At 39.2% G+C, this 144179-nt stretch overlaps 1 protein-coding gene and 1 long non-coding RNA gene across 5 annotated transcripts; both read left to right on the forward strand.

Moving 5' to 3' along the window:
• The first annotated feature begins 15379 nt into the window (after positions 1 to 15379).
• On the forward strand, positions 15380 to 20076 carry LOC111194801 (uncharacterized). 4 transcript variants are annotated; one of them, XR_007440628.1, is made up of 5 exons: positions 15380 to 15637; positions 17169 to 17238; positions 18215 to 18305; positions 19088 to 19221; positions 19346 to 20076. It is a non-coding gene; the product is annotated as an uncharacterized LOC111194801 (long non-coding RNA). The 4 variants fall into 4 exon arrangements; XR_007440629.1 differs by lacking the exon at positions 17169 to 17238 and having other exon boundaries at positions 15389 to 15637; XR_007440627.1 differs by lacking the exon at positions 15380 to 15637 and having other exon boundaries at positions 16990 to 17238.
• Positions 20077 to 25507: 5431 nt separating this feature from the next.
• LOC103023502 (C-terminal Src kinase) lies at positions 25508 to 113791 on the forward strand. Its single transcript, XM_022679827.2, has 13 exons — positions 25508 to 25679; positions 80399 to 80492; positions 83307 to 83420; positions 83840 to 83952; positions 96164 to 96383; positions 100841 to 100934; positions 101537 to 101602; positions 104382 to 104481; positions 105174 to 105264; positions 106950 to 107023; positions 107283 to 107478; positions 109499 to 109585; positions 111305 to 113791. The coding sequence occupies exons 2-13, from the start codon at positions 80478 to 80480 to the stop codon at positions 111485 to 111487; spliced, it is 1353 nt and encodes a 450-aa protein (XP_022535548.1). The 5' UTR covers positions 25508 to 25679; positions 80399 to 80477; the 3' UTR covers positions 111488 to 113791.
• The last annotated feature ends 30388 nt before the right edge of the window (positions 113792 to 144179 follow it).

Consider the following 144179-nt stretch of genomic DNA (forward strand, 5'->3'; position numbering starts at 1 on the left):
CTGAGTAGCTGCTGAATGGTTGGGACAATTTTGCTAGTAAAATTGGGAGATCATGGGAAAAATAGAATAAATCTGGAAGGGCAGCATATTGTTCAAATAATTTTCTGCATTAATGCTGCATTACAGACATGTACTGCCCCCCCTAAAATGACAGAGCCTGACTTTTGTACTTATATACTAACTTACTAACTTAAGTCTGATCCAAACTTTCGCTTTAACTTCGCCTCACTGTGATCAACATCTAAAGCAAATTTCTGCAAAGTCAGCATATCTCTCAGCACTCGTCTACGATTAGTGATGCCTGGCTGCACATTCTTCTTCCACCTACATGCTGTCTCTTTCTCTCTCTCTCTCTCCCCTCATTCATTCAGTTGCTCTTTTTCTCAGAATTAGCATATATTATTCTGTCACAATCTCTCTTATACACTCTCTCTCCTCTGCATTGAATGTGGATGTGATTTCTGCCAGAATCACTCGTCTGTTAACACAGACAATTCTAGCCAGATGCTAATGACCGTAATCATTACCACCCACTGCACCTTGGGTGATAATGCCCTCTATAGTGTATTACTGGTACACATGACACTGTGGATCGAGGGATTTTAAATGTCTGTACAACTTCACAAATGGAATGTTTTATCCACCAGGCACCCGCTACCAAGGCCGCTCCAACTCAAGCTGACCAGTGTTTAACCTCACTCACAAGATAACACCTCATAGCTTACACAGGTGTAACCATTCTCAAGCTGTCATCTGAGGTAATGCTTTATGATAAGCTTGCAAACTAATTTAGCTATCCATGATTTTTGCATGTCAGTGCATTTATACAAGTGGTATAAAGCAACATGTAAACCCAGTCCAGACTTTTCTTATCATAGCTTTAATAAATCATACAGTTGCTGCCACTCATATAAGAAATGAATGGGTATCACACCTTCTTTTCCTCCTTCACCTGTGTCTCAAAGTGATCTCCTAACTCTGGACTTCATTGCCCAGAATGCACCGCACACTGACTTTGCTCATTTATTCCCCGATTCCACCTGTTCCCTTATATATATATATATATATATATATATATATATATATATACTATAAATACCTTTGCACTTGCACTTCACAACCGAGTATTAGATATGGTTCGGTTCATCTATACAAAGCGTTTATTTTACCTGAGTTATTGTTGATTGTGTTTTTGTCTACAATTTTGCCTTGCCCTTACTATTCTTGGTATGTTTTCTGAAACTGACCTTGCCTGTTTTTGACTTTGATATTGGATTACCCATATTCAGTGATGGTAGTAACGGTGTTAAAATAAACAGCGTTACTTACGCCGTTACTTTTTTCAGTAACCAGTAATCTAACTAATTACTCTGACTGTCACTATAACGACGTTACCATTTCCGACACCCCGTTACTGCACGTTACTTTAGCAGCTGAATGAACTTTTTTGTTTTTTACTTCGCGCATACAGATAAAACTTTTATTATTCTGCGCAGAAAGAGTTAGTTTTTTAATGGATTTAAATGAGTTTTTTAATGTTTTTGGTTTTTCCTTTTTTTTTAGTCTTAGTAATTTTCTTTGGTCGTGTGGAGTTTTTCGTTTCTTATTTTTTTAAATTCGTTAGATTATATTTTATCAACATTTTGGGTTTATTTTCGTTTGTTATTTTTCTAATAATAATAGTAATTACATAATTCATATTCTTTTGTAAATTTTTTAAAGGGGCAAATAACCAAAGTAACGCAATAGTTACTTTTACTGGTAACTAATTGCTTTTATAGTGGAGTAATTCTATTAGTAACTCAGTTGCTTTTTTGGAGAAGTAACTAGTAACTATTACTAATTACCTTTTCAAAGTAGCGTGCCCAACACTGCCCATATTTAATAAAGCCCTTTTATAGTTTCCACACTTGTCTCATCCCTGCCTGGGCCTGACAATGGTAAAATATTTAATTATAGTTAATTCAGGAGGGGTTCATTCATCATGAATTAACATACTTTTAATAAAAATGACTTATTAAAAAAATACAATAAATATTAATTATGTTAAACCAAAATAATCCTGTATAAAATCTCATATAATAAAATGTTCTCTCATCTCATTCATTCAGTTCCTCACTCTTTAACACACAAACACTCAAACTCTCTTTTAAATATTGCAGTATCTCTCTCACGCACTGTCTGTCTGTCTCTCTCTCTCTTTCTGTTGTATTGGTTTCAGTCAGCTGGCCTTGTTGTCGTGCTTGAGGGCTCGCTTCCAGCACAGTTTATTTTACCGAATGCCAGCCGGCCGAGCAGGTTCAGCATTGCGTGTGTGTCCACAGCAATTCACAGAGTGGGTGTGCATGTGTGTGTGTGGGTGTGTGTGGATGGGATGTGAGCTGTGTACAAGAGGTTGTTAAAGTGTGTGTGTGTGCGTGTGTGTGTGTGTTGGGGACATTATGAGCACATAGGTATAGTACACCGCCCTAGTGTGAGTGTGTTATGAAACAGCAGCTGGATATGAGATTCAGAGTTTTTAACTGATTAAGCTTTGATGTTGTAATGGGCCTAATGGAGAATTTTCTACATCTTTGCAGTAAATTAATTTAATCATTCAGTATCCAAGGTATTCCACAATTAACTTGTTTTTAATCATAGTATATCCTTATTTTATTTTTTTCTTTCTTACTTTTTGAATAAAATCCCTTATTGTATCACTACCCCTCTAAAGCGCACATGGGTAAAAGGTGACCTGCATTCATTTTTATGTTAATTCATGTATGGCTGAGGGTTTCTTTATCACAAATCTTCATTTTTATTCCCCTTTATTACTTTATGAAAAAGCTTTTGTATATCTACATCAGGTCTACACACATGGGTCAGACACAACCGTACATTTACCATTTCATTTTTGACCCATGTGTGCATTAAAGGGGTAGTGATACAAAAAGGGCTTTTATTCAAATGTAGGTTATGTAGAAATGACATGTATGATGATCAAAAACAAGATAAATGAGGAATACATTAAATTCTGAATGACTGAATAAATGTATTGCTAAGATTAGAGCAATGATAATAGAGTAATAGGTAATGATACAAAAAAGGCTTTTATTAAAAAAAAAAAATTAAATAAGGATGTATAATGTCTTAATTAAAAACAAGTTAATTAAGGAATACCTACAATACTGAATGGCTACATTAATGTATTGCTAAGATATATCATAGAAACTCTCTACATGAATACATGAAGTTCCAGAGAAATTTAATGCGGGTCATTTTTGACCCATTTTGCACATTAGAGGGGGTGTACATATCTTGCGCATCAATGGGTTAATAAAATAAAATATAAGCCAATAAAATATTTTGTAACTTTTTTTTAAATATTGACAGGTCCCAACCATTGGTAGGGCCCCTACTGTCTTGGGACAGTATTGGGACACCTGCCCATTCATTATTCCTACCAATAAGTTGATTCTGCTTTTGTTGGAGTGAAGCTTTCTTCTACATTTTACTTTAAAGCATTGCAGTGAGGATTTGATTGGATTCAACGACAAAAACATCAGTGAGGTCGGGATGTTGGATGATCACCACCCCACCATGTATTGGATGGAGCTCCAGAGAACACAATTCCACTGCTCTGAAGTTCAATGCATTAAGGTTTTTAACTACTTTAATTTGCCCACAATACTCATGCAGATGTGCAAATACACGCACACACACACACACACACACACACACATAGCTTGTACTGCCATTAGAATAGGACTCTTTGGAGCAGATAATACACTTGGCACCATTGTGCATATGAAACTAATGAGGCAAAAATACCCTAAGTGATGAAGAATCAAGCCTAGTTGTGGACTATATTCTTGACACTCATTGTAAAATCATCAATTAAAGTGTGTTGTTGTTCAAGACTAGGCTTAATCTCTTAATCTGCAAAATTGAACAAAGGTGAGAAAATGTTTCACATTCATTACTAAGGTAAAAGTATAGATACTTAAATTACTTCTATAGAAGTATCAACTCAAGCATTTTACTCAAGTAAAAGTGTACTGCTTTCAAAAATACTTCAAGTATAAATAGTATAAAAGTTAGAGTAAAAGTAATGTAGGGATAAAATGGTAAAAAGGCAACAAGCTCTCCCAAAAACATTTTTCTGAAAGCCATAATGACTATAATAATGTTATATTAAAATGTTAATGTGGCTAAATTTGGGATGCACTAGGCTGTTCCCTGTTTTAGCTGCATATATGCTGATTGTAAATGACTGTATTTTAGTAGAAGATTCACTCTATCTGGATGGAGAGATTTATCTGGATAGAATTTTTTAAATAGGAGGAATAAGGCTCTACTTAAGTATATGTATATGTACTTTGTTGCTTGACTTGATCTCTGAAACTGTTCCTTGATCTTTAATTAATTTAATTAAATCAACACTAATATATGCAACGTATGAGCTGTGGAGTACAGGCTTGTTTATAAATGTACCTGCATGACAGAAGAGTTGAAATGTAATTAGTACAAAGTACAGAGTCCTCTTTCCCTGCCCATCCTCCACTCACCGCAGGCTTGCATGACAGCAAGTAGTTCACTGTGGTTAGCTTATCACCTTGCGTGTGTGTGTGTGTGTGTGTGTGTGTGTGTGCTTGGCTGGTTGAAGTTTCTCAGACGCTTTGTGATATATTGCCTTCCTTTGTGCAGCCACGATAAAAGGCTGGGGTGGAGATATGGAGAGGAAACAGATAATGCATCTCTCCTAAGCACGACATCTCTCTCTCTCTCTCTCTCTCACTCTCAGCTACTGTATGTCTTCCTCTCTCTCTCTCTCTCTCTCTCTCATTCTCTAATTCTCATAATCAGCTGATCTCAAAACAGCTCTAGTGGGCTATATAAGGCTGCAAGATGTGGTTGAACTGCACAATCACACGAAACACAATTCAGTTTCTGAATCAGTTTCTTTGATTTTGCTATTTATATGTATATGTTTGAGTAAAATGAACATTGTTGTTTTATTCTATAAGCTACGGATAACATTTCTATCAAATCCAAAATCAAAATATTGTCATTTAGAGCATTTATTTGCAGAAAATGAGAAATGGGTGAAATATATAAAAAAAAAAGAGTTTTCAGACCTCAAATAATGCAAAGAAGGTTATATTCATACAGTTTTAAGAGTTCAGAAATCAATATTTGGTGGAATAACCCTGGTTTTTAAACACAGTTTTTATGCATCTTGGCATGTTCTCCTCCACCAGTCTTACACACTGCTTTTGGATAACTTTATGCCTTTACTCCTGGTGCAAAAATTCAAGCAGTTTAGCTAGGTTTAATAGATAGATGGACTACATCTTCACAGATGAGTGTAGTGGATCAGTGGAATGTGGTGTGTTTAGGTTAATTTCTGGCATATTGCTATCTTGGAAATGAAAAACAAAGGTGCGCCACTGACTGAACAAAAAATAGACATCAACAGTCAGACATTCATTACTATCTTGGCCATGAAGTGTCAAGTCCAGGTAAGTAAAATAGACGAAATCTGCCAAAGTCAGAGCACACCTGACTCTTAAAGGAAATGGCAAGTGAAATGCTGATTGACTTATTTTACATTACGCCCAAAACACACACATGAATAATTAATTAATAGGGATTAATACATGCCTTTTGAGCTGTGCAAGGTATACTTTTCCCATCGTTACGACAGCAAAGACACACTGACACGCATGGTTCACGGCTCATCTATAGATCACTTAACTAGAGCCCCTGGTGTGTAATGGAACCACACCTGCAATCATTTCATACCTGTCTGAAACATAACTATAGGCTGAGTGCAACAATTATTTTTTTTTATTACACTGTTGAATATTGCCGCTACTTCTCAAACCAATAATGATTGTTTTAGCCAAAAATGAGTAATGTTATTCTCCAATATTATGACAGGCCTGTGTCACGGATAATCATCCAATAAAATATCCACAGTGTGATTTACGGGAAATGGTCTAATAATCTGTAACGTGACAAGAAATAGTACTTTCAGTTTGATTACTGTGTGTACTGTTACATAAATAGGAGAAGTATGTCAGTCTGCGTGTGTATGTAAGTGTGTGTGTGTGTGTGTGTGTGTGTGTGTGTATGTGTGAGTATCCGCAATCTTTCACCCACATCTCTCCTTTCCAGTCCCATGAGATAAAGATCTCCTCTCTGTTACTTAACCTGAGCAGGAAGCCGCTGATGATGGACAGGTGATCTGGTCCAGTTCAGACTGAACGGTGTTAAATGATGAACTGCTGAAAACTGTCTGCTTTCAGATCCTTTCGTATCAGACACTTCCTTTCTGTGATATCAGCTCCCAGACAGTGTGAAAGTTTTACAGTATTAATATACATTAAGGGCCTGACCAGAACACTGTTTGCTTTCTAATATTAGCCAATGATGGTGTGAGACGCTTGCAGTAAATTTAGGAGTAATTTTAATCAACAGAACTGAACCAACAAATGTTGTCAAAGTACAAGAACAGGTAAATACCAGATACTAGCCTAACCACAACATCAGAGCCAAATACACAATCCAAAAGGCACAAATAGTAGACAAAAAGGGTCAAAAACCAGAGCTAAAACCACCCAGGTAAACTAGCAAAGGGGGCAAGACAAAATCAGAAATAAAAGCCAAAAACAGATCATACACAGAAATAGACAATCCACAAAATAACGCTCAGTATGCAGCTACAACAACAGTGGCAATACAGACTAGTATATATACATGGAAAAACAGCTGAAAGAAATCAAAACACAGGTGATGCTGATCTGCCCATCTGGTGCTGAATGGCTGGCTAAGACACATGACTGGGAAGTGCATTCTAGGAATTGGAGTTTGTGAAGGTGGAAAAGTCTGTAGAGGAATTGGAAGGCGTGACACTTAGTCAGTAATTAAGTACTTTCAAATTAATAAGTGAGTACACTGTTAACTAATAGATTAGCTTCTCATTAATATATAAAATATATATACAGCTCTGAAAAAAATTAAGAGACCGTTCAGTTTTTGAATCAGTTTCTCTGATTTTGCTATTTATAGGTAAATGTTTGAGTTAAATAAACAGTGTTGTTTTTTCCTATAAACTACGAACAACTTTTCTCCCAAATTCCAAATTAAAATATTGTCATTTAGAGCATCTATGCAGAAAATGAGAAAGGGATGAAATAACAAAAAACATGCAGAGCTTTTAAACAAATTCCTATTCATAAAGTTTTAAGAGTTTAGAAATCAATATTTGGTGGAATGGCCCTGGTTTTTATTTACAGTTTTCATGCAACTTGCATCATACATTATTTTTTACTCCACCAGTCTTACACACTGCTTTTGGATAACTTTATACCACTCCTGGTGCAAAAATTCAGTAGTTCAGTTTGGTTTAATGGCTTGTGATCATCCGTCTTCCTCTTGATTATATTCCAGAGGTTTTCAATTTGGTAAAATCAAAGAAACCCATCATTTTTAAGTGGTCTCCTCCAGAGCTGTGTACAACTTATTTACTCATTATCTGTATTTTAATACATTGTTAAAAGACTAAGAGGTATTATTAATGTAAATTAAAGTAATGTGATAATTCAATAGTATTTATGCGTTCATTGCATTAATTATCTGTTAATTCATTAATTTATTATATATTTTTTAACAATCGCAAAATCAGAAATTAACAAGTGGATATTATATAATTAATGATATTATATAATAATTAATGAAATACATAATTTTTAGACAAATAAACGTGGCAATGCTCAGAGAAACCTTTCATAATCGCATTAACTCATCATATGTATTATCATACATATGATAATACTATCATATGTATCGGTTTGAATGCTGGTAAATTGAAGACTAAACTGTAGAAATGTGTTCAGAATCACGATCAGAGCTGTAAATGCTTTAAAAGGGTTAAGAAAGGTGTAAGACATCAAAAATGAAGCCTCATCAAAAGTGATGATCAAATCTTAACATATTATGCCTTGTTATTATTCCCAATTCTCAGGTCTCTGAAGTCTGGTCACTGGTAAATCTACATTATATTAATTATTGTTGATAGAACAAATATCATCAAGTACTTAAGTACTTAATTAAGTAATTCCAAGTGTCAGTGTCAGAGTGTCAGTGACAGGACTTTTGAAACGCTGTTTCTTACTTATTAGATGAGGTTCTTCTGCCCCCTCCTGGTTAATCACGTGCATAACATCTAATCACTTTCTATAATCTGATCTTCCTCCTCACTCCCCAAAATCTGTCACTGACCCCTGTAGATCAACAGTAGCCTACTGAATAGCCCGGGAGGACCAAAGAATCACGAAGACAATCCCGAAGTTCTATTGCCCCTGGGTGTAGTAATACTGGGTATATTAATAAGTTTTATAGGGTGAAGAATGAGAAAGTCACACTGTCACTTTCATACCTCGCCTCTTAAGCGGACAGGTGGCTAGCTGCGCTGAAGCTCCACTATCCTCCGGTTAGCTGCAATGCTTGGGGTTAGGGGCGAGCACTTTCTAGACCAGGACTATGTGGAGGAGAGGGTTTTGAGTCGGGAACATTAGTGCCGGATAAATAAGCTGAAGTCCGAGGCTTTTTTCCTCCGTTTTAATTTTTCCACTGAACAACTGGGATGTACAGACCGTCCGACTGGAGGTACTGTAACAGCAGCAGCTGTGAGCCGCACGGAACGAGCCAAACAACGCGCTCACCCAGCAGAGCAGCGAGAGGTACCGTTACCGAAAGTCTAGATAAGCTGACAGTTAAAAGATAACATAGCTAGCGTTAGCTACTTTTCTAGCTATCTTACCATAGCTAGCCAACGCTAGCTAACTAACTAACGCTAACTAGATGAAGCTACCCAGTAAGCTTTCTAACTTCTAAACTGAACAGTTTATCAACCAAACAGCGCCTGTGTGTTTCAATATCCACTTAAATCAGGGATGGGCAACTGGCGGCCCGGGGGCCGCACACGGCCCTCGTCATCACTCAGTGCGGCCCGCGAATAGATCAAAAATAATTTCATAATTTCATAATTAAAAAAATAAAAATAAAAATGTAATTCTACTTTTGACCGCTAGAGGGCGGTCGCTGCCAAACAATAGCGGGCACGGGCGCTTTGCAACAGTGAGCTTCAATAAATGTTGGGCCTCTGTGGTCTAGTTTTCTGCTATTATTGAATGAGCTATTTGCAATCAGTTTTTAAATCTTTTTTGTTCTTTGTTATAAATGAGTTCAAATGCCTTTTGCACTTTTCTAAGCAAATGTTTTGTCTATGTTGCTTATGAAGGACTTGTTATAATGAACTTATTTTACACAGAGGAACTACTGTATTTGCAATCAGTTTTTTAAGCAAACTTTTTGTTCTTTGATATGAAGGACTTCCTTTTTGCACTTTTTTTAAGCAAACGGTTTGTCTTTTGCCGTATTAAAATGCATTAATATGCAGAAAATAGTTGTTAATAAATGTTGGTGCTGTAAACATACAGATATAAATTCATATAAAATTTGTTCTTATTGAAAACCATTTGTAGCATTTTTCATATTCAATTATTTGAAGTGCGAGGTCATGTGGCCCTCCAATGGTCATGCTGAAAAAAATGTAGCCCTCTCCATCATGGAAGTTGCCTTAAATGACTTAAATCATGTACATTTCATTCAGTCTTAATGAACTCTGGACTTTACATGCTAAATAGATAAATGTATATAAACAAGCTAGTTAACTGGATGGCAGTACCTGCTGTGGACGCGCTGCAGGGTTTCTGCACGGCTCCATGTAGAGAGAGAATAAACACTCCCAAAACGTCTCGCTCTCAGAAAAGCATCTAAAAAGTTCTGCTCAGGTTTCTGCAGGAAAGATCTCTGAGCAAATGGTCCACGTTAGCCTAGTTCAGCTTCGTCTTCATCCATAATCTCCACAAACAACAAGCTCTTTTACACTAGTTATGTACCAGGGCTCTTCACCAACCAACCTCGTGACGTCACCAGTGCTGCACGGGCAACATGGCGGCGCCCTAGCTCAAACGTAACAAACATAAATATATTATAATTTAGTGTGTAAACTATATAAAAAATATATAAATATATATAATATTTTTATATAAAAAAATCCCCCCCAAATAAATTCCATTATATTTAATCCCTAAGAAAACTTGTACAAACTGAAATGTTTCATGTCCTCTTTAAGTTACATAGACTAGATTTTGATTCCTATAAAAAGAAAATTAGAGGATTATCCAATGACACAAATTACACTTATTTATTATAGTAATAACATTTGTATTTTTCAAGTAATAATATTTGAAGAATTTCAATTAATAGGATGGTAAATGTAGGTTGTATATTTTTGGCTGTATATAGAGTTTAGATCAAGGTTATAATCAATGATGTCAGTAATGCGTTACTTAGTAACGCGTTACTCTAATCTGACTCTTTTTTTCAGTAACGAGTAATCTAACGCGTTACTATTTCCAATGCAGTAATCAGATTAAAGTTACTTATCCAAGTCACTGTGCGTTACTCTCTCTCTCTCTCTCTCTCTCTCTCCACCTCACACACACACACACACACACACACACACACACACATCGCGTAATCCATAAAGTAACTAAGATTTTTTAAGGAGTAATCAGTAATCGGATTACTTTTTCAAAGTAACTATACCATCACTGCTCTAGGCTGTGTCATATATGCTTATCAGTTTAACCCTCTATTGTTTCCTGGGCTTGTAGAGCTGATGTCATGTAGGATTTTCTGGTATGAGAGAGGCAGTCAGACAGCTTGTCTTTCTTAAAGCTTTTCTGAATTCGTTTTTTTTTTTCGTTATGATCAACAGGAAGCCAGGTATGCGCCGGTCGCTGTCGACGTCCAGCAGGGATGAAATTATTCGCTGGTTTAAAGAGGAGCAGACCCTCAGAGTTTGTTTACAGCAAGGCGAGAGTCGAGTTGCCCCTTCATGGTGAGTTCAAAGTGTGGGCCATCTGTGAGCTTTAATCCGAGAAAAACCTCTCTCTCTCTGTCTAAGTGTTCTGCTTATAATTACTGGGTTTGTTATTATTATTATTTCAAAGGATTAATGCTATTTCTTTATATTTGTTTGCAATATTATTAACATAATAAATAATTATCTTACAGTCAATACATTGAAATACGTGATTAAACGTTTTTGATTTGAGCTCTTTCTCTTTGTACACAGGTATTATTATTACTCGTGAGGAGGCGGAGGATTTGCTGAAGTCAGGCAGCGCTGGAAGCTTCCTGGTCCGTGTTAGCGAGAGGATCTTTGGATATGTTCTTTCTTACAGAACATAGTCTATGACTCCTGCAAGTTTGGGCAAATTTCACTGTATTGTTTATTTTATATTAATTGTTTTTTTTTTATTCATGTTTAAAATTAAATTTCTCATGATTTTCCCATAATGCCAAAACAGGTCCACTACCATTTGAAAGAGTCTGTCCTAGGCTATCACCTCTGCAAGTTTGGGCAAATTTCATGCTTAAAATTAAATTTCTCATGATTTTCCTATAATGCCAAAACAGGTCCATGACCATTTGAAAGAGTCTGTCCTAGACTATGACTCCTGTAAGTTTGGGCAAATTTCACTGTATTGTTTATTTTATATTAATTTTTTATTTTTTTTACTCATGCTTAAAATTAAATTTCTCATGATTTTCCCATAATGCCAAAACAGGTCGATGACCATTTGAAAGAGTACAACATAGGCTATCACCTCTGCAAGTTTGGGCAAATTTTACTGTATTGATTATTTTATAATCATTTAATTTCTTTTTTTATTTATGCTTAAAATATTTTTTTTTCATGATTTTCCCATAATGCCAAAACAGATCCATGGCCGTTTGAAAGAGTCTGTCCTAGGCTATGACAAGTTGTACTGTTTTGTTTATTTTATCTTATCTTCATTTTGTTATATTCTATTTTTATTGTATTATTTTATTTTGTTGTCTTACTTTATTTATATATCTATTTTAACAACAGCTCTTGGGTGTAAACTGAATCGTGAGATCACAATTTCGTTCCACCTCATGAACCACATGTGATACGAATGACAGTAAAATCTCCTTGAATCCTTGAAAACAGGTCCAGTACCATTTGAAAGAGTCTGTCCTAGGCTATCACCTCTGCAGGTTTGGGCAAATTTCACTGTTTTGTTTATTTTTAATACTTGCTAGTATCAGATGTAAATTCATTCTCCAATAAGCCATCACAGGGCCACTGTGAGGCAGTCCTATCAGTTCCTCGGGCTATCAGCACTGCATATTTCTGCAGGTTTCACTATAGATAGCCCCTTGCACTTGAGGTATTGGATTTAAGGTGATGGTTTTAAACTCACACCCCCTGTTTCTAGCACAGGTGTCTTTAACAGGTGATTTCTAGACTAGACTGTTTAGAAATATGTTGAGCAGTTTAATGGTGGAACAGTTAAGTGGACCTTTTTGTTTTATTTGTTTTGGCATTATTGGAAAATCATGAGAATTTTCATTTAAAGCATGGATTAAAATAATAATAATAATATAAAATAAACAATACAGTAAAATCTACCCAAACTTTCAGTGGTCATAGCCTAGGACAGACTCTTTCAAATGGTAGTGGACCTGTTTTGGCATTGGGAAAATCATGAGAAATTTAATTTTAAACATGAATAAAAAAATAAAACAAATTAATATAACATAAACTAAACAGTAAAATTTACCCAAATTTGCAGGAGTCATAGCCTAGAACATACTCTTTCAAATGGTAGTGGACCTGTTTTGGCATTATGGGAAAATCATGAGAAATTTAATTTTAAGCATGAATAATAAAAAACAAATTATATAAAATAAACAATACAGTGAAATTTGCCCAAACTTGCAGGAGTCATAGGCTATAAAATACTCTTTCAAATGGTAGTGGAACTGTTTTGGCATTATGGGAAAATCATGAGAAATTTAATTTTAAGCATGAATAAAAAATAGAAAAATTTATACAAAATAAACAATACAGTGAAATTTGCCCAAACTTGCAGGAGTCATAGCCTATGTTGTACTCTTTCAAATGGTCATGGACCTGTTTTGGCATTATGGGAAAATCAGTAGTAATTTAATTTTAAACATGAATAAAAAATAAAAATAAAATAATATAAAATAAACAATACAGTGAAATATGCCCAAACTTGCAGAGGTGATAGCCTAGGACAGACTCTTTCAAATGGTAGTGGACCTGTTTTGGCATTATGGGAAAATCATGAGAAATTGAATTTTAAGCATGATAAAAAAAATACAAAAATGAATATAAAATAAACAATACAGTGAAATTTGCCCAAACTTGCAGGAGTCATAGGCTAGAACATACTCTTTCAAATGGTAGTGAAGCTGTTTTGGCATTATGGGAAAATCATGAGAAAATTTATTTTAAGCATGAATAAAAATAAAAATGAATATAAAATAAACAATACAGTGACATTTGCCAAAACTTGCAGGAGTCATAGCCTAGGTTGGACTCTTTCAAATGGTCATTGATCTGTTTTGGCATTATGGAAAAATCATGAGAAATTTAATTTTAAACATGCATACATTCTTTTTATTAATATAAAATAAACAATACAGTGCAATTTACCCAAATTTGCAGAGGTAATAGTCTAGGATGGACTCTTTTAAGAGGTACTGGGTCTGTTTTGGCCTTTTGGGAAACTCATGAGAAATTTAATTTGAAGCATGGATTGAAAAAGTAATATTAATATAAAACTCTCTCTCTCTCTCTCTTAAAACCCGATGGGATTGTTATGGTATTATATCAAATAGATAATGTACTGCACTAAATCTACAGTGAGGTGAGTTATTTTAATCCGTTTTCTTCTCGTTTCTGGGCTTAATGTATGTCTGAATTAATATAACCGACTGAAACGTGTCTGTCTCTCTCTGTGTTTTTTAGCGTGCTCTCCTCCTGCGCGTCTGTTTACCGTAAAATCGCGCGTATACGCGCGGATAGCTTGACTCCGGTAAAACACCAGCATAGATATACTCCTTAATAACTGCCCACATCTTCCCCAAGGTACACAATAAGACACTTCAGCAGACACAGCCGGCCCATCGGGAATCCTCACGAATCTCCCGATTAGCCACTCCGGGCCTGGACACACTGACAAAGTTGTAATTAACTGATTTCCAATTTCCAGTCTTCATTATTCATCTTTTAATAATGCTTTTTCCGCCCAATTCCTTTGGAGGGGAGTGCAGACATATGTTCTCAGTCTTCAAACTGATTGGGCATAAAAAAGGCCACTGCAAATTTCATATTTCTTTATTTGTGGATTTCATGCATCTGTTTGCCAGTATTCATGCCCTTAGTGCTGTCATTATCAGCCAGCATTGGCAGAGCAGCCAAAAAAATATTGAGAGCATGTGTGCTGTTTGACAAAAAGGTTAATTTATATAAAATAAAAAAACACTTGAGGCTTGTAGTGTAAAGACAGCCACTGACACTGGTGATTTTTTTTTTAGATTTTATATAACATTTTATTATTTTATTGTTTATTCTATTATAATTCTGGTCTAAGTGATTCCTAAATGGCCAGTGAGTTTATTTAACTGCGACTGAGTGAATACAGCCCAAACCCAAGGTGTGTTAAAGTCCGGTGTTCTGTCGAATTTTGCTACCCATCGATACATGCTTCCCAAAGGTACTGCGCATGCGCCGACCTACACAATTTAATTCTTTCTCGTGTTTTATGTATAATTAATCTGGTTTAGGGGGCGTTATGTGCATTAAACAACCTGGACGCACTATCATTGCACAGAAGTGTAAATGGAAACTAAAAATTACACTTATTATCATAAATAAATACAAAAGCAGTTTGTAATGAGCTATATTTACTATAACTTTGCCATGGTACAATGAATTATGCACTCCAAATCTAATAACGTACATCTACTGGAATATCACTGGGTACATGCACAAAAATAGTGCTTCTTTTGTACTTTTACAGTTAAATATTCATTGGGGCAGCACGGTTCGACAAGGTAGCAGAATTCGACAGAACGCCGGCCCTCTTTCTCCAGTCCAGCTCCGCCCGCCCTCTCATCAACAGACTTTTGGAAGAAACCAAAGTCACTGGAAAAGAGGGGGAGATCTGAGATTTTGAGGCATGATATTTAATATAATTAAAATAATATATTTCACCGTTCCTATTAAATTATGATTATTTAAGTTGATATCTCACGTTTTAATACAATATAACATATAATGAATATATTAAAACACACAAATTAAAAACCTTTCGGGCAACAAAAAAACCCCGAACCTAGTTTTGAATGGTCGTGGCTCCACTCCACTGACTCAGTATCCACAAGAAAGACGTCCTTTTCTCCGGGAGCTGCATGGGGACTGCAGGAGTCCAACGCCTCGCTGTGTTTTATGGGGAACAGTTATTAATATTGGGTCAAATAATCCAGTATTTCTTCACTCTGGTGCTGAAGGTCCGCTGCGCTGCTTTTACTGTGTTTCCCCTTTACTCTGTTTTCATTTAAAGCCCCTCAGTCTTAAAACAGCGGCACTAGCGGGCCTCCAGCGGGCCTTCAGCACCGATAGTGATTATTACCCTGCCGGATTAGATTAGAGCAGCGCGGCGGAGCTCTGTAAGTCCCGGTGAGTAATTTAGTTAGCTGACTGTTTCAGCTCTCGGTGAAGCGCGGTCTTATTATGATACTTAAACGGCGCTGGGTGTTTGTATTGTTTCTGAACGAGCAGGTGCTGCTGCAGGTAATCGAGCTAACTGTAGCTAATTAGCTTAGCCAGCCATCCTCCACTCGCTAGCTCGCTAACGTTAGCTATCTTACAGCGTTATTCGCCATTAACACGCTTTAAATAGTCTTACCACCATTTAAAGACTATTTAAAGCGTGTTAATGGCGAATAACGCTGTAAGATAGCTAACGTTAGCGAGCTAGCGAGTGGAGCATGGCTGGCTAAGCTAATTAGCTACAGTTAGCTCAACCGGCTAAGCTAATTAGCTACAGTTAGCTCGATGACCTGCAGCAGCACCTGCTTGTTCAGAAACAAAACAAACACCCAGCGCCGTTTAAGAGCTGATTCACGACATTCTCTCCCAGCACAGGGTGTGTTTTTCTCAATCAGCAGCAGCTTTTAAACCACGCTGTAGTTCAGTAATGAGATCGCGTTTCACCGAGAGCTGAAACAGCCAGTTAGCTAACGGTAGTTAAAATACCTAACAGGCCTGAGAGCTCCTCTCGGTACTCCGGTCTAATTCGGCAGGGTTTTTGTAGATATTTAATTTCTGAATCTTATTAATACTGAAGAGACTTTTAGTTAATTTATACCTAATTTTAGCGGTGTGTTCCCACAAGACGAATAAAAAATAAACAAAAAAAAAGGGAGGGGGGCGTCTGCGCATGCGCGAATATTAGCGGCCGTCTGCGCATGCGCGAATATTTGCGGCCGACTGCGCATGCGCGAATATTTGCGGCCGACTGCGCATGCGCGAATATTTGCGGGCATCTGCGCATGCGCGAATATTAGCGGCCGTCTGCGCATGCGCGAATATTTGCGGCCGTCTGCGCATGCGCGAATATTTGCGGGCGTCTGCGCATGCGCGAATATTAGCGGCCGTCTGCGCATGCGCGAATATTTGCGGCCGTCTGCGCATGCGCGAATATTTGCGGCCGACTGCGCATGCGCGAATATTTGCGGCCGTCTGCGCATGCGCGAATATTTGCGGCCGTCTGCGCATGCGCGAATATTGCCGGCCGTCTGCAAATATTCGCGCATGCGCAGATGGCCGCAAATATTCGCGCATAGACGCCCTCCCCCCTTTTTTTTTTTATTTATTTTTCATTCGTTTTGTGGGAACACACCGCTAAAATTAGGTATAAATTGACTAAAAGTGTTTTGGTAAAAAGCTAGTTGGCTTTTTAGCACTAGCCAGATTACCATACTTTAATTCAGTATTAATAAGAGGAGCTCTCAGGCCTGTTAGGTATTTTAACTACCGTTAGCTAACTGGCTGTTTCAGCTCTCGGTGAAACGCGATCTTATTACTGAACTACAGCGTGGTTTAAAAGCTGCTGCTGATTGAGAAAAACACACCCTGTGCTGGGAGAGAAGGTCGTGAATCAGCTCTTAAACGGCGCTGGGTGTTTGTTTTGTTTCTGAACAAGCAGGTGACGCTGCAACTGGATTTTATAAAGTTATGAGAAAAGAATGCTTTCGTCGTGGATTTAACATGAAAAGGTAAGCTGCTGTTATGTTCTGATCTGTGCAGGCAGTTTATGCACTTAACGTAACTCCGTTAGACAACTAACTTACAGAGCTAGCGTTTGTTGTGTCTCCGGCTTAGTTTTCTGCAGTCCATGATTTATTAGCTAAGGTGTTTAGTTTATTTTGACCCCAAACAGCAGCATTCACTGCATTTTGCATACTATTAACTAACCGCGTGAATCCACTGTATGTGCAAGTTAGCGTTAACTTCATCACGAACGAGTAACGGATTAGTAAACACACTTGTCTTTTTTTTGAATCCTCACAGTTTCTGTCAGAAAACACTGAAAGAAAACTTCTCCTCTGTCTCTGTTTATACAGCGATGGTTTGGGTTTAAAGCTGGGTTTGTTGTGCTGGATATTTGGTTAGGAGAAGGAGATTTTATAAGATGTGTGGCTGCATAATTGTGAACTGAGATCGCGGTCTGTGAAGTTACACCCGCAGCTAACCAGTGACTTTAAAAAACAAATAAACACAGCTGTTACTGGACTTTATGGGTTTTAAAAAATGAGTTAATTACTTTTAAAAGACTAGGCTACTAATGTTGGCCCTGCTGAGTCCAGCTGATCATCCAGAAATAAACATTGCCTATGCTGGTCAAAAGCTATTTAAAGAGCTAACCTCCCAGGGTGTGTTTGTTTGTTTGTTTTTTTTCTGGTTTTGAGTATTTTTTTAAGGAGGGAGTGTACGTCTGTGCTGCAGTAGAAGAGTGTAATTTTAGAAAAGTTGCTGTATTTGTCTCACTGTCTTAGATAGTATAGACTTTAAACATGTTACTAAAAATTAACACTGGACCGTGTTTTTAAATACTTGCCATTCTGAACATTTTCATGCATATTTTTTATGTCGGTTAGTTTTATTTATATAAAGTAAGACCTGTAGATCTACTTTATTGGATAAATTGATACAGCTACCATGAACTGTTTTGTTTCTGTTCTGTAAAATCAGGCCCAGTTCCAAAAGACACAACATCCTCAGTGTCCTGGAGCTCCAGCTGAAGCACTGGCCACTCCACCTTCTCCATCCCCACCCAAAAGAGGTTGATGAATATATGTTAATACATTAATAGCTTAATATTATTACTCTATTTGTTCTTATTACTGACTTACCGGGGGAACTAATTAAGGGACGGAAACACACACAGAGAAATGTGTTGGCAGTTCTGTTGCTAATTGTACTGAGTGTCTGCAGTGTACTGGGAGGATTGTGCTGGGTGCTTATTGTTTCTCAGGTGGTAAATCATGTTTGTTGTTGAATGTGCATTTTTTTTTCCTTCCCATCTTGTAAAATCCTGCCTTTGCAGTCCACTTTAAAATATTTCCAAACAGAGAGGTGTAATACGCTCTTTCGATCTTACAGCTGCTGATCACACTGCTAATAAATAAAAAAACAAACCCAGTTGATTTTATCGGAGCGCCAGTACCCAAACCCGACTGACTAAAACTTTCAATCGTAACCACCTTACACTTAACGATTGAGATGACACGACCGCAACTCAACTGCAGCTCGACTCTAGCCAGACTCTCGTGATTTTATCCTGACTCTGGAAATTTGTCTGCAACTGTGAAATCATTGGAAAATCGTTAGGTACCTGAACACTCTTCTCTCTTCTCCCTTAATGTAGCAGCTACCCACTGAATAACTGTTAGCCTGTTCTATAGCGACTGTAATTTCTTTCTGTCTGTTTCTTACACTCTGTAGGTACTTATATATATTTTTTTATTGAACGTGGCAGCGTGCCGACAATCACAAGTATTGCAGATGTTGGGATAAATTTCAGCCAATTTAACTTTACTAGAATGTGCTCTGTGTACTCTGCAGGTACTTCTAAGGCAGCTAGTTGAAGGCGTGATTGAGGTCCATGCCAGAGGGGTTCTGCACTGTGACCTCAAGCCATAGAACATCCTGGTTCAGATGTACAGTTAGGAACCACGCCTTCATCTTCTGTTCTTCTGGTATGGGTTTTCAGTGAACACTACAGGCAGAGAACTGTCTTCGTAGAAGCTACCATTACTGAATAGAGATTCAGGTCAAAAACATTCCTTAACGCTCAGTCACTGTCTCTAATTTACTTTTCAGGACCTTCCTCATGAGTGGTTTACCCATGAGGCCAAATCCTCCACAGTGTTGCAGATAGGAATCATCCTGCTGTGTGTGAGAGGTGACCCTTCAACACCAGCACGGAGATCACCTCAAAGAAGTCTCAGATCATCTCTCCACCATCTGCTCTATGACCCCTGGCTAAGTATACACCACGACACAGCCACCACATCAGGCACACCTCAGTCAGGTACCATATAAAACAATAATAATAATAATTTTAAAAAATCTATATTTTCAATCTCTAGTTTAGAGAGTTCTCTAGTAGAGCTGGGTGATTAATCGATTTTATCGATAAATTCGAATTTATAGTTAAGGACAATGTGTTTTTATGAAAATCGATTTTCTCTGAGTTTTCTTTTTCACCACAGACGCTCCTCTGTGGGCACAGAGTGAGCTTAGCTAGCTCCCTCCATACCTCCCTCCCTCCAGCGCGCGCACCCCTCGCCCCTCCCTCCCTCCCTCCCTCCCTCCCTCCCTTGCACGCACAAACACACACATACACAAAACACATGACGGCGGATGATCTGGAGTGATCTGGAGTTGGTTCGGTTTTGCGGCGTCGGACGTAGACCAAACAGGTCCTCGCTGTAAGGTGAACCAATTTATCACTATACCTTAAACAGAACCATGTAGCGGAGTGGGAGAAGTGCTGCTACCATAGGAATGAACGCAGCAGCAGCACCAGTTCACCATTCAACGTTAAACAAGGAACTGTCCCTGGCACATCTTCCAACCGTGTACCAGGTTTTGTATGCACTACAAGTTAAGATGTTTTGCATATTCATGAGAAAAGATCTCATTTTATAGAACACTGGCACTTATTTAAAAGCTTTGTTTTGCAATTCTAGCCCAATAGGGAAAAGTATTTACTTAAGAGCATATAAATTGTACTTGTTTTCTATTGTCTACTTTGTGAGTTTTATCAAAAAAGGGCACAATTTTATTTATTTCTATTTGTTTTTAAGGGTGTGTTTATTTATTTATTTTTTAAGTTTGAGGGTGCATTGTGTCAGTACCTAAACTATGTTGGAGAAAGCTTTCTAAAAGTCACTAGATGTTCTCACTGTTTACAATAGTTTTTTTTTTTGCTTGTTTCTGGTTGCACTTTAACCACAAATGGAACATTTTAAGTGAAAACAAATTAAATAAGAACTAGTTTTTAACCATTTCTTTATCATCTTTAGTTTGATTTTTAGTAGGGGGAAAAATTGATTTAAATCGAAAATTGGATTTAAAAAAAAAAATCTAAGATTTTTTTTTTCGGCCATATCGCCCAGCTCTATACTCTAGTTTAGAGGGTTTTTTTATAAAACACACCTAAGGAAAATAGCAGGTATTAATAAAGCTATTGATTCCATACTTTTAAAAAGGTAATGATTTTCTTTAACTATATAAATGTTTTAATCGTTTTGTGTATTGTATGCTTTTAATTACTTCCTGTTTTGTATTTGTGTTCATGTACTTAAGGCTTTAATCCTTTTATCTTGATATTGTTTATCTTTTGATGTTTATTAATTACTTAACTGTATTTATCTTTATGTAGTATACTGTTAGTGTTTTAATCCATACACTTTTTGTATATATTTCTTTTATTGCTTAGTTACTTGCTGTATTAATGGTTATTGTATTGGTGTTTTAGTCTTATTTTGGGCTTATATTCATTAAAAACATTTTAACGTTTGTCTTTTAGTGCTTTAATCAATTAATATTGTACTTACCTTTTACTATTTTACTATTAATCTTTCTGTACTTAATTATACATTATTTTTTATTTATTTTTTTATAAAATTAAAGGCGGGTTTATTAATTGTATGTCTTTATACAGGATTTTATATTTGCATTGTATATATTTTTGTTTCATTTAATGTTTATGCTTTTTGTCTTTTTCAGATTTTTACATTTTTAATTTGTGTATTGACCCAAGGAGTATGGGTTCCTCTCAAGGTTTCTATCTCTCTTTCTGAGAGAATTTTCTTTGCCGCTGTCTCCTTTGTGCTTACTCAAAAGAGGTTTGGACACTTTTTTTTTTCTTTTTAACTGTTCTTAATTTTGTTTGTTTCTTAACTTTGTCAATAAATGTTTTTTTATTGCTGTCACTTTTGTCTGTTTATTTGATCACACTATCGCTAAGTTTCTTGAAATGTGTTTATGGAAAAAAATTAATTTTAATATTTTATTAAATGTGGATTTGATGCCCACATTCAACCACTTTTTAACACTTCAACTAAACACTGAAAGAATAAATCAGAAATTATTGATTTATTATTAATGTAATGAACAGAGATGTTCTGAAGTTAAAAGCTGATTATCCCATGTGTCTCATATTCCCAAATATGATAAGGTTGATAAGGTCATGTCAGCTCCAAGGATATTACTACATTATTTTGCCTTTCAAAAAATGCCAAATGAGCAAATCAAATCTAAAACTTTTTTTTTGTTCCCCCTCTGCATGTGATACATAGAGATCAGTAACATCTTTCAGTAAAAATGGTCTGTAAAAACAATATGAAATTTGAAAAGGAAAAAAATACAAGCTACAAAAAATTTAACTTTCAAAATAAATTCATGGTGATCACTTGATTATGACAGAAATGGACACCTGCTAAAACCACATACCTATCCTTTTGGTTTGAGGTAAATCTGTCTACCACAAACCAAAATATACAATTACAGTAGAGGAATCCTGCTTTAAGATATTTGGCCTCAGATGCATCAGTAGCACTTTACAATTAATTAAATATGTCAGTTCAAGAAAGACTTTCTTTATTTTATATATTTTTTATAAAAACAAGTATTTATGTTAAGTGAAATCAAGAAAGACCATATTTTATTTTTTATAAAAAAATTATTTATGTTAAGTTAATTCAAGAGAAATGGTCTTTTATTTTTATAAAAATAAATAGTTCAACTTTAAATGTCTAGAGATACATTGATGCTGTTAAAAATGCTTTTTCCAATAAAGGGAGTATTGGCAAAACTGGTTATAATTTTTATGTTAAGGCGGCGGGACGTGGTGTGTGCAGCTGCTTAAAGTAACTAATAAAGTAACTTGTAAAGTAACTTAGTTACTTTTAAAATCAAGTAATCCATAAAGTAACTAAGTTACTTTTTAAAGGAGTAATCAGTCATCGGATTACTTTTTCAAAGTAACTATACCATCACTGGTTATAATAGTTTTTACTAGACCTAGGTCTGGTGTTTGGGATAATTCTGAACTTAAAGACAAACAGATGCAGTACCTGATTGTCCACCAGATGTCACTGTGGTGGATGAAGTGTCGGACGTCTCAAAAAAATCAAATTTTTATTTCTCACCACTTACGCTCCGCTCCCAAGACGCTGGCCTGTTGTTAGTCCTGCGTATTAAATAAAAAAAATATGCTGGAGGAAGAGCTTTCTTTTATAAAGCTTCTCAACTGTGGAAAAACCTCCCTATTTATATACAGGATTCAGACTCTCAACCTTTAAATCTAGACTTAAAACATTTCTATTTGCTCAAGCTTTTTTAATAATGTCTCATCGCAACTTCTGTCATTTCTCTCTTACTGTTGCCCTTCTCACTATTCCTCGTACAGGAGGGCCTGTTTTCTCTGGAAAGCTGTTTTGTGACAACTTCTGTTGTAAAAGGTACTACATAAGTAAAATTGAATTTAATCACTTGGTTCATTTAATTTGATTATCTAAAAGCCCCGCTTTTGCCAGCAGTGCAGCTTCCTAAGCCTGTTGCCTGTTCCTGCCCAAAAACAATGGTAGGTTTGTGTATATATCCAGTCGCGGGTAAAGATTCAGGGGTGGCGGGGAGTGTTTTTTGGGGTACTTTTAAAAAATACCGCGGCCGCCAAAAAAAACAAAAAAAGTTGCGAGAGAGAGTAGAACCAAAAATTACCAGAAATCACCAGGTGATGAAGAAAATGAAAAGGAGGGGCAAGAACAAAAATGAGTAATGGAATCAATTTTTTAATTGTTATTATGAAATGTTCTTGATATAAAGAACTAATAAAACACTAAAGTTACAATGGTATTAATGTCTTAAAAATAAATAGCAATTCTGATAATAAATCCCTTATAAACTAAATACTAAGTTGTACACTTCTTGTTTTGACATTTGCTTCAAACGTCAGGCAGACATATTCTGGGCTAGTTTAAGCTTCTGAAGGGTGGGTTTTAGACTGACTTTGAGCTGGATATTTTGTTGGACCTGGCAACCCCGCCAGCCCATCTCACCTGCCGCTGCCGCTTGTTTGTCTGGTTTTACACACTGGTCCTAAAAAAGAAATAAAAGTCCCCTCCTCAAACAAGTAACAGTAAAATAAGTAAAACTGTCATCTAAGCAAGAGGAGCTACTTTGAAGAATCTAAAACATAACATATTCTGGTTTATTTACTAAATCATTCTAAATGTTTTTCTTCATAGTTCATATTATTGTAGTATAAATGCAGAATATGTTGAAATAAGGAAAAAAAGATTAAGATCCGTCCAAACTTTTGACTGGAACTGTATTTGAAATGACTTTCAGATAACGGTTGTTCATAAACAACACACTCGAAACAGAGGGCTGAGAATCACGGGCAAGATGGGAGCTCAAGAGACCCACTTTAAGTATTTTCCTTGTTAAAGCTGATGTCCGTATATTTTGGGATTTGGGGGATTTAGGGCCGTCTCTGGTGAGAATGGGTAATTCCACAGAGCATGCGGAAGAAACGTTTTAAATGGCGGGTGTGATGCGGTCTTTTTTCAGGGCGGAAGAATCCGATTTCAGGTTATGTACAGTCAGAGAGAGAGAGAGAGAGAGAGAGAGACGTCTTCAGAGGATGTAAGAGAGTTGATATACACGGTTGTCAGTTTTGTCAGTTTAAGTACTGTATATCAGTTTAAAATATTAACAGTAGCTAGCTAACTTTCCCGTTCCACCTTAAATGGCGCAACAGACGGCAGAGGCTGTAGCGTTTAAGGTGGAGTGGAAGAAAGAGAAATGGGATTGGGTTTAGGTAAATATTAATCCCTGTCTGAGAAACTTCTCCATATGTAGTAATGTGTATTATACAATTAAATCCACTTGGGGGCGCTCGCCACTAAATCTTCTCTTATTGTATCTGAGTGTACCAACCAACAGATGGCGCTTATTTACACTGATACAGGAGGAGGACCTTCAGTGCTGAATTCATCTCTACAGAAACGTGCAGCACATGATTTTAACTGAACATCTAACAATCTACTCTAATAATAGATTCATTGCAGTAGGGTATTCTTGAAATATGTTTTTTAATTCAATGTTTTTTTCATATCACCAAGAATACCTTTATTGCACAAATACCCAGAAATATTTAGATATTATTTATAGCCATATCGCCCATCCCTAACAAACATGCAATGCTTATTTAATGTGTTTTAATTTTAATACTTGAGATGTAATAAATTAAATCAATCAATCAGCCTTTATTTTTACGTGAGGGTAACCCTCACCTTCAACTGATAAAATTATATATATATTTTAAAAATCCATTTATCGTGTTTAATTATATTTAATTACGATAAGGAACTTCATACACAAAACAAAACACTGGCAAAAGCATAAAAAACTATTTAGATTTAATAAGGAAGAAATAAAATAATTCAGGATAAAAGTATAATTGGATACGTTAAAACATAAAGCAATGAAATAAAGAGATAGATAATCAGAATAATAAAAAATAACAAACAAATAAAATAAAAAGGTAAAACAGAAAATGCAATAAATGGAATGAAAAATAAAGTAAATAAAAAGGTGAATGAAAAACTTTAATAATAAAATAAAATAAACAAAATTACGTAATATCTAAAATAAAGGCAGTATGGCAAAAGATTAAACAGAAAAAAAATAGAGGACAACATAAATAAAAGGTAAAACTCGACTAAGTTCATATTTAAGTTAAAAAATAGTATTTTTTTGTACATTGATCATTGTTGTGGCTACAGTGTAATATTTAGTGCACTGTATCATAATAATCTTTATCACACTTTTAAAACACTTTTTCTCTATATATAAACAGCACAGTAAACGCCTCTGACAGACAGCACGTTATAGCATGTTGAGGTTGTGCGCATGCGTGACAGGGACGCCACTGACACCGGGCTCTGGCATGTTGAGGCTGTGCGCATGCGCGTTGGGCGCCTGAGCGGAACGGAGACCATTTCCTCCTGCGCGGGCCTGGGCGGCGGAGTCGGCGGCTTTTCTGGCTTCTCAGGCTGTGGATGTTACCGTGACCGAGCCCTGGTACAGGACTCCGCGCTCAGAATCTCTCCAGCCTGCGTTCCTGAAGAGATATTCGGCGGTGAGTAGCTGTAGCCGGGTTGCGGGTCCGCGTTTGCTGTGGGTGGCGGTAACGGCTCAGTGTGGAGCTGCTGCTGCTGGAGCTGCTGGAGCTTCAGTATGCTGGAGCTTCAGTATGCGGCAGTTTACTGACCCAGAAATCAGCACTGCTTCAGGATTCAGCATTTTTCTGTGTTTATTCCCCTCCTGTCACACGCCTGCTACTGATTAGCGCTTATTGTTTTAATAGAGGAAGATTTTAGCCTGAAATAAAAGCTGTGTTGTGTTTTATTAGCCTGCTAGAGCTAGCTAAACACTTCCCCCCCGCTTCCCAACCAGCGTATCTGTCTGACAGATAGGGAGGCTGCTGTACGGTATAACCTATAGAGCTAACTGAGCACTTCAATCTAAAATCACATACAGCAGACATGTATATAGCTTTAGATAGCTTACATTTAACAGCCTTACTGTTAGAAACTCAGTTTACAGCTCCCTGTAACGTTCTTCTTAGCTACTAGCTGAAACTCTCATTTCAGACATAGATTAGATAGCAGTGATTTTTGTGTGCCTGTGTGTAACATAGAATAATATCATACATCATATCAGATAACAGATTAGATCAATAAAGGCAATCTTACCTAGCTAGCTTTGTCTAGTTATGTCCACAGATCTTTTTTTGCAGTTGTCATAAGAAGTCATATGATCCTTTGATTATCATGAGATTGTACACTCTTATCCATAACTAGCCTACACTAGTGCTAGCAAAAAAATCAGATATGTACAGTGTACTTCTGACTAGTAACTTTTTTAATTATTACTGTATTAACTAAAAGGGCTTCAATGATTTAGTTAATATAAACAATGTAATAGGGCTGAGTAATATTTAAAAAATATTCTTGATTTTCTTCAAAAATATGAGTGATTCTCGCATATGATTTACATTTTGAGTTCTTACATAACTCAAACATTACATACTCTTTTTTTTTTAGTAAACATTTTAGATATTTACAATGTAATTCTGACTAGTAAAACCTCTAGTTAAGTTGACTTGGAAAAACCAACTTACTGTCCTTCTGTGCATGTCTGTGTATGGAGGAGCTGTTTGGTAAACCAGCTTTTAAGCCATAGCTTTCTCACCCATATTTAACCAAAAATTTTTGGACACATCTTAGTTAGACAATGAACCACCAGAGACATTTCAAATGATATGCTGCTCAAACTAATACTGTTTTCATAAACTTAACGTTCATCTCCTCCCCGTAGAAATGAATGGGGGCCAAACATTACATCTCTCACACCAATGACTTTCTCACCCATATTTAACCAAAAGTGTTTAGACACAGCTTAGATAGCCAGAAATCTTTGGACAATACTTTTATCAGCCAAAATGATTGGCATTCCACCATTTGGCCAAAACGTTTAGCTAGGCGTTTCTGGGCGCATTTCTATCAGCCATAGTCTGCCTAGCAACCAGTTAGCAACACCTTAGCAACCAGCTGTAATACCTTTGCAAATGCCTAGAAACATCTTAGCAATCATCACAGATATTATAGCAACAATTTAACAACATCTTAGCAATCAGCTGAAATATGTTAGCAACTGTCTAGGGGCAGGGGTTTGGCAAAGCAACATGTTGTTGTTGCTGTTGTTGTTGTTACAATTTGTAGGACTGCAACAGTTAGTCAACATAATAGTTTTTGCTGGGGACAAAAATGCTATGTTAGGGCACACTCAGCTTGGTCACCAAAAGTGACGGACACAACAGATTACACATTTTCTTACAAAATATCAATGTTTTTATCATTTTGAAGCGATCAAAACAGAAATCATGCCCACAAGAAGCCATTGCTGACTACTGTAATTTTGAAAATCTAAATGATCTTTACTTGCAGCTAGTTACTAGTCAAAACTCAGATTGTCAGATTGTACCGGTAGATTTTTGAAACTGTACTGTAAATCTGCCAGTGTTAAATCAACACCTTTAGTGTTAAGTTAGCACTGTATGTGTGAGAATTTAACACCAACAGTGCTTATTTAACACTGGCATGTGTGTTGTGTGCACATGTCTGTTACTATTCTAAACTAAATTATATTGTGAATTTTCTTTTGAATGGGTTTATTTATGGATATATGGACCTGGAATTTTTACTAGTCAGAATTGTCCTGGTAACTTCTACGTCTAGTCAAAATGTTTGTATAGAACTGTAGATCGGATTATTGTTCCTAAAAAGTGTAGTTCAAATTGAATCTAAAATGAAAGTTTCTATTACTATTAATCACCAAATTGCAGAGATTTTGAATATGAGACTTTAGAATCATGTCTAGGCCCATCACAATAATGACATTAGTTTTGGACAGGCCAAGGTGTGGCTGGAATCCTGGCAGCTCTAAACTGATCAGTGCAGAACCACATTAACGTATCTAAACTATAAGCCATGTTTTACCTGCATCGCCACATAATTTACCTGCTGTGCAGTGCATTTGATTTAGCTTTTATTATTGCATTTATTGCATTAAACGGGCGCATTGACTCAGTGCATAGTCTGTCTGCACAGAAAAGTCACAGCTAAGCTTAGTTTTGACCCCTTTTCCAGGTCAGAATCCCCTCTTGACACCTCTGTATGTCAGCACATTTTGGCATACTTGGTTTAGATTTTGTTGTATATGCTCAAGGCAGCTCCAAAATATATGGAGGTCCGTCAGGTGGTGTTTTACATGGGCGGCATTGGGAAATGAAGCGAGAGAGGTGTAGATTTGGCCCTGTGTGGACTGAGAGGGATTCAGATTTGGATTTTGGCATGCTGGAATCCCCGGAGGATTCGGAGGAGCCAGACAGCAACATGTGAAGGGTCCGTATGTTGTGTCTGAGCCGGCGTGTCCTTATGCCAAGCCCCCTGGCCCCACCTGGTGCGTGTAGACTAGGCCCAGCCATGGATCAGGTTGAGTGGTTCCTATGCTTGTGTACATGTTTTCACATTTGTAGATGTGAAGATTATGTTTGGAATCATTTTAATAATGATTTTATGTCAGGTTTATGAGATGGAGTAAACAGAAAGGTGAAGGCCACATAGATTTTTTTTTATGTGTGTTAAACAGTTAGCCAACAAACATAGCATGCAAATCATACTTCTCAAAATGGGCATATTGCAAAAAGGAACAACTTTGAAGCAAAAGCGCAGTAAGTAGTAATACTAGTAGTATTGAAATAATAAATGGTTGGAAGAGGAAGCGTGATGATACCCAAACTAGAAGGAGAAGAAGAAGAGAGAAATAAAGAAGGCAGGGAGAGGACAAAGTATTATGGGTAGCTAAAACTAATCACATCCAGATAGGGCTTTAGTTTTACAGTTGAAAATTCCCAGCATTACCTAAATCCCATTTCTCAAATTCAAAGTCGTTATTGATAATGGACTCTCTGACACTGTGCATTAACTTACACTACCACCTAAGCCACTATAGATCACATGTAACATGAAGTTTTACAAATTTCCGTAAACTAACAAATGCTATAGCTAGGTTGCCTCAGCTAACATTACTTTCCTAGCCCTATACAGCAACATTTTGTGTTGAGTTTGTGAACTGAGGGTGCTTTCACACCTGAAAGTCCGGACCGTGGTCCGAACCAAGGTTCATGTGTTTGCTACATTGTATATATTTGGTCCGTATATTTTTATTTTCACATTGCAGTTTAAGGAGTGCTCGAAAGACCTTTGTGTGATACTCCTACATCCTTTCATCATCACTTACGCATTGATGCGTTTTTCTTAACTTGACGCTGAAGGACATGCGTCTGACGTTGGCGTGTTGACAATTCAGCGGGTGGTTCATTCTGCAGGAAGCCTTTACAGGATAAGGATAAAATTAATGAACAGATTATTTTATTCTCCATAGTATTTATATTTTTATTTTTATATTTATTTGGGGTCAAATGGGGGGAAAATGACTTTTCGCCTGCCAGTGTAAACGCAGGGTTAATTAAAAAAGGAACTTGAACTTGCAGTTTTCATAAACTCTCTGCCAGCATTCTATATAGCAGTGCAACACTCCTAAAGGAAACACTGTGCTGGTCTGAGTTGTTCCTAGATTTAAACTGTTCTGCAGATGAATAACGCTGCAGTAAAGTCCCTTTGTTTAAATTTCTTTAGAATGGAGAGTTTCTGCAATAGTTTCTTGTTATAGCCTTTATATATTGCATAATATATAGTTTCAGCCATACTTCATGAGTAACAGTGTGGCAGGAGTGTATTTCCCCATGTGATTGTAGTAGTTCAAAACTATAGACTGTAAACTTGTATTACCGTCTGGCTGTCTGTAACATTTATTACTGGTGCTTGAGTTTAAGTTTGTACAGTTTGTTTACTGCAGTATTTGAGCTGCAGTATTGCTGTTTTTTATTGTGGTTGCTGTGTATGGCAGTAATTACAATCAGCCCTGATGTCGGCCCCATTTTTTTTATTTATTTATTTATTTTTTTTATTATTGCTTTCTGCAGTAATAAAATATGCCACCGTGACAAAAGGTCATCTAAGAAACTCTGCATGAGTGACTTATTCATGCAAATGTGTTCTACTTATAGCTCCTGACTGCTGCACGCCCTGCAGAAGCTTCGGCCTGCTGTCAATATTCAGGCTATGTGGGCTGTCTGAGGGACGTGTGGATAAGGAAGTCCAGGCTCGAGGCCTCGGGAGGGCTCATCATGTCTAAGCCCTCCAGTCATTAACATAGCTTTACATTGACTACTTTTTTTACTGCTCTGCTGAAACTTTTTTATGTGGAGGCTATGATAGTTAGCATGGTCTGACTATAATAATTAAATAGTTTATTTTTGGCCTGCTAGTTTTTAATAAAAAAAAATATTATGTGTTTTTTTCATACTATAGGGCGCACCAGATTATAAGGAGCACAATCAGTAAACGTCTATATTCAGGTCTATTTTGATACATAAGTCACACCGAATTATAAGGCGCATTTTATGTGACTCTAGTAGGGAACACTGGTGTCGCCATGTTTTCCTTCTAATTCAGCAGGTCAAGTCAAACGAGTGCTGGATGTTAATCTACACAGATTTCTCTCCTGAAAACTGTTTATTTTTGGTGAGTAAAGTGCTTCCGATTATTTACAGTAAGCTTAGATTTCCAGATTTCCACTAAGGCTGAGTGCAGCAGCCTTAAACTTTAGCATCTAACCACTAAATGCCACCCAACAGCACTACACTGAGGAACCATGAGTGTTCCGGTAAGTCAGGGCCAGGGCGAGTAGTAGTGCTTAGCAGCTAATGCTAATGCTTCTGCAACAGTGCTATCCGGGGTTAGCGGCAGGCTACAGGCTGATAATACTCACCTCTGAACGGCCAAAAAGCTAGCGCTTAGTGAGGACAGCGGGTAATGCTAATGCTGTTCCAGCAGTACTAGCTAGGGTTAGCAGCAGGCTACAGGCCGATTATATTCACCTCTGGATGGTCAATGAGCTAGCGCATAGTGTAGTTAGAGGCTAGTGCTAATACTGCTGGAGGAACGCCACTTAAACTCTTGTATAACGCTGCACTTCTGCACAGTGGCTTTACTTCTCCTTACAACCTGACTGGTAAAATTCATAGATAAGGTGCACTGGATTAAAATGCGAACTGACGATTTTTTGGGTTAGGGTCCTCTGATAAAATATGTAAGAAATGGTTTTGTCCCACCTCAGTTTCTTCCTGTAGGAGAGTACACTCACTTTCAAAAAATCTAAAATATCTATTGATTTAAAACAGGGCACTGACAACGTTGAAAGTGCACTTGATTTAGTTCTCCGGGCACCGCCATCTTGAAATTAAATCACAAAAATTTGACTGACAAGCACAAACAAAGTTAGGAAATGCATAAATATTATATAGAGATTGTCAGCTACAGCTGGAATGCATACATCAGACAATACATGGCAACCAGAGAACAACCTCAAGGTACTATGTGTATAAACAGTGTTTTTTTTTAATAAACTACCTGTGCTCTTAAGTTACAGTGTCTCGTTTTCAATATCAAGGCCCTCAGAATTCTACCAATGAAGTGTGGAGCTGCTTTGAGCTAGTTAATGGTGTTAAATGGTCATTTCTTTCCATGGGCAGATCTATGCCCTTATCGTTGGCATTGTAGCATTGAAAGACTGTTTGGAGCATCAGCTAAAAGCGATGTAGTTTGGAATGCTGGGGCAGAATGGAGGTGGGCGAGTCGACAGTAGTTCGTACTCATTATTGTGTTTCACTACACCCAAAACCCATTTCATACCAGATTTCTCCTTTAAGACCTTTCTCCTTTGCAACGAAGAGTACTGCAACACTGTGGTTTTAATATTTTAATATTTAATATTATTGCTAGAAATATTGTTGTTGATCACCTTTTTTTGGTTGGAATGCAAACTTGTGACCTTCCTATGACAGGAACCCTTGTGCTACTGAAGAACTCAATAACTGTCAATATCTGTCAATATATGTCAGTAAATCTGAATATATCATAGTGTTAGCCTAGCAATATCCCTATATGCGTGTTATTCTGCAGGCCTGCTGGGACTTTGTTATTCATGCGTCTTTAATGTGGGGGGTTGGAGGAATTGCATGTGTTCTGTAGACTGGAAATAGTCTTGGCTTTTTGGTGGACTTCAGTCGACTTTATGGCTAAAACTGGACTAACCACATCATCCAATACACTCTGTGCCCAGCTTCAGCCAGCTTTAGCCATTCTTTTCTTTTTAGTGCAGCTCAAAAAAGGCTTCCGGATGTATTTTAAATTACATGGTGCTGTCACTGTAGGACACAGAATCCTATATGTAGTCTGTAGGCTCCAGTATTGATTCAGAACGGGTGACTGCTGGTATCGTTTTGCAGTACTTCACATCTCCTTAAATGTCAGGAGCGTTCAGAAGCAGCAAGTGACCTCTACCACAGAAACACCTCACGCCCTGTGAGCAGCATCAGAAATGAAAAAGACTAAATTACAGTTATATTCTCTAGTAACTTTACAGTGTGCCAGCATATCACTGTTGTTGTACAGTAGCTCTATTATAAAGCATACTGAATTAAGCTGGATAATTACCTGGATAATTGGTCCATGTTTATGTACCTCCATATATGCTAGATTGTATTTGTTATATAAGGAATAATTCATTAGGAATAAATAAGAAATATTAGATCCGAGTGTTTTGTTGTCATATGTACAGGTGTTATAAAATACAGCACACTACTGTTTTAAATCCACAGTAAATGTACAGCAGTTTATTACACTGTTAGATAAAACAAAGCACAGAATGCCCAACTATGCGTCTATTTTATTATTATTATGGATTTGATGTGTATCTTTGTAAGACGTGCTTTAGAGGATTCTGTAACAACTGTGCCCGTTTATGAATAAAGTCCCGCCTTTCAACAAAAAGAGCCAATCAACTTGCCTCTTACACTAAGGGTGGAGAGCGGAGGTGCGTCAGCGTTCTGTTAAGGAAGCTCCCCTGGCTGTGGAGATGTGCGCAAGCGAAGTAGACATAACAAGCCAAAAAAATCATGTTTGTGCATTTTTGAGCCAAACGCTACAAACAGTTCATGTGGTTTTCTCAGATTTGATCAGTGATATAAAATATGTTGTTTAAATGGTAACTAGACCTTCAGTTTTGAGTACTATAGTTTTTCCCCATTCATACAGATAGGGAGGCTGATCTTGCGTAGGGGATTTACTACTCCATCTCAAAAAACGAGAATTTCATTGGAAAGTTACTTTATTTCAGTAATTCAGTTCAGAATGTGAAACTCGCATATTATATAGAGTGATCTTTTTTACGTGTGTATTTATTTTATTGTTGATGATTATGGATTACAGCCATTGAAAACGCAAAAATCAGTGTCTCAGAAAATTAGATTATAGAGCAATTAGTACTTTTGGCAGTGAGGTCAGTGTTTGAAGTGCTGCTGAAAAATGAAATCCGCATCTCCATAAAAGTGTTAAGCAGAGGGAAGCACTGTAAGATTTTCTGGGAAAAGACTGTACTGACTTAGATACTTTACTTGATAATAAAACACAGTGGACCAACACCAGCAGATGACATGTCTCTCCAAACCATCACTGATTGTAGAAACTTCACACTAGACCTCAAGACCTTCCTCCAGACTCTGGTTCTTTGATTTCCAAATGAAATGCTAAATTTACTGATGATCAGTGATGGTTTGGTCATGGTTTGAGTCATGTCATTGGCTCATCCCATGTAAAATTAGTTAAAATTAGAATCTTAGCAATTGTTTAGCTTATTCTTTTTTCTGTGCTGTATAACACTGATGTCAGAAGTTTTGTGTTTGTGCTCAGTAAATGTTGAACCCTTCAGAACATCCCACAAGCCTCCTCACCTGAGCTCTGGATCTGTCATTTTCTGTACATTTAGTGTTTGTTGTTGGATCAGCTCGAGTGTTGCTGTGTGAAGTTTACCTGGGGGCTGAGCTTTATTTTAAGCGCAGTGAGTTTTATATAAGTGGTCTTAGATGCTGGATCTGCTCTAGGTGTGAATGATTACATGATTTCCTCTGCTTTTGGCTGTTAGGAAACTTTGTTCCGAGCCCACGCTGTAACTTCTGCACTAGCTGTGCTTTAGGCAGCCCAGGTGGGCACTACTGAAACAGCCTAGAGCGGGCATGCTTCATATCCGCTCCTGGAGGGCAGGTCCTCCGCTGTGTTTTGGCATAGGTGTGTTCTCCCAGTGTTTCCATTGCTTTCTTTCATGTATACTGGCTTTCTCTCATCTTTCAAAAACACATGGCTGGGGAAATTGGCTGAGCTGAGCTGTGTGCTTATGTGTGTGTGTGACAAAAAAATATATATATTGCTAGTATCTGTAATTTTGATGATAACTACAGGTGCTGGTCAACGAATTAGAATAATTTGAAATAGTGCAATCATGAAATTCTTTGAATGCATTTTTTGTGCAGAAAGCAAATCAGGTGTTCACCGCACCTGTCCTACTCGTTAGACTAATCACAGAACTCGTTACCTGGAAAAAAATTTGCTCAGATGAGCTTTCCAAAAGGCCCATTTAGGCCATTTAACTGTGACACTGTTGTTTTATTGAATTAGAATAATGGAGAAACCGTTTCATTGAATTAGAATAAATGCTCGAATTTTTGTTTTCTGTGAAGAGTGTTCACTGTGCAGTATAAAGTCAGGGTTGAGTAGAATTTCTAAGTTGTAAAATCAATCATGGGTAAGCAGCGCGACCTCTCAACCGGAATAGTGGCTCAAATTCAAGCCCTTCGCCAACAAGGCTTGACCCAAACTAAAATTGCTGAGCAGCTCGGCATCAGCCAGTCTTCCGTCTGCAAAGCTCTCAAGAAAAACTGCAGCAAGCGCACCAACTGTTCCGGCGTCCGAAAAACTTCTGCTCGCGACAACAAGCAGCTGAGAAAGATCGCAGTCAGCAACCGGTTCAAGTCCACTTCCGAGCTCACCGACTTGTGGAACAAGCAGGCCGGCGCTGACGTCTCCAGATCAACCACTTACCGTCGTCTGCGCGAACTCGGCTTCAAATCTCGCGTTCCAGCAGTAAAACCGATGCTGAACAAGAAACAAATGGAGAAACGGCTGAAGTGGGCCAAAGAACACGGCGAGTGGACTGCTGAAGACTGGCAGAAAGTGGTCTTCAGTGACTAATCACGCTTCTGCATCTCCTTCGGTGACCAAGGTCCTCGTGTCTGGCGTCGTGGTGGCGAAACCTACAACCACGAGTGCGTGAAAAGATCTGTCAAGTTTCCCCAGAGCGTTATGGTCTGGGGATGCATGTCCGCTCGAGGTGTAGGGAAACTCTGCTTCCTCAAGAAGACTGTCAATGCTGCCGTATATCAAGATGTTCTGGAAACGTTCCTGATTCCGACTGTTGAGGAACAGTTCGGCGAAGAAGACTTCATATTTCAACAGGATCTTGCACCGGCTCATGCGGCAAAGTCGACCAAAGATTGGTTCACTAAAAAACAGCTTGAAGTTTTGGCATGGCCGGCCAACTCGCCTGACCTCAATGTCATTGAAAACCTTTGGGCCATCGTCAAGCGGAAAATTTGCGACAGAAAGCCTACTATGCTGGACCAACTGAAGCAGAACATCGCCACTGCCTGGGAAGCTGTGAGTGCGGAAACTTGCGACAAGCTGGTCAAATCGATGCCGCAGAGACTTCAGGCAGTCATACAAGCCAAGGGGGCAGCCACAAAATACTGAGAAAGTGATGATTGTAATTATAATAAAAATTATTCTAATTCAATGAAACGGTTTCTCCATTATTCTAATTCAATAAAACAACAGTGTCACAGTTAAATGGCCTAAATGGGCCTTTTGGAAAGCTCAGCTGAGCAAATTTTTTTCCAGGTAACGAGTTCTGTGATTAGTCTAACGAGTAGGACAGGTGTGGTGAACACCTGATTTGCTTTCTGCACAAAAAATGCATTCAAAGAATTTCACGATTGCACTATTTCAAATTATTCTAATTCGTTGACCAGCACCTGTATAATACATGATAATTTGCATTATTCAAAAACGTATTTGTAAAAGTTTTATATTGTCCGTCTGTGTTTTTTAAAGGACAATATTATTGGCTTTCTAAATATGTTAATGGAAACAATACATTTAATGCCGTTTTTATGTATTTAGAAACAAATATTGAAATCTGTGTGTATGCGCCCATGCTTTCTTAGGTGTGTAAAAAAGAGTGGTGACAATTTGGAGGAAAATGAAGCGTGGAGGATAAGTCAGGGGTGGCTTCAGAAGTAGCTTGCTAAATTAGTGTCTGTGCCAACTGCCCATAACAGACAAACTTGGGATGACATCAGCGACTTGTTTTTCCCCCAGTGAGTAGGATCATTATCACAGCAAATTAAGGTATTATTGTAGACTATATATTTCGCATGCTCGTGTAAACATATTCGTGTGGGGATCAAGAAATAAATAGGAGTGTAGTAAGGGACTAAGTTCCAGTCAGGGTTCAGCAGACCCTGGTGAGCTGAGCACGGTGTCTGGGGCACCATTGAAGTGGTGATGGTCTTAGTGGTGGGGCGAAGGAAAACCACGAGTCCCGCCAAAGCTCCACGGCTTTTCACAGGGTTTACTTCATAAATGTTGTTATGTTAAGTATGGTTTGCTGAGCTGCTTGGGTTTAGAGCATTGGGTTCTCTCTCTAATGCTCTCTCGTTTATTTCTCTCATTTGCTCTCTTTCTCTTGCTGTCTCTTATTTTCTCGCTTGTACCATCTCCCTATGAATATATACATAATTCAGACTTCAGCGATTAAGTCGTCGGGGATAAGTCTGTCTCTTCATTAGTAGTGCTTGGTATCGTTTTAAATTTTGTTGATACCCTAACAATACTTTTTCTGAATAGTAAGCTAAAAAAAGCTGTAGTGGTGTTAGTAGTGTCAGTCACCTAAAAAAAATTGTAATTTATTTGAATCATGATTGTTTTGTTTTTTTTAATGCTGGTACTTCCCTGTATTTGTGGGAAGGTGACAGTAATAATGGTGATGTGGTTTACTTCTGGTATACCATATCCTTTTTTTTTACTGTATTATAATATCTAAGGGGGGCACTGCACGAGTAAGCGAGATAAAGCAAGTGAGAGAGAGAGAGAGAGATTTCAACACAGTCGCATAGCATCGACAATGCGAAAGATCCGCGTTTCTTCGCATCAGGGTGCCGCTCCGGTTGTTTTTACCACACTGCTCATTCTCTGCATTTGGCTTGTTTCATACAAAGTATTAAAAAAAATAGGCACAGATTTTTTTTTTTTTTTTTTTTTTTTTTTTTAAACTTTCAGTGTTTAGACCTTTCAGTAGTCCAACGCTAGATTTAATTGGTGTCTGGGAGATTGCGCTCTAAGGTTCTAGGTTAGTCCTTGTAAGCATGGGTTGACAGATTTTTGACACACCTCTAATTTTGCTTATACCAGGTTCACACTACATGATTTTAGCCCAGTTTTCTAATCGGCAATAGTTTTTCTTAGACCAATGACAAAAACCTTTGCCCGGAGGAAGATTGAAAAGGCGCCAATCAAGCCATTGCTGAGTGATTATTGATGTGCCTAGCAAATATTCAGCATGCTAAATATCTGATCCAGTCGGCGACCAGGAGTCAAGAGCAGCAGTTAACTACCTACAGCCAATGGGATCATGTAGAAAGATAGAACCACAGGTCCAAAACACGTCTTCTGCGTGACCAGAGCCGTTTATAGAGCGTCTGACCACTTTCAGTTTTCCTTGTTACATCACTGTTAAACTCTAGAGGGAGCTCACATACGAGTTGTATTTGAATAGGGGTGAATGGAACTAAAAAAAAAAAAAAAAAACCTTTTAAAGTAATGGAGACTCGAGCATCTTTGCTACTATGAGCTGATTGGTTGGTGAGCTGATGGTGGAGTTACAACTAGAGTGCAGTTAAAAGGCTTATAACTGTTTAAGTTTAACACCTGATGTTGTATATTTCAGTATAAAAATTCGGACATCTATAAACTGTGATTTTGCTCAATTGCTTCATATATATTGCACATTTTAGGCTCGCTCAAGTGCGTATTCTCTTCTTTAGAGATTCTCTGACATGGCATCAGAGCAGCCAGGTGAGTCGTAGATTTCCCACGGTGAAAAATCTTGTAATTGGTCACCCTGTGGTGCGATCAGTCATGTAGTGTGAAAGCCACAACAACTGAAGGACTTGTGATTAATATCTTACGACTCAAGAAGTCATCTAGTGTGAACCTAGCATTACACACACAACTCTCATGCACAGCTCCGTCAGTAAGGGCATTCAGCATGGTTGTTGCGACTCTGCAGAAGTTCAGTGTAGCCAAATAAATGGGATCTGTCCACACAGCACAAAACCTGCCCAGTACCACAGCCAGCACTTTAGGTGGAATGTAAAATTCTAATAAGCTGGTGAATAAATGGCCAAGTTCAGCACATTTATTTGGCTGTTCGTGCGAGAGACTGTTTGCAGTAGGTGTGGATATACAGTACGTGTGTCTTCTTTAGTAAAAGACTGATTCAGTTAAAAGTCTTAATTTATAGTTTGCCTCGTAGCCAAGATCTGTCTGGTGTCTAAATTCTGCTTCTTCAGTTGTTCTTCATGAGCAGAACTTGTGCTGTTGTAAGCATTATGAAGATTTGTTGATGTTTATAGTTGATGAGTGAACATCAGCTGAGTCCTAAACCTGATTGATGAGTCTGCAGCATTTTAAAGAAGAGCTGGATGTGAGTTAAGCAGGTTGACAGACTGAGGTGGGCATGCCTTTACAGACAAAATATTCCACTGAAAGACTTCTAGTGGAAGTGCAGTGCTAAACTAAGGGCTGAAACACTGTCCCTAAAAATACTGAAATACTAATGTGTCTAATTCACATTTTACTGTTAGAGACTTAATTATTCCTGTTTTACAATTGAGAAATTTTAGCATTTGAACCATAGAAAAAAGGATTGCACACAGATTTCAGCTTACAGTCATAAAAACATTCATTGTAAACTCAAAGCCAAAGAGCGGTCAGCCCAGGGCCGGACAGTTAAACTATTAGATTTGATTCTGAAGTTTTCTCACAATATTTGGAACAAATTCTGAGACTTTTTTTCCTGCCTTTTATTTCTTAAGTGTATAAAAAATTAAAAATGCAACTTTTATAGAAAACATAGAGTGAAAATATTTTTTTTTTTTTTTTTTTTTTTACTTTAATTTGTCTGCATATAAAATTGAAACATCTTCCTTTTTTGCCTTTTTAAAACAAACAAAAAACAAAAAAATATATATATACATTACAGAAATTGCATCATTCATTTACATCATATTCAGAAGAACACAGCATATATAACATTTTTCACCAAAACGTTTTAAAATATCTATACATTTTATACATCTATAACATTTTACATAATTACATAATTAAATTGTTAATATAAACCAGGGGTATTTCTTTGTGTTTTTTTTTTTTTTTTTGGTGCAAAGTTCTCATTCTCTTGAATTCACAGATGGTGCTCTCCCTGCGCTTAAAATAAAGATGTTTAAAAACTATTTTCGCAGGTATTTGAGTTAGGTTGATAACCATTGTGCATTTAGTTTTCCATAATTTACTGTTACAAAACATATTTGTACCAAAAAAGCTCTTTTGTTTTTGGGTCTAGGCATTCATCGAAAGCACCAGACAAGGCTTACTTTTCACTCCACTACATTATTGGAAATCTGTGGTCTGTCGTTTCTTTTGGCATGTGAAAGCTGAATCGAGAGCTGAATAGCCCAACATAGTAGAAATAAAGTGCTTGTGTGATTGGCTTCAGTCAAAAATGACAGACATGATATCCTCTGCCCTTTGCTTACGCCCACTGGTTCTTTGACCTGCACTGGTGGGATTGCGACCTCTTGTGTTCAAACAATGCAACTGTATAACATTTAATAAACAGAACATAGACTTGTATGTTCCCTCGATGCACATTGTTAAATTGTTCACTTGCGATGCATCATGCGATGACACTTTGTTACATTCTCTATGATAGGCACTGAAAACCCTGGGATATATCAGCATTCAGAGTTTCTATATATGTGCACTGACTGCATGTCATGATGAGGACCATTACCCTAATGTAACATGTGCGTTATATCATCATGGAGGATTTGAGCTACATCTCCCACTCCTGCTGTAAAGCTCTGAGGCCGTTAGCATGAATCCGCTAGTGTCTGTTTTAGATGCATATGATCATTGTATTAGGACAACAGCGTTCTGTCCCCAGTGAGTCCGGCAGTGGCTGAGAGCCATAACCCGTTCTTCCTGCTCTTTCTCTATGTGTGTGCTGCTGCTGCTGCTGCTGCTGTTTGTAACTGTGTGTGCGTGCGAACCCACCATAGCCAGAGTGCATGTCTGTGAGTGTGTGTGACTGTGTGTCCAGCAGAATGGGGGTATTGTAGTTAATGGTGGGGGCAAGAAATCCAACGGATGCCTCCATCTGGCCAGCGCCTGGCCTGCCATACTGCCACTCGAGTGTTCTGTTCTTCCGTCATGTGGGAACACGCGCTGCTGGAGGGCGGGTGATAGGGCTGCACGATATTGGAAAACTTTAACACCGTGCACCGTCTCACGTCCGGACCAATCAAGAGCTGAGTCAGCACCGAGCACTCGTAACCCGAGGAAAACATCAAAACAACAGTAATTGTGCCTTTAATCAGGCATTTAAATGGCTTTTTAAAAGGTAAATAAGAGCATTTTTCTGGGATTAAAAGCGCAAATTCAGCTGTAACTGGAAATATCTGTGCAAAACTGTGCTTGACTGAGCTGCACAGCTTTTGAAACATATGTGTACAAGCACACGCCCAACCATGTGGATGGAGGCCATGCGGTTAAATCATATTCACTCCTGCCCCCCCTCAAGCTTCTCAGGCAGCAGCAGCCTGTCACTCACACAGACACAGAGACAGTGCTGTGTATCTACTTCTTTTGTCAAGAATCAAAACATTGCAACATGACGTGTTTAATTTGATTTCTGATTTCTGAAGTCTGCTTCTTTAGTGTACAGTGGGTGCTGCTGGGTCGTGGTGTGAATCACAGTACATGATACCATATTCTTATGATAATGAGATCACAATACTGTGATTCTGTGATACTTGAAAAATCACAAGACTACGTTCTATAATACTTTGCGGCATCTGTGTTACTGAAGAGGTTAAAATACTCCTAACTTGGCAAACAGCAGAAATTATGGATTTATTGGGGTCAGATTCACAGAATTTGATTCCACGTATTGATAATGTATTACAAATAAAATAACACTATATATGGCAATATTGATCATTTGTCCCACCCTTAATGCTGGATAACACTGCTAACACACACTTTGGACTCATTTTTTTATTATTAATACTCGGTAACAATCTCTAATCTTATGTAACTCTTAGCTTTTAAATGTAGCTTGAGTTCGTTTTCTGCATTTGCTGATTTAAAGCTTAAGACATGAAAAATTACTAGTTTAATTCATTTTCCTCCTAATATAAAATATAAATAAAATTTTTTTCTCTGAATTTAAATTCAAGGATATACAAAGTAAGAGCAATAATATAATAATAGCAGTTTTCCCATATTGTTTGCAGATCTGCAAAAAAAAAAAAAAACAGGAAAACCAATTTGAGAGAATTTATATATTTAAGTGTGAAATTATTTTGTGTTACTTCTTGTTTTTTATTGTGGTGATTGTGAGGACATAATCGTATTGCCCTCCTCAAAGCACTTACAAATCCGTAAATTTAAGATGATTGTATAATGATGAGTGCCTATTTAATCATAATGTTTTTGATGGTCTTAGTGACTGCATTTAAGGATACTTTCAAAATTCTTGATTATTTTTTTTTTGATTGACTGACCTTCATGTCTTAATGTATTTTTTTTCTTTACTAAGTTGAGTAGTCCTTACCATAATTTGAATTAGAAAATTACCTAAATATTCACTATTCACTGTATACCTGTAACTCTACCTCTTCACAACTTTACAACTGATGCTCTCAAACACAATAAGAGGCAAGAAATTCAAGTAATTAACTCTTGATAAGTTCAACACAGCTGTTAACTGAAAGCCTGAATTCCTGAGAAACTGAGAAAATGACAAGCTGTCTAAACAGGAGGTGCTGCTTTGAAGAATCTAAAATATAAAACATATTCTGGTTTGTTTAACACATTTTTATTTACTAAATAATTCAATGTTTTTTTTTTTTTAATTTTGTGGTGATTTTAGTATTAATCTACAAGGCAGAACATTTTTAAATAATATGGAAATGAAAAAAACACTTTAATGTAAGGTGTGTTCAAACTTTTGACTGACACTGTAAGTTTGTGTGTGTGTGTGTTTGTGGTACTTCAGTGACCTTTTAAAGTACTTTGCCACGTCATTTTGGAGCTGTGGTCAGGGAAGCTTTATTTCTGGGGTGTGTTTTATCTGTTTCCTGTTCTGCTCCTCCAGAGCCAATGAGAAAAGTGCCTTTATTACAATGCAGGGCTGTCAGAAACTGGTCTATAGTGTAAAAGGGAAGTGGAAGCAACCCATACACCCTGCACCTGTACACAAAATTAGAGGAAGAGCAAAAAATGTAAAAACGCTATAAAGCTTGTTGTTTAATTGCGTTATATAAACAGTGGTTTTTTTTTGTTATTTGTTTTATTTAAACAAGGGATGCACTGAGATTTCTTGTCCTTTTTGGTACTGATACCTGATCCTCAATTTCTGCCAAAATCTAGTACTAATGCTATTACCAAATCTAAGATTTTACTGCTCAGTATTTGCCTGTAAATCCTGACATTTATACTGATTAATTGATTGAGTCCACCAGCATTTAAGCCTGAACACATCCTATAAATCCTATTCAATGGAGAGTTGAAAGTGCAAATGTGGTAATGCATCATCGTTAGAGCTGGGCAATATGGCCCAAAAAAAATCAGATTTTCTAACTAAAGATGATGATAAAGAAATGGTTAAAAACTAGTTCTTATTTAATTTGTTTTCCCGCGCGGGAGGGAGGGGCGGGGGGTACGATTTTCATGAAGACACATCGTCCTTAATTGTAAATTCGAATTAATGGATAAAATCAATTAATCGCCCAGCTCTAATCATCGTGTTAGCCTTCTGTAAACCTTTTCTTTTGAACTTTTGATTGGAGATGAGACACATTAACACCTTCATCTTTCCAACTGTTGCTGTTTGTATTCTATAGAGGCAGTCCTATACCTGTACTGTCAAACTCAATCAGGTTATTTTGTTATTTTGATATCAAACTGTACAGTGACTTCCTATCATCTCAGATAACGAATAAAACCATTATTCTTATAACTAAGTGCTGCTGGACTACTGTGGCTGTTGATTTCTCCCTTTTAGCTTTATTTGCTGAGGTATTTTAAGGTTAGTAGAGCAGTGTGTTCAGGACAGGGCGTGGTATTCAAATGTTTGGTTCCATTTCTGAAACGCTTCATTTGAATGAGTAAGTTCTAGATAAGTTCTTTCACCAATGGCATGTAGTGGGCTGTGTTTCCTTTTTCTGACAGACTGGCTTCAGATATGCTGCAGTAAATGGACTGATGAATACAGTGACCTGCACAGACAGAGGATTTTATACTAGATGAAACAATGCGTGCATGTTAAATAAGAACTATCGAATATTATAGCCAAACATAATGCAGGTAAAGTTTGAGCAAAATGTTATTATTTTATTGTATTGTGAGAACGTTTGACAAAAGATAGTCAGTGATTGAATTGTAAACTTTCTGGAAAAAAAAAAAAGTTCTCCCATAGGAATGAATAATGTAAAATAATGGCCAAAAATTTGTGTACTCCTCTTGCAAATACACCATTACCATACCTGCCACCATATAGCATACCACAGAGATTACCTAACAATCCCTAGTAACCACCTGGGATACAATAGTACCAATAGTGCTTAGACAGCCCCTTGTTTCTTTTGGTTGGGGCCAAAATTAAAATTAAAATTTGGGTCCCCTTGGCTGTATGAGAATCTCTAAACCCTACTTTGAAAACTTTGAGACTACAGACATACAGAAGCCTCCCTTTAAACTTAGGGTTGTCAGTTTTCCAGGTTTATTTTTAGATTTTCTTTTGTTATGCGGTTTATTTTTGGATTATTTGCATCACTATTTCCCTATTTGTAAAGCTTAGTTTTGCATCCCTGTTTTCCAGGCTTATGTGTAACAGAACAAATAATACAAATAGTTACAGACAATGAATATCATGAATGCAGTAAGCCTATCAGAGGCGATACATTTGCATCTCATGAATATTAGAATATTATTACAAAAAAACTGAAATGCTGTCGTTCTTGCCGCTCCCACGTCCTCTCCTCCAACTAAAACAGCCTGAAACAGGAACATCAGAGCACTGTCTCACCAAAAACAGTTCATGAAGCATAAAAATGATGAAATTAATAGTCATTTAAAATAATGTTAGTTTCAATATCTGAATATTCTTACTAATTAAAAGTAATTGCATTATTATACTATTGTCTTTTCATTATAGCAGTGACTTAAAATGACAATTTATCGTCCAATAAGAAACTGTTACAGTTTAAAAGGGTTGCAGTTACAGTGAGAGGCCTAGTAAAATGAATACTAGAGAGAAGCTCAGCAAGGTTGCTCTGTGCAGTTTTCACACAGGACGCTTCATTTGAATGGGAAATTTGCCTTGTTCTTGTTGGATTTGAATTAAGACCGCTTGAGCTTGTTTTGTTCATTCAACATCAAACGGCCTCTGAAGAGAAGAGGCTCAAACAGCATAAATCAATAAAATGGAAATAAGAAAAGCAAAGCAAACCGTGTCCCTCCATTTATATCACAGCAAGCCAAAGCTCAAGCTGCACTGAAACCCTCAAAAGTCATTAAAGGAAACACACTCTTGGCACTGTAGAAGCCACACAAATACTTGTGTTTTCTGTTGCGTGTTCAAGCTTCTGATGTACAGAGCTGCAGTGCAGATAGGGTTGCAACGGTATGAGATTTTCACGGTATGATAACCTTCTCAGAAAATACAGCAGTATCACGGTTATCACGGTATCACAGTTTGTTACATATATTATTAAACTGACCCTTATAGAAATTACAACAAAGTTTTTTTGTTCAATTAACTATTTATTGTAGAAACCTGGAAAAAAACTATAATTTTAAGTTCTCCTTTAAAAAAATAAGCTGTACACCATCAGGTGAAGGAAACCAGTTTTTCCACTGCTCTTAAGGGCATAAATATTGTGTGTGTATATATATATATATATATATATATATATATATATATATATATATATACACACACACACACACGTTACACACATTACATGTCCTCTAAGAAGTAAAGATCCTGTATTTAAAATATTCAATTACATTATTTAAGTTTAAATTATTTAATATCTGATAAACTGAGCCTGGCTCAGTGTCTGATCAACAACAGTGTCTGATCAACGTCCGTTTTACTGCCAAGTTGGTATATAACCAGATACTGCAGAAAGAGGGGATTTTATTTCTGACATGATCCTCACAATAGAGATTTCTATTTTAAGGCTTTCACACCGAGTCTGGTTTTAACATATGAAAAACAGGCACGTCAGAATTTGAAAATGAACGCATGTAAATGAATGGCGTCTTTCACATCCAGTCCGGCCAGGACCTTTACACGGACACGTGAATCCATCGTAGCACGCACTTCACGCCTGTACCTGCGTGCCCAAATTTCGGATAACTCAGCGCTTTTGCGGGCGCTTACCGCATAGGCTGTGCACGACTACAAAGAGGTTTTATTTAGGTTCAGATTTAAATTATAAACTAAACACATACTTTGCGCTGCGCAGCGGGGTGGTGTTCTCGGAGATGGGAGAACAGGTTTGACGTATGTCCACCTTTACCTTATTACAAATCGGATAACCATCTTCGGGTGCGTTCGGCGGGTCTCCGAAATAGTCCCACACTGCTGATTTTAGTTTAGCCTTTTTTTAGGCGGACGGAGATTTGTTTAGTCTGATGCACTTTCTGCTGTTCTCACCGCTGTGTGCTGAGTAGCTGAAGCGGAGCAGAGTTGCGCATGCGCGGGTGAGTTTCTCCGCTGGCTTGCGTTTTACCGGTAATAAGCAAACACACACGGTATGATAACCGTGCATTTTAATACCATGGTATACCGTGAAACCGGTTACCGCTGCAACCCTAAGTGCAGAGGAGTGAACTTGTTTAGTAGGATTACGTCCCAAATAGGACTGGGTATCATTTTAAAATTCCTAATACTAGTATCAATACAATACTTTGAATTCAGTACTGATACCAAAACAATACTTTTTTTTGTTTAAATTGTAACCCAAAAAAAAAAAAAAAAAAAAATATATATATATATATATATATATATATATATTTTTTTTTTTTTTTTTTTCCCCTCACACAGCATATTTATTTTAACTGCCTACATAAGTAATCTCATTCTTATACTGTCACCATGGCTTTCTGGATCTTGTTGGAACAGTTGGAACAGTGTGCATGTTGGTGCCGCTTTATAAAGAACAAAATATATTACTTATGCTTAAACTACAAATATTTTTCTACACATATTGCTTTACGCATTTCAGTTAAAAAAAAATATTAGCATTACATTGACAAAAATGTATTACATTAGTGGTGTCCATTACTTAAAAAAATAATTATATTCATTTTTCTATTTTAATTCTCTTAATTCTCTGTACTTTTCAAAGGGTAGCAGTAATAATAGTGTAGTGTGGTTTAGGTCAGATAGATTAGAGCTTTTTTTTACTGTATTACATTTTTTTAAGAAGAGAGAGAGAGAGAGAGAGAGATAGAGAGAGAGGGACTGCACGAGTGAGATATCAACTTTGCGATTTATGCTATTGCTGTCTTGCAGATGATGCTCTCTCCCAACTTTACTCCAAAGGGTGATGTCGATCAGCACAGGGCGTCTGTGAGCTGATGTATCAGATCCAAGTCACTGTGCTTTACTCTGAGTTGAGCGTGCTGTGATGCAACTCGGCAATGCTGAATGAGTTCACATGTGTTGGAGGAGGCATGTACTAGTCTTCACCCTCCTGGTGTTGGGGCATCACTAGTGATGGTGGGAGTTCTAATGAATGGGTTGGGTAATGGGGGGGGGGGGGGTTGCACTTCTCTGCACTTCTCTGCACTTGAAAAACTAGATTGTTATACATTGTGCTTACTTTTCCCATTTTCTGTCTAAGTGAAAAGGCTGAATAATGTATGCAGGGCAGTGACTCATTTATTTGAAATCATATCGTCCATTGCTGGTATATCTCTGTTCTATAAATATTAATAAATTGTGGTTATCTACTTGTAAAAATACATTAAGGCTTTGTTATCTTACCTTTTTAATTGTTAACATTTGGTGAATATTAGTGCTAAATAGTAGCAGCTGTAATTAGTCAGAACTAAGCTGATAATGATCAGTGGATGAGTGTGAGGAGGATGATGAAGAGCTGCTTCTTTGTGCTGCTGGGGATCTTCTCTGGCTGTATTAAGCAGAAAATCCTCTCTTCTCTGCAGCGCTCTGCGGGCCTCGGGGGCTTTGAGCGGCTCTTTTTACAACATTAACCTTGGAGCGAGTATGAAACGGCTGCACTGCTGGGCTTTATTCCACTGGATGTGTGTGGGAATCTCACCGTGCATCTCTACTGATTGTGCTTTTCCTTTTTTTAATAGAATAATCAAGCTTTTGAGCTTATAAAGTATCTGACATGCCTGAGTTAATGTAGTAAAGTAGCACAGAGTTGCACAGCTCTACCTGTTAGGCTCTTGCTGTTTGGTCACTTCTACGATCTTGCCTAGCTTCTTGCTATCCTAAATGTTATTATGGAGTTGCTAGGTGGTTGCTATGGTGTTGCTAAGTGCATGCTCGATCACTGGTGTGCTGATCACACAACCAGTTTTAATGGATGTCACTTTTTTCTAAGCCAATCAACAGCCAGAGTTAGCTGTCAGCGTCAGGCAAGAGAGGGTGGAGCACAAAGCAGTTTTGACTTTAGTTACGCAAACTTCAAAAGCCAAAATTATCAATAGATTGAGGATAATTATTGGTTTAAAAAATAAGATATTTTAATGGAAATACTTCCATAGTAGAGTATTTACATTTGCTTCCTTACTGTTCACCATTGTTCAGTTTAGACATCTTATACAATAATGCTTTGATTCTAGATCACCTAAAATATGTGATTAATTAAGAAATTAAACAGCACAATAGTTTGTTTAAGCTTAAAAAAGTATTTATAACATTTAATGATAAATAGAACTTATACAAATATTTATACATGAAGCATTTATATAAGGAGCATTTGGCGTTGTTTTTACAGGTAAGAAATATAAAAAAAAATGTTTGTATTCAAAATGTGTTTCTAAGTGTGATCCAGAATTGTGAGCAGAATGTGTTGTTACATCCCTATTTTCTTTACCTTGTTTACACTTCAGGAAACCTTAAGTATTTAAATTATTGTTCTTCATATATTTTTAAAATATAGTGAGAAAATCAATGATTAGTCGATATAATCGACAATGTTAATTATTTAAATTTATCGACTACAAATTTAATTGTCAGCTAATCGTTTATTTGTAACAGTACCACTTTCCTCAAAGTTCTGGGGACAACAGTGCAATGGGAGATGGGTAAATGGCTCACTTACACAGTTCACACTCAACTTAATCTGTCTCAAAAAGTGCCCAAACACAACAGATTACATATTTACTCGCTAAATATCAGTACTTACCATGTTTAAACAACATCTAGACATTTAAATGCCTTATATTGCCAGACATTTATCTTAATATTCGCAATATGTAGTAATGTAATCTTACTGTGCTGTTAGTAATGCTGTGGTTTTCTGATGTCTAGGGCTGGGCGATATGGAAAAAAATCTTATCACAATATAGTTTTCCATATCAGCCGATATCGATATGTATCATGATATAAATCTAATCACTTTCTGCTACACTTAAAGGTTTCTTTTACTCATAAGTGACAGAATAAGAAAGTTATGACCAAGCTCAATAGCAGCTCAGAGCCTTTTGGACAAACTCTAGGATGTTCACATCTTGACAGGTGGGCACAAGGTGCTCGGACAGCTTTTAAATTTTAAAAAGTCATTATACATCCACACATGTCCGCAGGCAACTACATAAAGCAAAATACAATAGTATATCACAGTGTTCATTTTGACAGGTGATTTTGATACAGTTTTGTCTTAGCCTTTTGACTAAAATGTATAATAGTTTGTTACATTTTAGTCTATTGGATATTATTAGTTTTAGTCACATTTTAATCTAGTTTTAGATTAAATTTAAATTTAGATTAAATTTTGGTCATATAAAAAGTATGTATTACATATGTTTTACTGTTTTTCTATTTGTTATTTTGAGATTACTTACTGCTAATGTTTAATAAAAATAATAGCCTTTTAGTTTTGTTGCATTTAAATTATGCTAACATTTAAATATTTTAAAGCAAGTGACCTGTAATGGAGGTGGGAGGAATAAAGTCAAGTTTCTGAAATGATCCACGTCTACAGCAGTACAGTATGGGCGTGTGGCTGAGCAGGCAGTTCAGCGTGCTGCCTGATTGCGTGCTGCGCCTGTTCGCAGCGCTGCTTAAACGGGAAATAGAAAATAAAGTTTATCGAATCCTATCGTCCGGCTTATTATAGTTATCGCGATATATATTTTCCTCGATAACTATCGTTATCGTTTTATCGCCCAGCGCTACTGGTGTCCTAAAATGTCCATCTATTTTAAACTGCAGGTTAATTTTAAGCTTAGGCAGTTGTGTCCTGATTTACACTCCTTCACTTTTTTACTCTTTCTTTTTTTCTTTCTTTCTCTTGTGTCTGTGCTCCTTTTTCTCTTCCTTCCTTCCTTTTTTTGTTTTAATCTCTTGATTTCTGTTGTGAACCGCAGCCGCCGATAAACCTGCAAAGCTGCAGATCTGCTTCTGCACCAGCTTTGCAGAGAATCCACACTGCCTTACAAAGAAGAAATCGAGAATTCTCTCTCGCACATTCTCACTCTCATTCCGTCTCGCTCTTTCGCTCTGAATAGCGCTGTATCTCCGATGAGTTCATGCTGATGACATTAATTCATCAGGGCTGTGTTGCCTGAGGCTCTTTCTAACAGTGGTAGTAGCTTGATAAGTTTGAAATAGGTTTGATGTGACTGAGGCAGCAGAGCTGCAGCACAAATGAAGCAGATTAAAGGAACTGATAGAGCTGAGCTGCTAGATTCATAAAATCTGCTAAAAAAACAGCTCTAAGCTCTAATGCTTTTTAGTACCAAATTTGTCGCATTATGCTGTTAAAACAAATGTGATTCTATTATCTTTCTAGCTGCTTGCTATCCCAGGTGGCTATTATGGAGTTGCTAGGTGGGTCCTATGGTATTGCTCCGTTTTCCTTATACTAGACATTAATTGGTTGGTGGAAAGGTGTGCATTTAACGGTGCCATGTTATCATTTGAGTGTTTGGCCTTTAGAGGTGTTGTGCCAAATTGTGCCTCCCTAGCAGAATCCCACTCCCTTTGAGTGCACGTGTCACACAGCAGAATGAACTTAAAAATTAGTTTACAGTATTTTTCACCCTATAAAGTGCACCGGATTATAAGGCGCACTATGCGACACTAGTAAGGAACAGGGATGTTGCCATGTTTTCCCACTAATTCAGCAGGTCTCGCCGCTGGATGGTGGCTAAGCTAAGTAAACAAAACTGTAATAAAAACAAAAATCTTTTAAAGCCAATGAAATCTACACAGATTTCTCTCTTGAAAACTGTTTATTTGGGTATGTTTAGCGCTTCTGTTCATTTACAGTAAGATTAGATTTCCAAATTTGCCCTAAGGCTGGCTGCAGCAGCATTAGCGGCTAACCGCTAGTGCTACCTTTGGTTAGCGTTAGTAAATGTTGCCGGACAGCACTACTCTGAGGAGCCCTGAGTGTTCCAGTAAGCCATGGCGATTTTAGCTTGCAGGTTGTCCCATGTTTTCGCTTGTTTTAACATGGTAAACATGCAGGTTAGTTCGATAAACTTGTTTGCACTTTTGAATGGCAAAAGGGCTAGCACTTAGCATGGTTAGCAGGTAATACTTATACTGCTCCAGACTCAGAATTGAGTGGAGTGGCTTTACTGCTCCTTACAACCTTACTGGTAGAATTCATATATTAGGCGCACCAGATTAAAAGGCGCACTGATTTTTAATTTTAGTTGCAACTTATAATTGGTTAATCTACAGTTACAGTACAGATACAGGAGCTACTGTCATGTCCCATTAAAGATAAAGAACATGTGTGGGGGGTCTTCTGTATTGCATGTGGATATAGTTGCGTCCTATGGGCAATTCTAGTCAGACACCACCGGTCATGATCAGTACCACCCACTGTGCTGTCCACTGTGGGTGATAATGGCTTCTATGACACATTATTGGTGAACATGTGACACTGGATTGAGGATTAAGTGCACAAGATTACACCTCACAGCCTATATACAGGCCCCTAAGTAAAACTTCAGTAAAAGACATCTTAGTATATTCTCATGTTGTCGTCTATTAAAAATAATAAAATATCATTAAGCTTCATTTTAGAGGTTGCAGAAGTGAAAGAAGAAAATAACATGTTCAATTTGCTAAAAGGTTTTTTTAGATATTCATTAGATCTGTGTAATGATTTAATTAAACTGGTTTGTATTAAATAAATGAGCAGTACTGTTTTGTATTAGCCATGCTAAGCCCTTCTTTTGTGCTTCGCTCTCTTGTTGCAGATGCTTCACAGGCTCTCACTGACAGTCCTATTAATGACTAATGTTTATGCTTTCCAGCAGAGAATGTCTCTCTCTCTCGTGTGCGCATACTCTGTCATTTCCTCCCTCTCTTTGATTGCATCCATTTATGTTTTATTATTTAGTCGTCGCCTCCATTTATTTGTGATAATGGCAGGCTCTTCAGTTTCCTCTGTGTGTTTCCGTGTGTGAGTGCGCACGAGGATAAAAGCCAGAGACACGCGGGGAAGCATCACTGAGACTTTCAATTTATTGGAATAAGAGCTAGAAGTGTCTGTGATAAGGTAAATATTTAACATATATTACATATATCACATCAGAATTCTGTAGGCTGTCCACCCCCCTGATTCCTGCGGTGGAGTTTAGCTATTTGTCAGCATGTAGTGGCCCAAAATACATTGAAACTACATTAAAAAAGTGTTTATTGTAATGGTTAAGACGATCTCGTAACCCTTCGTTTGGAGTATGCTTCAGAAAAACAGACCTGCCAACAGGTAAAATTTTGCATAACGAACACAACAAGCATTTTGATCTCTTAGTCCACTTGTACAATTCCATGTCCTAAAGTACGCATATTGTTTAAACTTTTTTCCAGTTTCAGTCAAGTTGTCACTGAAGTTGATTTTGCCATGATTTTATCAGAGCGGTTTCAGCCAACCAGAGAGCATAATTTTTAAGCACTGCCCGCCTACCTTCGCACTTCAGACCGCTGGCTCTGTTGCGCTGTTTATCGCATTACTGGTTAGCAATGATGCTAATGATATGCAATGATAGCAATCAATCCGCTACTTTCATCCACGCTTCATTTTCCTTCAAATTGCTGATGCATTGTTGCTGTTCTCTCTGTCTTTCACACTCTCTCTCTCTCTCTCTCTCTCTCTCTCTGTCACACACACTCACACACACTCACACTCTTGCAGGTTTTTACAGTGGAATATGGAGCAACACTATCATTTATTTCCTCTATCAAAGCTCTCAGTTAAACGTAGTGACTTGGCACATTACAATATAAAATGTTATGTAAAAAAAAAAAAAATTAAACTGGCCTAAGATATTATAATACAATAAGAATAACAGAATATTGTTATTAATAGAGTTCATTTTTAGTGCTTGACACCACTAATATAAATATAATTTATTTTTGTTAATCTTTACATGGTTTAATATTTGCACTGGTTATTTAAAAATTTTGTTAAAGTAAATAAAAAATGTCAAATTTATTGTTTCTGTTAACATATTCCGTAACCATTTATTGTCCATTAAGAAGTGTAGGCTAGTACAATATAAGACTTTCACAAACACATTTTTGAATTATGTAAAATAATCTTTTTTTTTTTTTTTTTGCGGACGTTGAGTGGGGGGATTTGTACTTAAAATTCTTACACGTTTGGCAGGCCTGGAAAAATCTCAGTTTTTAAAGGGCCGTAAAGCCCTAACACACAAAATAAATTAAATAAATTGAAGCTGCAAGGATTGAAATGGGATTCAGCCTAAACATCCAGGGCCAGAATTGAAGCACCGTGCCACTCTTTAATTTCTTTTTTTTTTTTTTTTTTTTTATATAGCACATGATGTTTGAGAACAAGCTGGCATTGAAAGCAACAGGAAACCACCAAAGCTACATTCAAAAATGCTGTTATTTCTTTATTTGCATACTGCAGGTTATTGCACACTTAAAAGATTCCACAGCATCACTGTGAGCTGCACTTGTGTCAGTATTAAGAAACCCCTCATAAGCCTGACGTGGGACTTGTTAGTGAATAGTGTTAGTGTAATAAAAGATCTCTGTTATTGAAAATCCACATATGCCTCACTTGTTTAAATTAGTGATTAGTGAGTGTGATGTAGGAAGTTAAATAAACAGCTAGTTCTTGCTTGTCTATGAGAGAGACTGTGAATCCCTTGTAGATGCAACACTGTGTGAAGCTTAAAGCAGAAACACAGTCGGAAAGTGCTGCTTGTCCAGGGCTAAATCAGTTGCTGTTTTGTGTGGTTAGTGGTGTTTGTTAGCTCTGCTACTCACTGTGTGAGATGATGGCTGCTCTGTCGAGAGTGGGAGTATCCAGTTAGTGGAGTTAAATATATTTTACTGTCTCTTCTCCGTACAAGTTTTACACACTGCACAAATCTGCAGAAACTGTGAAAAAACTACTTCTGACTGGCTGAGCTTAGCTTGTAGCCCTGCTGCTGATGAGCGGTTGAGTGAGGAACTGCAGCTTTCTATGGTCTCTTAATCACTCAGCGCTGCTGTAAACCTCAAGTCCTGAATATCCCAATCCGATTGACTCTCGACTGGCTAATTAGAGAAATATCTGCCGATCGCATATTTTGTCTACATAAATATATACAGCTCTGAAAAAAATTGAGACCACTTTAGTTTCTAAATCTGCTTCTCTGATTTTGATTTAGTTATATGTACATTGTTGTTTTATTCTAGAAACTACAGACATTTCTCCCAACCGCCCCCCACCCCAAAGAAATTTAATTTAGAGCATTTATTTGCACAAAATGGGAAATGGCTGAAATAACAAAAAGATGCAGAGCTTTTAGAACTCAAACAATGCAAAGAAAACAAGTTTATATTCATAATTCAATATATCAGAAATCAATATTTGGTGGAATAACCTTGTCATGCATCTTGGCATGTTCTCCTCCACCAGTCTTACACACTGCTTTTGGATAACTTTATGCCTTTACTCCTGATGCAAACATTCAAGCAGTTCAGCTTGGTTTGATGGCTTGTGATTATTCATCTTCCTCTTAATTATATTCCAGAGGTTTTCAATTTGGGAAAATCAAAGAAACTCATCATTTTAAATGGTCTAGTGAATTGATATAAAACAGTTTTTCATACATAAATAAGCAAATATGTTGTAAATAAATGGGCCCATGACGTTCTGGTGAAACCTATAATATGCCCACATTTTAGCGTGACAGTGATCTTGTATTGTTATATCTCTAAATGCAACATTTAAAGCACAATGCACCACAAGTCCATTCTCATTAAATCTTTAAACCCCCTCTCTTCCCAAACTGAGGATAAAGGCAAGGACACGCCGGGTGTTAGATTTATCATTAATAGAGAACGATGAGAAGTGGATGATCTACATCATTTGGGCTGCGTTTATAGAAACGCGGTGCAAATCTGTAATGGAAGATTGTTGTAGCTTTGTTAATTATTCACATGTTCTAGCACTTGGGGGAAGTGTGCTGCAGGGATGGCAGCTCTATAATTCATGCCTGCTGTCACAGTGGTCTGAGCTGGCAGCTGAGTGTTGAGTGAATGTATAGAGAGACAGTATATGTCCAGAAGTGTTGGCACCTGCTCCTCTAGCGCTTCTGCTGAAGTCGGGGAGTGTTAACGGGGACTTTGACCTCTTTGCTGTCGCTGTTTCTTGGTCTTTCTCTCTGGCTGCAGTGCAGCTGGCACTTTCCCTGTCTAATGACTGATCCTCTGGTAAGCTCTGCTGAAGGCCGCTCTCGCCTCCTCTGTTGCCAAAACATCTCTTTACACGCTGTAGCTCAGCACACAGCAGCCTGTCATCTTTCTGCTCGCAGGACAGTGCCCTTCTGCACGGAGCCAAACACTGCTACTGAAACTTCCTGTAGAATCTCTATTCTCAAGTACCGTATTTTTCGGACTATAAGGCGCACTTAAAAACTTTTAATTTTCACAAAAATTGACAGTGCGTCTTATAATACGGTGCGCCTTTTGTATGGATTTTACTCGTCAGGTTGTAAGGAGCAGTAAACACACACTCCGTGCAGCGTTATAGAGAGTTTCAGTGCTATACAGAGTCCAGAGCCGTGCAGCTCCGAGGCTGGAGCAGCAATAGCATTAGCTAGATGCTAACCGCTAAGCTAGCTAGCTTATTCACTGAGATCAGTATTATCTAAATTTTACTCGTCAGGTTGTAAGGAGCAGTAAACACACACTCCGTGCAGCGTTATAGAGAGTTTCAGTGCTATACAGAGTCCAGAGCCGTGCAGCTCCGAGGCTGGAGCAGCAAATAGCATTAGCTAGCTTATTCACTGTTCAGAGATCAGTATTATCTAAATTTTACCCGTCAGGTGTAAGGAGCAGTAAACACACACTCCGTGCAGAGCCGTGCCGCTCCGAGGCTGGAGCAGCAATAGCATTAGCTAGATGCTAACCGCTTAGCTAGCTAGCTTTTTCACTGTTCAGAGATCAGTATTTTCTAAATTTAGCACTTTTAATACTGCTGGAGCAGTATTATTAGAGTTAGATGCTAATCGCTAAGCGTTCACCGTTCAGAGGTGAGTTATCGGCCTGTAAGTCTGTGCTGCTTTGCCTGGCTAGCATTAGCTAGATGCTAAGCGCTAACTCTCTCAGAGGTGAGTTTTATCAGCCTGTAATCTGCTTGTTTACCGTGTTAAAACAAGCTACGGGGGACGAATCGCTAGCTAATATCTCACTGTCTTACCAGAACACGCAGGATTACTCAGTGTAACGCTGTCGTTTAAGTTTGGGTTAACTTTACTAGTTTAGGTGACTAGCTAGCGTGCTAGCGGATAGCTATGCTAACGCTGGTGCAGCAAGCCTTAGTGGACATCTGGAAATCTAAGCTTACTGTAAATAAACTGAAGCACGTTACTCAGGAGAGGAATCTGTGTAGATTAATATCCAGCACTCGTTTGACTTTGAAAGAGCTAACGTTAGATTTGTATACTGAGACGCTCCACCGGCAAGCGACCACCCCCGGTGGGGGAAGGGAAACATGGCGCCACCCCTGTTCACTTTGATATAGGCACCCTTTCTAGTGTCACTTAACGCGCCTTATAATGTGATGCGCCCTATGTATGGAAAAATAGCAGAAAATAGGCGTTCTTTTGACTCCAAATCCCATCTATTCTTTAAAAATATTTTTTACATAATAAATCCATATTTTTTTAGTTTAAATACACATTTTAGTTGTGTCCCTGGGTTTCACTTATTCCTGTTACTGTAAAACATAATCTGGAACGTTCTACAAGTCATTCCTACAACAGGAAGTGACATCAGTTGGTTCTTTTGAAGATCATGGGAAGACCAAAATTAAGTTCCCTCATTTGTTTTTTCTGTAAATTCTTTGTATCTTACAGTAAATAAGACTGAGGAGCTCAATCTCGACACTCATTCCTGTTACCTAAATTAATTTCTAGATCTTATTTGTTTATTTTTAAAATACACATTTTGGGGAAAATCACTAGAAACTGTTCAGTGTCCTCATGCTATTAGCCACCATTTAGCTTTTTTTCTAAGAACTCATTACGGTTACTTTCATTCCTTTTACTCAAAACATAAAAAGTAACAGGAATGAATGCCAGTAACAGAAGTGATTGTTTTGTGGTCATACATTTTTATTATTTGAACATGCAGTCAGCCATTTCTTTAAAATTAAGACTTTCTTGAGGGAAAACCAAAGGAATTAGTGGATTTGCTTTTAAACATGCTTTTTAAATGTCACAGGAGTTTTATAACCATCTTTGGCTTAGGTAGATTTACTTTTTTATAAGGTTTCTGAGTTTGCCCAGTACATGATGAATAATAGTTAAGTATATGTTTGTAGATTCAAAGTTGAAAAAAATGGTTAATTTGGAAGAGTTACAACAAGCAAATGGCACCCAATTGGTAGAATGGCCCATATGCATAGTATGGACAAAGTACTGTCTATTCATTGTTTCATGTTGAAAATGCACACCCTAGAGTTGGAGCTACTACTGTATGGATCAAATCACATTTATACCTACTTTACTGTTCATGGGGATATCTCTAGACAACCCTAGATGGAACCCTAGATTTTATAGTGTGATGTAGTTTATTCACACAAAATGCGTGTATGTTCCTCATGTCTTTATTTATGAAGGTCCGAACTTGTACTTGTAGTTACTGACATAATGTGGGTCTCTGTGAATATGTTAAAACATTTTTAAAAATCATCATTATGGCAATAGAAAAATCAGAAAATAATCCATTTACATAAAAAGAGATTTAAATACTGTTGTCTTATTGGTCCCTAAAAGCCATTCACCCTTCTTTAACCCCTATAAATAGGCTTTGGCTTTGGAACATCATTCTTCTTCTCTATAATGTAAGATTATCTAACTGCTTCATATTAAATTAATCAGCACCATCAAGCTCTATTGTTTTACCTAAGCCAGGCTGAGCCTTTCCTTTGTGTTCCTCTCCTTTGTGTGCATGTTCTCCAGCCTCTCACTGACAGTCCTATTAATGACTAATGTGCTTTTTCTGCCTTTGAATAGAGAACGCTTTGCCGAAGCTCCCCCTGCTTCTTCACAAGCAACAAGCTAAATGAGACCAGAATATCAGCACTTATATCAGCAGCAGACATTTTTCAGGAATTTTACTACCATGAATAAGGTGATCAAGTTTAGAAAACAATACTCTGAGGGTTTAGAGACTGGAATGTTCATAATTTTGGGATCAAGCATTCTGGTGCAAATAAATGAGAAGGTAGACAAAAGTCTTCTTTAGAAAAAGAGAAAAATGTTCTGAGAGTCAGGTCCAGAGATTACCTGGTGCTAGCCTTTCACACATGTTGCATATAGCAGGAGACATGCCATGACCCACTTTAAATTAGCATGAAAAGCTAATACAGTGGAGTGTTGTTAGGGCATCCCTGTGGAGTCAAACACTCATCTAGTGCTGTCCTGAGTGGAGAAAAATTGATAAGTTATTTATCTGAGGAGCTCCTGTTTCTTGCAATATTAGTTTTTTTTTTTATCTGAGTAAAATAGAAAAACAGCAGCAAACGACAATTATTCGCTTAAAAAAAGAGAAATGGAATTACACAACCTCCACAGCTTGGAGAAAAGTCCCTCTCATCCCCCAGACGAGCCCAGCAACAGTCTTGGGTACAGAATCATTTATTCAGCATAAGCGATAAAACTCCCGAAAACTCTGGATATGAGGTAAAAAAAAAAACTTTCAAGAGCAGTATCTATAGCTCTTTTAAATATATTAATACTGTAGCTTGAAGCATAATATTAATGCACAGAGAATTGAATTGATTGTTAACTGGAGAAAGAAGGGAATTGACTGATGAATTGGCTGATGAATAGCCTAATCTTTTCAAATGCGAACGGCTGCTGGTGTGAAGGAGCTTTACTGTGGAACTTGTGGACTCCAATAAAAATAATAAAAAGCAGTCACCAGCTGAAGGCTTAATAGAAAAGGCTATTTTTAGGATAGCTCAAAAGTTCTTGTGTGTGAAAACAAACCAACGATAATGAGCTCTTCCCCCAAAGGAACCCAGAGTTGGTTTATTCTGATTTCCTCATGATTGGTTGCGAAGAGGAATAATTTACTAACTTCCTGCACTGATCTGTTCAAAAGTTATTCAAGCTTAAATTCTGAATATTCTACAACAAAACCATGTCTCTCTTCAAAGTGTGGGCTCTTCTGCTTCACAGCACATCGCATCACATTTTTAAAAACCATAAATAACAAAATTCCGGCTTCATTTTAGACAAGCCAAAAATCAATCCAATCGGCCAACTGTCTAATACTGAGTATTATATACCATTTGTGCTGCTGCAACAGCTCGGACTTATTGAAGCAAGACACGTGAAGGTGTTCTGATGTATCTGCTACCAAGATTTTACTGCAAATTCTGTAAGTCGTCCTGTAAGTTGGGAGGTTGCATCTCTAATGATTGCTTTAGTGAGATTTATATGCCTTTCCTTGGTTGTCCTTCCTTTTGAGCACTTTTGGTAGATACTGACCACTGCATACCAGACACACCCCACAGGACCTGCATGATGTTTTGGAGAGGTTCTAAGAGTTGTCTAGCTGGCTAGATAAACTGGTTCATATGGTCATTTTTCTTGCTTTTAACACAACGTCTTCAAGGATTGGCTGTTTACTTGCTGCCTAATCTAAGGGAGATTCCACCCTATCACACCTTTCAGTGCTTCTAATGTTGTTATGGATTATTTTATTGGTTATACTATTGAATGAGTTCATACTAATGCAAGTTTTTGTTTTTCATACACATATACAGTATTTTTTTGGCTGCCAACACAGGAGTCTGGTAGAGATCCTGTGTGTTTAGTTTTCTCCTCTGTAAGACACACACACATATATACCATGTGTGATGAGGGCATCACCTTGTAGAGAAGGAGAAGGTGAAGCAAAAGGAGAAAGAGAAGAAGGAGAGACTGCAGTGCCTATAAGAATAATAATACAGGGCACAGTAATCACAATTCAGTACCACAGCAGATTCAGCACATCCCAACAAACCCAACCGACCGCACACAAAGCTGGGCTGTCTCAGCACCGGCAGCAGGCAGCTCATCCTCTTCTATTTATATCCTCTGGATGTTCACACATGAGGATATTCCATACACGTCCACACAAGCATTCATTTTCATGCTGGCATACATTACTGATCCTTTTGTGTGTGCAGGTTGTCTGTGGAGAGTTGACTGTAGGGAGAATGGTGAGGGTGCAAGAGAGAGAGAGAGCGAGAGAGAGAGAGCGAGAGAGCGAGAGAGAGAGAGCGAGAGAGCGAGAGAGAGAGAGAGGGACAACCACACAGACACTACAACGGAAATTCTTACTGAGAAGAAAAGAGGGACGGACAGTCCGAGAGCTGTGGCCGGAGTGGAGAGAAAAAAAAATGAAAGAATGCAATCTGTCAAAAGAGAACAGAGGAATGCTGGAGTGAAGGGGAAAAAGTGTGTGTGACGAAGAAGCTCCGTAAATAGAGAGTGAGCTGTGAAAAGAGATTTGAGGGAGTGAATGGCCACGCGCAACACTGGAGTGCGAGTGTGGAAGTGTGTGAAAAGAAAGAAAAAGAGAGAGATGAAAATAAAAGAGTACGATACTGAGCTTGTTAGGAATACAATTAATATGTTTAATGCATACTTAAGCAGTTTCTAACCCAGTCTGGATCTACTGTAGAGATCAGTACTAGGTGGACCCCAGCATGTGTCTGGACCCATAACCAATAAACTATTGAGAACAGTTTTTTTTATTTGGACAGTGTTTATTTTAACAAGCATATATACTACCGTTCAAAAGTTTGGGGTCACATTGAAACGTCCTTATTTTTGAAGGAAAAGCACTGTACTTTTCAATGAAGATAACTTTAAACTAGTCCTAACTTTAAACAAATACACTCTGTACATTGCTAATGTGGTAAATGACTATTCTAGCTGCAAATGTCTGGTTTTGGTGCAATATCTACATAGGTGTATAGAGGCCCATTTATAGCAACTATCACTCCAGTGTTCTAATGGTACAACGTGTTTGCTCATTGGCTCAGAAGGCTAATTGATGATTAGAAAACCCTTGTGCAATCATGTTCACACACCTGAAAACAGTCTAGCTCATTACAGAAGCTACAAAACTGACCTTCCTTTGAGCAGATTGAGTTTCTGGAGCATCACATTTGTGGGGTCAATTAAACGCTCAAAATAGCCAGAAAAAGAGAACTTTCATCTGAAACTCGACAGTCTATTCTTGTTCTTAGAAATGAAGGCTATTCCATGCGAGAAATTGCTAAGAAATTGAAGATTTCCTACAACGGTGTGTACTACTCCCTTCAGAGGACAGCACAAACAGGCTCTAACCAGAGTAGAAAAAGAAGTGGGAGGCTGCGTCGCACAACTAAGCAAGAAGATAAGTACATTAGAGTCTCTAGTTTGAGAAACAGACGCCTCACAGGTCCCCAACTGGCATCTTCATTAAATAGTACCCGCAAAACACCAGTGTCAACATCTACAGTGAAGAGGCGGCTGCGGGATTTTGGGCTTCAGGGCAGAGTGGCAAAGAAAAAGCCATATCTGAGACTGGCTAATAAAAGAAAAAGATTAAGATGGGCAAAAGAACACAGACATTGGACAGAGGAAGACTGGAAAAAAGTGTTGTGGACTGATGAATCCAAGTTTGAGGTGTTTGGATCACAAAGAAGAACGTTTGTGAGACGCAGAACAAATGAAAAGATGCTGGAAGAATGACTGACGCCATCTGTTAAGCATGGTGGAGGTAATGTGATGGTCTGAGGTTGCTTTGGTGCTGGTAAGGTGGGAGATTTGTACAGGGTAAAAGGGATTCTGAATAAGGAAGGCTATCACTCCATTTTGCAACGCCATGCCATACCCAGTGGACAGCGCCTGATCGGAGCCAATTTCGTCCTACAACAGGACAATGACCCTAAACACACCTCCAAATTGTGCAAGAACTATTTACAGCAGAAGCAGGCAGCTGGTATTCTATTGGTAATGGAGTGGCCAGCGCAGTCACCAGATCTGAACCCCATTGAGCTGTTGTGGGAGCAGCTTGACCGTATGGTACGCCAGAAGTGCCCATCCAACCAATCCAACTTGTGGGAGCTGCTTCTAGAAGTGTGGGGTGCAATTTCTCCAGCTTACCTCAACAAATTAACAGCTACAATGCCAAAGGTGTGCAATGCTGTAATTGCTGCAAATGGAGGATTCTTTGATGAAAGCAAAGTTTGATGTAAAAACAATGTTATTTCAAATACAAATCATTATTTCTAACCTTGTTAATGTCTTGACTCTATTTTCTATTCATTTCACAACGTATGGTGGTGAATAAGTGTGACTTTTCATGGAAAACACAAAAATGTTTGAGTGACCCCAAACTTTTGAACGGTAGTGTATAAAGTGCAATGACTCTGTTCCGATACATCAGCTCACAGGTGCCTTGTACTGATTGACTTCACCCTAGGAGTGGTGAGGGAATAGAGCACCATCTACTCACCAAGAGAGAGCAAGGCCAATTGTGTTTTTTCGGGGCTCCATCAGCTGAATGGCGAGCTGCATAACCAGGATTCAAACCAGCAATCTCCCGAATACAGTGGCAGCGCTTTAGAAGACCACAAATACTTATCCCAATAAAGCTGAATGGCGAGCTGCATGACCGGGATTCAAACCAGTTTCTAATCATAGTGGCTGCGCTTTAGATGACCAATCATACTTATCCCAATAAAGGCCACTTCATATTCTGATATATTTCTCATTTTATTGAGAAACTTTGTGCAAATTGTGAATTGTCAATATCAAGTGTTAGTCAAACTAATTTCATATTACTAATTATAAATCCTTTTTCCATCACCCCTCCTGCCCTGCTACTCTGACAGGACTTATTAATGAGCTGATTATTAATTAGCTCAGATTATTAATCAGGTGTGCTGGGGGTGTTCTCTCTCTCTCACACTGACCACACACTTGCTTTTCTCTCTCTCACACTGATCACACACTTCTCTCTCTCTCACACTGACCACACACTCACTTTTCTCTCTCTCACACTGATCACACACTCTCCTCTCGCTCTCTCACACTCACACTGACCACACACTTGCCTTTCTCTCTCTGTGACCACACACTCGCCTCTCTCTCTCTTTTTCTCTCTTACACTGACCAGACACTCACGTCTCTCTCTCTCTCTCTCTCTCTTTCTCTCTCACTGACCACACACTCTGCTCTCTCTCTTTCTCTTTCTCACACTGACCACACACTCGCTTTTTCCCTCTCTTTCTCTCTTTCACACTGACCAGACACTCTCTCTCTCACACACTGACCACACACTTGCTTTTCTCCCTCTCTTTCTCTCTTTCACACTGACCAGACACTCTCCTCTCGCTCTCTCTTACTCTCTTACACTGACCACACACTCTCCTCTCTCTCTCTCACACTGACTACACACTCTGCTCTCTCTCTTTCTCTCTTTCACACTGACCACACACTCTCCTCTCTCTCTCTCTCTCTCCCTCTCTCTCTCTCACACTGACTACACAATCAGCTCTCTCTCTTTCTCTCTCTCACACTGACCACACACTCGCTTTTCTCTCTCTCTTTCACACTGACCAGACACTCTCCTCTCGCTCTCTCTTACTCTCTTACACTGACCACACACTCTGCTCTTTCTGAACTTTCTTAAACTGCTCTTTACTATAGCATCACTGATCCTGTACTTGGTTGGGATCTCTCTCTCTCTCTCTCTCTCTCTGTAGTGTTGTAGAGCAGAAGAGCAGATGGTTTGGGTTCTTTCAGAGGGACAGTGAAGAAGGGACAGATCGGGGAGAACGAGTGCTCAGCTAAACAGATAAAAAGAGCAGGCGTGTAGCAGATGGCTCAGACAGGCATCTTGTTTTTGGGGAAGGCATTTCTCTTCTTCATCCCACCCCAGAGACCACAGCACCTGCATACAAAAACATTTCAGACACGTCGGACAAGTTAAACTAGCTCTGTATGTTAATCTACACAGATTTCTTTCTATTTGGGTGAGTAAAGCGCTTCTGTTTATTTACAGTAAGATTAGGTTTTCAGATTTCCACTAAAGCTGGAGAATTAGCATTAGCGGCTAGCCCCTAATACTGCCTAACTGACACCTGACAGTGCAACACTGAGGGACGTTGAGTGTTCCAGTAAACCAGGGTGATATTACCTAGCGGTTTGTCCCATTTAACTTGTTTTATCATGGTAAATGCGCAGACTACAGTCCGATATACTCACCTCTCGCCAAAAAGCTAGCACGGTTAGCGGGTAATGCTAGTACTGCTTCAGCAGAGATAGTCGGGGTTAGCAGCAGACTACAGGCTGATAATATTCACCTCTGAACGGACAAAAAAGCTAGCGCTTATCAGCTAATGCTAATACTGCTTCAGCAGTACTAGCCAAGGTTAGCAGCAGACTACAGGCTGATAATATTCACCTCTGAACGGCCAAAAAACCTAGCGCTTATCAGCTAATGTTAATACTGCTTCAGCAGTGCTAGCCAGGGTTAGCAGCAGACTACAGGCTGATAATATTCCCCTCTGAACGGACAAAAAAGCTAGCGCTTATCAGCTAATGCTAATACTGCTTCAGCAGTGCTAGCCAGGGTTAGCAGCAGACTACAGGCTGATAATATTTACCTCTGAACGGCCAAAAAAGCTAGCGCTTATCAGCTAATGCTAATACTGCTTCAGCAGTGCTAGCCAGGGTTAGCAGCAGACTACAGGCTGAAAAAAAAACCTTTTGAACGGCCAAAAAAGCTAGCGCTTATCAGCTAATGCTAATACTGCTTCAGCAGTGCTAGCCAGGGTTAGCAGTAGGCTACAGGCTGATAATATTCACCTCTGAGCGGACAAAAAAGCTAGCGCTTATCAGCTAATGCTAATACTGCTTCAGCAGTGCTAGCCAGGGTTAGCAGCAGACTACAGGCTGATAATATTCACCTCTGAACGGACAAAAAAGCTAGCGCTTATCAGCTAATGCTAATACTGCTTCAGCAGTGCAAGCCAGGGTTAGCAGTAGGCTACAGGCTGATAATATTCACCTCTGAGCGGACAAAAAAGCTAGCGCTTATCAGCTAATGCTAATACTGCTTCAGCAGTGCTAGCCAGGGTTAGCAGCAGACTACAGGCTGATAAAATTCACCTCTGAACGGACAAAAAAGCTAGCGCTTATCAGCTAATGCTAATACTGCTTCAGCAGTGCTAGCCAGGGTTAGCAGCAGACTACAGGCTGATAAAATTCACCTCTGAACGGACAAAAAAGCTAGCGCTTATCAGCTAATGCTAATACTGCTTCAGCAGTGCTAGCCAAGGTTAGCAGCAGACTTCAGGCTGATAAAATTCACCTCTGAACGGACAGCAAAGCTAGCACTTAGCAGGTAATGCTAACACTGCTGGAGAACCTTCACTGAAACTCCTGTATAATGCTGTACTTTAGCAGAGTGGCTTTACTGCTCATTACAACCTGACTGGTCAAATTCCTACAGAAAGCACAAAGAATTCATACACAAAGAAAATGTAGGTATTTTAAGTGCGTTATAGAGTGGTAAATATGCCAATTCTTGTATTTTTTTTTTATTCTCTCTCTCTCCCTCTCTCTCTCTCTCACAGTTGAAGTGTACCTATGAAATAAAATACAGACCTTTTTTATAGGTGGCAAAAATTTGGCAGTGTATCAAATACTTATTTTCCTCACTGTAAATAACAGTATATAGGTTTACACAATGTCTGCTTATAACACATATGAGCACAGCGGATACTGAGGTAGAGAGTGTACAGTACTTTGATGTAGTGCTGTGGAATACAGTATTTATCAGTACATCTGAGTACAAGTTTCTTCACATAACTATAGTGGATTTGTGCGTCCATGTAAGCAGATCTAATTATGGTTTTTGTAGTGAAATGTTGGTCAGTTGGTCAGCATACTTGCCTTGCCAAGCAACTCCGCCAAATCAGATACCCAGAGAGGCGTGATGAGATGGAACTGACTGCAGTGTGCTGCTGTGAAGAACAGTTCAGACCAGTTTCACTGCAGAACTTTCTCTTACACAAATATACTGCTGATGTAGACATACTGCTTAAACTGTTCAGACTTTGTTGGTGTGTGTGTGTGTGTGTGTGTGTGTGTTTGTGTGTGTGTGTGTGTGTGTGATGGAGTGTGTCCTGCAGTGCGCTGTCCAGTCCTGTTGAGCGAGAGATGAAAGGAAACTTTTAATAATCTTCTAATATATTCTAAAAACTTCTAATATATTCTTCAGACACATTTCAGTTTTTTTACACTACACACTACACATTTACAAAATACATATTTTTCAAAATTGGGCTCACATGATTTTTTTTTTTTTTTTTGACTTTTTGAATGCTATTGACCTGAGCACAACTACATCATCAAAGCAGAGACATAAGCTCAGAACTGTGGATAGTAGGAAGATTTTTTTTTTTTTTTTTTTTACTTTTAGACATAATGTAAAGGATTTTGTTTCACAATAAATAGACGGCTAGAAATGCTTCCCTAAATGCCTCTCCTTTTTTATTTTAAATGACTTAGTCTTCCTTCTTCTTTCATTGTTACACATTGTGCAGTGTACCAGTTTCACTTGCAGCAAAATAAACTCAGAGCATAATGCTACCACCACCATGCTTAACAGTTGGTACAGTGTTCTTTGGGTTGAGTACCTCACCTTTACTTTTTTTTTTTTTTTAATTATAATTATTTATTTATTCTTCTCTGAAGTCACCATATGTGAAAATTTAGCTTAATTATGAGGATATTTCTTTCATCTTTTTTCTGTCAAAAATTGGGGAACTAAAAATTTATGCAAAAATTATTGTAGTATGTTGTCGGAGTATAGTGCACAAAAACACAGTATTTCATGTTCTAAGTAGTGCACTTTAATGTATGTTTTTTCTGAAAAGTTCTTTTTTTCTGAAGGACTTAATCTTCCTTCTTCTTTCATTGTTACACTTTGCAGCAAAATAGCCTCAGAGCATAATGCTACCACCACCATGCTTAACAGTTGGTACAGTGTTCTGGTGAGGTTCTCATCTAAAGGTGAGGTTAGATGCCTCACCTTTGTTTTTTTGTTTGTTTTGTTTTTTTGTTTTTTTCATTCTTCTTTAAAGTCACCACATTTTGGCATGACAAAGATATTTCATTCATATTTTCCTATTTTTTATGCCAAAAATGTGGAGCCAAGAAGCTAAATATTGTAGAAGTGAAAACACCAGTATTGCATTAATTTTGTATACTTGTTAAAATAAATATACTACTCTCACAACTACAAGATAATAATACAAGATAATACAATATATATATTTTTTTACCAATAACTTAAGACCATTTTTTATTTTTTTACTGGGGTTATTACATGTTTGACTGTGTTAATTGTGTTAATTACAAAGTATAGTGATGTTTTTAGGATTGTAGTATTATTAAGAAACTGTTGCAGTATTAAATAGTGAATGATTTTCTCTAGAACTGCCCATAAAGCGTTTTCCATCAATCCAAACCAAATAAATGTGCAAACTGCAGATTAAGTTGGCAAAAAAAAAAAAATTGTTAAGTTCAAAACAACTTCCCTCTGTGCATAATATTTGCGTATTAAAGCAGCTGTCAGAAAGTCAGAGTTAATCATTTTCTGTGATTAAACTGCCTGCTTTGATTGTCGGCACAAACCAAATAATCGATTACTCATTTATACTGACCACTGATTACTGGACCATGAACAACTGGGCTCATGCTCCCTCTTCTCATGGTTCAGTTTGGCCTCTTTCCCTGCAGGCAGTAAATATAGCCTGAACTGCAGTGCTAGCTTCTCCACACTTCCCGTCTGGATTTGCATAGTCATTAAGGTCACATTTCCATATTTTTGCCAGCATTTTCTCTTTTTTTAAGTGGAGACTGTAAACTCCACAGTGGTAACTCTGTGTGTCGCTTTTTATGATGGACTTTTAAGGATTGTCGAAGTTTACTCACTTAAGTTGTCAAGTTTCTCACAACATTCCTCCTTTACTCCTTTCAAAATGCTGTGTAATCCCATGCCCTGTTCAGGGCAGGTTTGGGCAGTTTGGAACAAATATGTTTTATCATTTCTTAGGGAGTTTTTACACCAGTTAAAATGAGCAGGTGTAAAATCAGTAGTTGCATCCGGGTGCAGGTAAACTATAGAGTGATAAGCTTGTGGTGAGAACGTGATCCCTTCTCGATCCGACCCATCTTTCAAATATACTCTTCCTATTTAATCTACACTGCTGTTCAGGTGCAGATTGCAGATTAACCTGATGTGCCCTATTTTTCGCACTATAAGGCGCACCAGATTATAAGGCACACACTCAATGAACGTCTATTTTCTGGTCTATTTTTATACATAAAAATATCACCGGATTATAAACCGCATTTTAAGAGACACTAACAGGAACTTCAAATTCATCAGGTCTTGGGTGGTGGGGGGTAGCTAAGCTAAGTAAACAAAACTGTAATAAAAAAGCCACTTTCTTTTGAAGTCAAACGAGTGCTCAATGCTAATCTACACAGATTTCTCTCTAGATGTGGGTCAGTAAAGCACTTCCGTTTATTTACAGTAAAATTTCTGCAGCACTAAGGCTGGAGCATTAGCATTAGTGGCTAACCGTTCCATCAGAGCTTGCCGGGGTTATAAGCAGGCTACAGGCCGATAATACTCCCCTCTGAACAGGGAAATAGCGAGCACGGTTAGCAGAGAATGCTATTGCTGCTCCAGCAGTGCTAGGCAGAGTTAGCAGTAGGCTACAGGCCGATAATACTCCCCTCTGCACACAGGGAAATAATGGTTAGAGGCTAATGCTAATGCTACTCCAGCCCCAGTGCTGGAGAACTAAACTAAACTCATAATTAAACACTACAATTAGGCAGAGTAGCTTTACTGCTCCTTAAAACCTGACAGGTAATATTTATACATAAGACGCACCGGATTACAAGGCGTGCTGACTATTTGTGGGAAAATTAAAGGATTTTCAGTGTGCTTTATAGTGTGAAAAATACGGTATTAGCCAGATAATTACAATAACTATAAACAAATGCTGTCTCTGCATTGAACACACTGTTTGGCAGCACAGCAGCAAATTTTCCACGTTCTGTGTAAAGCAGCTTTACACTGCAAAACTATAGGCACTGGTCTGAAACACAGAACCTTCTTGTTGTTCTTAGACAGCTCTAAACCAATCAAAGGGATGCATTGTGTGCCTGTGTGAAAACAAACCAAACCGAGTGAAAAAGTGCTTCAAGTAAACAAACTCATCAACTGATTCAGACCAGAGAAACTACACTACAGGTGTGAAAATGCCATTTATTAATTGCTGTCTTCTGACTGGCCTTTGCTCTACTGCTATTATAATTGGTTTTCATGTGTAATAAAGGCCTGTGTTTGTGTGGGTAATCAAGAAATTTCTATAATCAGAAGAAATGTGCTGTATTACAATCACAGAATAGAGCTATTTACTAGCAATAATAGTGATTTAGCTGTATTGTGTCCAAAAATGATCTCTACTCATTTTCCTCGCAGTGGTGTAGAGTGGACTGTGATTGACAGATGAGAATAAACGGGTATTTTCTGCAAGAAGCTGAGGCTCGTTTTCCACTCCACACAGGAAGGAAGTGAGGTCATGATCTTGGAGCTCTGCTTAGCTCTGCTGGGGTTCTGCTTGAGGCACATGTTTGAAAAAGAGCTGGTTTCAGACTGAACTGTGTTTAGAAATGTTCATACTTACTGTGGACACAAATTCCAAATAAAATTATTGTCATTTAGAGCATTTATTTGCAGAAAATGAGAAATGGCTGAAATAACAACAAAAATGCAGAGCTTTCAGACCTCAAATAAACAAGTTCATATAACGTTTTTAAAGGGGTTTAGAAATCAATATTTGACAGAAAAACCCTGTTTTTTTATTATCTTGGCATGTTCTCCTCCACCAGTCTTACACACTGCTTTTGGATAACTTTATGCCTTTACTCCTGGTGCAAAAGTTCAAGCAGTTCAGCTTGGTTTGAGGCTTGTGATCATCCATCTTCCCTTGATTATATTCCAGAGGTTTTCAATTAGGCAAATCAAAGAAACTCATCCTTTTTAAGTGATCTCTTTTTTTCTGAGCTGCATGTAAATACAGCACCTGTTCTATAAATTCAGTGACATGACAAGACCTATTTCAATATTACATATTGAATTACACTCAACAAGTAAAATATGTTCTCATATTTCATTATGTTTCTTAATTTATTTTTAAAATAAATTGTTAATCAAACATAAAATATACAGTTGGAACATACTTCTCACTTTCACTTTTCAGTTTAAATGAAATTATGCACCTAACTTGGACTCAACAGCATGTGTTAAACAGCTTCTGTATCAGTGTTTCTTAACTTTGGTTCTAAGTGTAATGCTACCACCACCATGCTTAACAGTTGGTTCTTTGGGTTGCATTCACCTCACCTTGCATTGGGTTTTGCAGCTAGAGAACTCAGTTTTTGTAGTTTTCATCATCTGACCTTAAAGTACTTCTCCAAATAGTCAGACTTTACTAAAGCTTGAAGGTGTGAGTTTTGAAGATGTATTGTTGTTTGATTCTTTAGTAAATTGTAGTAAGTGGATATATGCTGATGTGCACATAATTGCTATTTTGACAAAACAAACAGTGTGATAAACAGATACTTGACATAATTACTGTTAATTTGAATTTATTTTGTTATATTAGATGTATTAATTATTTTGCATTAGTTGTTATATATAGCTATTGACAACGGCTGAGGATTACAAATAATAATTCCTAAAAATGAATACACTTAAGAAATTAAGTTTAATAATAGTGAACATGTGTTCATGTTCCTTATATAACAGTAAACCTGACACCAGACTGTTAAGAAAACAAAAAATGTCATATCCATGTAGATAAAAGCTGCACAGTAATTAAACAGCACTGATTTGTATATCAGATGATAGGGTTATGACCCAACATTGCGATGGATGGTAACCATCGCGATGCCACGCCCACTTTTTTGTTTTTCCAGAAACATGCACATACTTTTGTTACTCGCCCCTTAAAAAATAAATTATGTAATTTCTATTATTATTAGAAAAATAACAAACGAAAATAGACCCAAAGTGTTGACAAAAATATAATCTAACGAATTTCAAAACATAGAAACGAGAAAGGTTAAAATGGTATTAATATAACATAATATAATATAACAGCTGGATCAAATAGTTTAGCGTCTGTCATAAGGAAAGCGCGCGCAGCATTGCGATTTAAAAAGAAAAAACGTTTTAATAAATAAGGTCCTATCAAGTGAAGTAAAATATATGGTATTAAGAGGTATTAGATAGATAGATAGATAGATAGATAGATAGATAGATAGATAGATAGATAGATAGATAGATAGATAGATACTTTATTTATCCCGACGGAAATTTAGGAACAGGGAGCCTCACATACAGGAAATTCACATATTTATTGATATTTAATCAAGAGAAATCATGCAAAATGCGCCGAGCTGCGCTCTCCAACGCTGGGTTCCAACGCTGTGGAAAACCTCATGCCTGGTCCCTGTTCCCAAGAAACCTCGTCCCAGTGAGCTCAATGACTTCAGGCCAGTAGCTTTGACCTCCCACATTATGAAGACCATGGAACGACTGCTTCTCCCACTCCTCAGACCCCAGGTACAGCATGCACTGGACCCTCCAGTTTGCATATTGCAAGAAGATTGGTGTTGAGGATGCTCCTCCACCGAACCTACTCTCATCTGGACAAGGGCAGTAGTGCTGTGAGAATCATGTTTTTTGATTTCTCCAGTGCTTTTAACACCATCCAGCCTCCACTTCTCAGAGACAAGCTGGTGAAGATGAATGTGGATCCTCACCTGGTGTCCTGGATCACAGACTACCTCACCTGCAGGCCACAGTATGTGAGGCTCACTGACGGCACATCAGAGACTGTGGTCAGTAGCACTGGAGCACCACAGGGGACTGTGCTCTCCCCCTTCCTCTTCACTCTCTACACATCAGACTTCCAGTACAACTCTGAGATGTGCCATCTGCAGAAATTCTCGGATGACACTGCCATCGTTGGGTGTGTGAAGGGTGGTCAGGAAGAGGAGTACAGGAGACAGGTGGATGACTTTGTTGCTTGGTGCCGACTGAACCAACTGCAGTTAAACATATCCAAGACCAAGGAGATGGTGGTTGACTTCCGTAGGTCTGGACTACCCTTGCAGCCAGTCTCCATCGAGGGGGTTGATGTGGAGACAGTAAAGACCTACAAGTACCTTGGTCTGCAGCTGGACAACAAACTGGACTGGTCAACAAATACAGACACCCTGTACAGGAAGGGACAGAGCCGGCTCTATTTCTTGAGGAGACTGCGGTCCTTTAACATCTGTAAGAAGCTTCTGCAGATGTTCTACCAATCAATCGTGGCCAGCATTCTCTTCTACCCTGTGGTGTACTGGGGAGGCAACATGAGGAGGAGAGATGCATCACGGCTGGACAAGCTGGTCAGGAGGGCCGGGGCAGTGGTTGGAATGGAGCTGGACTCTCTGGTTACAATAGCTGAGAGAAGGACTTTGGATAAACTGCTTTCTATCATGAACAATGATGGTCACCCACTTCACACCACCATCATAAAGCAGAGGAGTGTGTTCAGCGGCAGACTGCTGTCACAGAGCTGCACAACAGACAGACTCAGAAAATCCTTCATTCCGAGAGCCATCAGACTCTTTAACTCCTCCCATCGGGGACGGGATGCTGCTACTGACTGAGTTTAACTCAGTCACACCACATGGACATTATTACTCCACCACTTAATTATTTACATTAACACTTCCCCAACCTCACTTACGTTCAAGTACACATAATTGTTCCTTTTCATCACCAAAGTCTGCAATTACATGAGAATCAGGCCCTGACCGGCTCTTACTCATCAAATAGACCTTCTGACCAATCACAGCAGTGCTAACTGGAAGGATAGGCGCTGACTGATCTCTTGTGGAGTTGACATGGCCTGACAGGTCCTTGACGTTGCCTTGGAGAGCACTGCGCACTGATTGTGAAAGAGCAAGCAGCAGTCACTCACCATTAATGACGTTTAATAACCCACAGTCAAAGCATTGCTCAGAATAGTTGCAGTTATTATTAAGTATTAATGTGTGTGCTGAATATCTGAGACTGGAGAAATCACTGCAGTTCACTCTGATTCAGCAGAAGAGATGCTCACCAGGCAGGAAAAATAAATCTAGATATTCAGTTTATTTTTCTTGGTTTTAATTGATGAGCAAATTGCTTCATTTCTCATTTCTCAAACAGAACCTAATATTTGATAATGAAACATTTGTTTGCAATTTATAGAGGTCAGATAGCTCCTGTCGTTCTTGAACAAGCAGGGATTCAGCTCTTTCAGGTTCTGGAGCAGTCATTGGGCAACATAGAGAATCTTTGGAAGGAACTGAAACTCAATTGGGTTCAGGTCTAGAGACTAGAGACAGAGCCACTCAATCGTAGCCCTGGCTGTTTGTTTTGGGTCATTGTCATGCTGGAAGACCCAGACACTACCCCTCTTTAATGCTCTTACTGAGGAAAGAAACTTGTTAGTCAAAATCTTGTGATGCATGACCCCATCCATCCTTCAATTATTATGATACAGTCTGGTTGTCCCCTTTGCAGAAAAGTAACCCAGAAGTATAAGGTTTCCACCCCCATGCTTCACAGTTAAGACGGTTGTACTCCTCTTTCTTTCTCTAAACATGGCGAGTAGGTGAGGAATACAGTTGAAGCCAAAAAAACTCTATTCTCATCTGACCACATGACCTTCTCCCATGCCTTTCCTGAATCATCCAAGTGGTCACTGACGAATTTTAAACGGGTCTGGATGTGTGCTGGTGTGAGCAGAGGGACCTTACATCTAGGGGTGGACGATATGGCCCTAAAATAATATTGTGATATTTCATGGCATCTTGGCGATATGACAACACTGAATTAAATACATTTAAAAAAAATCAAGAATACACTACTGCAACAAAATAAAAACGTGAAAAGTTTTATTATTGCATACGATATGATATGGCATGCCCCTTACTGAGATATTAAAAAATACAAGAATTTTATCAGATTTGTGTTTATGGAGTGACTGTTATTGAAGTATGACTGGCTAAAGCACTGTTCACTGTTATTTATGTGAACAAACATACAAATAAGCACAAAAGACGATATCACGATTATCAAAAGTTATTGAGGCCATGTTCATTTATTGTACGATAAATCGATATTGCAATTATCGTGACAGGCCTAACTGCGCAGTTTGTTGCTTACGGTAAATCTTTGAAAGTGTATAACATCTTTGTATCTTTACAAAAATATTAAAGCAAATAATTCTAATGTTTTGTCTTGTAGAAACCCATGTTTTTCCCATGTTAACTGCTATACCATTATAGCCTTATGAGTTTATGTCTCTGTGTAAAAACAAGGACAGAAATCTAAACACAGTCTCAGTTTCTTTGCCGTTATTATTCAGTTTCTCATGGCATCTCAGATTATGTCACATGTTGGTTGAGATATTTAGAAATTTCCGAATAGAGTGTTTTTTTTTTATAGATTAACGTAATATAGTGTAATTTATTGTACAGTTTGACTTTCTACCTTCAGACTGATGCGTTATGATGTGTGGAAACATTTTTACACTTAGTTTTCTGACTGTCTGTGTGTGTGTGTGTGTGTGTGTGTGTGTGGAAGGCGAGGAGGAGGTTGTAATGACTGTCATTTGGAAAGGCTGAATGGCAAGAAGAGGAGATGGGTGTGTGATTTCATCCCAACTGTTGCCATGGCATCAGCGGCAGGCGGGCTGGCGAGTTGCTGATGATGACTGTGCTGTGGTGGGATGGGGGAAGGCGTTCTGTTCAAGAGAGAGAGAGAGAGAGAGAGAGAGAGCGAGGGAGAAGATCTTGCATCTTCTTTCCTTCATCAGACCCAGACTGATCTTACGTACTTGTGCTTATTTTAATAGATAACATCAGCACCAAAAAGTCCATTTAGTTTTGTGCTGGCATTTCAGCTGTAAATGAAAAAATCGACTGGAAATTTAGCCAAAACTCACTTTATTTAAAGTGTTAGAGTATGCTCTGTTTACAGTATCAGTAAAAATTCTACGTTGCTAAGCATTTTTGGTGTATCCTCCAAGGAGAGGAACATTGGTAATGTATGATTATGCAGGGCTTTAATATTCTGTATCATGTATTTGTTGTTTCTAAAGATAAAATATTCTTTACTTTTACACAATGGCTTGTTTCCTATACAGAACCACACTGTAAAGCCCACACAGTTCAAAATTAACGTAAAAAAAAAAAGAGTTGCTTATTCATTTGTAAAACCTCCATTATTTTTAAGGTAATTTCTTTAGCTTACAGAATTACAGAATTGCTGTTTTACTTTTAAAATTGGTTTCATTAGGTTTCTAGCACTTTACACTAGCTGTGTCTGTTCTATACAGCCAGTTCTGCCCCTGAGTATCATAGACCAATCATTGACTAGTTGCATTCCCAACAATAACGCCTCTTTTGGGGTACCGTATTTAATGGACTCAAAGGTGCACCGTATTTTAAGATGCACTATCATGAAAGTCTATTTACTGGTCTATTTTCATAAATAAGGGGCTAGCCATGGTTAGCAGCAGCGCTAGTCGTGGTTAGCAGCAGCAGCGCTAGTTGCAGTTAGCAGCGATTAGCGTTAGTAAATGCTGCCCAACAGCGCTACACTGAGGAACCCTGAGTGTTCCAGTAAGCCACGGTGCTATCATCCAACGGTTCCTCCCACGTAGCTTGTTTTAACACTGAAAAACACGCAGACTACAGTCCAATATACTCACCTCTGGACGGTGAAAGACCTAGCGCTGTGATTAGCGGCTAAGGCTAATACTGCTCTTGCAGGCCTTGCAGTGTAATCTCTATGGGTTCTTTCAGGAATCATCATAGTAATCATAGGGTGCTTGCATCATACATAACCTGAGTAGGGCTTCCAGAGCTGTATGGTTTCCCATAGACTGTATATAAAAGTTTAATAGAATTGCGCCATACAGCTCCACAATGGACTGACTCATTACACTCGTTAATTTTTCTTTTTTCACTTAAATCATGACAGCAAGCATCTCGTAATAACTGTGAGATAAATAACTAATGAAATAAATGTCTGATCTCTCTGTCCTGTCCTGAATTCACATTTAGCCAGCTAGCATAAACACACCGGCTACTAGTGTACTAGCGCACTGGCAGTGTCAGGCAATTGAAGTAGTGCAGCCAACACACTTGGTTCTTTACCAGCATACAATAAATTAATCGGCAGGTATCGGTTTGAATTATTGGCCAAATCTTGATACCAATATAATTTAATCAATCATTGTGCATCCATAATTGTGACATCCCAAAATGTTTTATTGTGACAGAGTATACAGTAGTATACAGTATTAAAGTTTGAACCACTGTTACATCCATAGTATCTTTGAGGAAAAAATATACAGTTTAAACAGTCTGAAATAATGTTATTTTTTTATAAATATATATATTTTTTCATTATGATTAATTTAATTGTGGCAGCAATCAGCCTCGCCTTGTCTGTGCCAACCAGATTTTCCCAGCCAGTGCAGAAGCCATAGCCACTTTGAATAAGAGTACTTTGCCATGACGATACACACACACACACTTGCTGGTGAGGGCTCTGCTCTATATTTGGCTTCTGTCCGTTTGCAGCAGTCTGCAATTAGAACACTTCCTGTTTCGGCGCCGGATGCCACTGAACAGCAGGGACACACACACTCACACCCTCACACACTCCCGCCCTCGTTTGCTGCTTTTGTGTGTGCCTGATATGTCATTAGAGTGTTATATATACATGTGCTGTGGGAGATGGTGGGCTGTTTATGATTATATAACCATTATCTTGTCCTGTGATATTTGCCATCCTGCTGCCTAATAGGGCTGTCCAATAGTGCAGGGCAGTGTAACTAAACGTAAGTCATCATTATCCTGATAAATGACCTATATGTTATATATGTCACAGTATGCTATTCTGAGAGTATCTGGACATTGTCAGCAGTTCCGATCAGTTGCCAGATATTATATTATAATATATTTAATTGTTAATTAAAAAAAAGAACAACGCAAGAAGAAGACAGTATTGCTAAACTGCTAATGCCCCTTGTATCACTACTAGGGGTGACCGATTTTCCTGTGCAGCAGCTCCCAAGATAATTCCACCATTAAATGGGTTGAAATGCTTACAACAAACAAGGCTTTGCGTATTCTTATTCAGGGGTCAGCAATTAAATTTGATATTTTCCAAGCTGTTACTAAAAATATAAAAATTCTGTTTTGGAAAATGAAGTGTAATGAAATGGAGTTTTACAGACTAGTAGCTCTCCAGCCCAGAGGGTTGTTGAACCCAACTGCAGAACAGTTGATCTCAACACAGGTAAACCCAAGAAGAAAGGAAAAAATAAGAAAATAAACACACCATTCCTCACGCGGGATCAACCCCAAGTTGTCAGGGTCACGGTCCAAAACACTACCGCGTCCCCGGCTAGTGAATTGGGACACGGCAGGGGAAAAAAAAAAACGGCCTTATAAAGAGATAGGGAGCCCAAGAACCGGCGGAAAAACAAGAACGGGCAGAAACTAAAGTCACGTCGAGCGCGACAGAGAGCAAAAGTTCGCCAGAGAAGCATTTTATTTATTTTTTTTTTCCTCTATCGTTCATTATAGTTCAAACAACCCTACGAGCCTGATGTTTCATGCCTGTAGGCCACATCTGCTCTAGGCCAACCATTGATGGATTCCAAACAGAACCTGAATCATTCATTAAAAATGGTAAGTTTACATACCATACATTCAAGTCCAGGATTCTCCTTCACTACAGCTCTGTAAATGAAGGCTGAAGGCGGTCGTGGCTCGCTAAAGGATGGCCTAGAGTGGAGAGAATTCATTAAAACAATCATACTGTTTCTCAGAGCTATCTCTCAGGTTCTGCCAAAATAGCAAAATGTCTTTGAGTGCATCGTAGAGGCATATCTATCAGTTAGTGATCTCTCACCAGGAGGTACACTACCTAAGAGTAGCCTCTAAGAGCCTTTTTTTTATACACTTGTTTTCAATAATTTTTTTGTCATGAAGAGTGTAACTTACTGCATATTGATGCCATGCCATGTCATCTTCCCCTACATTAAAGTGATTAAGTGTTCCTAAAAAAAGAAAGATTAAGCAATTAAACTCTTTACATTTTATCCATATAAGTGTCTGACTGGACATACTTAGTTATTTTTAACTGTAAAGCAGGGATACAGCACATTATCTACAAGTGTTTTATATTATCTAACACACACTTAGGGACAATTGGTGGTTGGGTGCCTTGCTCAAGGGCACTTCAGCTGTGAATGTTGAGGGAGGAGAAAGCGCTGTTTTTTCTGCTCCACCCCCACTTTCTTTTCCATTAGTCCAGGAGTGAGCCCCTTTCTTCTTCTGTTTTTAAGTCATTCAAGACTGCCTCCAAGACTAAAGCATTAGTATGCAATACCATAAAAAAGTCGATAAAGGTCTCATTCTATCGTTTTTTATTTTTTTTTTTTTTTTTAAATATCTAGTTGTGGCCTCTAGTATAAATGAATGTCATGTGAGCTGTATTTTATTTTAAAAAAGTGCTTGGGTGTTTCTGTATACCCCTGCTTTAGATCACTGAATTAGTGGTCTCTGAAGACAGAAAGACAGGTTTTGGCTCCTGCTCATGAATATTCATACATGCAAACATATCGCCTCTGATTGACTAACTGCAACACTGCACTGCAGCAGAGAATGCCTACCTGCATTCTCCCCACAGTCAATTTTACAGCTCTAAGACTCAAAGGACAAAATGTTTTCAGAGATACAGCCTTAGTTATAAAGACAAAGCACTGAGTGCTAAGTAAAGTTAACACTTAAACTTCACATAACTTCAGACTCTCAGCATCACGAGGCCGCAAGAAATCTGCGTGCCCGTGACACTGCTCTCCTCGTGGATTTGATACCGTATTTTTCAGCTAAACTAAGGCTCTTATCTTAGACTTGGAGATTTGGTGCTTGGGCAGTTTCACCCTGTCGAAACCGCTGAGTCCGCTCTACATTATAAAATCCAGAACTGTGTTCTGTCGAGCTATGCTACCTTGTCAAACCGTGCTTTCCTACAGTTTATTTGAGGTCTCGTAAAAAAGCGGAATCAACCGGAGATCCGATTTAAACCTATAAGCTCCTTCTGCTCCAACCTAGCTTCAGTGCTGCCTGTGGGCGGTTCTGAGCCGAGGTGGGCGAGGCCATGAACTCACTGGTTGACGTAGATGTCTAATGTCTCTCTAATCAACTCGTATTTCTGAGGATTTTTCTTTTTTACTGCAGACAGTGGAGGCCAAGAATCGGTTTAATTTGCAGCATCATATACAACTCAGGATGACCTATAATATATATATATATATATATATATATATATATATATATATATATATATATATATATATATATATATATATATATATATATTGATTGATTGATTGATCATGGATCATTAAAAATGAAGAAAAATAAATCCTGTATAGAATAAAAGATTGTTTTAGAATCGCATTGCAGACATCTGAAAGTCATAAGATACCAGGAGATTCCCACCCATACTGTCATTTGCAGTCATTTATCATTCGTTATCTTGTCTTTCATCTCTCATCTCTCTGTGAACTTGAGTTGCCATGGTTAGGGTGCCAGATATATATCACACTTTATCATGCCATCGTTTTGGGTCTTCTTTGTGTTGCGGGGGCATTGATTATGTGATCTGAAACCGGCCATAGCTCTCACACACACACACCCACACACACTCTCACACACTCCACCTACTCGTCACTCTGGGGATGGAAAATCTGCGTCAGCTTCTTCTGAGCCTTCTCTGGGGTTTACTTCACTCTCTGACTTTCACTTCCTATATTTTCAAAGTCACGCTGCTTTGTTCCCATAATGCACTGGGGGGGGCATGGGCAGTAAAGGGTCAGGCACTTCATTTTTTATTTTATTTTTTATTTTTTTTTTTAGTTTTTCTGTCAAAACTGTCAGCTAATCAGCAAACCTATGTGTGTGTTTCTCTCTTCAGAGCTCTGATGCTACCTGTTACTCTGTAACACCTGTCAGAGGAAATCGCAGCCCCGCCCCCTTCCCTTCCCACACTCAGAATGTCTGGTCTACAGGTAAGCACACCCACACACACACATTTTCACACCTTACTTGCTTAGGAAGAGCCTTGCACGCTTCAGCAGGCATGCATGAACCCAGTCATCCTCACATCCTCTACACCTGAAAGAGGAATCGGTACCCAGGCTCTTCCCTTTCATCTGTTTCATCTTGTGGTGCATCTCAACAGGAGCTCTTTCTCTCATCCGCAGGAAACTGCCCTTCGCTGCTCTCAAGAAAGGCTTTCAAGTGCTTTTAAAGTTTTGTTCGTGTTTTATAGTGACAGTTATCTTTTAATCAAACACTGTACAAAACTGAAAACTCTCATGATTGTCTTTATTTCTTCTGAAATCAAGAGTATTGAGAGAGACTCACACGGTCTCTGCTGTGTTTAGCAGAGATTTTAATAGATTTTGAGGCATTACCATGAGGGTTTGATTGCATTCAGTCACAAGAGCATTCATTATGTTTATCACCATCTATTTTTATCACTATTATAATTATCACCATCTCAGTACATACAATATAGGAGTGGGCAATATTATATCGTATAAAATATATCATGGCACAGAAATATCATGATATTTAAAATCCATATCGTGATGATAGAGCTGTTCTGTCTTAAAAGTAGTCTATTATTTACTGTGAAGCTTTAGGTTTATTTATTGTATAATTGTTTTAGTTTGCAGTTTATATGCATGCACTAAATATTCTGCAATATTATTTGCTGCATTATATTATTTTATGCTAGATTATTTATTTTGCCACATTATGATTATTCCGTTATACTATTATACTATATTCCTGAAATGAATGAATTATTTTAGTTTTCCTATATCGCCAAGTATATGGTTATCGCAAAAATACCCTGAAATATCGTGATATTATTTTAGAGCCATATCGCCCACCCCCTAATACAATATTCAGTATGCTGGGGGCTTTATACTCTTCTAACCCACATCTGGCTTTTTAAGCATGTTTGCATATAAACCCAACCCAGGAGTACAGAGAGAAGAACCAGCAGTTAACAACAGCTCAGCATGTCTTGAACTCCTTTAAGACAGCTGGAGAACTATTCCTGGTTCTACCACATGAAGCCAAGTAAGAGAATAATGCTAAAAGTGGGCAAAGTTGGCATTAAAGCAAAATGTGCCACTTCGAAGAATCTAAAGTATAAAACATATCTTGACTTGTTTAACACTTTTTTCTGTTTACTTAATAAGTGAACCTTCATAGTTTTAATGTCTTCAGTATTAATCAACAATGTAGAGAATAAAAAAAAAAAAAAACGTTAAATGAGTAGTGGTATTTCCAAACATTTGACGGGTACTGTATATCAATGTTCGCACGGGTCCTTAAAAAGTCTTAAAATGTCTTAAAAACTAAAATCTGAATAATTCAGGCCACGAATTGTCTAAAAATTACTGTAAGTTTGCTGTAGGTATTACATTTTCAGACGGTGTGTTTAATGCCAGTGGGAAAGCACATACTAACTTTAGCGGCGAGTTAGCTAACTTTACCGGGGAGAGAAATAAGGTTGGGGGAGAGCTAGCTATCATTAGCAGCGAGCTAGCTAACGTTACCGGGGGCAGAACTGAGATTAGCGGCGAGCTAGCTAACTTTACCGGGGAGAGAAATAAGGTTAGCGGAGAGCTAGCTAACGTTACCGGGCACAGGACTGAGGTTAGGGGCGAGCTAGCTAACATATAGTAACATTAGCGCCGATTTAGCTATGTTGCATTTTACAGCTGTGGTTCTCAAACGTTGTTGTTAAAGACCCTCTTTGTTGGTAAGTGCCTCCCACCCTACCCTAAAAAACTTAGAAGAACAGTATAGTTAGTGAAAATGGATACAGGTGAAGTATGACATGAAAAATGTATTCTTGGCTTTATGACAAAACATTTTTTTTTTTTTTTACAATTAATTTGAAGAATACACTAATGCAACAAAATAAATATAAATTTGTTTAATAAGTATAGTATTATACCTTCAGTAAAAACAAAGAAAAGATAAACATTTGTCTATTTAGTAAAAAAAGTAACGTACCAAAACCCTGAGTTTTGTATAAAATAATAGTATCATAAAATCAAAAATGTAACATAAATAACGTAACAACAAAAATCTACCACAAAACTAGTTCATTCATATACACTGCAGCCAAACATTAAAAACCGAAATATTAAAACAAATAAAAAATAGGCCGCTTTCAAGATCATCAAAAATGTTGGCGATATTATTGCATATGATACAATATGGCACACCCTTATAAGGGTATAATAAAATATTGATATGTTGAACTATCATGCAGTTTTGAAATACTGTAGAAATTTCTAGAAACACAGTTTCGATTTTTTTATTTATATTTAAAGATTGGTGGGAGACTGTGGTTCATTTTGTGTTGGTTTAAACCCCGCCTACTAGCTAGCAGTGTTGTACTCTGTCTTCAGATCCCACTGTTGTGATTGGATAACAATCAAACTTTTCCTTTAGTCAGATTTTAGAAATCCAATAATGTGTTTGTTATGCTTGTTTTTTCTTAAATTTGATATAAAGAATTGAAAGTTTCCCTGTTTAACAGTATCGCAGGCTATTGCAATATATTGTATCGTAACCTCTGTATTGTTACACCTATCATTTCACCAAGTTCTTTACGAATACATAGCCCTGTACCCCTAGTGGTCAGAACATGTAGAGGTCAGTGGAGAGCAAATTCTCCACTGGTCCAGAATGCGTAATCTAGTCCACCTTAGCTTGAAAGATCACTAGAATCATTAGAAGTGAAATGAATACTTAATAATATTGGTTCTGCTTTTCTCCTTTTGTCTCTATAGACAGCATGGCCGCAAGGCACAGAGTGTGTGGCTAAGTATAACTTCCAGGGCACAACGGAGCAGGACCTGCCCTTCTGCAAAGGAGACGTTCTCACCATCATTGGAGTCACCAAGGTATGGTATCACTGGTGTAGGAGTGTCAAAATGGTTTTAAAAATTATTGATCCTCTGCTGTGTAACAGAGAGCAATACAGAGAAGGGCTTCCGTGCGATTGCATACTGCAGTCACACTAATTATGAGACATGCACACATGCTGGATATTATTTTTTATTTAAATATGTTTAATTGTATAATGAGATGATATACAGTGAGTATGGCTGTTATCTTGTCCCTTAAAACTACTTATAGTGCTTCTATATACATTCATCTTCTGCTCAGTTCTTCTACTGTTCACAATGACAGATATATACTTTTTCCTGACCTAAATAGTCAATGAATAAATGAATTGACTGATTAATTAACTGAGTAATCTGTTGCTTCATTGGTTGCTTGACTTTATTACATTGTTTTAATTCTTACCTTGTTTCTGCAGGACCCAAACTGGTACAAAGCCAAGAACACAGTAGGCAGGGAGGGAACGATTCCAGCAAACTACGTCCAGAAACGAGAAGGAGTGAAATCAGGAGGCAAACTGAGCTTAATGCCGTAAGTACAGAGTTTCTGTCTCTCTCTCTCTCTCTCTCTTTCTCTCTCTATCCATCCATCCATCCATCCAGATGAAAAATCATATGTAAATCACTGATATAACACAGTGAACCAACACCAGCAGATGACATGTCTTTCCAAACCATCACTGATTGGTGGAAACTTCACACTAGACCTCAAGCAGCTTGGATTGTGCATCTCTCCACTCTTCCTCCAGACTCTGATCCCTTAATTTACAAATGAAATGTAAAATTTACTGATGATCAGTGATGGTTTGAAGAGACATGTCATCTGCTGGTGTTGATCCACTGTGTTACATTTCATTTTCCAGCAGGACTTGGCTGCCAAAACACTGCCAAAAATACCAATTGGTCTTATAAATATATATAATGTGAGTTTCACATTTTGAACTCAATTACTGAGATGAAGTAACTTTTCAATGATTATCCAATTTTTTGAAAAGCACTAGTACTAGTTTATAATCTCTCTCTCTCTTTCTCTCTCTCTCTCTCTCTCTCTCTCTCTCTCTCTCTCTCTCTGTCTCTTCTGTATGTGCAGCACTTGCATTTAAATATCTTTGGTTTTCGTGTGGTGATTTCACTGTAATAGGCTGATTTACGTGTTCGATTGGTTTGATTTTCTGATTGGTCGAGGCAGGAAAAGGTCATCTCATCATTCCACAGGCTTTTTGCATAATGTCCTTATTAATGACCTCCTAAGTGGAAAATAATACAGATTTATTTTCACTCTCCTTCAAACGTTCCTGTTTAATCAACCTCTTTTATTTATTATTTATTTATTTCCCTCCTCTCTCTCTCTCTCTCTCTCTCTCTCTCTCTTTCTCTCTTTCTCTTTCTGATTTTCTCTCGGTGTGAGTGATGGTTTGGCTGTGTCAGGAGGATGGGAGGGGGGGTGAGAAGCAAGTGCATTATGCAAATGCTCCCTCTCTCTCTCTCTCTCACTCACACACACACACACACACACACTCTCTCATATGAAGAGAAAGAGAGGGAGGCTCTCCTATCACACATCAGCCCATCCCAGTCCCACACCACCCAGGGCTGCCAGTGCGCAGGTGGCCGTTTTATTCTAAAAGGCAAATCAGGCTGGCGTGCTCCGGCCCCAGAATCAGTTCCACAGGCACGGACCCCCGCAGTGCTCACAGTAATAACACCGCTAAACTCAAACACACCTGTATACCATCAGATGGAGCTGCAATAATACATTTATTGTAGTTTGCATAGCAATACTATATTCTATAGTGGCATGCTAAAAGTCATAAAATAGCACTGTATAAACTGAACACTTTAGAGTAAGGTCGTAGTGGTCCCCAGTTTTACAGTATAACATGGTATTGAAATGTAAAAAAAAAAATCTGATGACTGGTGTTACTGGTTGAACAGAGAATATCGCCTAAACCTCAAATACATCAACTCAAATGAAGAAACCAGCAGAGAAAATGTCAGAGAGAGAGAAAACTGATTGTACCTCAGTCCCCAAAATATGTTAACTAAACTAAAATCAGCAATTTGCATTACTTTGTACTATATACTCATCTTGTGCCGTGAGATCTCATGAGATTTAAACTCACATGCACACACGCACCTCTCTGTGTCTGCTGAATTTAACACTTGATGTAATTCAAATTCATTAAATTGCAGAGCAATACAGAATCGTGGAAACACACAGACAACGCAATGAGATTCGGTCATAGGTTGCCAGGCATATAACTGTGTTATATCAAGTCCAATGTCAGTGCAGTGTTTCGCTGAAAATCTTACAGCACTTCCTGCTTCTCTCTGCTGACAACTTTTATGAAGATCCGAATTTCATTTTCCAGCAGCACTACGCACACTGCCCACAGTCACAAAAGTACTAATTGCTCTTATATAATATTCTGATTTTCTAAGGCTCATATTTTTGGGTTTTCATTGGCTGTAAGCCTTAATCATCAACAATAAACATTTAAAATAGATCACTCTGTGTGTATTATACATCTATATAATATATAAGATTCACATTTTTAACTGAATTATTACAATTTACGTTTTTTTTTTGAGCAGCACCAGTATATCACCCATAGACTGTATATAGCTGGACAGAGCATCGTCTCTTAAAAGTGAAGCCACCACAGGTCGGGCACCCCCTGCTGTTCGGCTGCAGAAAGCTCTGTAACTCCACCCATCCCCATAGGTTTCAATGGCAAAACAGACAACATTAAATCACGTTTTTTTCTAATATACTGTAATTCTAAGTCCATTATTTAAATGCAACAGCTAGTGTAACCTCTGCTTATATTGTCAAATTTTTATATCCCCACAGAATTCGGTTTTTAAAACTTTATTCGGCTCTATTCAAAAAAGGTGTGGTTATGGTAAAAGGGCTGCTTATGGGCGGGACCAATAACAGACCGTCAGCTCCGCTCCGCCCCGCTCTGCAGTCTGTGACCGCGAGGCAGCCCTCAGGGGCGGGGTTATTTAAATGAGTAGGCGGTCTCTCCACAGCCTTTCTCCCTCCTCTGGTCTCTACTGCGCAGACTCTGGTCTCTGAATCGCCAAAATGGCGGAAGATTTTGGCTTCATTTTCATTGAATGAATGGGAACGGCGACACGGCGTCCATCTTTATATACAGTCTATGATATCACCATTCAGAGAAGAAAAAGATTGAGAATTTTTATCCATATCACCCAGCCTTAATGTCTTCTATCTAACCAGCATGGTGATTTTCACTTGTTAACAACCACAGATAAATCCTTTATCTTCCGTTTTTATATCTGTTTCAGGCAGATTATTGTTGGTGAATTTGTCCTGCAGTTTGATCCCCGATTTACAAGGCCAATTACCCAACATACTCATTAAGACTCCCTTTATCACTAGTGATGCCCCAACACACCAGGAGGGTGAAGACTAACACATGCCTCTTCTGATACATTTGAAGTCAGCCACCGCTTTTTTTTTTTTTTTTTCAAACTGCTTCTGATGCAGCATTGCTGAGTAGCATCACAGTGCGCTATTCGGAGGAAAGCGCAGCGACTCAGTTCTGATACATCAGCTCACAGACGCCTTGTGCTGCAAACATCACCCTTTTGGAGTGATGAGGGGAGAAAGCACCTGCTGTACCCACCCAGAGAGAGCAAGGCCAATTGTGCTCTTTCAGGGCTCTGGTAGCCAAGCTGGCAAGCTACATAAACAGGATTCGAACTGGTGATCTCCTGATGATAGTGGCAGCGCTTAGCCTGATTGACTCGGAGCCATGCAGTTTGATATATTGACCATTTCAACTGCAGTTTAAAAAAATGAGTGCATGCTCAGTTTAATATTATTAATACAGTCTGTTTTAGTCTGTTATGTCTGGCGCTTCCTAACAAGAATCATTGCAAACAACCATCCTGCTCTGTGAGCATCTATTATTCATTTCCTTTCTTGAGTGCAATGCAGCTGCTTAGGGGAGGCTATGAAATGTGGTCTTTTCTGTTGATGATGATGGTAAACTACCACAAATAGAGCACTAATGAACTCAATTACAGTTTTTATAATGTGGAACTGGTTCTGCAACTCATCCAATCTAATAGAAAAAAAAAGTCAGATTAATCACACTTGATTATGAGGAAGCATTTTCACAGCCTTCATACAGATGTTCTGATCTCTTTTGTCCTTGGTCAGCTTCACTCACGGCTAACCCGCTGCAGGGGTTGGTGAGGCCGTGGTGTGAGTGGGCTTGACACATACCGAGAGGAGAGCTGAAGGACGTGGCTGGCGATGATGCAGCCGTAAAGCAGGGAGCCCTGCTGAGATAATACCCCACTCTTAGCCGGGCTGTGGAATGAGTTTCTGGCAGGCAAGCTGAGAACATGGCCAGTGATCTTGAAGCAGCGTGACTTCAGCATATCACTAATTCATGTGAAGGACACTCATTTAAAGCCTCTCGCTCTAAATCCTGCTCTCTGACCTCTCGTCCCAAACCTTCCAGGGCTGATTCTTCTCTAACGCAGGTTATTCCTCTCCTCTATCAAACTCCTCATGACCCGAGACGAGCGCTAGAGCCGGAGAAACAAGAGAGAGGAAATGAAAATCTTAAATTACACCACAAATCAATCTGATTATTTTACTGTTATTATTTGCTTTTGTTTTTAATTAGCTGGTTTAATTAATAAACCAGCTTTTTGAAAATAGGATTTTTTATTTTTTTGCGTTTAATAAAATTCAAACTCTTGTAGACAAAGATTGTTAAGTGGTTCCCGGTTGGTGAGGTTTTATTATTTAAGGTTTTATTAGAAATAAATGTAATGTAATTACATTTAGATAATGTAATGTAAAAAAGTGCAGATAATTTAGTAATAAATAAAACAAAAACTCTGATAGATAATGATTTTTAAGTGGTTCCCGGTAGGTGTGAGCAGTATGTGATACAAAATAACATCACAATGTCATATTTTATTTTTGCGATAACCATATTCTTGGCAATATTACAGAACACGCAAAAATATTTAATTACTTTTAAGAACATACTGCTATAACATCATAAATGTTTTTTTTTTATATAAATATTTCAAACTTACAGTAGAAATCAAAAATGTATGTATTTTTTAAAACAATAATTGACATTAAAGTAATATAATGCAAAATAATTTCAGAATATTTAGTTTGTATTCCAGTCAAAAGTTTGGACACACTTTCTCATTCTTATGCTTCTCTTTTTTTTTTTTTTTTTGCCTTTACATTGTAAATTGTACAATAAAATGCTGGTTTATTTACAAATATTTGTAATGCTTCCACTAAAATGAAAACGAATAGATAATGATTCTTAAGTGGTTCCCGGTAGGGGTGAGCAGTATGAGTCTAAAATAATATCACAATGTTGTACTTTATTTTTGCGATAACCATATTCTTGGCAGTACTACAGAACATTGAAAAATATTTTATTACTTTTAAAAACATACTACTGTAACAAAATGTAAAATATTTATTTGAAATAAATGTTTCAAACTTGCAGAAGAAACCAAATGTGTGGGTAAAACAGTTAATTACATTAAGATAATGTAATGCAAAGTGCAGATTATTAAGTTTATATATACAGTACCAGTCAAAAGTTTGGACACCTTCCCAAACTTCCGCAATGTCATTGTACAAGAATACTAAAGTCATCCAGTAAACATAAGGATGAATTATTTGCAGTTTCTGGTAACTCTGATGAACTTATCCTGTGCAACAGAGACAACTCCTGCTCTTCCTTTCCTGGGGCAGTCCTAATGAGTTCCAGTTTGATCGTAACATCTTTAATAGTTTTTGTGATTGCACTTGAGGAATTAACTGACTGTTTCAAATTAACTTACCTTCATTTTTAAAGTGATTTTTTTTCATTTTTTATTTGAGTATTTCTTGCCATAATATGGATTACTGATCATGGATCTTATCCTAAAAGTGCACCTCAGCAGAGCTGCACCCCCTGCTGGACAACTGAGAGCCTTACCTCAGTGTGTTATCAGTCTTCTTTTCTCTTCTCTTCTCGTCTCTTTCTCGTCACAGACTCTCATTACCGTTAAAACATCTCATCATTTATCCCTCTCTTCCTGTATTGCTGTCAGTTTCTTGCTCGCTCTCTTTCACTTGCTCTCTCTTGCTTTCTCACTTCCTCTTTCTTTCCTCTGTCGTTCTTTATCCCTCTCTCAAATGCTCTCACTCACTCTCTCTGGCTCTCTCTCTTTCTCCTCTTTATTCATTCTCTATCTTCTTTCTTTCTCCTGCTCTCCTTTCTTTGACTCTTGCTCTCCAAGAAATGTCTCATCATTTTTCTCTCCATCTTTCCCTATCAGACTCTCCCCTTTTTGCTGTTTCTTGCATTTTCTATCCTCCTCTCTGCTTGCTCTCCTCTTTTTTTTGTTTCTCTCTATCCTCTCGCATATTATTCACTCTTCTTTGTCTTCTTTAATTGTCTCTTAATTGTTCTGTCTCTTGCTATCCTCCCTATTGCGCTCTCTCTCTCTCTCTCTCTCTTACTCTTTCACTCACTCTACCTTGCTCTTACTCTCGTGATTTCTCTCTTCTCTTATCCTACTCTCTCAAACTCCCTTGCTTGCTCTCTTGCTTTCTCTTCTTTTCTCTTTCTCTATCCCTTTTTCTCATTCATTGTCTTTCTTAATCGTCTCTCACTCTCAGCTTTCTGATCTCTTCTTTCTATTTACTCTCCTTTTTTCTTTCTCTCTTGTCTTTGACTCTTGTTCACCTTGAAATGTCTCATTATTTTTATCTCCATCCCTCCTTATCAGACTCTACTTTTCTTACTATCTTTCATCCTCTCACACATTCACTCTTCTTTGTCTTCTTCAGTTGTCTCTACATCGTTCTATCTCTTTCTGGCTCCTTTGCACTCTCTCTCTCTCTCTCTCTCTCTCTCTTTCTCTCTCTCTCTCTCTCTCATATTCTTCCTCTTACACTCACTCTCCCTTACTCTTCCTCGCTCTTCCTTTTCTGCTTTCTGTCTCTTCTGTTATCCTACTCTCTCAATCTCCCTGGCTTGCTTGTTCCTCTTCTCTTTCCCTATCCCTCTTTCTCATTCATTGTCTGACTTTCTCAATCATCTCTTTCTCCCTCTCCCTCCCTCTCTCTCTCTCATTCTCATATATTCTTCCTCTTACACTCACTCTCCCTTACTCTTCCTTTTCTGCTTTCTGTCTCTTCTGTTATCCTACTCTCTCAATCTCCCTGGCTTGCTTGTTCCTCTTCTCTTTCCCTATCCCTATTTCTCATTCATTGTCTGTCTTTCTCAATCATCTCTCTTTCTCCCTCTCTCTCTTCTCTTTTCACTCTGTCTTTTTTCTTTCTCCCTCTCCCCCTTTCTCTCTCCCACTCTTCTATCTTAGACTCTTGTTCTTCTTAAAATATCTCATCATTTTTCTCTATAAAGCTCTCCCTTTCTTGCTATCTCTTGCATTTCCTCTCTTTCTCTGTTTTGTATTTGCTTTCTCTTCTTTTTTTTATGCCTATCTGTGTTCCCCCATCTTTATCAGTTCACTCTTCCTCACTCTCCTTCGGTCTCTCACCCTCTTACACGCACTTTCTCTGGCTCTACCTTTCTGCTTTCTGTCTCTTGTTATCCTCTCACTCTGTCTTGCATGCTCTCTTGCCTTCTCCTCTTCTCTCTCTCTCACTTCTCTCTCTCTCTCTCTCTCTCTCTCTCTCTCTCTCTCTCTCTCTCTCTCTCTGTTTGTGTGTGTTATGGTTCTCGGATGGCTCTGGCTGGGAGATTAGTGGGACTTTAGGAACTGCAGCCACACTGATCTAATCAACTCGAGCTTGCAGTAAGCAGCTTTTCCACAGAGCACCCAGTGTCTGAGCAGCTCCCGGAGGAGACACACACACATACACACACACACACAAACACACACACACTCCACGCACAGTCCATCTCCAGCTTTAATTACCTTACACTGCACAGCATTGTAACTGAATAAGGGGTCATTCTGACCTCTGCATTCTAAAGCCACAGCTTCTGTTTATTCCACAACGTCCAAACATTTCTACTGGTGTCCTACAGAACCTTCTTCTGTGCTTCTGCATCATCACTGTCCTTTCCACTGTTCAGGAACAGAGTACACCACTTTTGGGGGACTTTATACCCCTTTTTATACCTTTATACCCAGGCCTGACATTGGGCATTTACATTTATTATCTACTCTGGAGGCTCCTATTCGTTTGGCTTCATTTGTTTCTCTGTAGGAACTAGACGAGCAGCATCTGTGCATTTAAGCGTTTGTACCACCAATTGGTAAAACCTAATGTAGCTGAATGCGTTGATTAGAAGGGGTGTCTGCTGAGCGCTGCAGCTGACTTTGGCTAGCTTCAAACGGACTCTGCTGTGGAAGCTATCCACTCCCAGTGCTGCGTGTATGGTCACTTTTGTAACATGAAGTTTCAACTTATCTCGTTACCGTTCCTTTCCATCAGTATATCATAATAACCCCACACTTTGATCGGACTGGAGCGAGGGTACTGTAATGAACTCAGCTTTGTGGAGTGAGTGGTGATGAACACTCGTTTCAGGCTGGCTGCTGGTTTGGAGGCGCTCCTGCAGAGTGAAAAGCTGAATCCCAAAAGCAAGATCTGTTTTTCACCATGTAAAAGTCTGTATTCAAGCTGGCAATGATAAAAATCTGCCAATGGCCAAAGCTACTTTTCGGCAGTCCTACATGCCGAAAAGTGATGCATGGAATGTACTGTTGAGCCCAAGGGTGCTGACTAAGGGCTCAAAGGGGCAGGTTAAGTGCGTTGTTTACCCCCCTTCTCCCCGTTGGAATCTGCCCCTCCCAATGTGCAATATTTTTTCTGTATTGGTTCGCTTGTGGTGAGAACGCACAGTTCTAAACACGCAGTTTAATCTTATATAAATCAGATAGTATACTGCTATGATCAAACACTGTCTCTGCTGCTCCATGCTATTTACACATGCAGAATGTGCGGCGTTCACTGCTCACATCTGCACTGCAAGTCCCATTAAAAAAAACACTGTGTTTGAAAGCTCAGCTGCATTTTTTTTAGCGTTCTTTGTTAAAGCAGCTTCGCACTGTACAGATATACACACTGAAAAAAAAAAAAACTCTTCACTATATTTACTTTTTTTTTTACTTCCACACCAGATAGCTCTGGCCAATCAGAGGAGACAATGTGCTCACCTGGTTTATCAGTGTGTTTAAGTTTATACCTGTTTGAAACCAAACCAAACAGAGGGAGAAACTTTTCACATAAACAAACTAATCAACTGATCTGGACCATAGAAACAACTACAGGAGTAAAAAACAACCTTAAATACAAATTAAAAGCAAATTAAGCTCTAATTCAGAAATCCTTACAACCAAGCTGAGATGTTTATAATAAAGTAAAAAAAAAAGGTTTCTCTATACAATTTATAATGCTGTATTTTAGCGCCCCATGTTGAGTTTATCTCCCCTTAAACATACGTAAGTATATACTATAGTATTTTAATTGACACTACTAATATAAATATAATAGCATTTTACATGTCTTACATTCATTCAAGTGCGATTAATGACAGTTAATCACAGAATATTTTAGTGATAAATCTGATAATTTTTTAAATCAATTGACACCACAAATAATAACATTTACGAAAATGTGATGTTTTTTAAAAAAATGTTTGTTATATATTTAATACATCTCTGCTGTAGGAATCAACAGTGTAAATATATATATAAAAGCGTCAGGATATATATATCCTGATGCTTTGCAGTGTGAACTGCTTTTGAGGTTCTGCCGTGTTCCATTTAATTCCTGATCAGAGAGAAGATGAGCAGGACTGGGAGAAAAAAAGAGATAAGTGTGTGTTTGATGCTTTGAAGTGATGCTAACGTTTCCATTTTTGCTGAAGACCTCTTTATAGCAAACACATGCCTCGTATGTTGCATCTGAAAGCCTGTCGTTTCAATTCACTCAGCCCTGGAGTTTCTAGAGCAGAATATAAGTGGAGAGGACAATTATGTCATCCAAAGCTCCTGAGAGTTTTGAACCAAACCCCTGATCTAGGTTTCCCTGCCAATATTATAAGCAGCTAGCTCTTCTCAGTGGAGTGTGTGGGTGCGAGGGTGTAGATGGGTGAGAAGAAGTACTGCTTCCTGTTGTTTTAGGGCACCAGCTTGTTCTGACTGACCCAAAAAACCACAACTAGCTAAATCTGACAGCAGACGATATGCTCATTCTAACCTCTTTTAGCCATTGTGAACATTTAGGACCTGTTTCCTGACTTCTAGACCACATTTACTCTCTGCAGTCCAGAATGTGTTGCTTGCCTATTATTTAAAAGGTGTATTATCCTGCATATTATTTGTATATTGTGATTACATTTTACTGTTACTCAAACAACTGCATGTTTAAAGAGTCACTAAACCCTAAACCATATTTTTTCCATTAATAGCTGAAATGTGTTCCTTTTAAGTTATTAACACATGAAAATTTTAGAAACATTTCCTAACCCTTAAAAAATGCTTTTGTTCTAGTCATCTCTCCCTCTCAGTTTCAAGTCTGCTATAGGTGTGGATGATGTGTCCATATACTTTGGTACGCATGTGCAGATCAGTCAATCAATAATACTGCCCACCTGCTGACGTCCAATTATCTGCGTCCTCACCGCTATACTGCTGCTGCTGTCGCTCAGCCAATCAGCTCTCCCTCCTGCCCTGCCTCTAAACCCATACATCACCCAGTGCCTCTCTCAAACTACCCCTCACATTTTGCCTTGTTTGAGCTGGTGGTATAAATAATTATCTATCCATCCATCCAATCCATCCATCCAATCCATCCATCCAATCCAGCAAAATGCTACAATATCTTTTTAATAAGGACAATAACAAAAAAGGAAAGCACAGTGACTTGGTTAAGTAACTATAATCTGATTACTGCATTTGAAATAGTAACACGTTACATTACTTCATACTAAGAAGATAGCGATCAGATTAGAGTAATGCGTTACTGACATCACTGATATAGACCCACAACATCTTACAGTGCACTCTTATAAATAAAGAAGAAAAAAATAACTTTTCCTAATTATTCTTGATTATTTTTCCAAAGTTGAATATAAGCCTGACTACCAAAAATGAGCACCTATAAACTTCACCTTTAAAATCATACAGTTTTTATACTTTGATACTGAATTGTTGTTCAGCCCTATTTCTTCGATGGCTCATTAAACCCAAGTAATTTTACATTCGATCCACGGTTCTTCAGACTCCGTCTCTTTATGTTAATTTTTTTTATTTAATAGCCATACATTTCCTTTATAGTTTATTGAATTTTTTCAGTGTATAATTTATTATTGTATATGTAGACATTTTTTGGTTATACATTTGTGGTTCAGATAAATTGGGATTGTGATGTCACAACCGGCCCCCAATATAAAGCTGCTTTTCTTTCAGTTTTTTTTCACTTTTTTGTCTAATATAAACTCGAGAGGTTGAAACATTGCTACTGTGTGTTTATATAAGGCAGTGCGTAGACACTTGTTTCTTTAGCTTTTTCTATTGAAGCTGTGGTTAAACAGAAAGTTGATAGTGAGTCATTGTCCAGTTTTAGCTACCTCTCTTTTAGATTAGTGAACACTATGAGCAGTGCCGGCTGTAGACATGGTCAAACCACAGAGGTAATTTACCCACTTTCATAATAATGCTGTACAGAGTGCTAATGTACAGAGTCTAGCTCTAAAAACATGCCTACATGCCTTTAGTACGGATGCACAGGGTTTTCGATATTATTTGGCCAAAATGGCAAAAAAAAAAAAAAAAAAAAACTTTTTATTGTGTAAGTGGGAAAAAACAGACATTGACAATTTATCATTCTGTTTATTGTTTATAACAATAAGGTACAGACATCATACACATCATATCAAACACCAAGATTTGTCCTGGCTAACCAGTACAATGCAGTCATCATCAACTGTCATGAACTGCCTGCGAGTAATCCAGCTCAAAAAATGTTAACATTAGGGGTGTACCTGACCCAGAATCAGATTTAGATGTTCAGTATACGGATGTTATATACAGTGGTGCTTGAAAGTTTGTGAACCCCCTAATAATTTATTTTTATTTTGCATAAATTGACCTAAAACATCATCAGATTTTATCATCAGAAGTCCTAAGTAGATAAAAGGAACCAAGTTTTACAAATATTACATATTTGTGAACCTTTGCTTTTAGTATTTGGTGTGAGCACCCAAACCCAAATCCCCCCAAGGCCTGTCACGATAAGAATTTTTGTGGGCGATATATTGTCGCAGAAATGATTGCGATACAACATATTTTTGTAATTTTAAGACTATTAAATGCCACTGAAATAATGATAACAGAATAGCATAACAAGTAATTATACACTTTTTTAAAGACAGCAAAAATTTTAATAATCATTTATTATAATTAGTTTGGAAATTGTATACTTATATCTTTACCTGCTTTATTCCACACTGTGTGTATGAGTCACAGTTACTGAAGCATGACTGGCTAAAATACTGTTCACTATTATATGTGTGAGCAAATGTACAAGTAAATACAATAGACGATATCACGATTATCGATATTGCAATTATTTTGACAGGCCTACACAAAACATTCCAGTAGCCACACATGTTCTTTAGCAAACTGCAAACAAGCTACAATGTTCTTTCTAACCACATCTTTCCGTCTCTGTTTTTCTTTCTTTCTCTCTGTAGATGGTTTCATGGTAAGATCACGCGGGACCAGGCGGAGCGGCTGCTGTACCCGCCGGAGACGGGTCTGTATCTGGTGCGGGAGAGCACCAACTACCCTGGCGACTACACGCTGTGTGTGAGCTGCGAGGGGAAGGTGGAGCACTATCGCATCATCTACCACAACGGCAAACTCTCCATCGACGAGGAGGAGTTCTTCGAGAACCTCATGCAGCTGGTGGAGGTGAGGAGCACCCGAGCGTGAGTCCAGCCTGACAGGGTTACCTCTACTAAATACTAGGGCGATGTGTCTTGTATGTGACTATATACTATATATATATGTATCATGAAATAGGGGTTTCGATTCAATACATCACAATATAATACAATACTATACAGTCATAGTATATAAATTATCATATTTAAAAAAATCTGAGTAAAAAAGGAAAGTTCACTTTTTTTTATCCAATCAGAACAGTGGGATCTAATGAGGGAATACAACACTGCTATCTAAATGGTCGGAATTTTAAAAACACAACAGTCAACAATCTGACACTATCAATATACGATACCAAAATTCCACATGTTCCTGTATAGCTTTGATGTCTTGAATAATACATTTACAATGTAAAAAAATATATATACATATATAAAAAGAAAGAAAACGCATTGAAATGAGAAGAGGTGTATCCAAACTTTTGACTGGTACTAAATGTAAGCTGCTATGAAAGTTTTTCTATATAGTTTTTTAAGTTGCACCATTTTAGCTTGTTAACAATCTTGAGAAATTATACTGTGGGGCAAAAAAAAAGTATTTAGTCAGCCACTGATTGTGCAAGTTCTCCTACTAAGAAATATGAGATATGTCTGTAATTTTCGTCATAAAGATAAAACAGGAAATCTATAGGATTTTTAAAGTAATTTCTTTATAAATTATGGTGGAAAATAATTATGTGGTCATCCCCAAACAAGCAATATTTCTGGCTCTCAAAGACCTGTAACAACTTCTTAAAGAGGCTTCTCTGTCCTCCACTCATTACCTGTATTAACTGCACCTGTTTGACCTTGTTATCTATATAAAAGACACCTGTCCAAAGCCTAGACTCCAAACTCAACCGTGGCCAAGACCAAAAAGCTGTCGAAGGACACCAGTAAGAAAATTGTAGACCTGCACCAGGCTGGGAGGAGTGATTCCTCAATACAGGGTTCGTACATTCACAAAAAATTTAAAAATGGCAATTTCGAGGCTTGGATAAGTTTTGGAAAAATATAAATACCCGGAAAGTTTTGGTAAAGTTATGGGAATTTGCAATCTACAAATGTGTTTCCATTTATCGACTGAGAAAAGCTATTTTGAGCTAAAAAAAAAATACATCAGCTCAGAGTTAGCTCTCAGGATCTGACACACATTTTATTATTATTAAAGATTGTGTCAACATTGCTTAAATAAATGTTTTTTTAACATTTAGTAGATTTTTGGTTTTATTGTCCATTTCTGCACTGATGTTTTAAAGATCTTATGCTCAGAAATTTTGCCTTGAACATGTAAAAATCATAAGACCATTGGTAACCAACCTCTCTTGATCTGGGACTCCACGCAAGATCTTATGCCACGGGGTTAAAATGATCATAGGGTGAGAACGATGAGCAAAAATCCCAGAACTACATGCAGGGACCTGATGAATGACTTGCAGAGAGCTGAGACCATAGTAACAATAACGCCCATCAGTAACACACTACGCTGAGAGGGACTCAAATCATACAGTGTCAGACGTGTCCCTCTGCTTAAGCAAGTACATGTATATGAGAGCATATTGATGATCGAGAAGAAGATTGAGAGAACATCTTGTAGTCAGCTGAAATTAAAATAGAACTTTTTTGTAAAAAAAAAAAAAAAAAAAACGTAACTCGTCCTGTTTTGAGGTTTTAACACCATACCTACCGTGAAGCATGAGGGTGGTAGCATCATGCTTTGGGGCTGTTTAATCTGCAAAGGGGACAGGATGACTGGGACGACTGATCTGTATTAAAGCTCACCTTCCGCGAAAATCCGATTTTTCTTGTTTTTTGTGGAATACAGTAGGTCTCTCCGAGTTGAATGTGTACACCTGCACATTAAACTGTTTTGCAGCCCCCATTGTCTGCAGGAGCTAAGCAAAGAAATCCCCCCTCCCCCCCTCCGAAAAACGGGTGAATTTTGAATTATCTTTCTGCCTACGTAGGCAGAAACTCACAGACCAGCCCACCTTGGCTCGAGAAACTCCCAGAGGCGGAGCTGAAGCGACACAACATCACCGCTCATCAGTTAGGAGGTGGGAGGCAGTGAGCGGCAGAGCGGTGGAGGGGCGTCGCAGTGCTCCTAGCCAATCAGAGGAGAGATATTTGCATGCTGTTTGCATGTATGAATATTCATGAGCAAAGCTGGAATCCGGTCATTTTGGACACACCCCTAAAACAGTCCATTAAAAAAGAGCTATACAGAGACACCTGAGCACTTTTTTTTACAAAAACGGCTCACATGTCATTCATTCATACTAGAGACCACAACTAGACATTTTAAAATGAAAGAAAAAACGACGGAAGGTGACCTTTAAGGAAGACATTTGAATGAATGGGCTAATGTATAGTGAGATTTTAAACAAAAACCTCTTTCCATCAGTTAGAGAATTGAAGCTGGAACATGGCTGGGTCTTCCAGCATGACGATGATCCCAAACACGCCGCTCGGACAACGAAAGAGTGGCTCCTTAAAAAGATTTTCAAGGTTCTCGAGTGGCCTAGCCTAGTCTCCAGACCTCATCCCCATAGAAAAATTGTGGAGGGAGATGAAAGTCTGTGTTGCCCAGCGACAACCCCAAAACATCACAGCTGTAAAGGAGATCTGCATGCAGGAATGGGCCAAAATACCAGCTACAGTGTCTGCGCTAACCTGGTGAAGACCTACAGGAAACCTTTGACCTTTGGTTACAAATAAATTCTTTAAAAGTCCTACAATGTGATTTCCTGGATTATTATTTCTCATTTTTCTCTATTGTAAAAATTACAGACTTCTTTTTTTTTTCTTAGTAGGAGAATTTGTACAATCAGTATCTGACTAAATAAGTTTTTTGCCTCAGTGTAATCACTGTTATTGGCCACAGCCGGAAGTTTATATGGGTCAGGTTTCTCTGAGATACTTTGTGCCAGGATGAATATATACGCTTTATAAGCATATATTAGTTTTTTTTCTGATCTTCCCCTGCTGAGAAATGCTGTGCGCCTATGCTCGCCTCTCGTTGTCTCAGAATGCTGTCTACACTGTTCTTCGTCCATCTCCCCTGAGAATGAGTGTGTGTGTGTGAGACGTGTGTGCGTGAGTGACTTGCCCTTTCTGCATTTCAGTCGAGAACAAAATTCCACATATTCTTTTTTGTTTTTTCTTCCCCGTTTCTTGTCATTTCTGCCCCCCACTTCCGCTGTGCTGTCAGGCCGTTTTCATGCTCTCCTAATTGCTATCACAGTAAACACTGTGAATCAGCAATAGTGAGTGTGTGTGTGATGGAGCTGTCTGTTAAAGAGATATTCAGCTGTTTATCCAGACGTTTTGTATCATTTTGTAGTTTCTAGATCTTTCAGCACAGATTTCCCCTGCAGATATTTCTACATGAAGTATGTGCTCTGAAAGCACGTCTTCTCTTAACCCTGCACGAGGAAAGCTTGACTGGAATGTTGTAACGCATGTGTAAGCATGCATGTGCAGATCAGCCCCTGAGCTCTGGTTCACTGCTGCCCCCTGCAGGTACAGGAACAGGAGAGTTTAGTGCTTTAATGTTACGTCTATACTGTTAACTTGCTAGATTTGCCTCAGCAGTTAGAGAAGTTTAGGACAAGAGTAAAGGACTGATGTTTCCTCGATTGCTTTCACCTCAAAATCCTTTAATACTAAATGCTAGAGTTTAGAGCTGCAACTAATGACTATATTAGTAGTTGACTAATCTGACAATTGTTTTTTCGATTAGTCCATTAGGTACAATTTTTTTTAATTCCCTCCATTTGTATTTTCTATTGGTGAGGCTTTCGATCCAATGCATGTTTTACTGCATGTTGAAAGCTAAACTTTTAGGGCCCTACACATTTAGCTATCTAATATACCTATATAAAATGACAAAGCTTATAAAAAAGTGACGTTCTCACATGCAGGGTGTTGTAATTTTCAGGAAATTCTACCTAAATGTCTTCAGTAGAAATGTAAGTATTAACAGAAAATATCACTTTGAATTTGACCGTGTTTGGTCAAAAATGTAATCCCTCTCTTGTACTGTAAGGATGTTTTTTAAATGGATGTATTTAAATCATGTAAATTGCCATTAAGTCAATGTATTATTCCTGTATTATTCATTTATTTATCATCATTAACTTTAGAATTAATATTTCCTTTACATTGAGCTCTTGAATTGCCTTTGTAACCTGAGTTGCCATGTTTGCAGTTTTCCTGCTAAACTAGACCTTTTTTGTTAATTGTAGGTAAAAATTTAGGTGTGTGTGAGGGATTTTTTTGGGCTACTTTTATATTTATCATGGCTACCAAACTATAGCTATAAGGATTTGATTCACAAGAAGTGTGATCGATACATTACAAATCACTTATACCACACAACCTGGAAAGTGCCATTTTCTCCTTACCAATACGATTACTAAACCTCTCGTTTTATATATTTTTCAGCATTACACCAAAGATGCAGACGGACTTTGTACTCGACTGATCAAGCCAAAGTTGATGGAGGGGACGGTAGCAGCCCAGGATGAGTTCTCCAGAAGTAAGTAGGCTTTTTTAAAATGATTTAATATTTTATATTTAATGTACTAAGTTTCCATGCTTAATGTACATTTTCAGCTGACAAAAATGTTAATACATATTTAAGCAATAATACACTCGAGGCCTTCAGCCTCTGGCCTACGACTGCCTCACAGCAGTGCCAATATTACACTTTATAGCACGAACCTTGAGTGTATTATTGCGGTTATACCACAGTTCCATTACTGCTGTTTATTGAAAGATTTTGAGTAAAACAGGACGAGAAAGTATGATCTGTTTGGTTATAAACAATTCAGTCAAATTGTGCAAATCTAAGCGTACTGTAAATGAACAGAAGCGCTTTACAACTCTTAACCTGATATTGTTGTGTAATAATGCATATTTCTAAATCGCATTTGGTTTGGAAGCGCTGCATCGTTGCTAGGTTACCTGTATGTGGCAGAGTAATACACGAAGAGCTTCGGTTACAGTGCGTTATCGCCAATCACATTGCAGGGTCGGAACTGTGGTATAATTTCAATTATAGTTCAGGTGTTTTAGAATGAAGCACAACAATTTGCTTTTTCTGAAGGGATTTCTGACCTTCTTGTCTGATCTGTGCAGGTGGCTGGGCTCTAAGCAGGAAGGACCTGAAGCTTATACAGACCATCGGCAAAGGAGAGTTTGGAGGTACATGTGGAATACGTGTGTGTGTGTGAATACGTGTGATAATCCAAACACATTATGACCATGAACCGGCTGGTTCTCTTAGACAACATGTGAAATGTAGGAGACTGAGCAAAAAAAAAAAAAAAGACCTGACTCTGTCCTAAATGCCTTTCCTAAAGTGATCGGCAGAGGAACCTACAACAAGGTGTCAGCACCAAAGTCTATGACAGCCATCCAGTGTAGTGTGAACAATAATAGACTACTTTTCACAAGAAAGGTTTTATGATCATTATCTCTGCTTCTTATGGACAGAATAGCCTTAGATTACTAATGCCCGGATCAGACTAAACGATTTAAGCCCAATTTTGTCGGCGCTGACGAATTGCATGTGTCGGATAAGTAGTGTGACACAGTCAAAGAGCAGTAATTTGTAGGGGTGTGACGAGTTCTCGTGGCACGAGATCTCGCGAGATTAAAACGTGACGATATTTCTCGTCAAGCTTAAACCTGTCTCGGCGGGGAAAAAACAGTAGGTGAGCTCCACGGTACAGTTAAAAAGCTCCACGGTAGAGTTAAAAAGCTCCGCAGTACAGTTAAAAAGCACCGCGGTACAGGAAAAAAGCTCCGCAGTACAGTTAAAAAGCTACGCAGTACAGTTAAAAAGCGCCGCAGTACAGTTAAAAAGCGCCGCAGTACAGGAAAAAAGCTACGCAGTACAGTTAAAAAGCGCCGCAGTACAGGAAAAAAGCTACGCAGTACAGTTAAAAAGCGCCGCAGTACAGGAAAAAAAGCTCCGCAGTACAGTTAAAAAGCGCCGCAGTACAGTTAAAAAGCTCCGCGGTACAGTTAAAAAGCACCGCAGTACAGGAAAAAAGCTCCGCAGTACAGTTAAAAAGCGCCGCGGTACAGGAAAAAAGCTCCGCAGTACAGTTAAAAAGCTCCACGGTACAGTTAAAAAGCTCCGCAGTACAGTTAAAAAGCGCCGCGGTACAGGAAAAAAGCTCCGCAGTACAGTTAAAAAGCACCGCAGTACAGGAAAAAAGCTCCGCAGTACAGTTAAAAAGCTCCGCGGTACAGTTAAAAAGCTCCGCGGTACAGGTAAAAAGCTCCGCAGTACAGTTAAAAAGCGCCGCAGTACAGGAAAAAAGCTCCGCAGTACAGTTAAAAAGCTCCGCGGTACAGGTAAAAAGCTCCGCAGTACAGTTAAAAAGCTCCGCGGTACAGTTAAAAAGCTCCGCGGTACAGGTAAAAAGCTCCGCAGTACAGTTAAAAAGCGCCGCAGTAAAGGAAAAAAGCTCCGCAGTACAGTTAAAAAGCTCCGCGGTACAGGTAAAAAGCTCCGCAGTACAGTTAAAAAGCTCCGCGGTACAGTTAAAAAGCTCCGCGGTACAGGTAAAAAGCTCCGCAGTACAGTTAAAAAGCGCCGCAGTACAGGAAAAAAGCTCCGCAGTACAGTTAAAAAGCTCCGCGGTACAGGAAAAAAGCTTGCGTGACAGTGCTCTTACTGTCCCAAAGATTCACAGCCCTTGTAAATACTAACAATGTGACTGTTTCATAGGCAGTTGTACTAATCCCTTAGCTCTGTACTGTATGTTCTGTCTCTTTTTGCACTGTAAGCATAGTTTTAATATGACTGGTTTTGGTTATGCATAGTTAAATGCATAGAGAGAGATTTAGGAGAGAAAAACACAAACCATAGTCTTAATATGACTGGTTGTGGTTTGCACTTATTGTTTGCACTATATAAGACCTAGAAAAGTTGTTTTTTTATTTTTTATCTTATTCTTATTTCTATTTCTTATAGAATCAATGTGTGAGAGAAACCTGTTAAGTTTGCGTTATATGATTTTGTCAAATAAAACTCTAGTTTTCAAGCTATTTTTCATTTTTGACGTTTTCTTTAAAATTTTATTTAAAAATCTCGTCTCGTTCTCGTGAACCCATTATCGTGTCTCGTCTCGTCTCGTGATATTGGTGTCTCGTCACACCCCTAGTAATTTGACATAAGTGATGCCGTCGGAGCGTACGACGGAAAGACTAGCATGTTAGAATTTTTTGTATTTTATCGCCGCTTTTGACATGCTCCACGACGTTCTTCCTGACGCTGACCAATAGGAAGACAGAGCGTTCTGTGGTGCACAGATGTAAACATGAGAAAAGAAAACTGCTCCTGCAGTTCACTGGACCAGAGAAACAGAAGAATAATCTAATAATCATCTAATAATCTACTTCATCCATGAGATATTCTGTTTACAGGCACTGAAACCTAAGTAGCTACGTCTTTACTATAACTTACCTCAAGTTCTCTCTGGAGTACACCGTCGCTTTTCCCTCTTTTTTTTTTTGTTTTTCTGAGCACAAAAGCGCTTCCATCACGCAAAGGGCTTCTGTAGCCGTGATTGTCAGATTCTATGCTTCTCCCTCGCGATGACTTATGAACTCACGCAAGGACGCGGACGATACCAAAATAACTGCTTAATCTGACATAGTGAACATCGTGAGGGACAAAAATGTAGTGTAGTCTGAGCTTGGCATAAGAGGGGTGTGTTTTAAGGACCTTGCTGAAGTGCCCAACAACTTGGTACCAGATGCTGCTATTAGGGTTTATTGTAGAGGGAACTTTTTTTTGGTATACCAAACACATAAGAAAAATAAAAAAAAATTAAAAAAAAATTAATAAAATAAAAAGCTTTTGATTTTGATCAGTTTAAATTGAATTCTGCAGTAATAATCACACTAGTCAGTAATGTAATCAGAGAATCACACCTTAAGCACAATTTCTGTATTTCTCTCCTCTCAGATGTAATGGTGGGAGACTACAGAGGGACCAAAGTGGCAGTGAAATGTATCAAACACGACGCCACGGCACAAGCCTTCATCGCTGAGGCCTCAGTTATGACGTGAGTCCCTCCATCCTCAGCCTTTTACCTGTCCTTTAATCTTTACACTACCCTCTGATATTTCCACACTTTTTTATTTTATTTTATAATTTTTTAAAATTTCTATTCCATTTCTATCCCAATTTTTTTTACTATACTTATTAGCCAATCCACTCATTAGGACTCTATTACACTGATAATGCTCCAGGAGAGTGAAGACTAGTGCATGCCTCTCTAGGTACATGTAAAGCCTTCCACAGCCTAGTGTTCGAACTGCCACTGATGTACCTCGGAGGAAAGCGCAGCGACTCTGCTCTGGTATATTAGCTAACAGAAGCCTGTGCTGACCGATATTACCTTCAGGAGTGATGTAGGATTGAATGAAGAGGGCAGTGCCAGTTGTGAGACCCAGAGAGATCATTGCCAATTGTGTTCTCTCGGACTCCAGCTGCTGATGGCAAGCAGCATGATCAGGATTCAAACTGCAGATCCTCAGATCACAGTGGTAGCTCATCATCCACTGGACCACTCAGAGCCCTCTTCCTAAACTCTTTTATCTTACTTTATTCCCTCTCGTGTATTTCTTTTGCTTTTCCTGCCTTTCCTTACATTTAATCATCTCCTCCATCAGTTTTTAACAGTTCTACACCATATTGCTGACCTTTTCCTGTCTTGCCATCTGACACCTGGTCTGTATGCTGGTCTCTTTGCAGGCAGCTGAGGCACAATAACCTGGTGCAGCTGTTGGGAGTGATTGTAGAGGAGAGAGGAAGTCTCTTCATCGTCACTGAATACATGGCCAAGGTCTGTTTATTATCATTAGCTGATTTACAGTCAATATCTGTATTAACTAAAGTGATAAATAGGGACTTATGCATTTTCATTCTATTCTCTGTGTAGAATTTCCTTAGTTTTCCAATCAGCTCAGATTCTTTTCATTATCCAAAATGTTTGGTTTACAATAATTGCTTTTTACTTTAGGTTTGTTTTAATCTAAATCTAATATTATAGCATTTCAATGTATGGCAATGCGCTGACAATTCTAGCCAGACACCGTCTGTCATGATCATTCTCACTCACTCCACTGTCCACTCTGGGTTGGTAATGCCTTTTCTAAAATATTCCAGATACACAGAAAACATGTCTTGACAAGATAACACCTCACAGCTTATATACAGGACCAGTCCAAGGTTTAGACACCTATCCCTTCTCATTTATTGTTTTTTCTTAGTTTTTTTTTTTGTTTTATTCTTTACATTAGTATATTAATATATTAAAATTGTAGATTAATATTAAACATATCAAAGCTATGAAGAAGCATATATGCAATTATTTATTAATTAATCACATTTTTTAAAGTGGTTCTAGAGGTACTTAGCTAGTGTACTGAGCTGATTTTTCTTCTGCATATGTGTTCCTTAATAGTTTTAAACACTTTAATATTAATCTACAGTTAGATAAATAATACAAATATAAATGAGAATGTGTGTCCAAACTTCAGACTGGTACTGTCTGACTGGTAGATGTTGGTGTTCCCAAGCCACCTCCTGAGTTTTGTGCTGGACGATTATATCCTAAAAAAAATCTTAGGATTTTTTTTTTTTTTTTTTTTTTTTTTTTTTTACAAAAAATCAGATTTTTGATTTTAATCTATTTTTTTTCCCCACTATTAAAAATCAAACTAAACATGACAAAGAAATGGTTCAAAACTACCTGTAAAAAATAAAACTGAGTGGATCAATAATTCAAAGCATTGTTTTTTTTTAAGCCCATGCGTTCATAATCAAATTGAGAAATAATTCACTAAATTGCAGTTACAGTTACAGAAGAAACCTTGAAGAGAGATTATTATTATTTTAGAGAGCGATGATGCTGCAGTTTTTCGATATTGTCAAATTTATTTCTAGCTAAATATTATATATTCTTTATCCCACCGGGTGTTTATGTCACAGTGCTAGATCTTTTTTCGGTATGTTTAGAAAATATGCGCATGTTAGTCTGTGGGAGGAGCCAGTAACCAAGGTAAGACTGATAAACACTTCAAAAATAAGTAACGTTTTTGGATATTTCAGATTAAAAAGATCATTTTTTTTGTTAGTAAAATTGCGATTATTTCATTTTAAAAATCGCATTGAAACTGTTGTTTGAATTAACCGAATTAATCGTAAAAATCGCCCAGCACTACCTGAGGTAATAGTTTATAATGAATTTACATCCAGCTGAACCCACTCTAGATTTAGCAGACTTAGAATATCACATCTTAGCTGGTCAGCTCTTATGGTGGTAAGTAGAAAATAGTGAATTTTATTAAATGAAATTTATGGTAAACTGTTACGCATTAAATGCCTCAAGTGCAATTTGGCATTTGTAATATATAGCACAAAACTAAACAGCATTTCTATATGTTTTTCTGTGTGTGTGTGTGTGTGTGTGTGTGTGTGTGTGTGTGTGTGTGTGTGTGTGTGTGTGTGTGTGTGGATTGAAAACAGGGCAGTCTAGTGGATTACCTGCGCTCACGAGGACGCACCGTGCTGGGAGGAGATTGCCTGCTCAAATTTTCACTGTGAGTTCCGCTGCCTTCAAACAGCAGCTTTGATGGTGACTTCTCATCTTTATTCTGTGAACTTGTGATTCTGCTGTCTGGAGCAATTTAAAAGCCTTTAAAGGCATGTTCCTCCTAATCCACTGATTGATACATCATGTATTTATTCCGTCTCTCTCTTTTTCTTCCTTCCTTTTAATCTCTCTTTCTCTCATGGATGCCCCACGCATCTCTCTCCCTCTTTTTCACTTTTTCCTTTCTTTTCTTTCTTTTTCTTCAGTGATGTGTGTGAAGCTATGGAGTACCTCGAGGTGAATAACTTCGTGCACAGGGATCTCGCAGCTCGGAACGTTCTGGTTTCCGAAGACAACATCGCTAAAGTCAGCGACTTCGGTCTGACCAAGGAAGCTTCGTCCACCCAGGACACGGCCAAGCTGCCTGTTAAATGGACGTCACCGGAGGCACTCAGAGAGAAGGTTATATCCAGTTATTCTAATATTACTACTGGTGCTAGGGGGTATATTGGAGGGGAAATTAATATCGCTATGCATTTTTCACATACCACTAGAGGCGCTGTGGAGTGCTGTGTAGAATAGCACCGCATAAGAAGCACACTGGTACAGCTCGCTAGCTAATGCTAGCCAGTTAGCCTAACAAGCTAACACTCTGGAGCAAAGACTGTAAAAAAGATGGACGCCGTGTCGTTGTTTCCATTCATTCAATGAAAATGAAGCCAAAATCTTCCGCCATGTTGGCGATCCCGAAACCCGAGTCTGTAGAGCGCAGTAGAGACCAGAGGAGGGAGAAAGACTGTGGAGAGCTCCTACTCATTTAAATAACCCCGCCCCTGAGGGCTGCCTCCACAGAGCTCACACAGTCTATGGTCCCACCCATACAGTCATTGGTCCCACCCCGGCTAGATGTAACCCAGCCCTTTTACAATAACCACACCTTTTTGAATAGAGCTGAATAACGTTTTAAAAAACTAATTCGGTGGGGATATAAAAATTTGACAATATAAACAGAGGTTACACTAGCTGTTACATTTAAATAATGGAGGTAGACACAGCTTTCTGCAACCGAACAGCAGGGGGCGCCCGACCTGTGGTGGCTTCACTTTTGAGAGACGATGCTCTGTCCAGCTATACACAGTCTATGCTCTGGAGTGACAGTAGCTCAGCTTTGTGAAGTCAAACACTTGTCACACTCTGTCCCACCTGGAGAAATATTATGTGATATGAGAAGAACACTTTATCTGAGGAGCTTCTGCTGCTGTTCTCCATCGTATGAGTGTTTTATCCAAGATATAAAAAAAAAAAAAAAAAAACAAAGCTTTCGCAACTATGCACTCTTAAGAATAAGAGAGGAATGGAATTAACCACAGCTCAAAAAAAGTTTCCCGGACAAGCCCAGAATCGGGGAGCAGGGAACAGAATCATTACTCAGCACAAGTGATAAAACACTGGATACGAGGTGCAAATAAACTTCAAGAGCAGTAACTATAGCTCTGTTTAAATATATTAATACTGTAGCTTGAAGTATAATATTAATGCACACTGAACTGAATTTATTTGTTAACTCAAGAAAGAAGGGAGTTATGGATTATTTTAATACTTTAATGCCTCTAATGGCTTCAAGAATAACATGTTTAAGCTGATATTAAACTTGTCTTATTTGTGCAATAAAACTTTTGAGAAATATATTTTGAATACTTATATTTTGAGTATTTTAGGTCTATTTATAGTGTTTATAAATCTATTTAAAATATTTAGTTTTTGTAAAAGAAGCAGTGTTACATTTGTCGGCGTATCTCTTTTTATAAGGTCTATTGTTTGCATTTTTCCGCTGTTTTTCTGTTAGAAAGTCTTGATTTCTTTATATATTGTTGAATTTTGTGGTACAAAGTAAACCAAATACTAATAAAAGCTTTCAATCAAAGCCATAATGTTTTATATTATATGCACTACTTACAGGACATTAAGAGACAAACTTATATTAAAGTCCAGTCATGCAAAAAAAATAAATATACCATAAATAAAAGAGACCAGAAAATAGATGTTTATTTATAGTACGCCATATAGTCTGGGGAAAAAAAGGTGACATGAACTCAGGGATGTGCTGTCAGATGATTCATGATTTATCTTTAAAACAAACAGACTGATACCAGATGTTTATTACATTTCCTAAGCTTATATTTCACCTCAGAGTGCCCGTTTCTACTGCAGGAGATCTACAGCATGCTGCTTTTACTTCCGAACTCAGTTGAAGTCAGCTGCTTTTAGAGTCCAGGTGTGTTATCTCCAGCAGCAGGAATGGCTACCCCTGTGTTTGAGCGCTGGGATCAGCTGGGGAAGGTTTAGGAAACTTTAGGAGAGGAATATATAGCTAAATCCCGGTCTCAGCATGCAGTGGCTCTGTGATAAAGAAACTGACTTTAAAGAAATAAACATGTATTTGTTTATTCATAGTTCTTTGTTTTAATTTTTCTTTTCACAGAGGTTTTCCACAAAGTCTGACGTGTGGAGTTACGGAGTCTTGCTTTGGGAAATCTACTCTTTTGGACGTGTACCTTACCCAAGAATTGTAAGCCACTTTTCCTATGTGTATGAATAGTTGATTTTAAATATTTCACCCCATAAATCAAAAGCTTGCATGAACTTTTAATCAAACTCAACAAGCCTGTTTGGATCGTTTCTATTGGTCAATTGATCATGAAATTGCCATATTCACATTATATCATTATATATATTTTAGTTATGCTGTTCTTGCATTGTCCACTAGAGGGCAGTCAAAGCTTTATGATCTCATGTCTGTTTTGTTCACACTGATGTGTATTCAGTAAATATCTCTGATTTAGAGAGTCTGATCCATGGCATCCCATTATGTATCTTTTTTCCATATAGTGTACAAAAAAAACAGCAAAACATATTGTCATGATATTTATAGACATTTTCACAATGTGTGCTATGTATTATTTTATCACATGCAGACAAAAGGCACTAAGACAATTTGCTTGTCTTACAGACAGTTAAACAGATATGTCTTAATGCTAAACTCTTACTGTATGATGCACTATTTCCACATCCTTGCTTCACAATAGCTGCTACAGCTGTTTTTAGCTTTGTCCAATGTTTATTTTTAACAATGACTCATATAGTGTCGCACACTATGTAAACAAGTCGATTAGAGATTACTGAACACCCCCACACAGTTTTAAGACAGATTTCAGAAAATAAAAAATAATCAAGCTAATAAAGCTGTAAAAAGTTATTTTTTTACTTGCATTACAGTTCTAACATAACATTGCTGAAAAACTTATCAGTGTATTTTAACTAATCCAGTCAGGTTGTAAGGAGCAGTAAAGTAAGGTACAGCTTTATACAAGAGTTTTTGTTTAGTTCTTCAGCACCGAGGCTGGAGTAGCACTAGCATTAGCCGCTAACCGCTATTTCCCCATTTAGAGGTGAGTATTATCGGCCTGCAGCCTGCGGCTAACCCCGGCTAGCACTGCTGGAGCAGCATTACCATTACCCGCTAACCGCGTTGGATCTTTCGCTGTTTAGACGTGAGCCTGTAGCCTGCCCCTAAAGTGCTGTGGAAGTGCTTTAACTCAAATAAACAGTTTTCAGGAGAGAAATCTGTGTAGATTAACATCCAGCTCTCGTTTGACTTTTAACAGAAAGTCTTTTTTTTTTATTATAGTTTTGTTACTTAGCTTAGCTTAGCTTTACTTATTTATCTACCTCCTACTGCCTGCCACCCAGCAGCAAGACCTGCTGAAATAGAAGTAGAATGCTAATGCTGCTCCAGTAGTGCTATCCGGGGTCAGCAGCAGGCTACAGGCTGATAATACTCACCTCTTAACAGCAAAAGAGCTAGCACTTAGCGTGGTAAGTGGCTAATGCTTATATTGCTCAAGTCTTGAGTCTCTGTGCTAGAGAACCAAACTGAAAATTCTTCATACACAATTCATACATAAGGCGCACTAAAGATTTTGGGGAAAATTAAATTCAATAAAATTTTAAGTGCACCTTATAGTGCAAAAAATACAGTACTTTTAAACTTTAAAGTGCTCCATGATATCGACTTCATATTATTGTTAAATGTGGGTATCTAAGATGTTAGCCCTTACAGCTTCAGTGCTAAATCTAAAGAAGCAGACATGTCTGAGCATGACGAGAACATTGTGTAAATTTCCTTTTTCACCTCAGTTTCCCTGTGAGCTGTGTGAGCCAGTGCGATCCATTGTTCTGTATTTTGCACTTGACGCCTGCGCTTCACACCTCTCTCTGTTCTCCACAGCCGCTTAAGGAGGTGGTGCCGCGGGTGGAGAAGGGCTATAAGATGGACGCGCCGGACGGCTGCCCGGCCGTGGTGTACGACCTGATGAAGCAGTGTTGGACCCTGGACTCCGTGATGAGGCCATCGTTCCGGATGCTGCGCGAGAAGCTGCAGCACATCAGAGCTAAAGAACTCTATCTGTGAGCCCAGCGCCAGGGAGGGGGCTTCACCCAGGAGGAGAGGTTGTAGTAGGGAGGTTAGGAGTCGGGTGGAGCAGCAGCGGCGGCGGCCTCCTGGAAGCAGAACGTCCAGAAAGGTCCAGGATGTGTCCGTCACCAACGAGCAGCGAAGCTTGAGAAGAGGCTCTGGGTTTTTGCTTTCGTTCTCTTTCGGACTTTTATTGGACTGTTGATCTGGACGCACTCGCGATGTGTTTCTGTAGACAGAGGAGGACCTTACTAGACCTCCTTTTGTGTGTGTGTGTGTGTGTGTGTGTGAGAGAGAGAGTGTGTAAGAGAGAATGAATGTGTGTGGGTGTGTGTTAAAGCGTCCTGATGATATCTGTTTCTTCAGCCTTTTTTTTGTTTGTCATTTTTCCATGCCAATATCATAGTGTTGCCTCTCTCTTTCTCTCTCTCTCTCTCTCTCTCTCTCTCTCTCTCTCTTACACACACAGTCCCTCCCTCTCTCCCCCCTTCCTGTCTCTCTCCTTCCTCCCACACACTCTCCTTCCCTTTCACTCTTGTCTTTCCTTTTCTCTCACTCGTTTTTTTTTTTCAGCATGACATTAATGGGAGGAAGGCTGGCCTTTTCTCCGTTGTTGTGTCAGGTGCTTTTCTTTATCTGTCTCAGTGACATGCTAGCTTTCTCTCTCTCTCTCTGTCTCTCTCTCTCTTTCTCCTTCCTTCTCTTCCCTATCTCTCTGTCTCTTACTCTTTTTTGCACATACACGCTCTCTCAAACTCTCAGGCTACATTCACACAGCAGGTTAAAGTGGCCCAAATCTGATTTTTCTCACCAAATCGCAAAAGAAGAAATGCTTCGTGTAAAGTTTCAGTTTCATCTTTTCCAGCATCACTTAAGCGCTATCAAATACCATAGTTTGAGTTCCAGTAAGTAATAGAAGGGCTTGCTGTAAAAAGGACACATTAAGGTTAAAGGAAATGGCCATTTTATTAGGAACATACAGTGGTTGCGATCCTAATTCCCTAAGTCTTCTAATTAAGTAAGACTACACCCAGGACTATTACCAGTTTTGAGGTCATTATCCCAACACTGAACCCCTCACTCATTGCTGACATCTATTTTCTTTTCTCCTTGATGTAAAAATATTAACTGACTTCAGCTCTGGCTGTTTAGTCCGAGTCGCATTTTGGTGCCGTGTAATATAAAAGTGGCTCTGACTGGAATTCCGTTTCAGTGTGTTTATGCTGTTCACACTGCCACACAGATCTGTGCCACACATGATGATATTCCTGCTGTGTGGACGAAGCTTTTGTCTCTCGTTGTATCTCACTTTTTTGCGCTTTTCCCTCTACTGTCATTATTTTCTCTTGCATTCTGTCTCTCACACCCTCTCATTCTCTTTCACACTCTCTCTTTTGCTCTTACTCAAGCATTTTCTCTCTGTCTCACTGTGGCTTCTGTCTGTACCTCAGATTTCTCTTGTGTTGTGTGGCACGGGTTCTAGGTTCTAGCTACATGCTTATCCTGTGATTGAGTGTATGTAAGAGTGTGTGTGTGTGAGAGAGAGAGAGAGAGAGAGAGAGAGAGGCGTTCGCTCTGTGCCAAAGTGCCTCCAGATGGCAGGGCTGATGCGTCTCGTTTCCCTTCCGCTGCCACACTGATTTTTTGTTTTGTTTTGTTTGTTTGTTTGTTTTTGTTTGTTTTTATTCTCTTTTTTATCATTTTTTTTAACAGTCGTCTTTTTTGGTTGTTGTTGATTTGTCTGTTTGCTTATTTGCTGTCTACATCCATAATGGGTCTAAATAAACATGTCCGACAACATCAGACCGAGCGGGACAAGAGTGAAGAGCTGGGAGGATGCTCACTTTCTTAATATTCAAACACGCACACACACACACACACACACACACAATTCCTGACATGCACACACATCTACGTCTATGTGAGCACTTCCCAGCCGGGCTCAACCTCGCCAGCCAAAATCGGACATGTTTTGCCCGCTGACCCTTCTGGAGGGATGGATGGACTCTGTTTTATATTAAAATATATTTTAAGGACTCCAAAAAAACTAAACAAAAAAAAACAAGAAAAGAAGAAAAAAAAAAAAAAACATACGATGAGAAGAACACAAAGGAGATTTACTTAACTGAAGTACTTGGACGTGGAGCAATCGGGGGGAAGGGCGGTACTGCATGCAATGCTCGAGTGAGAGAGTGCGCGAGAGAGAGAGAGAGAGGCCTTGGGTTAACTTGTCAGTGCTTTCAATGTTCATTGTTTTATTATACTACCATGATTACGAATAAATCATTCCATCAGAACGGATCGCATGTGTGTGTGTGTGTTGGGTGAGGGGGGGGTGTGCTGTGGTTGGATGGTAAGCGTCACACTCAGCGACTGACCTTATTTAAATGTCAGCAGTTGAGGCATGACACATTGCTCTCGTTGATGGACTTGCTTAATGTCAGATTGGGGTGTGTTTGACAGTTGTTTGATGTGTGTGTTGCACAAATGAAATCTATATTCAGAATTGCAGGTCATGGTTGGAGTAACCTGGCTCCGCCCACCGTGGTGTTCAGGGGTGAACACGAAAACTTCGCCTGAAACCGAACTAAATGAAACATTTGGCCGAAGGCTAAACACTAAATAATACTGTTCTAATGGTGAATTTACTTCAGCAGTGCTATTCTAATCATAAATTTACTTTAGCAGTGCTGTTATACTCCGAAAAATCTACTACAGTAACACAATTTTAATAATAAATGTACCTCGGTAGTACACTTTAAATTGGAGATGAGCCGTATGCCACATTAACTTTTCTGAGTATATTTGGTAATTTTATCTAATTTTGCCAACCTCTAAACCAGGGGTCGGCAACAGGTGGCCCGCAAGCATGAAACATCTGGCCCGTGAGGTTGTTTGAACTATAATGAATGATAATTTAAAAAGTTAAAAATAAAATCCTTCTCTGGCAAACTTTAGTTTACACGCCTCCCCTGTCTCTCTGTCGCTCGGAGTGACTTTAGTTTCCTTTCTTCTTGGGTTAAACTGCTTCATTTTCCAAAAACATCTGGGAAAATATCTGTTCCGCAGCCAAAACTAATTGCCGACCCTTGCCTTAAACAGACACTAGATATATCTGACCTCAAATGAACAGAAGGACTTCACTCACCTGACGGTTTTCAGAAGAGATATGTGTGGAGATTAATGTCCAAGACTTAAAAATAGAATTTGTTTGGTTCTGGGGGCTGCAATGGGCTTTGCATCATTTCTGAACATGAAATATACCTTACTTTTAATATCGAGGGTAATGCGGGCAAACGCAGGGTAAAGGTGTTTACACACTGAACGCGGTAGGCGCGCTGCGGTATGCTGACCCCCATAAGATTAAGTTGTTTCTCTAGCGTCAGTGCGCTCTGCGGCGGGGCTGCCTATACCGCTCACCGCGGCCAAAGTTCAACCAGGTTCAACTTTGACCTTGCGGCAAGCGGTACCGCGGCAGAAAACGCATGACGTGACTCACGCGACCAGAGAAAAACGCAGGAGACGCGCAGCGGCAACACAATGCAAACACAACTGACCAGCGACCAGCAGATCGGCAGCACAGGGGGAATGCAGCGCGGGATACCGCGTTTAGTGTGTAAGCACCTTAAGCTCCTTCACGCGACCAGGGCGTAACTGTAGTCCAAGCAACAGTAAGCACGCGCAAGTGACTGATATTATTGATTAGCAAACATTATATACACTCATATAGAGATAACAGAGCAGAATCAGAGCTTTATTCTGACACTGAGAGAAACAGATACAGATCTACAGAGGCTGTAGAGACTCAAAAGTACAAAACACCCCGCCGTGTTCCTCTGGTCACTTTTGGTTGTGTTTTACTGCCGCTGACGGCGAGCGTATCCTGCTGATAATAGGGGTTTTCTAAAACTCGTCATCTCCCGACCGGTGTTTTGTAGTTTAGAGTGGCTACAGCATCTGTAGATCTGTATCTGTCTCTCAGCCTCAGAATAAAGCTCTGATTCTGCTCTTCCTCTTTTTCTCTCTATATGAGTGTAGGAAAGTGATGTACAGCTGAGGATGTTCACTAATCGCTATTCTTAGTCACTCCTTTGTGTTTATTGTTGTTGACTACAGATTTTACCTGGGCGCGTGAGGTCACGTCTTGCGTTTTCTGCCGCGAGGTCAAAGTTGAATTATGTTGAACTTTGACCGCGGTGAGCGGCAGCGCGTTAGATGGGCGTGGAAACGCTCTGCTCCGGCAGCGACGCACCGCTCTACCGCTCTAGAAACAATTGAAGCCTATGGGTGTCAGCGTACTGTGCCGCACCTACCGCGTGCAGTGTTTAAGCACCTTTAAGCCTCTTCACGCGACCAGAGAGAAACTGTAGTCAAAGCAACAATAAACATGCGCGAGTGACTGATATTAATGATTAGCGAACATCATATACACTCATATAGAGATAACAGAGCAGAATCAGAGCTTAATTCTGAGGGTGATACAGGACAGATACAGGAATAAACAGGCTGTAGAGACTCAAAACTACAAAACACCGGTCATAGAGGTGACGAGTTTTAGAAAAACCCTCATATTATCAGCAGGAGACGCTCCGCGTCAGCAGCAGCACAACGCAAACACACCTGACCAGCGACCAGCAGAGCGGCGAGCAAAGCGTGAAGCTGACCGCGGTAGAGGCACGGTTATGGGCGGGGAAACAACTGAATCCTATAAGAGGTCAGCGTGCCACACCGCACCGCACCACGTTCAGTTTGTAAGCACCTTAACGGAGGCGAACACAGGCGTGGGTTGTGGGTTTTACATATACCTCATGTCCCAACCCTGTGCTACTGACCTGCAGAACTACACTAAACACTGCCAAAGAGAGCCAACAAGTGTAAATAATTAACAAACCGGTTAAGATATACAATATCTCCAATGTCTTTCGAGAATGTTTTTGGGAAACGTTTTGAAATAGTATATAATTATCTGAGTGTCCCAGCTTTGACATCCGTCTCCCGTGGTAAGTAGAAAGCACTATTAGTGCTTCAGCCATTGCATCATAGTCAGTCATTTGCGGTTATGAACAATGCTGTCAACACTCCAGTCATCTCCAGAACTTCTCCTCCCTCCTGTCAGGCCTTCTGTGAGCAATCTGGTAGTCGTAGGTGGTTGACAGAGAGCAGGTTTACTGATTACTTACAGAATGTCTGAAGTTTATGTTTTAAATGTATTAAATTGCAGCAATATCCATTTTTTTAAACTAATGATTATCACTATTTTTCTTTCGGAGAAATAATCAGAGCTGTTATTTCTGTTCTAATTAAGGACTGGATGGTTGGCTGGATGTGGGAAGTGAGTGTTTGAGTGGCAGTAGGAGGTGGCAGGGAAGCAGCAGGCAGTTGGCATGCGTCTGTAAGTTTTCTGTCTTTCTGCTAAAAACAGATGATTGATAAAAATTAGGTCATGCTTTATTATGTACCCTTAAGCTTATCTACTGATGCTTAAATTGTTAACAAACCATCTGGGAAAACTCAGATGAGCCTTAATATAATGCTCTTTTTTAAGATTTGGGCAGAAAAATTAGTATGTAAGTGTTTCCCCCCTACAGATGTCTTTTGTTTTTTGCTATTTTTGTCATACTTATATTTTAACATTATCAAACACATTTTAATATTAGATAAAGATAACCTGAGTAAATATAAAAAGCAGTTTTTAAATTTTGATTTCATGTATATATTAAGGGAAAAAGCTATCCAAACAAATCTGACCATATGTAAAAACGTAATTGCTAAAGCTTTAGGATTTCAGCAGAGCACAGCAAGAGCTATTATTCACAAATGTAGATACTAATCAGATGGAATACTGGTGAACCTTCTCAGGAGTGACAGGCATACTAAAATTACTCCAAAAGTGCATAGACAACTCATCCAAGAGATCACAACAGAACCTAGAACAACATTTAAAGAACCGCTGGTCCCAGTTGCCTCAGTTAAGGTCAGTGTTGATAATTACATAGGCCGTTGATGCTCGAAGACCCTACAATGTGTATGAATTAAAACAATTCTGTAAGAAAGAGTGGGCCAAAATTCCCCCACAGAGATGTGAAAGATTTATTGCCAGTTATCGGTAAATCTTGATTGCAGTTGTTGCTGCCAAAGGTGGCACAATCAAGTTGTTAGGTTCAGGGGGCAAACACTTTTTCACACTGGGCTAGAATGGTTTGGATAGATTTTTTTCCCTTGATAAACAAATTTACCTTTTAGAAAGTGCTTTTTATATTTATTCAAGTTATATTTGTCTGATATTAAAATGTGTTTGTTAATCTGAACAATTAAGTATGATAAAATAGCAAAAACAAAGGAAGTCTGTAGAAGATAGATACTTTTTCACACCACTGTATAATTAATTAATAGTAATTAATAATTGTGCCTGACTCAAAAGGGCTCAAAAGGAATAAGAAAAAGAAGCAAAGCCAAACCCAGCCAAACTTTCCCACTTCCTTCACCGACTCACCCCTTTACACCTGTTCTCACCTGCCCTCATTTTCACTCTCTCACCTCCCTTTCATAGTCTCGCTTTGTCGCCTTGACATGATTCACCTTTCCTGGAGTCGAGACGTCGTCGTTTGAAGCCTGTCTCTCGTCTTCCGCCGACCCGAAACCAGGGCGCTGGGGCGCTGGGCTGTCAATCAGAACCACTTTCCTAATATTAGAATTTATTACAGCCAATCAGGTTCCCCCCCTGTCTGTTCCAAAGTGAATTACTTTCATGGGGATAAGTTTCTCGGGGATTTAAGGCAGGAGATGCCTCTCCCATCATCTCAACCCCCTCACAGACTGTTGGAGCTCTCTGGAAGTGAGAAGCTTTGGGAGTGGATGACAGGTGCAGAGCCCGTGTCTCGTCTGGCGGCGGGTTATTTCTGGGACTTTGCGCCAAACGGTTCCTCGTGCTGTGCTTGATTTCCTTGTGCGAGGTGTGATGAAAGTGCGATGTGATACACTATTATAGCGGAGGTGCCAAGCAGCCGCTGAGAACTCAAATAAGCCGAGCTGGGAGTGAGAATTTGCTTCCTCAGGCCTGCGATTCTCTGTAACCTCCAGGAGAATCAACTGAAGAGCCGCTCAGGAGTGCTAGGTATCTGGATTCTGTACGGGGATAAATTTGTAGTTCTGTAAACAAGATTGAACAGCCAAGATGTGCTTGTTTACTCTTGCTCTGGAATGTACTATTTACTTACTTACTTACAATTACTACTTATATAGCACCTTCCTGCCACTCAAGGCACTCAAGGATGCTTGCAATTGCATTTCACACATACTTAATGTACACCAGTGAGAAGCGACAGCCAATCGTGCACAGCGTACTCTCAACCGGAAATATTCACCCATCTGGAGGACTGCATTGGGCCCTGAAAAGTTGACCCAGCACAATCCATATATGCCAATCCATATAGGGCACACAGTCACACACATTAATTTTCTGGACAATTCAGAGTATTCAATTTACCTGCTCTCCATGTTTTTGGACTGTGGGAGGAAACCGGAGTCCCCAGAGGAAACCCATGCAGACACGGGAAGTACATGGAAACTCCACCCAGATAGGGACTTGAACCCAAGACCCCAGTTCTGGGATGCGAACGTGCTAACCTATACAGTGAATTTAGGGCCTGGCATAGCCATTTGTATTCCCTAAGTGCAAATGCTTTGTGGTGCCCCCCCCCTCCCCCCCCAACAACAATTCAGTATGTCAAATTCTGGTTTGTGCAAACCTATATAGGTATTTTTCTTAGGTTTGAGGTCCTATTACTTCAAAATTCTACCATAATATCATTTCATACTTATAGCATCTTCTCTAAGAACTGAATAGTGTCATTTGATCAAAGTTTTTTTGCTTGTTTATTTGCTTTATTTGCTTGTTTTATAAAACTCCAAATTTTGGTTTATGTTAAACCAAATGTACATTTTTTTCTATATTTGACCTTCCATTATTTAAAATTGCTGCAGTAATACTACTTCATACTTGTATCATTAATAGTATTTAAAGGCTTCTTGAACAATTGAATGGTGTTGTTTGATAACAGTTTGATTTTCTGGTTTTATAGAACACCAAATTCTCCAAATTGGCATTTATTTTTCTAATTTTGCCATCCAATAACAAATTCTTACAGTAATATCATTTGAAATGTACAGTTTGAAATAATACTATGGAAATTGTTTCTATTTATGGTCTGTACATAACATAATACGTATAATATAAGCGGATGTGGCCCGAAAACGTGTGTTTTATTTTTAATAAGAGAAATGTCTGCATTTCCAAAATGTTACAGTGTTCTACATATAGGTAGTCTGTCTTTCTGGTGTATATCTGTTGATTAGACGTGGAGAACTACTTGAAGGTACTGTGTGTATTAGCAGTGTTTTTAATGAACTACCTGTGCACTTTACAAGTTCAAAAATGCAAAAAATTACCCCAAAAACAGAATAAATCCTGCCAGAATCCACCTCAGAATTGGAGATTTCTGAAACCTCCACTGTTGCAGACTGACTGCTCTGCAAAATCTGACTCCAGGGACTTTCCTTATGCACCTCGAGTGGTTTAAAGCTCCAGTTTTGAATCTCTAGAGACTGGAAAGTCCACAGCTTTGTACAGTTTACTTTCTTCTCTTTTTTAAGCTTTGTGAGCTGATGAACTGGAACAGCTTTTGTGGAACCAGTAAACCAGGGCATTCAGTGCCCGACTGTCTGGACAGATGTTTCTGGGTTTTTATTGGAAAATGTGTATAATTTAATGTTTTTGCAACACTACTAATAGACTGGTTGTATGCAAATCAAGTTCTTGTTGGTTTTAAGAAAACCCTTTTTCAGCGCTGTCTCCTGTTTCCTTCTTTGTAATGTTTGGGCTGCTTTTGCTTCGCAGAAGATTGACACGGAAAGGATGACTCACTGTGCTTGAGAGAGAGAGAGAGCGAGCGAGAGAGCACGACTAGGCAGTACAGGAGCGTATTTGGCTTCAGGGACCTCCTCCTGATCTTAAAGACTTATTTGTCTTAATTATCTCCTCTTTTTTTGGCTCTTTTCCTGCTTGCTGCAGAATTTAGAGTCGTCAGTCTTCTCTTTTGTTCCTTGTTACGAGTCGCAGACAGTTGTCCGTGGTCATGTTCGGTTATTTGCTCACGAGGACGGTAACGACCATGGCACGCTGCTAACAAAGGCACGGTTACGTAAGAGAGGCAGCACAGCCGACAGGCTTTCACCCAGGCTGGGGCTTAGTCATTCAGGCAGGCCGTGCCCAACGAGCCTGTATCCGGCATGGCTTCATTGACCATGCACACGGGAGACTACGAATCCCAGTGTGACCCTAGTGCTCTCCGCTTCTGCATTACTTCTGCCAATCAGACCTTCATTTTGGCTTAATTTTGGCCAATCATTTTGTTCCCGCCATTGGTGAAATCATTGCGGCAATGACCCTTTCCTAATGAAGGTATTTATGCTTTGCAGCGGATGTAGAGTCTCGATTGCACAGATTTTTTCCGCATTCCCCCCCCCACCACCACCGTCTCTCCATTTCTGATTCATTCATGCAGTCTGATCTGGAAATGCAATGGCTTGTGGCAATCGTAATGTCTGTTCCAATGAGGTTCTTGAGTAGAGTTCTCTCCTACTATCTACATGTATTCATTCCTTCGCTGAAGGAATATCCACCAATAGCAGGTGAGACTCAGGGTACTTTTACACCTACCGTGTGTGTCCGAACTTTCTGACTTTTCAGTTGTTCTGAATCAATATTTGGACCAAAGGACAAAAATTTGGTCCAATCAAAAGAGGTGGTGTTGATCTGGATGTACTCAACCATGAACCAGTTCATCTGCAGTAGGAAAGCACTTTTTTATGATGTAGTAAAACACCTGTAAAACACCTGCCATTTACAGTATGTCCAAATGTTCAGAATTTTTTTGTTTGGTCTGAACCAAAAGAGCAGGTGTGAATGATGCAGCAAACCACAATTCAAACCCAAGGACCAAAATTCTGTCCAATCAAAAGAGGTGGTCTTGATTTGGACCTACTCAGCCATGATCCAGTTTACCTGCAGTATAAAAGCACTTTGGCGTATGGTTCAGACCAAGGTTATTATAGGAAATGAAAATGAATGATAACTGAAACTAATAAAAATGATCATTAAAAGAAGAAAAAAAAACAGCAACTAACTGGAACTGTATTGAGTGTTTATAAAACTAACTAAAACTAACTGAAATTATAGGTAGAATATGCTTCGATTTCTATTGGCTATTTTAAGTAGCAGAATTACATGCATTTTGGGCTTAAGGCTGCTATCTTGTGGACTGTAACTGAATATTTTTTTATGGTTTATTTTGTTGAGTTTTTATTACACAACACATTTTTGAATTCTGCACTTTACAAATAACCCAATGTATGAAAAAAAAACTAAAACTAAGCATTAATCAAAAAATAAAAACGAATAAAAACTAGCAAATCCACTCTAATAATTAATTTAAACTGAATTGGGAGGAAAAAGGTCAAACAGGAATAAAATTAACTATAATAAAAATTCAAAACTATTGTAGCCTAGGTTCGGACATTTAGATCAACTACAAGAATAAAAATTTGAGGCAGACCATCGTTCAAGGCCAAGTTTAAACAAAACAAAAGAACAAAAATCGACGCTGTGCCAAAATCTGACTGCTAACATTTGTAATTTCCATATCTACTGTAACTGTAGATTAACCCTTATTTATAAACAGAAATGAAAAGGAATCCAAGGGCTAATATGTTGCGCTCATTCTGCTGTGTAATGCATATGGGAGAGTAATGCAGAAGAAGCCTTTTCTGCGAACGCTCCACAAACAGAGTCGCTTGAGGTATGCTAAAGCTAAAGCACATTTGAATGAGCCCTCTTCGATTTGGAATAAGGTTCTATGGACTGATGAAGCTAAAATTAAGTTATTTGGAGGGCGATTATTTATGCATGGTGGAAAAAGAACACAGCATTCTAAAACAAACTTTTTACTTCTCCCCACAGTAAAATTTGGTGGTGGTTTTATCATGCTGGGGGGCTGTGTGATCAGTGCAGGTACTGGGAATTTTGTTAAAGTTGAGGGTCACATGGATTTCAGTGGCTGGATACTTCAACAAGACAACGACCCTAAACACTAAACACTGCTCAAAATCTACTAAATTATTCATGCAGAGGAACGAGAACAACGTTCTGGAATGATCATCTCAGTCCCCAGACCTGAAGATTACTGAAAATCTGTGGTGTACTTTGGACAAGATCAATCAACCCTTCTTAAAGAAGGTATTCCTTTGGCCAGAGGTTGGTACCTTGCTGCATGAAGGTTCTGGCTGATAGATACATCATGTCTTTTATCTCTTTCCAAGTCAGATTCATGCAGTCTTCCTTCAGGTTGCAGTCTTGTGGCATCTCTGATGTCCGTTCCAATGTTCCTGAGTAGTGTCCTCTCCCGCCCTGACCTGGATCGACTCTTTGCCCACTGCAGGAAACACCAGACATCATCAGCAAGAGCAAGCGAGATCGTTATGGTCAGCAACTCCCAACGCCTGAGACAACCTGAAATAGAGCAACTGACCAATGGGAGGAAGCTTCCTCAAAGAGATGGGACTGGGCCAGGCCTCTACAGCCACTTTGGTTGGATCAGCCCATTGAAGTTCCCTCAAGGCACCATCATCCTCCGTCCTCCACAGCTGTGAAGATTACTTAAAGGGAATCCTTGCTCATCACAGGGGATGATGGATTGGATCCAGGAGGAAAAAGGCACCACACTGCTTTGATTGGCTGGATGCTGAGATATATGCTGTGGTATCCTGTTGCTTAATCCAAGATTCTGGAAGCTGCTGTCAGAAGGGTCGGAGAGGAACGGACAGCCTGGGTTCGGACACCAGCAGTTCCAGAGATCCAGTACAGATTCACGCTGTCGGAGAAAACAAGTGTTCCTGTTTTTTCCTCTTTTTTTAAGTGGATTTACGTAAAACTGTCTTATACGAGCGTATAATCCTGACAGCCACCTAAATCTTCATTAACTTGAGCAGCTGCTTCTAATCAGCTTTGAACTATTTGTGGATCTGAGTGCCCGTATGTGTCAAACACGAATCGGCGGGAAAACGCTGATTCAGGATCAGCTGAATGTGAGAGATTGCGGGTGTTTTTTAGGACCTGAAAGGGTAAATTCTGACCTTGGGTCAGAACTCCCACTACTTGACGTTTGATGGCCCACGTGCAAATAACCCTGATCTGTGTAATCCAGCTGGTGTCAGTGTTGGTGTATTTTAAGTTATGCAGTGTTTGTAGGTATGTCTTAAAAAATACATTTTGGGGCATCTGTTTATGGGTAGCCAATCTTGCACTGTATTTCCCATACATTGGCATATACAGTGTTTGAACACACTTTGAATTTAATGTTTTTGAATTATTATAAAATGTTCTACATTGCAAATTAATAGTGAAGTCATCCAAAGGATGAAGAAATAACATTTAGAATTATTTATTTAATTATTTAGTAAAGAAAAAAGTGTTAAACACACCAGAATGTTTTATATTTTAGATTCTTCAAAGTAGCCCCTCTTGCTTAGATGATAGCTTTGCTTGTTTTAGCTGGATTTTCTCAGTCAGCTTTATGAGAAAGAGTCACCTAGAATTCAGGCTTTCAGTTAACAGCTGTGCTGAACTTATCAGTTGGTGTACAGTGAATAGCCCTATTTGATTCATGTTCTAATCCATATTATGATAAGAACTACTTTGAAAATAATACTTTAAGAAATGAAGGTCAGTCAATTGTCAAGTTTTTTTAAATTTCAAGAACTTTAAAAAGTATCCTCAAATGCAGTTGCAAAAAAGACTATCAAATGTTATGATGAAACTGGCTCTCATCAGGACCGTCCCAGGAAAGGAAGAGCAAGAGCAACACCAGCTGATGACATGTCTCTCCAAACCATCACGGATTGTGGAAACTTCACACTAGACCTCAAGCAGTTTGGACTGTGTGTCTCTCCACTCTTCCTCCAGACTCTGATCCCTTAATTTACAAATAAAATGTAAAATTTATTGATAATAAGTGATGGTTTGTTTGGAGAGACATGTCAGCTGCTGGTGTTGATCCACTGTGTTTTATTATCAAGTCTACAGTCAGTTCAGCTCAGTTTTCCCAGAAAATTTAGCAGCACTTCATGCTTCCCTCTGCTGCTCATTTTTATGGAGATGCGGATTTCATTTTCCAGCAGGACTTGGCACACTGAACACAATGACAAAAGTACCAATTGGTCTTATATATAAAAAAAAAATTTCTGAGACACTGATTTTTGGGTTTTTATTGGCTGTGAGCCATAATCATTAACAATAAAATACATAACCGCTTAAAATAGATCACTCTGGGTGTAATACAAATATATAATCTATGAATTTCACATTTTGATCTAAATTACTGAAATAAAGAAACTTTTCAGTGATATTCTATGTTTTTTGAGATGCACTAGTAGATGCTGTTTTTTTTTTTTAAATCAGCCCACCTCCATTGCCCCCTTTTCCCATGTTGAAGTGTGTGCACGGCCTCTGATCTGAGTTTTACACTCATTTATATAAGACAAAACGGTTTCTTTTATACAGTATTCATTTTAATTATTATCACATGGCCATTTCACTTATCACTCCATACTGACCAATAAAACACATCTAAACACATCTATTAACATCAAATAAATGTTGTTTTTATGTTTGTCTAAGTAAGGCCACCTCCTGTGCCCCCTGTTCCCTCGTAGAAGTGTGTGCACTGCCCTGACTCTAAACCCTGAGACTGTCGAGGGCTGAGCAAATCTCCCGCTTTCTCGGTTTAGTCACTTTTGCTTATTTATTCAATCCTCGGGAGCCGAGCGGCGCTGAAGAAGAGGCGCTGTCGTGGTGATGTGTAGCTGCCTCAGGTGGACTCCTCTCCTCTCCCCTCGCCATGAACAAATCTCTCCTAGCCCACCTCCATCCCCACCCCCTTCATCTCCTTCTCCCTCTCTCTCTCTCTAATACACACATCCACACAACACCCCACCGCTCCTCCTGCTTGACAGACACACGTGCCTCTCCCCTCCCACCCCGTACACACACACACACACACACACACACACACTCTGGCACGCGTGCACACAGAGCTCACACTTCAGTAAGCAGCCCTAAAAATAAGCCAGCGTTTCAGCTGATGCCTCCACAATTATCATGCGTTCAGGGCCGCGCGTGCAGACAGTCGAATTTGCATTTCCGACATGGACGTCAGGCCTAAACGCATCATCTCCAGCCTCCTGCTTCTAACGGCCATTTCTCTCCAAATGTGATTTACATTCGCATTAGCAGTGTTGAGTCTAAAGAACACTCCAGCTCTTCTCAACCTCATTCCTACAATAGCAAGCCAGAAGTCAGGATGTTCAGTGGCTTGCAAAAGTGTGTTACACGTTACAACCACTCTTGATCTTAAATGTGTTGTATTGAGATTTTATGTGATACACACATAAACACACAAAACACAAAGAAGCACATAATTGTAAAGTGGAACAAAAATGCTGCATGGTTTATTCACATCAACTGAAAAGGTTTAAGGGGTATGAATACTTTTGCAAGACACTGTATGTTCAAATAGAAAATAGACAATGTAATCTAATTTTGCCCCTCTAAACTGTCTCTCTATCTATATTCTGCTATAGTTTAGAAACATAGAGATTATTCTTAGAAATGATTGACAGCCTTAACTGAATCAGACCATATTGTCTCTGTCCAATGAGAGTAAATTCCTGTAAAGTTGCTGTTTTAAAGATACATGTTTTTCATTAGACAGCGAATGACGATATGTAGGATCTGCCTCATGCAACTAGTTCTTTAGAATAAAATCCATGTTTAATACAATTACTGTCCATGTTAACATAATCTAGTAGAAAATACGTTTTCTCAAATATTTTTCATTTTTTACAACTATTTAATTCATTAACGGAGAACTGTGGTGTAGAAAAACATGATAAAATCTTTTGTTCTGGTAAAACATGATAAAAAGTACTTATTTTTGATGAATATAGCACATCCATTCTCCCACAGCGTTCCCAGATCCAGAATGATCCAGTTTGTCCAAACACACTTCAGACTGGGTGACACGGGCATAATTTACCCCGATAAATCGCTTTTCCACTGTTATCCTTTATAATGTTATCCATTATAAAGTAGCTCCAAATCTCTAACTGGACAAACTGTTAAAATTTCTGGATCTGGGAACGCTTTGGGAGAACGTAGGGGTGCTGTTCATCAAAGGTAGGTACTTTTTATCATGTTTTACTACACCAAAAGTCCATTTTACACTGGAGTTCTACTTTAACACATAGCCAGGATCACATGTCTAAATTAACCAACAAACATTTGCTTCTAAAATATCACCAAATAAATGGTATTTTTTATTCATTTCAAGATTGTTTGTTCGTATCAGAGACTGTAAAAAAAGATGGACGTCGTGTCGCCGTTCCCATTCATTCAATGAAAATGAAGCCAAAATCTTCCATCATGTTGGTGATCCTGATACCCGAGTCTGCACAGTAGAGACCAGAGGAGGGAGACAGACTGTGGAGAGACAGCCTACTCATTTAAATAACCCCGCCCCTGAGGGCTGCCTCGTGGTCACAGGCTGCAGAGCGGAGCTGATGGTCTGTTATTGGTCCCGCCCATAACCAGTCGTTTTACAATAGCCACACCACACTTTTTTAAATAGAGCTGAATAACGTTTTAAAAAATGTTTCTGTGGGGATATAAAAATGTGACGATATAAGCAGAGGTTACACTAGCTGTTGCATTTAAATAAAGGAGGTAGAATTACAGTACATTATAAAAAAACGTGATTGAAAGTTGTCTGTTTTGCCATTGAAACCTATGGGGATGGGTGGGGTTACACAGCTTTCTGAAACCGAACAGCAGGGGGCGCCCGACCTGTGGTGGCTTCACTTTTGAGAGACGGTGCTCTGTCCAGCTATACACAGTCTATGGTTCGTATTTACATATGTATAAAAAAATCATATGTAGAGTTTTAAATTGCTCTTGCAATTGTTTATTTGTTGCTTTTTCATAATATTGTGGCGGCTCTGGGTTGTGTGTGTGGCTGCCTGTAGGCATGGTTCTGTTCTCCTGTGTGCGAGGATGACAGGGGTGGGGCATCTCCCTTGGGAGGGGTTATGCAGAGAGGGTGGGCACCACTCTGGATCTGCCATCTGGGAGACACACAGCTGGGTTGGTGGCCTTTGGGCTGTTTGAGCTCTGTGGGGGAATGGTTTTAGCTCTCCTAGTCTTGTTAAAGACTGTAAGTGAGTGGCAAGCCTGTTCAATAAAGGAGCTGTTGAGCATTCAGCATGAGTTTCACGGGTCTTCCTCCGGGATGGTGGGCTTGACGGCTCAACCCCGCCTTACCCCCTACGACGGCAGCGCTGACTGGACAGCCTTCGAAGCTCAGCTTGAGATCGTGGCGGGCGGTGCGGGCTGGACGGACGCCGAGACGGCAGCCAACCTCTGCCTGGCGCTGCGGGGCGACGCGCTGAGGGTACTGATTGAGCTCCCCGCCGAGTGCCGCTGCGAGCTGCCTGAACTGACGCGGGCGCTGAGAACACGTTTCAGCTGCCAACCGTCGGAGGCGGCCGCCAAAATGCTAGTGGCGGACAGACGCCGACAGCAGGGAGAGACACTGGGCGTGCTGGCATCGGAGATGGCCCTGCTAACCCGCCAAGCTTACCCAACGTTTCCGCGAGCGGCCCAGTGGAGGCTCGCGTTGGATCACTTTCTGCACGCCCTCGAGCCGAGCGAGCTGCGCAAACACGTGAGGCTGGCCGACCCGCAGACCCTGGAGTCCGCGGTGGAGGTGGCGGAGCGGTCCGAACTCATCCTCTCAAGCCATCCTGGACCGTGAGGGGCGTCGCCGGTTGCCCGTGATTCGCAGAGGTGGGGTCGGAGCCGGTCTGATGCCCAACTGGAGTGCTGGCGCTGCGGGGGGCGTGGCCACAAGCGAGCGCACTGCAGCCGGCCGGGAAACGGAGCCGGGACCACCCAGTGAGGGTTACGGTGGCCCCAGGAACGCTATGCTTACCCTCGGGATCTGATTCCGGAACTGCCGGCCTCAGCGGCTATTTCCTGAAATGCACATTGAATGGAGTGACGGTGAACGCGCTGGTGGACACGGGCTCGTCAGTCTCACTGATACGGCCCGAGCTAGCGACGGAGGTAGCGGCCGAGTTTGTGACTGACAACAGCCAGCGCATCGCTCTCTCTTCAGTCACCGGGGATCCTATAGGTCTCCTAGGATTAACGGAGTTTACGATTGATGTCGGCAAGGGGCCCTTTCAACAACAGTTCTGGGTAGGACGCATCAACGACCCGTGCATTCTGGGCAAGGACCTGCTCTCACGCGTCAGAGCTATCATTGACTGTGCACGGGGCTCGGTGCTGGTGACTGGACTCCCCGTAGAGATACGCGACGAGTTAGGGGTAAGTGAACTGGTGGGAGGGAATGTGTGTGATTCGGTGCGTGATACGGTAGAGGGTCCGCTGGATGCGGGGTTGAGTGTAGATCCGATAGAGGAGATGCTGGAGCGCAGTTGTGTTAGTTTATCTGGTCCCCAACAACTCCGTTTGCGCGAACTGATCGGCCGTTTTCGCACGAGTTTCGCTGTGTCTGAGCGCGAGTGTACTAAAACTAGCCTTGCGGTTCATTCGATAAACACGGGTGACGCCCAGCCCATCAGGCTGAGGCCGCACCGTCTGGCGTTAGCAAAGCGCTGAGGCCGTAGCGGCGGAGCAGTTAGTCCGTGAGATGGCGAGTACGGGCATTATTGAGCCTTCAAGCAGCCCGTGGTAGGCCCCGGTGGTCCTTGCGAAAAAGAAGGATGGAAATTGGCGCTTTTGCGTGGATTATCGGCGACTTAACGCTGTCACGAAGCTTGACTCCTACCCGCTCCCCAGGATCGACAATACGCTGGACCAGCTGTCTGGCTCAGCCTGGTTCAGCTCGTTAGACCTGAAGAGCGGATATTGGCAGGTGCCCCTCGCGGCGGGGGATAGGGAGAAAAACGCTTTCTCGCTCGGCTCAGCCCTATGGCATTTCACGGTGCTTCCGTTCGGATTGTGTAACTCGCCGGCTACTTTTGAGCGTCTTATGGAGCGTGTTTTATGCGGGGTTCCGCGGTCGTGCTGCGTCGTTTATTTGGATGATGTCTTGGTGCACGGAACCGACTTCGACTCCGCACTGTCTCACCATGAAATGGTGCTCGGCGCATTTCAGGCGGCTACCTGAAGCTCAATCCGGCAAAGTGTAATCTGCTAAGGCAGCGCGTGAGCTTCCTGGGCCACGTAGTGAGCGGTGCTGGCGTGGAAACCGATCCCAAAAAGACGGAGGCGGTCCGTGACTGGCCGCCGACTGCAGACATTGTGCTCGTGCTGAGGAGAAATCTGCTGAGACTGCACGCTGCGCTGCAATCTCCGGGGTTGTTACTGGCGCTGTCGACGGGATTCACGCCGGCTCTGCTTATGTTCGGGCGCGAGCTGAGGACGCCGGTCTCCCTGGCTTTTGGGGCGCCTCTTGACGGGGGCGGGTACGCTTCGGACACGCCCACTTTCGTCTCGGACCTTATGTCTTCGCTGGAATTAGCGCACCGTCTAGCGCGCTCCAACCAGTCTGCTGCCGGGCAGAAGCAGAAGCGTGCGTACGACACGCGCTGCTTTGGGGACCCGTTGGCGGTGGGGGCGAGGGTTTGGCTATATAACCCTCAGCGGAAGAAGGGACTGTGCCCGAAGCTCCAGTCGGCCTGGGTGGGTCCGTGCTTGGTGCTGTCCAGGCTGGGGGAGGTGGTGTATAAGATCCGGTGGGGCAGACGCACTATGATTGTGCACCGTGATAGGCTGGCCCCCTATAGGCCGAGACTGTCGGACACTGTGGACGGTGGTGCGGAACCTGCCGGCCTTGCACTCGTGCCTGATCTGAACTCTGGCTCTTTGGAGCCGCTGGCAGGCGGTGCCGTGCCCGGCTCCTTCAGGCTGCCGCGGGCACAGAGGCCGCCCGCCCGCCTTAATGACTTTGTTTGCGACTGATTGTAAAAAAAAATGTTTTGTTGTACACGGGGTTTGTGTTGGGTTGGTGGGGTCGCCGGGACGGCTGACCCTTGGGAGGGGGGCTATGTGGCGGCTCTGGGTTGTGTGTGTGGCTGCCTGCAGGCATGTTTCTGTTCTCCTGTGTGCGAGGATGACAGGGGTGGGGCATCTCCCTTGGGAGGGGTTATGCAGAGAGGGTGGGCACCACTCTGGATCTGCCATCTGGGAGACACACAGCTGGGTTGGTGGCCTTTGGGCTGTTTGAGCTCTGTGGGGGAATGGTTTTAGCTCTCCTAGTCTTGTTAAAGACTGTAAGTGAGTGGCAAGCCTGTTCAATAAAGGAGCTGTTGAGCATTCAGCAGGAGTCTCAGGGGTCTTCCTTCCTCTTCCACGCCACAATATACTGGGTCTGTCAATTTATTTTAACCATCTTTTTACACAAAAAGTTCATAAAATCTATTTTTTAAGAAGCTTTTTCACTGTTAATGCAAAGGAAATGAAATTTCTAAAATACCAACATTTTTGTTTTGTTAACTGAATGTTTTTTTTTTGTTTTCTTTTATTTTTTAACATTTTTTTTAACATTTAACATTATTTTTCGAGAAATACAGAATTCTGGTCCATCAGTAACAATAGTTGATTAGAGCAGTTATTAACCACAGACAATGATCTGCCTGACAACCACTTCTAATAGTCATCAGTAGGCAGGCGCTGAAGCCATTTCTGGCTGAAGAGTTCATTAATGTTCAAAAAAAACAAAAAAAACAAGTGTTTTGCATAAGCTTTTACTATTCAATAACTGTGCTCTATTATATCTGTGGTTAAATTGACCCAGAATGGAAAACTGTATTCTATCCAAAAAACAGAGGAAAAATGCATCAGTTTCCTAAACCCCTAAGTATTCACTCATCCATCATAATCATTAAATTTAGGTCAGGGTTAAAAAAATAAATAAATAAAATTTCATGACTTTTCCATGGCCTCAAGGCAAATTTTCATGACCACATGATCTTTAAAACACCAGTGCAGACATGGACAAACAATAATAAACTAAAATCAATTTCAATAATAGGCCTAAATTAATTTGATTTACATTTGTCCAGCAAATTTCCATGACTTTTTCAAAACTTTCTGGGTATTTTTATTTTTCCAAAACTTATCCAGGCATGGAAATTGCTTTTTTGAAATTCCATGACTTTTCCAGGTTTTTTTTTTTATGACTGTATGAACCCTGTTAGGTGTTCTAATCCCTTACAACAATGTTTTTTTTCTCTCAGGAGCTCAGTGAATTCCAGCATGGTACCATGATAGGACACTTTTTCACTTTTTTAAGGGCTAGATTGGTTTGTGTAGCTTTTTTTTTCATTAAGAAATGAAATCATCATTTAAAAAGGGCTATTTATATTTATTCAGGTTATATTTGTCTGATATTAACGTTTGTTTGATAATTGGAAAAATATCAGTATGACAAAAACGTAAAAAGAATAGAAATCTGTAAGAGTGTAAATTCTTTTTTACGCCACTGTATGTGTGTGTGTGTGTTTAAAGGTTGATGAAGCCGTTTCCAGTACCAGTTCCTGCTAGTTCAGAGCATTCTCCAGTAATTATTTGATTCAGTGGTCAAAATGGAGTTATGTGACTCCAAGCTTTTCTTAATCCTTTATGAGAAAAAAAAACTCCATAAATCCATAGCTCCTTTAAAGCGTGACGTGACGCAAGCTGAGCATTTAGTGACTCAAACTTTGTGTGGCGTATATCTATCAGTATGTGACGTCCGAGAGTAACGCACCCCGGCGGGCGGGCGGGCGGGGGTTGACGTCAGTGGGGAGAGAGATACGGGCTGTCAGGGGATGGGCTGGGAGGCTGTGTGTGTGTGTGTGTCTGTGTTGTGTTTGTAGTCCCTAGAGGGATGAGCGGCATCGTCTCCAAGGTCAATCGCTCCACAAACAAACACGTATAGAAGTGAAATTGGAGCACGCATGCTGAGTGATACCCTACACCCATCACTCTCTCTTCAGTGATGGAGAACGCTGCGCTGTAGAACGATGTGACGGTAGAACGGGTGTAATAAACCTTCTGTTCTGTTCTTCTGAACATTTCATACAGATGTTCTGTGAGGCACCTTCAGGAACGTGTGCTGAATGAATGTATGAAGGAAACGCATCGTTAGTATGAAGAGAAAAGGGTCCATTAAAACAGAACAGAACAGAACATGTGTATCAGTGTGTTTAGAGGAGAACACGGACATCCCCCTGTTTTTGGCTCAGAGAGAAAGAGAGAGAGAGAGAGGAAATTAGCTGTCTGCTCTTAAAGCAAGCAAGGACAGACCACAACAGCCTTACATAAGCCAATGACACTCAACTCAACAAAGCACGGGGTGAAGAGTCCACTGCCATCTACTGCCTGAGAGACAGAGAGCGAGAGAGAGAGACAGAGAGAGATAGAGAGATGGAATAAATGAGAAAGCAAAAGAGTATATGAGTATATGAGACTGACAGAGAGAAAGAGAGAGTGTGAGAGAGAGTATGGCAAAGCTAGAGAGCAGAGCTGAAAGATAAATCATATTTGTATCATATTAGGCATGCACCAATACTTATTTTCCCTTCTGATACTGATACTAGATTTTCAAGTATGTTGTGTTGTGATACTGATACAATCTTGTAAAATCATATCTAAGACATGTTATTTATACTGTTTCATTTTTATAGGCTTTATTTAGATAATGGAATTGTTCTGTTGTCCAAATATAGTATGATATACTGTAATAAGCTTAAATATTAGCATTCAGTTCTTAAGTAACGGCATATTTGAACATTTAAAAATTTGAAAAGTTGGCTCCTGGCACCAGACTAGTGGTGCACATGTGCATCAGTAACTGCTTCATGGAATTGGTGCTCTCCATTGCAGATATACTGATACTATGTGTATGCGCTAATATCCTAATCAGTGCAACACTAGATATTGCTTTTGATATTAAGGTTTTTACAATAAACACAAATCGCAACTGCTGAGTGAGGAGCCATTGAAATAGCTCATAGAAGCATATAATTCTTGACACCAAACTCTTTCAACTGACTCACAGAAAACGAATGGTTTTGCATAATATATTCCCAATAAAATAACAAACCATAATTTATTACAATTGTTTTTTTTTAAAAAGGAGGAGAGCATCAGATCGGGAGACTGAGAAAGAGGCTGAATGAATGAGAAAGCAAAATAGAGAGGAAAAGAGAGAGAGAGCAAGAGTGACAGAATTAGGGACTGGGAAAAATGGAAACAAAACGAGTGCATAGGAGTGAAAGAGAGAGAGAGACAGAACGAGTGCATAGGAGTGAAAGAGGGAGACAGAACGAGTGCGTAGGAGTGAGAGAGAGGGAAACAAAATTTGTGCAAACGAGTGAGAGTAAGAGACAAAACGAGTGCAAAGGAGTAAAAGAGAGACAAAACGAGTGCATGTGAGTGAAAGAGAGAAAGAGAGAGAGACACAAAACAAATGCATAGGAGTAAAAGAGAGAGAGAGAGAAAGAAAACAAAGGCATGGGAGTGAGAGAGAGAGAGACACACACAAAATGAGTGCATGGGAATGAGAAGGAGAGAGAGAGAGAGGGAGAAAATTAAGGCATGGGAGTGAGAGAGAGACACACACACAAAACGAGTGCATAGGAGTAAAAGAGAGAGGGAGAAAACAAAGGCGTGAGAGAGAGAGACACACACAAAACGAGTGCATAGGAATGAGAAGAAGAGAGAAAGAGGGAGAAAATTAAGGCATGGGAGAGAGAGAGAGAGACAAAACGAGAGCATGGGAGTGAGAGAGACAAAACGAGAGCATGGGAGTGAGAGAGAGAGACACAAAATGAGTGCATGGGAATGAGAAGAAGAGAGAGAGAAAGGGAGAAAAGGAAGGCATGGGAGTGTGAGAGAGAGATACACAAAACGAGTGCATTGGAATGGGAGAGAGAGAGAGAGGTCAAAGCAAAAGTGAGAGAGACCAATATAGAGAGAAAGAGAAACAAGAGAGAAAGGCTGAGGGGGCAGAAAGAACAAAAAACAGGAAACAGAGAGGGCAGAACCTTTTCTCAGACAGAGAGAGAGAATGAGAGAAAACAAGAGAAGGGATCCTGAGAGAAAGCTAGAGTAAAAAAAGAAAATGAGACAGATAGAGGTCAGTGTGTGTGTGTGTGTGTGTGTGTGTGTGTGTGTGTGTAGTTTAGAGCGGAGAGTCAGGCAGAGGGAGAAAACAGGACCCCAGGCATAATTATTCTAACATCAGCACAGCCCCCCAACTCAACTCCGGACCACCCTCACAGCGAGCTGGAGCTCAAGCAGAAAACACACACGAGCAGAAGATTACACCAAATAACTGCTTCATCTGCACAGAAGCACCGCATGCTTAAACACACAAACGCTTAAACACTCAGACATGGCCAGAACACAGATTAAATAACTGCAGCCAAATCCAGAGCTCTGAATACTGGAATTACAGTATATACTGCAGGGGTTCCTTATTTACTGTCAGCTGGGGTCAGGGGTCAGAGTTTGTTGTATAAAAGAGAGAATGGAATTCCCTTACTGTTTTTTCTCCAATCTTTATCTACTGCATTTGAACCACGTGTTTGATTAACAGGATTAGTAATAATATTGATGCACGTTTATGATGCATGTAGAAAACAGTATTATTAATATAACCACAATCAACTAACTGTATGTTAAGATGGAGTAGGTGAAGTAAAGGCATCCTGAGCAGAGAACAGAGTGTCAGCAGGCTCAACAGAGATTTAATCAAGCTGCTACAAAGGAAAGCAATCAGGATATTTAGGGTAGGAGTTGTTGTAATGATGTTAGCTGTAATGCTAACAGCCAGGCTGTTAACAATGGAGTCACGATGGCAGACATCCCAAGTTGCAAAAGTTAATTTCAGGGAGTTTTTTTTGGAAAAAAAAGCCTTTATTTGACAAAAATTGACAGTTACAATTACAATTACAAAAATTGCACAACTTCAAAAACATTTCATATCATATTACAATAATTATTAATATTGCCTCAGCCATGATCTGCTTTCTCTCACTCACTGAACAAATCCCGTCCGGGAGGGGGGAAAAACACTGCCCACCCACATTAAAAGCTGATTGGCTGTCCAACAGACTCTTTGCAGAGAACAGGCCAATCAGAACCCTCTCTGCTTTCTCTCTCTCCTTCCCACACGCGATTAGAGAAAAAAAGTCTGTCGCCTGTGTGCGCGTTTGGAGCACTCGTTCTGAATTCCGGGAGATTATATGTGACATATATATATCAGGGAGCCACTGCCGAAATGCGGGAAACTCCCGCAGCTTCAGAGACTTGGTTTGTCTGCGATGGATGCTAACAAACACATCAGTCAGGCTCACTCAGGGTTGAAGTGGATTAGCCATGATTCTAACAGCCAGGATTGGCAAGGCTGGTGCTGCAATGCTAACAGATACATCAGCTGAGGCTTGGCTGGGTCGGATAGGATTAGCCACAATGCTAACAGACGGGTTTCTCAGAGTTGGAACAAATTATTGACAACAACACAGAAATCAGGAGATAGCACAGATGCATTGAATACTGACTGTAAATGCTAGAAAGTACTTGGCTAAATACAAAGAATTTGATTTTAAAAACAAAACATCCTTTAAGAACCTTTTGGATAATTAAGTGGTTCTCTGCCTGTTTAATCTCCTAAAACACAGACGTTTCACTAAGACCCAGATTTTTTATTTCTCAGAGCTGTTTGGAAGTATAGGAAGTTGTTTTGGCAAAAAAACAATGTCCTACAGTAGTTAGTTTTAACATTTAAAATTACCCTTGACATTTGGGATCAGAAAGTCCAAAAATTAGTCCAAAAACTAAATTTTAGAAACTAAATTTTAGAAGTAAACTAAATTAGTAGTAAGTAATTAGTTTCAAACACAACATTCGATAAGAATTTGTACCTGGCTCATGTTTCTGTTGGATTGGCTGTAAAAACCTTTGACTGGGATTCCCACCATCTTGTTTTCAATCAATTGAGTGTAATGTGATCATTAGATGTGATCATTAGATGATTCAGGCAGTGTCTTCATTTGAAGACAAAGGGTATATGCTTTAAAAAAAATTAAGTTTTATGTTGCAGAGAAGCAGAAATGTAATGTCTCCATATGAGGACACAGGGTCTCAAGAGGTTAAACAGTTCAAAAAATGGTGGTAAATGGTTCTATATAGATCGTTCGAACCTTGATGATCCAATATTGTAATAAAGTCAGAGAACCGTCTTTGCTTTAACCTTTAAATGCACTTTATAGTCCTGAGTATGTGAAAAAAAACCTACAGTTATTGAGTTGAGGTGTTGAATAACAGCAGTACATTAGTAATGTAATATGAGGTGTTGTTGAGTGATGTTTGTTGGGAATGAAAATCTCTGCAGCCTCACATCAGCCATTAACGGTCAAGATGACCCCTGATCTAAAATAACACCAGCAGTAGAATGGGGCTATAAATGTAGGGTTTTTATAGAATATCACTGTCTCCTAAGGTCTGACCTGGTAGATCTGCCACTGCTGCATTAGTTTAAATTAATGTAAGCATATTGGAGCAACAACAGCTGAAATATGAAGTAGTAGGTCACCCAAATTACTGCATTGTAGATTAATACTAAAGTCCTTTAAGCTATGGAAGACAAATAAACTTGTTTAAGATGTTAGATTCTTTAAATTAGATGACAGTTTTGCACATCTTGTCATTTTCTCAGTCAGCTTTATAAGGTAGTCACCTGGAATGGCTTGTCAAGAGTTAAATATCTGAACTTCTTTCTCACTTAATGTGTTTCAGAGCATCAGTTGTGTTGTGAAAAGGTATGAGTAATTATGAGTAATTACTTGAGTAATGTCCCAATCTGTATTATGGCAAGAACTACTCCACTAGTAAAGAAAAAAATACTTTAAGAAATTAAGGTCAGTCACAAAGACAATTAAAAGCATTATGATGAAACTGGCTCTCTTCATAACAACCTCAAGAAAGGAAGACCAAGAGTTACCTCTGTTGCACAGGATAAGTTCATCAGAGTTACCAGCCTCAGAAACCACAAGTTAACAGCTCCCCAGATAATGGCCCACCTAAATGTATTTTGGTTTGTTTAACACTTCTAACTTGCTACATGATTCCTAATGTGTTTCATTATAGTCTGCATTACTTCATGGATGACTCTTAATCCAAATTTCTAAGTCTCCACAGTTTATTCACAGTATACAAAGATAGGAAAATAATTGCACATTTGAATCATGGGTCATGCTGCTTCGTCATTAGCAGCAGGAGTCTGAGAGAGGATAATTTGCCACGCTCTCTATAGGTGAGGAGATGGTGCTCCCTCATCACTCCCATCACTCCCATTGTGAAACTGACCAGCACAGGTTTCTGTTGGATGATGTGTCAGAGCTGAGAATCCGACACTTTCCTCTGGGTGCATTGTTCGAATAGTAATGCTGTATTGGCTATAGTTGGAAAAGAGGTAAAGGCTAGCTTCACATGTATCAGAGAAGACACGTGCTTGTCTGCATCTACAATGGACCATGCAAGTAAAGTATTATTAAAGTTTTTGCTGAGCCCTTGCTGTAAAACAACAAAATAAAAAATGAACACCTTCAGTATAACAGAAATTGATCATTTGTTTGGCTACTTTCTTCCTAAAAGCTTAAAATCTCTCCTAATAACCATTAATTCACCCTGCATTTCATCTTGTTTGATGATGATCTGCATGATGCCGCATTACCAAGTTTGCCTGGAAGGGTACAGTAAATGTAGTATGATAGAGCTGAAAATTGAATGGAATACATGTTTAAAAGTAGCAGGATGTTATATCAGCTTCTTATTGACCAACTTTCCCAAAAGTTCGGCATCCCTCGCCTCCTTCCTGGTTCACACATCTCTGACCACCTCCTGCTGAGAAAAGAGAATTAGCCATCTGCAGTCAAACAGCAGAACAGCGCCAGGAGTCCAGCACAACACACACACATACACACACAGAGAAACTCCACAAAGTGGAAGCAATGTCATAGTGGCGACCAGAGCGAGCAACTCGCCACAGTATTTGCCATTTTTTTTTACCCACAATCCCTCTCTCTCTCCTGTTACCATGATTACTGATATAGGCCCTGCAGCAGGTCTCCCAGAGAACACATTTCATATGAAGTTAAATTGCTTATGTTCTGCAGGGAGCTTGTTCCATTAGAAACACACGAGTGGAGGTCGAGGGTCAAGGTTAAATTGAGGTTTGTTACATGATGCAGCCTTACTTTTTCATCGTCATCAATCAAAAATGAAAACAAGCTTTTTTTTCAGTATAATTAAAAGTCTTTAATTAAATGAATTATTTTACCTAGGTGCTTTATTAGTTTTTATTTTTTAACACAAATTTACTGCTCAATGTAGCTTAGCCAATATTTCCTCCTACTCCCTAGAACTACTCATATTCATTTTTCATAGACATTTAACTAACATTAAGATAAGTGTATATTACTGCAACCAAACTCTAAGCTGAAAATAAATTATAACCCAAACCCTAAATCCTAACCCTAACTATACCCTTTAATAGTTAGATTTAATGTTAGATTTAAGGTTTAATTTAATATTATGGTTAAGGTTAGGTTTTAGGGTTGATTCATGACTAAGGTTATGGTTATATTTCATAGACAATCATTCAGCTAAATTCAGCTAAAGGTTCAGTTGTGTTTATTGGTAATCTGTTGAATTCAGGCAAGAAAATAAACCTTGTATGACTAAACTGTGTGATTTGACCTTATGTTCCAATCAACCAAAAATTACCCTACTTTTTGAGGGAGCCACATTAAAAGCACTGTGAAACTCTACAGCTACAGAGCTGTACTGTGGCATTTAAACTGGAAATAGAACCAAAAAGAATGGCTTATCCAGCGCTAAAAACCTTATTATACTGACTATGATTCCATTTAGATTTCTGATTGTAGCTGCTGTGCTCTAAAATATGCTCTGAAACTGTTTGCTGTAGTTATTAGCACTGTATGGGCTGAAAGAATTACTCTCAAGGGGTATCCAGTTAGTGTGATTAAAAGTCTTTTCTTTCGCGTCCTCCACAAGACATGTTAGACTTACACTTTGGTAAAATTGGCATGATTCACTCAGATCGTCCAATACTGATACGTAGCCAAAGAGTCTTTCCTTCTCTAGCCTCCCTCATGTCTTTCACAGCATGGACTCCACAAGACATCACCAGCATTAACCTTTCCACCAGTTTGTGCTGTGGTAGCTCTTCTGTAGGATTAGACCAGATGGGCTAGCCTTCCTTCGCTCCCCAAGTGCTCAATGAGCCTTGAGCACCCATGACCCTGTCACCCGTCCATGGGTTGTCCTTCCTTGGAGCACTTCTGATGGGCACTGAACACTGCACATCAAGAACACCCACCAAGATCTGCTGTAAACTGAAAGACAGTCATGACGAGCGTCCTGGGGTCGGGAATTTCAGTGTTTTCTGGATACAGCATGGAAGCACAGGGGGCTGTCAGTAGAGTACACTTTTAAAAAATATGGCAATTGGTATTTTATTGGTAGAACCTCAGTTACACTGTATTATAGCAAAGATATTCAAGAAACATTGATCTCAGAGGATCCACCAAATTTCTTGTCCACTATATAACTTGAAAAAATATATATATTTCACTTTTAACAAAAGGAGTAGTTTGGCAAAAATTAAATTACCTCATTACTGTAGGAAACACAGACACTGTTTTATATCCAAAATATTGTCATATAGCCATATTGTAACCAATTGCAACCAACGTCTGTGTTGTAGATACCAGAGATGGAGCTTAATTGGGCTACTGATTTCTTCCAGACCAAGTGTGTCTCAGACCACCTTCATTGAGCTTATAGCTCAGAAGCAAAGCAGATTTTGACCATGGATACCCAGTTTGTCCAGTAACCATAATGTATTAAAGGGGACATATTGTGCAAAACTCTCTTTTTTTGTGCTTTTGTATTTCCACTTGGGTCTCGACTGCCCCTATTAGCACTTCAACTGCAACTGTGAATCAGTTGAAAGAGTTTGGTGTGAGGAATCATATGCTTCTGCACCACCTTTCACCCGTCCATCAACCCCCAACAGAGTTCCAGCAACTAGATCAGTTGAATAAGCAACATTTTGTTTGAGAACCTCAGACAGTACACAGCAATATTAACTGGCAGACTTTGTCTGAGGGAGGGATCTGTACCTACTGTCCGTGGCAAGTCAACAGATGAGGGAGATGTAAGAAACGCTCAGTGTATACATCGTGTGGCCAGCAACAGCTTATTTGCCTGAAAGTGACAGGGCCCTTCTGGGCTCATTCTGAAAGGTTTTGAAACTCTTTATATAAGAGTGAATTTCTGCCAAGAAGTTAAATGTGAACATGTTTTGTAAAGCCCATAGACCTATTCTAACTTGTGTAAAAAATGTATATAATATAATAATCTCAGATACAGTTGATCAGCAAAGACTTCAAGTAGTGTATGTTTGCTACATGAAGTGATGTCTCAATGTTTAATGATTTATCATGTTGCCATTGTTATGTTGTGATACAGAACTGATTGAAGTCTTGAGAGAAATATAGTGAGTCATTTATCGTTTTAGTATTAATAATAGCATGTACTCATATAGCCCAATTCAAAGTGCCATGTCAAGAAATCCTTGTCACTAGTTTGTCCGATGATGTAACAGCAAGGCACTGTAATTTGTATTTGTGTGTGTGTGTGTATTTGTGTGTTTATCCCAGACCTCTTTAAATAACCTAATCCAAACACTCCCCCGAGGCGATGGCTGCCATGTTCCGTTTGACTTTGTGAAATATCAGGGGTCCTGCAGTCAGGGAGAACATGCTTTCTGCACCAGTTGTCAAGGCTGATTTGCATTTTCCCTGCTGACATTTCACCCTTCTGCACCCTGCCCCCCTTCCCCCACCCCTTGCTGCTGGAGTGCCAGCCTTGGGGGTCCTCACAATGCCACAATGCCAACAGTGATTTCTCTCTGAGCAGGGTGAGGGTGCCCGGGGCCCCCCAAAAACAATGTGAAGCCCTCCCCTGCTCTTACACCCTCACTGTAAAAAAACAAAAATCACCCCAGCCATTGGCCCCATTACTCTCCATTTGCTTTGCTGCTCTGAGAGAAAGATTTTTTGATTGGACGTTTGGTTTCCGCATAGCAACTGAAATAGTAGCAACCTTCCTGCCGCACTGCATCGACAGCCATCAAGCATCAACAAAATACCATTGCAACGACCTGAGATATACAGTAATAGCTACCACTAAGGACCATCACCCATCAGCAACCAATTTAGATACCATAGCAACCACCTGCAGTAGTAAACACTTAGCAATACCATATAATCCACCTGCGATACCACAGCAAGTACCTTGCAACCCTATGGCAACCACAAATCATACACTAAGCATTTACTAGAAATTTTTAAGCCTCTTTTCTGGCAACTCAATAACAACCCCTCAGCAACACCAAAGCAGTCCCCTAGCAACACCATACTAAATCATCTAAAACTTCTTATGCCAGGTTCACACTGCATGATTATGGGCCAGTTTTTCAGTCGCCGACAGGGAAATCTGAGAACACTTGGCGCTCGCAATGTTGTGAAATGTGAACTACTAAAAGCCGACGAGTTGCAGACGCCCAGCAAATATTCAACATGTTTAATATCTGACTCAGTTGGTGACTAGGAGTCAGGAGCAGCGGCTACATACAGCCAATGGCTGTTTATGGCTGTGTATGTTTATGAGTCTGACCACCCTACCATTCCCCTGTTATATCAGTAAATGACTCTAGATGTAGCCTCTGTGTGAGTCCTCAATGAATGGGGTGAATGGATCTAAAAGCTAAAAACTTTGAATCAAAAATATTTATGAACTACTTGTTCTGAGAAACCGTGTCATTTGTGACCCTGTTTCGCTGATCAGTCATGTAGTAAGAAAGTCTCAACAACTGAAGGACTCATGATTACAGCACAAGCAGTCGTGTAGTGTGAACAGCACAATGACTGGCATTATCAGCACCATAGCAACTATCTTGGAAGCCTTTCGCACCATAGTGACTACCTAGTAATACCATAACATCAACCCAGCTAACAATTGTGTACAGTTAACTTAGAATGTTTAAGATTTCTAGATGTTTTTAGACCTTTTAGCGCTTTTAAACTTTTTAAAACACTTTTAAACATACTTTTAACATTTCCACAGTGTTAGTATTCAAGTAGCTGGGAAACCCTATGTGAGAAACGTTCTAATAATGCTATTATGCAAATTATTACTATGTCACAAGTTCCTGGAGAACACAAGAACATTCCTGGAACCTTATTTCTGTAACATTACAGGATAACCTTCCTGGATCCTTTCTTTCAGGGAATGCTCTTTTCTGTCGGTTGAATTCGTGATTAAATTATATAAAACTATTCTAATAAGATATCTAATTGTAGGAGCTCTCCTCTATTCAGTTACTTGTTTCTAGATGGAAATAATTAAGACCAATCTCAGATTAATTCGCTCAGTTTCATTCTGGCACTCTAAGCATTTAGCCATGTAGGCGTTGCTAATGAACCCTAAGCACAAATGCTATCAAATCTCACATCATCAGCCCACCACTGTTTTTTTTTATTTATTTATTTTTTCTTGTCATTATCAGCAGAGCTGTCGCTGCAGTTTGGCAGTGAAACCCGATTGGTCCAGCTTGAAAAGTGGCACAGGACAAGAAAGGTCAGCACTGTAGCGATGCCAGCCTGAAGTGGCAGAGAGATCTGAAGCAGCAGTCCAAATGTTTTGGGATCATTATGTGAGGCAGGGAAATAGCAGCACTGCTCTAATGTCAGAGTGACCTTACACTCACTGGCCGCTGTGTTAGAAACCTTCTGCTTGTAGCTCCACTTCACTGCTGCTTCACTGCTGAACATCCCTTACACAGTGTTTTAGAGATCCAGCATTGCTTTTTTCTGTGGTCAGTTTTTGAACAGAGGGCCTCTACACTGTGAATCCACTCTTATGTTTGAACTCAAACTAATTAGGTCTGTTTTATTTAAAATAGGAGACTTGCAAACATTACTCAACTATTTTAAATCAGATGAAGAACATTTGTGGGCACATACAGTCATATGAAAAAGTTTGGGCACCCCTATTAATCTTAATAATTTTTAGTTCTAAATATTTGGGTGTTTGCAACAGCCATTTCAGTTGGATATATCTAATAACTGATGGACACAGTAATATTTCAGTATTGAAATGAGGTTTATTTATTATTTATAACAGGAAATGTGCAATATGCATTAAACCAAAATTTGACCGGTGCAAAAGTATGGGCACCCTTATCATTTTATTGATTTGAATACTCCTAACTACTGTTTACTGACTTACTGAAGCACAAAATTGGTTTGGTAACCTCATTGAGCTTTGAACTTCATAGCCAGGTGTATCCAATCATGAGAAAAGGTATTTAAGGTGGCCAATTGCAAGTTGTTCTCCTATTTGAATCTCCTCTGAAGAGTGGCATCATGGGCTCATCAAAACAACTCTCAAATGATCTAAAAACAAAGATTGTTC

This window comes from Astyanax mexicanus, chromosome 9, assembly GCF_023375975.1.
Source record: "Astyanax mexicanus isolate ESR-SI-001 chromosome 9, AstMex3_surface, whole genome shotgun sequence".
NCBI lineage: Eukaryota > Metazoa > Chordata > Actinopteri > Characiformes > Acestrorhamphidae > Astyanax > Astyanax mexicanus.

Coding starts and splice junctions, on each gene's coding strand:
- LOC103023502 (XM_022679827.2), top strand. Junction 101,603..104,381: donor CGGCAAAGGAGAGTTTGGAG/GTACATGTGGAA, acceptor CTCTCCTCTCAG/ATGTAATGGTGGGAGACTAC. Junction 104,482..105,173: donor GCTGAGGCCTCAGTTATGAC/GTGAGTCCCTCC, acceptor GTCTCTTTGCAG/GCAGCTGAGGCACAATAACC.